This window comes from Solea solea, chromosome 3 (assembly GCF_958295425.1).
Source record: "Solea solea chromosome 3, fSolSol10.1, whole genome shotgun sequence".
Taxonomy (NCBI): domain Eukaryota; kingdom Metazoa; phylum Chordata; class Actinopteri; order Pleuronectiformes; family Soleidae; genus Solea; species Solea solea.
The window spans coordinates 28905305-29048368 of NC_081136.1; the positions used below are offsets into that span (position 1 = coordinate 28905305).

At 40.8% G+C, this 143064-nt stretch overlaps 8 protein-coding genes and 1 pseudogene across 9 annotated transcripts; 6 read left to right on the forward strand and 3 right to left on the reverse strand.

Annotated features, from left to right (window-relative positions):
* Nucleotides 1–4639: 4639 nt before the first annotated feature.
* LOC131455882 (DENN domain-containing protein 2A-like) lies at nt 4640–15735 on the reverse strand. The gene is made up of 20 exons (XM_058623731.1): nt 15511–15735; nt 13616–13687; nt 11946–13019; nt 11236–11327; nt 10994–11088; nt 10682–10903; nt 10120–10213; nt 9981–10031; nt 9666–9877; nt 9319–9428; nt 9019–9088; nt 8614–8691; nt 8213–8353; nt 7862–8010; nt 6179–6356; nt 5993–6034; nt 5813–5915; nt 5457–5729; nt 5285–5371; nt 4640–5188 (listed from the first exon to the last, which is right to left on the reverse strand). The coding sequence occupies exons 1-20, from the start codon at nt 15549–15551 to the stop codon at nt 5157–5159; spliced, it is 3216 nt and encodes a 1071-aa protein (XP_058479714.1). The 5' UTR covers nt 15552–15735; the 3' UTR covers nt 4640–5156.
* A 1214-nt stretch (nt 15736–16949) lies between these two features.
* On the forward strand, nt 16950–26766 carry slc37a3 (solute carrier family 37 member 3). Its single transcript, XM_058624326.1, has 14 exons — nt 16950–17057; nt 19218–19472; nt 20524–20638; nt 21121–21213; nt 21354–21437; nt 21886–22031; nt 22310–22406; nt 22508–22592; nt 22685–22860; nt 22996–23137; nt 23447–23548; nt 23706–23905; nt 24323–24388; nt 25285–26766. The coding sequence occupies exons 2-14, from the start codon at nt 19396–19398 to the stop codon at nt 25375–25377; spliced, it is 1476 nt and encodes a 491-aa protein (XP_058480309.1). The 5' UTR covers nt 16950–17057; nt 19218–19395; the 3' UTR covers nt 25378–26766.
* Nucleotides 26767–26901: 135 nt separating this feature from the next.
* Nucleotides 26902–32766, reverse strand: cdkn1d (cyclin-dependent kinase inhibitor 1D). 2 transcript variants are annotated; one of them, XM_058624327.1, is made up of 3 exons: nt 32603–32766; nt 30002–30540; nt 26902–29763 (listed from the first exon to the last, which is right to left on the reverse strand). In XM_058624327.1, the coding sequence occupies exons 1-3, from the start codon at nt 32749–32751 to the stop codon at nt 29699–29701; spliced, it is 753 nt and encodes a 250-aa protein (XP_058480310.1). In that variant the 5' UTR covers nt 32752–32766; the 3' UTR covers nt 26902–29698. The 2 variants fall into 2 exon arrangements, with proteins under 2 accessions (XP_058480310.1, XP_058480311.1); XM_058624328.1 differs by lacking the exon at nt 32603–32766 and adding an exon at nt 32144–32322.
* A 965-nt stretch (nt 32767–33731) lies between these two features.
* Nucleotides 33732–49510, forward strand: sapcd1 (suppressor APC domain containing 1). The gene is made up of 5 exons (XM_058624329.1): nt 33732–34715; nt 43397–43558; nt 46762–46917; nt 47827–47982; nt 49276–49510. Exons 2-5 carry the CDS (start codon nt 43460–43462, stop codon nt 49363–49365), a joined length of 501 nt encoding a protein of 166 aa, XP_058480312.1. The 5' UTR covers nt 33732–34715; nt 43397–43459; the 3' UTR covers nt 49366–49510.
* Nucleotides 49511–52800: 3290 nt separating this feature from the next.
* On the reverse strand, nt 52801–54182 carry LOC131457049 (achaete-scute homolog 4). The gene is made up of 2 exons (XM_058625822.1): nt 54050–54182; nt 52801–53950 (listed from the first exon to the last, which is right to left on the reverse strand). Exon 2 carries the CDS (start codon nt 53948–53950, stop codon nt 53399–53401), a length of 552 nt encoding a protein of 183 aa, XP_058481805.1. The 5' UTR covers nt 54050–54182; the 3' UTR covers nt 52801–53398.
* Nucleotides 54183–54914: 732 nt separating this feature from the next.
* prdm4 (PR domain containing 4) lies at nt 54915–61924 on the forward strand. The gene is made up of 12 exons (XM_058626165.1): nt 54915–54973; nt 55264–55330; nt 56311–56426; nt 56963–57151; nt 57321–58085; nt 58188–58337; nt 58688–58806; nt 58898–58983; nt 59076–59203; nt 59305–59946; nt 60254–60422; nt 61072–61924. The coding sequence occupies exons 3-12, from the start codon at nt 56312–56314 to the stop codon at nt 61421–61423; spliced, it is 2715 nt and encodes a 904-aa protein (XP_058482148.1). The 5' UTR covers nt 54915–54973; nt 55264–55330; nt 56311; the 3' UTR covers nt 61424–61924.
* A 469-nt stretch (nt 61925–62393) lies between these two features.
* tmem209 (transmembrane protein 209) lies at nt 62394–68400 on the forward strand. The gene is made up of 15 exons (XM_058626317.1): nt 62394–62467; nt 62778–62938; nt 63035–63093; nt 63722–63853; nt 63951–64180; nt 64267–64471; nt 64675–64850; nt 64968–65039; nt 65147–65243; nt 65580–65705; nt 66322–66419; nt 66582–66696; nt 66831–66928; nt 67325–67398; nt 67571–68400. Exons 2-15 carry the CDS (start codon nt 62799–62801, stop codon nt 67623–67625), a joined length of 1677 nt encoding a protein of 558 aa, XP_058482300.1. The 5' UTR covers nt 62394–62467; nt 62778–62798; the 3' UTR covers nt 67626–68400.
* Nucleotides 68401–69125: 725 nt separating this feature from the next.
* On the forward strand, nt 69126–108748 carry ahcyl2b (adenosylhomocysteinase like 2b). Its single transcript, XM_058624469.1, has 17 exons — nt 69126–69510; nt 96626–96734; nt 99407–99550; nt 99998–100098; nt 100225–100327; nt 100499–100593; nt 100934–101040; nt 101264–101380; nt 101460–101523; nt 102348–102436; nt 102522–102592; nt 103565–103659; nt 103779–103877; nt 105241–105309; nt 105467–105545; nt 106255–106375; nt 106818–108748. The coding sequence occupies exons 1-17, from the start codon at nt 69175–69177 to the stop codon at nt 106822–106824; spliced, it is 1806 nt and encodes a 601-aa protein (XP_058480452.1). The 5' UTR covers nt 69126–69174; the 3' UTR covers nt 106825–108748.
* LOC131456749 (ran-specific GTPase-activating protein-like) lies at nt 75674–78624 on the forward strand (annotated as a pseudogene).
* Nucleotides 108749–143064: the final 34316 nt, after the last annotated feature.

Sequence of the window (143064 nt, forward strand, 5' to 3'; positions counted from 1 at the left end):
AATAAAAACATGAGGAAAACCAGACAGAAAGTGAGATTTACAATGATATTGACACTTAAGATCATACTGCTCAAAAACATTCAGGTTCGCCACAAAAGCTGAGTTTTAGTTTCTCCAGCCAGAGGCAGGCCAATAAGTCCATGACCCAATTCTAACCAAGGCATACACCACTGTATCAAACTGGGCATGTGATAACGGACAGCCCATCGGTAAAGTCCCAGAAATAGCCGTCAGGGGACAAAGTTCAAATCAAATCCAAACACCACGGAGAGATTGGAGAGTTTAGGACATGAGCAGAACCGATGAAATACGTGATTCACTCTTTCGTACGCACGTTTTTGGTCCCAAAAGAAAAGTGACAGAATCCATGAGATACCACATTTCCCCACAGCTGTTCTCTTAAAACGGGCACAGTAAACAAGTGTGGGATTGGAGACGCAGCCGCCCAAATGTTCTGACTCAATCTTTTTAATATCAGAGGGCATGTTGGAGTTGCGGGACTCAAGTGCACACATACAAACCACATGAAGAGATAGGAGTCCATGCACTGACACTTACACACCAGACCACCCTGTAACTCCTCTGACAAAGAATCCCCTGCGACCCGTCTACTGTATGTGTGCATGAATGTGTGACTGAGTGAGTGAGTGTGTGTGTGTGTGGTCAAGTCCACTCCTGAGGCTCCAGACAGACTCGTCTCGCTCTCGCTCTCTCTCTCCACTCTCAGTGCAGCAGGAGACACAAAGTCAGACGGTGTAAGGTGAGATTAGAAGAAAATGTGGGGGAAAAAAAAAAAAAAATTATTAAAGGGTGTGGCCCTTTAAAAAGGCCCGCCTGAGCTGAATGGGTGGATGAGAGACAAAGGCCGAGGGAGAGAGAGAGAAACCCTTGTCATCATGCCATCACGCCATGACTAATGGTGGTGTAATAGTGGTGTGGATAAACTTGGACACATACAGCGGACCACATGCAGACAAGCCTGACTGACGCACCCTCAGGCCTGGAAAGCTCTGTGTGTGGCCTGACCCCCCCACCCCCCCAACCCCTCAACCACCCACTCTTCCATTATAATTCTCTCTATATATATATATCCCTCTCTCTCTCTCTTTTTCACCAAATTTAAGGGAAACACTGGCCATGAAAAAAGGGTCAAACTTTCAACCCTCAATGGTTTTACTCTCCTCCTTTGAAACATGTTTCAGCAGCAGGGAATTAGGAAACCCTCCCCTCCTAATCCTATTTTTTCCTCGCCCTCTCTCTCTTCTCTGCTTCCTACCACTTTGCTTCAGTCTCCTGTCAAATTCATTTCTCCTTTCCTCTCTTCTCTCTCTCTCCACCTTTCCCCCCTGCCTCGTTATGCTCCCCATATGTTGGATGGCTCCTCCTCTGAAAAAGTGTATGTGTGTGGGGGGGTGTGGAAATGATTCAGTTTGCTGGCACGCATGGCAGAGCTGCAGCTGGACGATGCACCTGCAGCTTCCCAAAAACAAGCTGACGGTGCATGTACAGTCTGTGCGTGTGAATATGTGAGTGCTGCACATGTGTGTGCACAATGAAACTCCCGCTCTTTTCTACACGCTTCCACCCCCATGGCCTCATGTCAGGTATCAGCAAAAATATACACACAAGCATAATTTGTACATGAGCTTTTTAGTTTTCACTCAAGCTGCCATTTTGTTTCAGAGATGTGTCAGGGAAAGTACAAAGAAGAAAGTCTTTAGCCAAAAAAAAAAAAAAGAGGCAGAAAATGACTTTTCATTTTGATTGATAGCAAGTGCCGGTTACTTGCCGCACCTCCCCGACTCCACAGATTACTCCATAAATCATGTAATTAGCAGAGGCGACTGCCAGCGAGATTCAAATACACGCTGAAATGAGGCTGTTAAACTCTTCTGATTTATTAATGTATTATTTCATTCATAATTAAATCTGTGGTTGGCTGTAATGGGCTTATCGTATGATCTCATTTCGGCTCAGAATATCCGAGTGCATGTGATCAGTGCAGCCTTGCTATAGGTTCTTGCCGGTGTAGTGCCGAAAAGAGACTGACGGGAACGTGCATCAGTTCAGAGGAAGTGAGCGTAGGTCTACTCGTAGATATAATATACGGGTCAGCAGGCAGGCGCAGCACCGAGAGAAATGTTTTTTTACTGTGCAATAGAAATGTCCTGTAGCCCAAGTGAAGAGGCTATGGAAAAAGAACGGCGCAGATAGAAAAAGTAACCTGATGTTTCCATAATGTAGGCTAGTTGTCAACAATTGATGAGGGTAGATGCTTTACCTTGCCACTTTTATTGTTGTTGTTGTTGTTACCGTTGTTGCAATGTGATTTTACACCGCTTTGATCTATAAACAAAGTTATATTTCAATACCTCAGTTTCAATGATTTTATGAAGATTAGGAAATAAATGCAGAAAACAATATAGAAAGTTTTAATGTCATATTAGATAGCAGTCATATAGAGGTGGGTAATAACAAGTTACATTTACTTCATTACATTTACTTAAGTAACTTTTTTGATAACTTGTACTTTTAAGAGTATAATTATGAATACAATAATGCAGTATATATAGAACTGTAACTGTAACTGTAACGGATTGCCTTTTCATTCTGCATAACATTCTCTAACATTCGCAGAGTTATAGGGTGCAGTCAGTTGCCGAAGTGACTGCACCCTATAACCCTTTATTGCAGGGAGTGATATTGACCAAATTCACTGTACATGCACCTGGTTTCCTCTACTGTTCATGCTGAAAAGACAGAGAATGTAACCCCTACTAACCCAGAGTTATAGGGTGCAGTCACTATTTGGCAGGCCCTGCCAAAAAATGACTGCACCCTATAAGTCTTTATTGCAAGGAGTGATATTGACCAAATTCACTGTACATGCACCTGGTTTCCTCTACGCTCACTTCCTCTGAACTGATGCGCGTTCCCGTTGGGGGCAGTCGTTTTTCGGCAAGCAGTCTCTTTTCGGCACTACACCTGTATGCTCTTTTCAGTTTCTGGCACAATGCTCTCCCTGTGTAGCATCTCTTAAAGGAGGAAATCATTCAGGTAATAGGGACCTTTGACAAGCACTTTGAGGAGATGATTAGAGTTTCAGCAAACTATTGTTGTTCCTATAAGTGCCAGATAAAGGCGCACTCTCTCTCCATTAGTGCTAATGCATGACATTTGTGTTTGCAGTGGTGTAAGATATCCCACATGGAGTGGAAATACACCAGTGCAGGATGTGAGCTCGGAGAGTCAATCCCCGCTTACTGGAATTAATCACGGCCATAATTACGTCCGCACTAACGAGCCAGTTGTCTTGAGCTCGAGCCAGGTGTTTAGCAGGAAGCCGTATGTGACATTTTGAGTTTTGGTGCTCTGCCATCTGCACACATACACAAACACACTTGGGTTCCAAGAGACTGAGTGAGTTGAGCAAACATTACTCCAGCCGCCGCTGCTCTTCTCTCACCACGTACATTCATCTTCCTGAGATGCCTCCTGTCCCAAAGCACTGCGGTTTCCCACCTTAGGAGCCAGATAGGAAGCTGTGGTACCACTTTCACATCTGTTATTCCGTGACAGCTTTGCTTATCGTGTGCATTTTAGAGCCGTGCTTTGAGTCTACATGAGAAAATAACACTTTCCGAAGGAGCCGATTGTCTCAATCACAGGTTTCAGGCCTTTTTTTTAAATAAAGTTTGATGTCTATTTGGAGATAATGGCTGTGTTTAGAGTACACTAGACAATAAATTAAACAATAAAGGTGTGGTCGAATGGCCAATAGGGGCCTGGTTGCAGATTAAAAAAAAGAAGAGCATTGAAAATGTATTACAATGTATTACAAATTGTAAAAGGTTATTATTTGGACTCATAAATTACTTGTAGCCTACACATAGTAGATTATCCACATGAAGTACAAACCTGGATTAATCTTATTCCCTGGCGTCTTAAGTATTGTGCAATTGTGGTAATCGTTGCACAGTTTGGTGTGTGTGTGTATATATATATATATATATAAAGTTTCTATATTTTGTTTTAATTTATTTGATTTATCTGACTGCGCGTGCCATTCCTCAGACAAAACACGTCTGTGCTCTGCTCTGCACCTGTGTTATGTTTTCATGCTGACACAGATGCGCGCTCCCTTTTCACGCGGGCGAGAGAACTGCTTTGTTTCCATGACTCAGTAACTAAAACAGCGAAGCTGCCACCAACTCTGAAGTGAGGCTCTTTGTAGTGGAATGGCCAAAATAACTTCAAATACAAGCAGTGAACGGGTTAGAAAATAGGCTGTATGTCGATTACTCACTTTATACAAGTGGCACATAAACGCTGAGTGAACACAATTTCCATGGCTTTTATTTGCCTCCTGGGATTTCCTAGTGTGTAACTAAACTCTTTGTCAAACTATTATGGGATGCACTGTGTGTTTTTTCACTGTGTAATCATCACTTACGAGCCACAAACTGGAGGATGATTGATTAACAGATTGACAGCAGTGACACAATAACATCCGAAATGTAATCTAATTTAAAAAAAACAAGGATTGAGGCCTTGGACATGAGTTGACAGGAATCACCACACACACACACACACACCGACATTAAAAATAACTCAGATCTTTTTTAACATCAAACAGGAACAATTTAATAACTTGTCATTATAAACGCATTTACAATAATTTCACCATTTTTGACTAAAGGGAAAATTGAAGCATTAAGGATCAAGGCTGTCACCAAGCTCATTTAGCCAGAGAGAATATACTACTGCCCCCTGGTGGAGTCAGAAAACAGTGTCTCTTCAAACGGTCAAGTCAAACCACAGTGAATAGCAATTGAGGATTCAGTGCCATGTCTATATGATTTACCTTCTCATTAATTGAATTAATTAAATCATGCAGGTTATGATGGTTACACACTACATTTTTACATTTATATAGAGTCTTATTTGAAGAATATCAAAGAAACACAGCAGCATTTTCCCTTGGTAGAGATCATTTTAATTCACTACAGTCACTATGTGTCTATCATGAGTTTTAGATAAAAACCCACCCACTCACTGACACAGAAGAGGATGAGGAGTGTTACCGGAACTGAAAATGCACTCATTTCATTGCTCATATTTCCTTGTATTTCTCGTTCCAGTGCTTCGGTGTTGCATTATTTCTTGGAGAGGAATTTCATTTTATTTCCTGAAACAATAGAAACAACAACAGTGTCAATGTGAGAACGGACCTGTGGTTGATTGATTGTTTTCATATGAGTAGATCAGACAGAGCGATCCTTACCTAAGCCCTTGAGAAACCTGTTAACCCTTCGGTGTTCATTTTCATGCATGGAGTCCAGATAATCCTGCACCCTCACTTCAAACAGTCCTGAGGAAAAGAGAAGGAACCTGTGAACCATCCGATCACCTCCGGAGCATCTGACCTTCTATAGCTAACTGCTGCACCTGTGTACCTTTCAGAGCCTGCTGGTGGAGCTCCCTCTCCTGAATGAACCAGCCAAACATCTGGGTCTCCATGAAAACCTCCACGAAGCGGCGCATCGTCTTGGAGGGGAACGCTTTGCGGAAGCCCTCCCGCTGGAAGGAGCAGAGGCCTGGCGACGAGGACGAGGAGGAGGAGTAGCCGTCTTCTCGCTCCCCGGTGATGAAGAGCGGGTAGTGGCCCACCAGTTCCACAAAGAAACGGACAAAGGCCTCGGACACAATGGTGCTGAGATGTACAGAGTCTGAAATAAGGAAGTTATATTCAGCAAGTGGGGGTCATAGAGGTGGTAAATTAAGAAACTGTGACACAAATGTCCATAGTTACCACTGTCTCCTCCTCTCTCATTAGCAAGCTCTTTCCTCCTCTCGAGAACATTCTCCAGGGCTGATTGAAGCTTGGCGGGCAGGATGGAGTCCTCGTCATCCAACTACAAAGACAAGAACCACATTGAATATACCTACTTGTATTGTCTGAAACAATTATAAATCCACATCCAGAACTTACCTGTCTGAGAAATCGACTGTTGCCTAGATCCACAACCAGCACCTGCAGAAGAGCACACAGTCCAAAATGATTCTAATGCAACGTGATTGCTGTGTTAAATCATAAAATCATGTAAATAATGTCATGACTTCTTCAAATAACTCAAGTCCCTTCCCCCTCATAGCGGAGGATTAGAAACTCTCTGACCTCCTCCAGGGGCAGTTCAGTGAGCTGGGGCAAGGAGCTGGACAACAGGCCCACGATGAACGGGGTCGGAGTGCAGACGATGTCGAGCATAGCCGAGGGCAGCACAGGGATGTAAGTGTGCTGCCATACGAAGGGATACAGCAGTGCCACCACTGCATGACAACACTGGGAGAGTGTACTGCAAGAAGGAGGAGGAAGAGGAAGAAGGCAAAAAAATGATCAGTAAAGAAGGATGACAGATGTTAGATGTTGAGAAATTGGTGACCTTTGACCCCATTTTGACTGATACATTATGTGTTTACGTATTTTATTTTGCTGGCACTTTCATTTGAAAAGGTTCGCCTTTCCTTTGTGTCCCCTCGTCCTTTTTGAAGAAAGAACCCCAACCTTGTTTAAACCAGTACTTGTTGAGGTGAACTGTGGGCCACGCCCCTTCCAGCCTGAGTGCACCGGCTCAGAGTGATCTGCTCATCACCTGCACACACTCACACACTCACAGATTCACTGCAGAGCAGCAATCAGTTGAGAAGTGAGGCTGAGGATCCAAAACTACTTTGTGCAGAATAAAACTTGTTCAAACAAGGAAGAAGCAGCTGGTGAGCTTTCACTGTTTTCTGGGGGTATAACCGGGTTATGTTCATGTTGCTCATAGTATGCCATTTTATGTCACGTTAATTAGCTGGTTAAGGGGTGTAAATGCAAATGTCTGAAGTCTTGTTGGTTAAATATAACTAAAATGTGATGCATTTAAAAAAAACATGAAAAGGCTTGCCTTAAAAAAACAATTGTGTAGTTAAAATTGTTAAAGTCAAGCCGTTAAATCTTAATGTTTGCTGTACATGCACTAAAAGTGATGTTTGTGATGAAACCTTTCAAGTGGGGAATTTTGTACATTTACCACTTGACGGTACTTTTTACTTGTACTTTTAGTAAAATGATATCAAAATAGTGGTGCTTTTACTTGAGTAGAATATTTCAGTTCTCTTTCCACCTCTGGAAATTCTTAATTCTTGCCACATGAGGGCGGTATAATCTAAAACCCAGTTGATTGCTCCCTAGAGTAACATTTCCCATAGAGAGGGGAAAAAAACAAGGCTGCATAGTTTCATTTCATGTACGTCACTTGTCTTTGCATTCCTGTTCTCTACTAATGTGATGTGACCACGCTCTCTGACTCCCGCTGGCTTTTCCCTCTGTAGAACAAACAAACTACAGCACAACAACAACAACAACCAGTAGCAGTAGCAGCAGCAGCAGCAGCAGCAGCAGCCTGGCCTCAAAATATCTCTGTGGCATGTTCTCTGAATAAAACTAGGGCTGCCTTAAATGTATTTAAGACCACCCATACTCCTTTATAACCTCCACGTGAAAACATCCTCGATGCTTTCACCTGATGTCTGCTGTCTCCATATTTACATAAGATAAGATAAGTCCTTTATTAGCCCCGCAGTGGCTGTCACAGCAATAAACACGGTAAAGATAATAAATAATAAATGTGCGTTTCCCACATTATGTGAAAGTACAATATAGAACTACGACTAATATAAAGTTAAAATAGAATGCACATTATAGAGAGTTACCAGAATATATAAGTATACAGTATGGGCTTGATATTTACAGTACAAATAAGGGTCGCATAGGATGTACATTCAACATGATATTATATAAGTATATTGCACCGACCTGAGATTGTCGGCAGTGAAGATTACCCTTCGCTCCAGCAGCAAAGAGCCAAACACCCGCAGGAGCAGCCGCAGACTCAAACAAGAGAAGAGACATTCAAAATCGACATGCTCCAGGCGAGAATCAGAGGGTCGACACAGCTCCATCACCTGGGTGAAATATCAGGGGTTTTTAAAGAAACATGCAAAATATTTTACAGCAGATTTTAGTATTTGAGGAAAGAAAAGAACTCCACTTTTTCTCTTCTTGAAAAATATGTCAGTACTGACAATTGGACACGTTATTTCCTTTCTTTTTAGCTTACTTTAATTTAAACAACCAGAATTCTGTGGCGGTAACGGTGTCACTCACCTCGGTGCCTGAGCCAGGGAGGAAAGTTTTAATGGTTATGGTTCTGCCCGGAGCCGGAAACTGGGCCTCCATTATGGCTCTCATGAACGGCTGCACCAAGGCTGGAGACAGAGCCCTGCGTCTTCCCACCTCATCCAGCACCTGCAGTACAGCAGACAAAATCATGGCTTGAAAATGACTAATTTATTTGCATATTTTCAGTTATGGATGTCCATGGCATCAAAACAGAGATTAACAAGATCAACAGTCCAATATTCCTCTTTTCCAGGAAACTTTTCATCTAACCAGTCTTTAAAACAGGAAAACAAGCTGATTTTCACTCTCTTTGAATCATTGAGAATGACTTTTATGGCTTATGGAGTTATATTATGATTACATGGGAAGAAGTGGAAGTGATTTACCTTGGAGAACAGGTTGAAACAGCCAAGATGGCTGACGATACAATAGACTTCTGGTAGACGTTTGCCTTTTCCACTTGGCTGAAGAAAAGCAGAAAACGTTGTTCAGTTTCTCAACAGCATAGAATATTATGCCTCTTTTACAGTAAGTTTTATTAGATGACACATTGAAATCACAACAGGAGTACTGAAACACACACACACACACACACATACTGTACACACGCGCGCACACAAACACACTTTCCCAGACTCGCACACTTCCTCCCAGACTCTGAGATGCACTGTTTTTCCCACAGGCACATTGACTATTTTGGCAAGCTTATTTATTCAGCCGTCATCGTGGTATTTAGCCACTTCCTGTCCACCAGCAGTGCTCTTATTTGTTCTTTTTCATTTTCTATTTACCAGTAAACGGCGGCAGTATCCAAATCTCCTGCTCCCGTCCACTCCGGTCAGCACAAAGGAGAACATCTCGCTGTGAGGTGACGCAGCACAATGCACAAATAAGTGGGATGAATGCATTGACAATCAAATGAATGAGTGACTTTTCCATACGTCAGCCATGTAAGACAAGACAATAAAAATGAGGTGTCCTTTATTGTGCAGACCGTTAAGAAGCAGTGTCTTTAGTGCATATGCACAGTGTCCCTGGGGAGAGTTCTGTGGAATCTCATGAACAAGTTGTGTTTAATTTGGCGCTCTTACCTTGGGTAACTCTCCACTGATTCCCAGTCTTTAGCATCGGGGAAACAAAACTGAGGAATGATCCTCAGTTGATCCTCCGTCTCCCTCATGAGCATGAAGCTTCGCTCCAACTGTAAACATCACAGAAGGTCAAAAAGGTCATACATTTTCATATATCTTATGGATTTTTAATGCAGGTATATTTTTTTGGGGGGATAATTGTGAATTAAATTAAAGGTCCAGTGTGTCAGAAGAACATACTGATGGGTAGGAAACTACATTTCTATAAAATAATCCCTCCTAAATGTTTCACATTGGATCATGAGTGTTATAATAATACATAGATCTATGAGATTTGTGCTCCGGACCTTAGGTGGGAACTGCTGTGTGACCGTCGGCACATAGTGGGTTCCGGTCTTGGACTTCTGCAGTGACACGACCAGGAAATATTCAAAGAGCTTGCGCTGACGGAGCTCCTTATCCAGAGAGCTCTTCCTGATGTTGCTGCCGTTGTAGTGGACCTGCGGCTGGCTGGGCTGGCTCAGTATGGACTTCACTGAGACAAGACGCTGGCGGTGAGCTGAGAGATAATAAAGGAGGATACACAGTGCAGTTAAATACTGTGTTTTAATGTGAGTCAGTGAAGAGAAAATGAAGGGATGTGATTGAGGTTAAAACACTACCTTTGGCTCTTTCTTCGATTTCACTCTCAGAGTCACTGTTGTCATCCGTTACTGTAAAGATTCAGTTATATTTCTTAAGTCAAACACTTGGAAACAACATTACAGTTAAGTTCTCATGCTGGCCGACATGTCAAATCACCTCTTCCTGAGCTTGTCTCCGCGTAATGGTAGATCCTTCGTAGGTGTTTTTTTCTGATTCGCGCTTCAAAGATGCTATTGATCCTCAGAACAACCTGGTGGGGAAAATAAGAATTGGAAATAAGAACTGTTGATTTTTTGCTGTTACTGATATTATTTTGACTCAGTTTGGTCTTTGTGAACAGAAATGACGTAAAAATTATTACTTTCATCTGAAAATGGGCCCCATGAAGCAATACTGAGGGAGCCATTAAAGTGTATACAGCAGCTTATTTGTGTTTTTGAGCTTTGTGTTGGTTTTATTTTTTGTCAGTTATACTACAATGGTACTGTAGACTCGCTTTATTATTCAGCATTGTTTGAAGTCATCTATTCAATGAGATGAATGTAACAGACATTTGTTTATATTTAAAAGTTACGCAATACAGTTTTAAATCGGCCAAACTGGACTTTAAGGGAATAAACCCCAAGTTCATAAATATGTTCAGTTTAAATAATTGCAAGACATTTTCTCTAACGTGCAACATTATGTGTTTTTGTTTTTTTTGTTGTTTTTGACAGACCGTTGGAATTCTGCGGCAGCTGCGGCTGTACGGATCCCCGGCCAGCCAGGATGTGTTTTCAGGAGAGGTGGAGGTGGGTGTGGGTGTGGAAGGAGGGCTGAGCTGGGGTGGAGATGAAACGCCTCCACTGCTGACACTGTGGGCCTGCGGGCCGGTTCTCCGCAGGTCCAGCAGCTTAAAGCTCCTGCCTGAATTCTGCCTGAAGAAGCCTGGCCTTGAAGCCTGACAACAGAAAAAAAAAACGATAATTGTTTTCATGCAATAACCTCTAAATCAGAAGTGTGTGTAATGTTAAGTTACTACTGCAGGGACCTTTGTAGTGTCAGCACCAGGAGAGGGGGGCAAAGACTGCTGCGAGCATTGACTCTCCAGTTCTATATCCTCATAGGGGTTCTCTTTGGGCGAATCTACATGGAACGAAATATGAAAATAGTTGGCATTGAGGGATTATTAAAGAATAAACAGTGTATTATTACTGGAATAATAATAGATTTGGTTTCAGCCGTAACACATGACACAAAAAAACTTTGTGTGAAGGATAAGACGTGTCTGACCCAGGATGTCTTCATAATGATGTTCCTGAGACAGTGAATGGGAGACGAGCGGGACAGCTGTTTCTGCAAGATCTTCAAACTCAAATGACTTCCTGTGAACAGAACAGTAAAAAAAATCACCCTTGTTTGTTTGAACAAAAATCACCCTTTTTTATTAAAAGCAAAAATAGTCTAAAAGTGGATAATGAATGGATTTAACAGTGTCGCTACAGCAGTGAGGAATTCACGTGTCTGTCCCAAGTAGCTGCCACTCGTGACGAGGGCTGCAATTAGCAATTATTTTTGGAATTTATTGATGTTTGGTCCATAAAATGTCCTAAATGTTTTGAAAATGGGGATCGACGTCTCCTAAACCTCAAAATAACAAAATCGTTTTGTCCATGAACCAAAATGATTCAGTTTCATTTGTTATATGGAGCAAAGGAAATAGAAAATAATAAAATTAACTGAGAGCTCATACATATTTGAACTGTTTTAAATCCTCGAGATTCATGATTTTGTCATGTTGACATTCACAGATTTCCCTTTTGGACAGCTGTCAATCACATCCACATATTTACAAAAGTAACAACATGACCAAAAACTATTGATTGAGATGAAAAATTCCATTAAAATGGGGTTTGACAGCTATTCTACACTTTGTGACTTCCAGGTCAGCTTCATGGAGAAAATCAGATTTTTTTTTTTGTAATACGTTCTATGGTCTGTACCTGTTGATGTTATCTTGGACTCTCTCACTCCTGGGCCTCCTGTAGATACCAGCAGGATGTTTTGAGGCAGGTAATTTGGAGATGGAGGGCAGAGGAGGGAGGTTCCTCTGTCCTCTGCTTTGCCTCTGACTCTTCCCCATGGGAGCAACCGCTGGATGCTGGAAAGTGCGTCTGGGTTTGGGGACTGGGTTGATGGGTAGCGACCCTGGCTCTGTGTATATGTGATCCTGTTGCTGCTTCCCTTTTCTGACCACCTCGGACGCATTTTTCCCTCCTACCTGTTTGTCCTTACACGGCGGGCTGAAGTAATTTCCAAGCTCAGGCAGTGTTTTCCCGTGATTGTCTCCCATAGCTTCCATATTTTTAAAGAGAGTGAAAACGGCTCTCTTCTCCTGGCTGCTGTGATCTACTGCTCTCCTATCACCGCTTTTCCTCAATGTCCCTGTTTCATGCTGCATCGCCACCATAGGTGAACCGGGCCTGGATTCTCCAAGCTTTTCTACATTTTCTTTCTCTGGATCTTGTTTTTTGTTTTGAACCACTCTTTTACTATCCTCCTCTTGTTGCTTCTCATAGGGTTGACTGCTATTGGCTGTTCCTCTTTGCTGTTTTCCACTTTCAACCGGTGAGCAAGGCCTTGAATGAAGTTTTCCTACAGTGTCTTTTCCCAGAATTTCCTTTTCCTTTAGGGCTACCCTCCTGCTCTCTCCTCTAAGCTCATCCGCAGTCTTTCTCATCTGAGATTCTGTCATTTGTGCACTCTGGCCTGAAGAACCTGAGATAATGGATGAATGAGTGGGTTCCTTTCCCTCCCACAGAGAAATTTTGTCCTTAATTTTGCCTCCACTGGATCGGTGGAGCTTGTTGTCCACTGGGAGACTGTTCTCGTTGCGGTGAGTCTCAAAGCTTGACCTCCTGTGAGCCATCACGGCCGATTCTTCCCTGTGGTTGCTCAGGTTCTCCAATGCGGTGAAGGGAAGTTTTGATGCAACCTCTTGTGTTTGCCCAGCGTCCTTGTTTTCCACAATAATATGGAAACCACTTTTTCCACCAGGATAGCCCTTCTTCTTAAGCCTACAAAGCAATAAAAGAGGTTTTAATATTTAGTGATTTAGAGATGTACACAGTCTTTTGACTTATGTAGTTAAAGGTAATGAATAAGCAGTGGAAAAAGTAACTTGGGATATCTATAATATACTATTTTAACTAAAAGTAATCACCCTGACCAATATTGTAAGGAAAAATACTATTGTATTATACAATTAATATCCACATTTATATAGGAAAGACGACATGCATGCTACCAAATGGCTAAGCAACTGAAACTTCCTTGAACTTTCCACTGTTCATGTCAGTTCGAGGACACGTGGTCTTTTTCTGGCGTCAGTGGGAAAATTCATCCGGCGAGAAAAATTCCAAAGAACGAGCCTATGACCAAGCATGATCTTCTCATCAGCCTTCCTAAATAAACACGCACTTGGACCGAGGCCCATTTCATCAAACTGTTATGTTTTAATAAATAAACAGGAGGAAATGGGAAGCCCTGTAGTTGAAAGACCTTTTGTGACTTTATAGTAATGGATGTGAGGAGTAAAGGGCAACCACGGCCCATATTTCTCAGGCTCGGTAGGAATTAGCGAGGTTAAAAAAACAAAAGCCCTGACACAAACCTGTTGACAGTGGAGTAGATGCAGTCTTGGTTGGTTTTCATTCTCTCAGTGGCCTCCATGATCACGGTATACCTGAAGGAGAGAGAGAGAGTTCAATTCTTCAGTTTAGATATAAACATTTTTTTATCACATCCTGTCCAGTTTGGCTCCAGTTCGGATTTAATATCAGGCACTTCAATAAAAGTGTGTCTTACTGTTTTTGTTTCATTTAGAGTAAAGAAAACAGATTATTTATTGGACAAAAAATAGAATCAACACTGTAGTACAGTGGGCCTCGAACAGTCTTTCCCAAAACTGAAGGGTGTCCTGGCCTATTTTAGGCCCACCCACACAATAGGATGAAGTATTGTCACTCATTTTATTATTTAAAAGCAATTCTATGAATCATCCATAATAAGCAATCCATATGGATGTAACAGTTTGCAAGGTAAAAAAACAAAAGAATACTTTCACACTTTTATTTTCAGAGACAGGTGCACAGGACTCAAACCAGCAAACGAAAGATCTAAATTGCATTGACAGATTTATTTAATGTTTCACAAGTAGACCTTGGTCAGGAAAAGGATCTTCTGTTTGCTTTGAAATGAATCATATGTATTTTGCAGTTTGTATAATTTAAATACTGAAAACTAAAAACCTTCTCTTTGTTTAAAGCACAAAAAGTGGATGTATAGGCTTCCGGGTTGCCAGATGAGGACAACCACCAGGGGGTGACCCCTGAAGCCCAAAAAAGAACCCTATTTGAACATGGGAACATGAATCTACCACTCATTGGATTTATAACAACAATGTACATTTCCCTGTGAAATGAATGGTCTCAGTTGCCAGTTTCGGGTTTTCTTCAATAGAACCTAATGTGAATTTTTTGGAAAATAGACCAGAAAGCATATGAGTGGACACCAGTGTCTCAAAACCTCAACAAAACCTTATATTTATGACCACTCAAGGCCCAACTGCAGTACCTTCACAGACCACATTTAAGGAATTACTGCTCCACCGTGTGAATATCTGCACATTATTTTCACATTACAGATCAATATGAAGATTAAGATTCTACACAGTGTCACCATTCTCTCTCAGCTGGTGATGTAGAGTAGAATTCAGGAGCCAGCTGGTGAGACTCAGGCACAATCATGACTGCTACTCCCACAAGCACTTCATCACACAAACCAGTCATTAATGTTACTGATTGAGTCACTCATCTCTCTCCTGTAGTATAGTATTGCATGACCCTTCCGTACGCTGCTGCTTTCTCCACGCAGGAGAGCGACCTTTGACCCTCTCTGCAGCAAAAAAAAAGCTCTGTCCTCCTCATAGTAACGGATAGTTTCACATCGCTGAGGCAAATGCTTCAAAGTTCAGTGGCCTCTGAGATAGCGGTCAGTAATTTTCCCAGATCTGGAACTGGTGTCATTTGTTTAGTTGACATGTTGTCTTAAAGGGACTGTTCGCATTGTAGAGCCGCCGATAAGATGAGAGACGACGCATTGGGATGCTTTAATTACAGCAGTGTGATGGAAACAGACAGCCATCCAGAGCAGCACCACTAATCTAAAATCCTCACATTATCTTTTTGAAAATAACACTTTTGGGTTTAAATTTCAATAATTTATTCAACTTTTTTCAACTCTTTTTTTCAGGAAATAAAATGCTGCTTGATTAGGTTTAATCAACTACCAACATGACACACGCCTTTAATAAATATCAGAGCAGCCATGACAACACGTTCTTCTATATCCACGATCATGAGACCATCCTTTCTCTATTCGCCACATTTCCGTCACCTAGAGTTTAAGACTGGTCTTGTCAAGCCATACAAAGCTAATGAATACACAGTACGATCATTGAAATCCCACTCTTCTACATTATTATCTACGAAATTGGACAACTCTTACCTCCTCCTGTTGTACAGTTTCCATGTGTTCATCGGTAACATGGCAGCATGATGCTGCAGCTACAGTACCCATGAGAGCAGTATCCGTTGGAGCCAAGTCCAAACCTCAGTATTGTATGTCCAGATTAAACTTGACTGCAATATGGTATGTAAATGAATTTAAGCCTGAGTATGAGTGGCAGTGGAGACACAAGAGTCTCACAACAAACTACTCCTCTCTCTGCCTCTTCCCCAGTCTTCAGCTTTCATTCACTCTCTCTAATTCATGCACCCTGAAAATGACTCCCACCCACCCTCTCTCTCTCTCCCTCTCTCTCTCTCTCCCTCTCTCTCTCTGCTTGGTGTCTATGCAGAGTGAATGAATGACTCTTAACCCTGACTCAAACCAACGTCACCATCTTGCATCATGTGGAATGGCCTTTACTTTTTCTGTTCTTCCTATGAATCTGAAGGCTGCTGGGATGCACTGACATCACAGCTGCGTCTGATCTCCAGCTGCTCACACAGCTCTAACTCCAACTACAGTCGGTCTCTCAGCACACACGTGCTGCCCCATGGTGTGTAACTGTATTTAATGCTGCAATGTCATTAATAACAAAAACTACAATAAAATAAGAGCAAAGTGTCTTCAACTTTGATACACACAACATTAGAGGCAAACATGAAGCAATACATTCACATTACTATTATTTACACTATATTATACTGTATTTGTTTATTATTTTTCAGCCACATACCTACACCATTACACACGCTTTGTGCCATTGTTTCTTTCACCAATAAACAACAAACAGTTCAGAAGCACTGTTTCTATCTTTTGTTTTCTCTTACACCAATTTCAAAACACATATGCATATATATGTGTATAATGAAACATATGTGTATACTATAAATACGCAATTCAATTCAAAAGTATTTATTTCATTTATATCTTATTTTAACCTGCATTTGCTTGAATCTGTGATATTATGTATTATACAATCAATACTGGCTTGCATATGGCATGAAATCTTATTTTCCATTACATTTTTCATAGAAAACACAAGATGCACTCAGAGCAGTAAACACATTTGGCATTGGACTTACATTACATTAAATTAAATTAAATTAACATTCCACAATATAATAGAACCCACTATAATTCTGTAAAAACATACAGCTTGTGTAAACTTACCAGTGTTAAAGTTCAGACCAGGTTGAGTGAATACTCGCTGTTTAAGTGCCAGGCAATGTTTGATGCAAGGTTTTTTGGCGGTGCATGTTTTAAACGGTGTGTAGGAATTCACTTGCAGCCAATAGTCGCCTGGTTTTATCCGACAAGTGTCACAGTGACATGTGTCGAGCTGAGCAGCTGTGCCCTTACAGTACAGTATATTCATGGCTTTATTTACTCATGTAGTTCCACCCCTGTCCTGCTGGTGGCAGCCGCGCACCGCTGTGTTCTACAGTCGCTGACGTCCGCGCCACATGAACCCACAGTAAACAGCAACACACGAATGCTGTTGCCACACACGGAGCGAGCTGTTACACCACAGCCTGAGCTAAGAGGTAAGAAAAGCTTTGCTTCTCCTTTTTATTATGTTGGGGTTTGGAAATACGACTGTAGCCCGCCTGTTTGTTGACGTTTACTTCGTAGTTTCGTTGTGACAAACCCGGAACTGTCTCCATGTATAAGCCTCGTCACCCAGAGATGGACAAACATTGAAGTAGCACATTTCTTTGTGACGACAAAAATCTCAGTCTAATTTAACTCACTGGATGTCATGTGGGTATTGTGTTGTTGAAATGCAGTGCTAATATAAACGTCCATCTGTTTTATCGATCAAACGAGGTAGGCGCCGAATAGAGAGAGAGGCTATGTGTGGTATAATATTCACAACATGTATAATAATCAGTAACGTTTAGTGTAGCACATTTCTCAGAAATAAACATTCCAACGTACTTTACAAGAATACAATACAATACATATGGCAATGAAGCATGCAGAGTCACAGAAAACACAAAAAGAGCCATGTCTACATTACCAAGTGGTCTTTAATTGGTTTTGGGTTTTTTTAAACTGGTACAAAGGCTGCTGTATGTAAGTCAAAGAAGAAGAAGAAAATAAATAAATGAGTTCATTACTTTTGGGGTGACTGAGGGACAACCATTAATCCCTGATAGATGATGGCGTCCTTATTCTCAATTTATATTACAGTATCTGCATCTGAAACACCAACTCCCCAATCGTGCACTCTGCAGGTTAGATCCTGCCTTCAGCAAAGTCTTAAACTTAATACAGTAGGTTCTTTTAAGAGGGGGTGCTTTCAATGGAATAATTCAGCTCTTTGTGTAAGAGTTGTTATTGTATCCAGGTCATTCTTCTATGCTATTCTCCTCTAATTGGATACTTGTTTGTATAAACACCTTTCAAATGTCTTTTATTCTTGTAGAGAAAGGACACACGCACAGCCACACGTGTAATTATGTTCATCATACTTACACAGGGTTTTATTGCCTTCAATTTAGATATTAAGGTAAGCAGATACCTTATGAGTGGTTTGGCAGGCACCGGGACGTTCTGGGTGGAGTAGTCATGTGAGAGTTTCAGCCTAGAAGTTAAAGAAAGCAACATTACATATGTCAACAACCGTTACACGCCAAAGAGAGTTAGGAAATTAGTCCAGGAAATGTATATATAAATCTAAAGAAACATACAAGTTTCATATGCATATAATCAGTGGTTGGTGCCCTCTACTTATTAACTGCCCAGACTACTGTCATTCATATTTTATAATATGTCTGTCCCTCAGTTTCATGTAAAATGTTAACCCATACTTCTGCGTAATATTTGTGTAATGTTTTCACCAAAAACAAACAAGGCACATGCAACCGAAACTGCTGTGTAACACATTTATGTATATATTGTGGCGTTATAGAAACCAGTTAGACCAGACCAAATGAAGAACACATATACAGTGTGTTGGATTAGTTCAGTTACTCTTCCAGTTTTTTGCCCCATCATATTAAATTTCATAAAATATTCTATGCTGTTGGGAACGTTAAACCTTGGTGAAAAGAGAATTAGAGGGGTGAATTGGAATACAACTTTCAGATACTTCGGTTTTATTTATTGAGACAGAACGGGTAGATGCAAATTGACTTCCTACTGTACTTGTTCCTGTGTCCTGTGTAAACAACATAGCTGAAGCTGAACCGACCAATGGGGTGAAGTGGTTGTGGGTGCATACATCACACTGGGCCTATTGATTGCAGTTGCTGGTAGTGCGCGACTCGGTGATGACACAACATTATTTTTTTACATCTTAAGAAGGGGTGCCCAAACCTTTATACTTGGAGGGCCAAAATTAAAACTTGCTTGTGGGCCATGGGTCAAAAGTAAATACCTGTTGTACCTGGTAACTTAATTCAATATTATCTTAGCTTTAATATAGTTAAATAACAACTTTACATCATATGTTTCTGTCACAAAATAGTTTTGTGTGTGTCTACGTTACATTCATATCACCTAAAATTCAGTTAACTCAGTTTTAAACGATCAGAAGCTGAAATTTATATGAGAATTCACTGTTAGTTTTTTTAAATGACTAACTGCAACATGAGTGACCATCCATGTGATGCACATTCTACGCACCTCTCTCCAGCATTGTTGTTTTAATCTGACGAATATTAGGACAGTTGTTTAATACTGGTTTCCTCATTCTGCAGGCGCAGCTTTGTTGTTGCTCAAGTTATGTGCTTGTCTGATCTGGCCTAGTGGGACTGAAACTGCCCTCTTACCCCTCCCTGATCCTGTTGCTGTTCCCCCTTGAAGACCTTCACCAGCACCACCTCCTTCCTCTTCCTCCACCTCCTCTTCCTCTTCCTCCCTCCAGCTGCCCCTGTGATGCCTTCCCCGTGCTGTGGCTACCTGTCACAGTACACCAATCATCATCTGGTTGTCTTCCTCCTCACCTTCTTTAGGTAAAACAAACCCATCTTCCCTCCTGATTGAATTAATATAAGATACCAGTCACATCCTCAGAATCACTTGAAAGATCTGGGATCTATAGCATAAATGAAATATGTCTATCTACACTAGCTAGAGTTGTATGCTCAGAAAAAAGTCACTGAATGAGTATGAGCTATTATTTTAAGTAAAAGGTCTTTGGGTCAAGGTTAATCCCAGGCCAGACTTTTTTCAAGAGGTATTGGATTTCCAATATTTAGGCTTGCTGCGCTACACAGCTTATGTCATTATTTTGTTTTACATCGCTTTCCAAAGAAGAAAATCCTATAAAAGATCTACTTTTGTGGAGATAATATTGGTTTCAAAGGGTTGTGAGCCTTCAGGCTCTCTAGAGTCAAAATGTGATTGTCCAACAAGGCAGGTATAAACAAATGTATACGTCTTTCACTGGTCTTTTTTTGTGTTTTACATACTGTATATCATCCCTTCTAAATAAACAATCTTTGTCAATAAAGGGAGACTAAGCAGCGATGTCAGTCAAACAAAGCAGGGCATCCATCATCATGTTTATGACCATCTGTTAATCTTCAGCCACATGCTTCTTGAATCAGACCCACTTACTTGCTGTTAATCATTAGAAACACGTCTGTGGTCACCGTAGACATAGTCAGACACATCTTATCAGGAGCAATGCAAAGTGCAGTTTGCACTGCAGCAGTTTGGAGCACACAGTGAACTCTTGTCTTTTTCCTCCTTGTCAGTGACAGATACTGATCTGGTGTTTCCTGGAAGATCTGCTAAATCAAGCTGCTGATATGGAACTTTAACCTTCTCCTAATTAATTCTCACTTTGTGTAACCCAAGGCAACCTTGAAGGACTATTAGTCTTCTTAGTAGTTTGACATTTCTACCATTAATTTGTCAACATGTTTCCATCTAGGACCCAATTTTTTCAGTATATTAAACAAGCATTGGGTAATTCAAGCAGGGGCTTCCACTCCTAAAAGGATAAACTTTCACACTTTGCATTCACTTTCTGAGTAACGTTCCATCTTTTCCCTGCAGCTACGTGTTCCTGCACGCGTCACGGAAGACGTTCAGCAATGTGAAAGTGAGCATCTCAGCCCAGTGGACGTCATCCGTCCAGAATGACAGCGCACGTGCTTTCTCTCCCAGTGAGGTACGGAGAATCGTACACACACACACAATACAATGCAGAACAATGTTTCACCCACACACGTATTGTAGATACTTGACATGGATCAATAAAAACAAGATTAAAGAGTACACAGGTGGAGTTATCTTAGGAAGCAGACTCATGGTGTCTGCGGTCTGCTTTGCGGCAGTGATTGATTAGTTGCCAAGATTAGTATGTGTCTGTCTTGACATAAAACGCATCACTTCCTGTGTGGGGCACAAGCTATGCTGAGAAACACAGACTTAATCAGACTTAATAATGTGTGAACTAATGTGACTGGTTTGAATGAAACCGATTTTTGTAAATATTTAGAAATGATTATATTCAAGCGTCTGATTTGAATCCAGCAGAGCAAGAGTGAGACATCTCTGATACCAGGTCTCTGGCCCGGTAGTCACGTGACATCAAACCCCCGTTTAAGCCGATCTGTATATCATTTTCTGTATTTTCTCTGACTGTTGCAGACATGGGAAGACAATCGTCTGTTTGCAGATGAGAATCAGGCAACTCTGTTCCTGGGAGCCCTGGACTCCATCTTTCTCTTTTCGTATGCCGTGGTGAGTAGGTGTTTCTCTGTGTCTGATGGGCTTTTCGGAACATCTGCTACAGTATTTGAAACAGCCGATGCAAAAAAAAGGGCAGGGAATTCAAAATTTGAACATTATTTGTGACTGTGATTATTTCTTGCTGTCCACAGGGCCTGTATTTGAGTGGTGTGATTGGGGACAGAGTAAACCTGCGCTATGTCCTCTGCTTTGGCCTGTGTGGCTCTGCTGTAGTGGTAGGTAATATTGTGTGACATTTGCCTCTAATGTCTCAACAGACAGTGATTTAACTTATGTGTAGGAATGCATGATATTATCAGCACGATATTGGCTTTACAATCGGCAAACACAATAAGATCTGCTGGTTAATGACTAATGACTACAACAGTACGCTAAATAAGCTGTTGCCTGCTTGAGTTGTATGCTAGCGCCCCCCCATAGTTATTATTTTTTTGCGTTTATTTATTTTGTTATTGCTATGTTTTGAAAATGTTCCAATTCACTGTTGATAGTAATTCATAACCATTACAAAGCATATTTGCAAGATACGTGATAGTATGAATATTGTAGTTTGTGTTTGCCTGGGAATAAGTTTAAATTCTAAAATACCTTTCTTAATATGGAGGTTGTACGTAATTCCCTGTGTGGGCTTCAGAACAACTGTATCTGTGTTTGTATTTACAGGAGTTTCTGTTTGGCTGTCTGACCGAATGGCTCCACATCTACAACATCTATCTGTACTGTTTCCTGTGGATCCTGAACGGGCTGCTGCAGTCGGCCGTGTGGCCGTGCGTGGTGGCCGTTATGGGCAACTGGTTTGGCAAAACAGGGTGTGTGTGACATTTCTCTGTCCAGCCCAGGCATATTTACTGTGCACCCACACTCTGAGACTCAGACAAAGACGTCCATTTACTGGTGTTGCTGCCAACACATAGACGGCATTTAGACTTTTCCAGAGGCGCTGAATACTAAAAATATGAAGCCTGTGAAGTGGCGTTCCATAAAATTTAGTTAGATTTGATTTTGAGGCTTTTTTTAGTGACTGTATCTCAAAATAAAACCTAAGATGAACGGTTTCGTTAATGAAATTCATGGTGATGTTCTCCAGGCGAGGCTTTGTGTTCGGCCTGTGGAGCGCCTGTGCCTCTGTCGGCAACATCCTGGGAGCCTTCCTCGCTTCCAGTGTGCTCTCGTATGGATACGAGGTAACATACACATAAAAAAAAAACACTTGACTGAAACTTTCTACCATGATATTCTCACCAACTAAATGGTAACGTGATGTATTGGGTGTCACTGTGTGCAGTACGCCTTCCTGGTGACCTCGGTGGTGCAGTTTGCCGGCGGGGTGGTGGTGTTCTTCGGACTCCTCACCTCCCCAAAAGAAGTCGGTAAGGACTTAAAAAAAAGGAGCTTGTCAAAAAAAAAAATCTATTATGTAAATCTTTTGAACTATATTTGAATGTTTCTGTGTGTGCGTCAGGTTTGAGTTTGGTGTCAGAAACTGGGCTCAGCCCCGTGGAGACGGACAGAGACAGCCACAGGCCTCTGATAAGTGACGAAGAGGATGAGGTGGAGGTTCAGGAACCAGATGATCCTCCAGTTTCTCCTCAGGCTATTGGCTTCCTCCAGGCCTTCTGTTTGCCCGGAGTGCTTCCTGTGAGTCTCAAACTCCCAACACTTTGTGGCACGAATAAAGTCTTATCTTATCTTATTAGGGAGAGATTAACTGATATCATGGATTAACTGGCCATGTTCCCCGTGTTGAGACTGTGTTTTCTGTTCTAACTGCAGTATTCCTTGGCATACGCATGTCTGAAGCTCGTCAACTACTCCTTCTTCTTCTGGCTTCCTTTCTACCTGAGCAACAACTACAACTGGAAGGAGGTCGAGGCCGACCGGTTGTCTGTGTGGTACGACGTCGGAGGAATCCTCGGTGAGTGCCAAGTTTTCCCACGGACCATCATTTTCAACATATGAAATTGAAACTGAGCACCAGGAGGGAGAAGAAAGAGTAAAAAAAATTGAAATTTGGAACACTCCGTCATTGCAGCTTTTCCAGTTGGAAGACTGTTGGTTGTTCCAAACCAGTCATTTAAATAAAGTAATTTCATCTCTAATATCCTTTGTATATATAAAAAGTTTTTATAAACTCGTCCCGTCTTTCAGATTTTCTATTTATTACGAATCACTAAATGTCATCTCAGTTGTTTGATTGTCGGTCTATGTTGTTTCTGTGTGTCAGGTGGAACGGTTCAGGGTCTGATCTCTGACTTCATGGGGAAGAGAGCTCCAGTGTTGGCCGCCAGTCTGGCCATGGCGATGGCCGCTCTGGTGGGATACAGCCGTGAGTTCATACACATAATCGCACAGCATCTGTAGACTAAAATAACCCTGAAAATGACACTAATCTGTCTACATGCTAAAACCATCACTCTTGCATTCATGCCTGGTTTGGTTTAAACCGGGGCCCAGAGTTCACATTTTCCTCCCCCTCCTCTCAGGATCACCCAACGACAAGGTCATAAATGCCGTGCTGTTGGCCGTCACTGGTTTCTTCATCGGCGGCCCATCCAATATCATCTGCTCCGCCATATCTGCTGACCTGGGCCGACAGGCGGCTCTGAGGGGCAGTCAGGAGGCTCTGGCTACTGTGACCGGTATAGTGGACGGAACTGGAAGTTTCGGAGCTGCAGGCGGACAGGTACGTCCAAGTGCTTCACTGTAACTTGCAAAACAGAAGATAAAATAGTTCTTTGACTGTGTGCTACTTTTCCCTTCTTCAACACACTCGTCTTGATGACCACTCAATAATATAATGTCATTCACCCTTTTCAAACCCATTCACTCGTATAGTCCTACAGCACATCTATATGCAGTGCTTTTTCTTGCAAATTAGGATTAAGCCCCCAACCTACCAGATTATTTTCATAATCGATAATAAAGTACTTGTTTGGAAAATGTTGATGTGTGGTGTTTACCCAAACCCTGAAGTAATCATGATCTGATTTCTTTCTTACATGGAACAAAGAAACCACAAAGTATTCAATTCAAAATGTGAAAAAATCAGAACCACAATCTCACCATTGATGTTTTTTTTTAAATGTCTGTCACCCTCTAGTACCTGGTGTCCCTGATTGAAAGCAAACTGGGCTGGATGTACGTCTTCTACTTCTTCATCGTCATGGTAAGTTGACTACTGACCTTGTTCATGGACTGGCTGATGGCCGGATTCCATTCAGTTGCTTCAATTTTGCCGCTCTGGGTTAGGGTTAAATGTTCATTTAAAAAAAGCAGTAAAAACATCATATTTATTAGTGTTTACAATGTCTGTTTATGTGTTTTGAAACCTTTTATTTTTATGTGTCATTCATTTTCCCTCACTTTATCACTGTGAAGTACATCTGTACTTCAATAATCCTATTCAATGGCAATCTTAAACATATTTCTATATCTTCTCTCTATTTTTGTTTTATCTCATCTCAGTAGTGCTGTGTCTATTTTGTATTTTCACATTATGTTGTATCTTTTTTTATTGCTTATTCAAGTCATACTTTGTACTTATCACTTGTCTGACCCTTTTTTCTGCTCTAACAAGTGAATGTCCAGGGTGTTGAATCAGTAAAGTTTAGTCTAATGTAAAATAATCTAATCTAATCAGGACATAAACAATAATAAGAGATAAATTAAGCTAAATGTGGCACGAAGCGAAACACAAGCAACCGGAACAAGCAAGGTACAAACAAATAGGGATTTTAGTCAGTTTGGGTGTATTTCCGTTGTGTAAAGTTGTTAATTACACATGAAACACATGTTGACATAAACCTAAACAACACCAACTGATGTTTGTATTTAATTTACATCTATCTATATTTGTTTTTATGGTATTACCTCACTGGCCATTATGGCAGTTGTTGCAATTGCAGAGGTTTTTTTTAAGGCATCAGTTACTGCAGGTCTATTTACAGCAACACAGTAGAGTGAACATTATGATGTGCTTTAATGTTTTTTAAATAATTGGGGAATCAACAGGACTCTCTGATCCTGAATGTGACATTGTTCTTGTGTTTTTCTATGTTACAGACAGGGGGCAGCATTGTGTTCATCAGTCCGTTGCTATTCCGAGAACTGCAGGTGATGTGGCGAGACAGACGAGCGCGGCGACACCAGCTGTGAGCTGCGCCTCGGGCCTCTGGCGTACGCTGACGTCTCTCCTTTTCGATGGCCGCGTCGGTGCAGCACATCTGCTCACTGCTCAGGAACGGCTGCCTTTTATTTGTCCGGTGAGTTTTGGGACGTGCAAAGACTCGGTGGTGGTCGGTTCTCACAGTCGGGGATGGTTAAGGTGATGTTGAGTCTCCCACACACACACACACACAAACAAAACCACCAGCGTAACAACAACCACACGAGCAGATGAATGGACATCCGTCCGTGGATGCACAGACTCATGTATTATACAAATAAGAGGGTTCGGAGGTTAAAGTTTCAGTCGCTATGTACAGAATGTACAAGTGTAAATATTTAAGGTTTAAAAAGGACTTGAATATTTTACATGCACACATGCTTGAATTACGTTGAATGAATTTGTATTGTTCTTAATTTAAAGACTAGGCCTTGAAAATTGATTGTTAATATTATTTATTATTATGCAGCCATGTATTGTTAGCTTTTTGTAGATAAACAGTATGTAATTAGTTTTTAGTTGAAATAACGGGTACGGCACTCTTACGTTTCTTACACATATCAGACAGAGTATGAAAAGTAGATTTTAACGTTGGGGGGGGCTTTAGCGACCACTTTGGGTTTCATTTCCTGTGTACAGTTTTGTGTAATCGAGGAAAGGGATTTTATGTTTTTTAATTAAGGAGACTGGTTCTCTCGGTACTCACGGCATTCCTTTTTCACTTCCTGTTCAATGTGATGTGGACACTTTTTTTTAAACTCAAGCATCTCACACTTGTAGTTTACATTGCGACATAATTAGATTTATTATCAGTACTGTAAATCCTTTAGGATATTTTTGGTTATTAAAGTATAACTGCTGGTTAAGGAAAAGGCTTCTCTTTACTTATATACTTAAACTTATATATATATATATATATATATACATATATATATATATATACATATATATATATACACACAGAGAGAGAGAGATAGATAGAGTGGAGTGGAGCTGATTACACTGCACCAGCTGTTATGTCCGTTACTGCAGTTGTTAACCAGCCTCCAATGGAAAGAGGATTGCTTTGATTAAAAGCTAGTTTTAAACCTTCTGTGCACAACAAAATACATGGCGCATGTCATATAAAGTGCTTTTTAAATAGAACTTTTTTAATGATACCTGACGCTAAACTTTCTTAATGCAACTGAGCTTCAAATGAGACTGGACATTCTGTTATCTCTGAACTGTAATAATAGAATGTAACCTGTATCTGTGGTGGTTTTTTTTAATTTTTGTATTTTTAATTGGTTTTATGTTCATGTGTTTACATATCAAGTTTCAACAATGTAAATGTAGCTATTGTAAATAAATGCAAATTCCATTTTGCAAATCATGAAGATTTCTCTGAAACACAAATAATTATTATGTACGTGTACTATCATATTAACCCACCAGGAGGTGCTATTTGCCCAGGGAAATATTTTATTATATAATGCCGTAAAACACCAAAGAAGTAGAATTTCACACCGGAGTTTTGAGGTTTCTTTGTTTTGTCATTAAACATTTTATTATTTTCAGCACTCGATATGAAAGGCAATAGTGCACCAGCAACCCATCAATGGAATCTCTTATCATTTACTATACAAATATTCATATCAAAAAGAATATGATTCTGAACTCTTACATGAAAAAAAAAAATCTGTATTAAATTACAAAATCATTATTACAAATGTATACAAAGATTACTGTACATGCATATACAAAGTAATGGACAACACTACGTTTTGATATAGCTGCAACACGTGAATAAGGACAGCAAAGTTTGCTTGGGTACAGTAAGACACATCTGTCTTAGCTGTTACTTTAGAATTTTCCTGTTTTTTTTTTTATCTTTTACACGGCAAAACAAAAAGAAAACATGTTAGGATCTGTGTCCAACTGTGGTTGGAAAAAAAAGTCAACCATCTGTGCCTCAGATTCTCAGTGAATATTTGTAGGTTTTATTGAAGATTACCTTAAAAAAATAGTTTTCTTGTCAACAACGTAAAAGTAGTGCAAAGATATAGTTTCACAAATAACACAATTAGTTTGTTTTGCCAAAAAAAAAAAAAAGACAGGGAATTTGTAATTCTTTACCCACAAAACAAAGATATAAGTTAAGATTTAAGTTAATATAGACTTTGAAAGTTTGAAACACTGCACACAAACACTATTTCTCTCTCACACACACACACACACACATAGAAATGCTGACAGACGGAACAAATACTCCTGATTTGAAAAGTGTGTCAAACTGCCACGTGTTGCTATACTCAATCTAGCCATGTAGAGCCATGAAGAAAGCCAACACTGTGTTAACATGATTATGCGCGACTACTTTCAAGACGATTTCTTGCGGAGACTGAGGCGGGTGGCTCATGAAAGAGAGGCTGTGAGACTTTTAAGTCGGCCAGACAAAAGCTTGTCCAAGTCACAGGGGCACTGGTCTGGACCGGAGACGTCGTTTGATCCAGACGTCCGGGGTCCAAAATGTTCTCTCTGTATAAGGTTCGTTTTTTTCAAAGCAGAGTGAGGCAGTGAGGGAGAGAGAGTGGCGCCCCACTCCCTGAGAGGGAGCAGTTTCCTCTGCACAGAGTGGAGCCTCACTCTGACACACTGACTCTTTCACCTGATGTGAAACTCTACACGCAGCGTGGCCCTCCACAGCTTTTACCACAACACAATAATCACTTCTCTCTCTCGTGTCTGAACTCTGAAGACATAAACAACCCAATCTACATTGGTTTTTGTTTGTTTATTTCTTTTTTAAAGAGCCTTATCTGAGTCACTAAATCACATAATGAGGTAGTAGTATGGGGTAGATTAATTAGGGCTATGGCTTTATTCAAATAGAGACTATAATGATTGTAGGTAGAGAGAGAAAAGTCAGCACTCTCTATTGACCAAATAGTCGGGGGCCAGAGTTTTTTGTAAAATCCTGATGTTTGAGTGCGTCCACGCATGCCACTTGGGCAAATGATATGTTTCTGAGTGAACGGGCATAGCAATTTCTCTTTGGTTCAACTGCCTCAGCTGCCACAACTTTTACAACGGGCGAAAACCTCAAAACAAAACCACAGTGACACTTTCATTCACAGGCGCCGTGTGTACAGACACGACGCGAGAAATAGGAGAAAGAGAAAATGTGATGCAGCTCAACTGCTTGTAGAAACAAAAAATAGCCGAAAGCAGAACCAAACACTTCGAGTGCTTCAAGCTGCAACAGCATGAGATAAACGCTACATTCCCTTCATGGAGAGTAGAGACGCATTCAAAACCTACAGGCAAAAATGCTATACTGATAATAAAAAAACAAAAAAACATAAAGCTGAAAAACAAAACTGAATAAGGCATGTTCTAGTCTGCTGCCAAAAAATACATTTTTACAACCCCATTATGCAAATGATACAAAAAAAAGGAAATCAAGTTTGCCGCTGTGTGGTGGTGTAAAAATATTATTTATGGCCTTAAAATTTAAGTGGCAACGGTGGAGTGTGTGGGCCACATTGACTTTAAGTCTTAGGCATAAATTGGGGCCTGCGGCACAGGTTACCGCAAACACCTTATCTTACCTTTTATCTTTTTTTTTTTCTTTTTTTTATAGACAATGAGCTAGCACCGTGAATAATAAATAAACAGTCACATCTGGCACATATACTATTATTACTCAGAATTGTAGTCACTATTGCAAAGGTATGACTGTATTGCCTCATCGGCAAACCTCCACCGTTGACCTTTAACCTGGCACTAATCACAGTCACACTGCCAGAAATTTTGAACCATGTTTGAGGTTTTGACCTCAGGCCCAACTCGGGGGGGGGGGGGGGTGAGACTAAAGGCTGAGTGTGATGTGAGGTCGGGAATAGTAACATATCTAATTAAAACCTCGTATGACTTTTAGCAAGAGGGAGTAAACAGTTTGAGGACTGAGGTCAAATACTATCCCAGACTTGAGTTTTCCGTTATTACCTGATAGAGTGCATTTAAAATGATTTCACAGTATAATCATCTGAGTAAAACAGTATGTAGAATATATACAGTATAGATAATATAATTAACCACAAAAAAACATTTTGTAGAGTCTGAGCTTGTTAAGCTACAAAGTGTAGCTTTCTTGTGCTGGACATTTAAGGTATATGGTGTTGGAGGAATTTTTCGAGCCCATGCTGAATGAGCTTGTGGACAGTCAGTTACAAATTGCTACATATATACATATGATATGACACATATCAATGTGAGGTGATGTGGAGGGGTGGACACCACTGATCCTCCACGAGGTCTTGTACTTTTCTACCGTCGGGAAGATGAAGACGATTTGTAATGCAGAAGCTTCGTCTTCTTCACTTTGAAGAAATCTGGAAAGGGGGGGGGGAAGAGTTTAGTAACTAATATCTGTTGTGTGTCACACTGGAAATGGTTTAACTACATATTTACAACTAAATTGGACTATTTCTTTAACAAAATACGATACGTTTATTGTCAAATACACAGTAAAAAAAAAAATACTGGTTTAGACAATGCAGTATATTTCTTTCATTGTCAATCTCCTTCTATAAGTATAAGTGCTCATTTTAGGATGGTCCATAGACTGACCTGTGATGGCAGACTGTCTGCGTTTCCCTGGCTGTCTCAGCGTGAAGCACCCCCTAGTGGCCACCTCCACGTACTCGTCCCCAGACCCAGATCCAGACGAGCTGCTGGACATTGGAGAAGCCTCGCCGGATGAAAACGACGTCCAACTAATGCCTTTCTTCGCCCTGAGCCCATGCCGCACTACAGGCCGCACCGCAGGCCGCACTGCAGGCCGCACTGCAGGCCTCACCATGCAGCTTTGGTAGAATGCCGGCACATTCTGCCTCTGAACCTCTTCCCACTCAATATTTGAACCTTCTCCCGGCATGTCGGTCTGGAAATCAAAGTTCCACCGCTTGTTGGCCACCTCCACACTCATGCAGAGCAATTTCTGGAAGTCCTGCTTCAGCTGCTGGTGGTCCACGGGCCCGAAGAGGTTCCGCCGCACCGGCCCCACCTTCAAGTTCAAGGTCTCGATGCCGCCCCGACAGGAGAGCGCCGAGTCAGACGGCGGAGCAGATCCTGCTTTTGATGTTGACTGAGAGGCCATCATCATTTCCCTATGAGAGATCAAACACGTGCAGACACATGGTGTTAGAGGAAGGGCAGATGTGGTGAGTCCTGCACAGTTTCACTGAGGTGTTATCTGGCAAAGCTATAACACACACACACACACACATTCATATAGAGAAGCTATTAAATGCTCAAATCCCCAACACACCATATGCCTGCTTAGGCACCTTTGTGTTTTATGTGACCAAATACATGTGGGCTCTAACCCGCTAAGTAATTACTCCAGCAACAGGTGACTGATCTAACACCATATAAATCTCCCTGCTGCATCAAAGTGAACCTGAGTCACGATCCACCTGCTCGGGTGTCTGCCAGTCAAAGGTCAACCGTTTCGGTCAGCAGGTCATGTGGAGAAAATGCTCATGTAGGCCATTTGTGTGGAATGTTTTCTGCATTCCCCATCTGACCTCATTTCATTTGAGTAGCACTGTTGAATTCTGACAATGGGCAGCACCACTAATTGGTTTTCTAAGTGCAGTCTTCAAACGTGGTTGTATTACAACCTGTATTACCCCCTACATAGCATAAGATAATATTTTACATACATAGAAGACAACCGAGTCTCTTGACTCCCAGTGCTTTATCAGCTGTACGTGTGTAAGCAGTACTAGTACATTTTCTGGGATGGGCAGTAACTACAGTAGAGATAAATATGTCGCAGTGTTGCGCAATTGTTAAACGCACATAAACACTTTCACCAGTCGAGTGGCTTGTAATTTCACCCTGTCTGACAACTCCTATAAACTGTTTGTAAACATGCTGGAAACCACAGCAGCTGTATTGCATTCAATACTGCACACTTACTGTGTATAACTGTACAACTTCGGTATACTTATTTGAGTTTAATTCGCAGCTGGATACATATGATTAAATAAAAGTATTTATTTTGGATACTTTGATGAAAAAAACTACGGAGGAATAATTGCCTTCTTTCACCGACAGGGCTGCTCCAGTGAGCTCCGAGTGAAAGTTGTTTGTGTCGAAAATGAAGTGGGCGCGGTAATGTATGCAGATCAAGTTTCCACACGGGTCAGTGTGCCCACTCCCACAGAGAGGAACGCCACCAACTTTCACGTATTTTTTACTACTAATTACTACCACAAAAACACAAAAGTAATGTAAAAAATGTTTTAACATATACTCTTCAATCCCCCAAACGCACCACCGAGCAGCGACGACACGGTGAGACGTTCACGCGCAGTAAAAAGCTGAGAAAAACGAAGATAAATCTTAGTGACGCAGTTACTGTGGGTGAGAATATGGGTCAATGAGATGCGACACACACACACACGGCAACAGTCCGCAACTTGTCAAAGTAATGAACAGTCGTATTACACACATAAAACAGACAAAACAACACTTAGAATATTATTTACGTCAACTTAAGAGTGTTTGCTTCACATTCACACTCGTACTTTCTCTGTTAGCGTTTAGAAAAGCGATGAAAATAACAACTATAACTATAACTAAACAGACCGCAAAGAATATAAAACCCCAACAAGTGACAACACAAAATACGTAGTTACAGTAATAAATAAATATACGGTAAAGGTTTAACACATATGTTGAACATATGAAGTTTCCTCTTACCATCCGCGTCAGTTTCTTAAAAAGTGGAGTTTTGTGTCCGCAAACTAAGTATAGTCGATCCGGTGACAGAGCAGTGTGACCCACGGTCCCGTGGAAAGAAATACACACTGTCACGCTGAGAGGTTGGGAGTAAATCCTGCCCACGGGAGGGTTGTTCTCGTGCTCTTATCTACGACTTGTTTGCTACGGGACTCGTAGGGGACGTCCTTCTCGAGAGGAGCCTGTCACGTGGTTCCCATCAAAATACTCGCAGTTGGAGTTCAGTCATTACGTAAACAACTCATCCAAAGAAGCCTCAATAAAATCACACAATTTTATAAAAAAAAATAAAAAATAAACCTGCAAAATTAAATAATAATAAAAAAAATAAAGCTGCACTAGAAGGAAAATAGTAATATAATTGCATTATACAAAACATTTTTATAGAACATTTATACAGTGATAATAACAACTTCTTACCGTGTTGTAATAAGTGATATTAAAATCCTGCTCGGTGTTTTTTCTGCTCCCAAAACCTTTTGCTCCAACTCTCCACTGCAGCCCTCGCGTCTTGCTTTTCCCTCCAATTTGTCTGGAAGTGGGTCAAATATCTTGGCAAGGGTGGCCATTTCCTCTCCGCCTCAAATGTGACACACATTCTCGCGTAGCGTTTGCGTGACGTTTTATTTTGGCACCACGCCCACAACCTGCAGTCACGTTGCAGTTCAACGTGACTGCAGGTTGAAGGTCAGTCGACTATTATTGACTTGTGTGCAGACTTACCACATTCCCATTTGGATGTATAGAATGTATACTGTACGAGGAATGAAGTGGTGAAAAACACTGGCGGACTACTGTGCATTGGAATGTGCATTCAGTTTTTACTAGGAGCAAAGGGCAAATACTGTCAAGTTTGACTTTTTAACTTCAGATTCATATGAATCTGTGTTGGGAAAAAAACTTTAAACTTATCAAATCTTAGGTATATATTAATAATTTAACACATTATATGACTTTTTTCTGGTTTAATGAACTCTGATGTTAAATGGGTGAAAGTCCACAGATAAGGCGTCTGTCTGTTGTTTAAGTAATAATTAACGGCGCTGAGATGATAAATTGGTGAACAGAATATTAATCACGTATAACTGGTTGATAGTCATTGTACTAAAAACAAATAACAATAGCACGTAGTGTTAGTTTTCAGTGTGTATCTGGATAAAATAAGGCTTTCAAATGTGTCACTCAGGAAATTTCTATTATTTTCCATTTAATTAATATGATAATCAGTATCTGCACCTCTAAAATGTCAAATTTCTGATTATTAGTTACCATCTTGCATTGCATTTTGAGATCATGGCAATAATAGCCATCAGTAGCTCCTCGTTTCCTTTCCTATAGTTGTGACTCATTTCGTTTTCCTCAACTGTTATGACACTGTTGGCTCTCCATTCCTATTGGTACTGTGAAAAGGCTTCTCCTCTTTCCTATTATCACACACGTTCTGTGTTATTATGTTGTTGTCATTTGTCCCACAGCTTTTCTGAGAGGCCCGCTGGCCGCCCAAAGCCCCTCACTCGCAGAGGTTATTCAAGGTTTTTCTACACGGCACGTAGATCATTTTATTCAAGTCGTGTTTTGTTTCTCAGCACAAACATCTGTTTCTGCAGAGGTTTATGAGACACACTGCTTTAATCGTGTCAGATCAGCAGGGACTGTGGTGCACTCACTGTTTGTGTGAGGAGTGTGTGTGACAGTCCGTGGTTGTAGTAATTCCGTCACTACTATGGAATGCTTATTGGAAAAGGCTATAATTTCACGTGGGGGGGTGCTTAGCAAAGGGTTCAAGGCAGTGCAGCGTGCGACTCAAAGCAATAATATGCAGCGATTACACATGCAACCAAGTTTCCAAAAAACAATGACAACATAACAACAACAAAAAATTCAAAAGCAAAAAAAAAAGTCACAATACTTGCCCATGAAGTCCAGTTAATGACTTAAATTTGATTTGATGGATTCATTTAAAGATATTTCAGTTTCCATTCCAGTTTTTCTTAGTTATGAAGTTACGAGATTTTCACAGATGTGGATCTTTCTAATCTGGTGCATCATCAATAATAGAAATGTTTACATTAAAATGTGCCCTCAAATTACCACACCAATGCCCGTGACCACACAGTACAACTCTGATCATTCAAACTCAAACTTTAAAAAGTGACAAACATACAGCCTAGAAGCACATCAGACAATTTGAAGTAATTACCCAGTTATTCAGAAGACATGTTATGCTGTTCTGAAGTGACAACGGAGGACACAAACAAACTGTCCTCTTGCGGTCAAGTCTCGCGTGATTTGTGCAGAGGATACAGTAACAACAATAATAAAAGATGGATTTGGCATCATTTTTGTGTCTACTACTGACATCATCTTCTGAGTTCCCATCCTGACACTTGTTAGTCAAATTAGGGATGTGCCCCATTGTCCTAATGCCCTACTAATCTGTGTGTGTCAAGTACTGTCATTGCAGAGAGTTGACAAAGAGGCTTCTTCACCATGATCCCTCACTGCTGTGTCAGGCCTCTGACCCATATCTACAGTGAGTATATCTGGTCTACAGTCCTAATCCCCTGCTTGTTGTTTACAGTGTTGTGTGTGTGTGTGTGTGTTTTGGTGTGTTGCCCCACCTCCCCATCTTTAATCCTGCATTGTTGTCCTATTGTCCTCCCAAAACGGTCACTTCTATTTGCATGCATTAGTATTCCCTCAAAACAACAGTCACATTAAACACAGTGGGGCTCAGGTCAGAGGAACTATCACGTGCGTGTGAATACACTTTTTATTCAAATTCATTCAAAACTTTAATGAAATAAAAATGGTATGCAGCTAACAGAGCTGCAGCCATTTTATCGAGAACACAATTTATTTTGAGGATTCTTACCAGATCAGGAAGACAATAAGGCTGAAGTGACTCATATATGGTCAAACCTGACAGTACCAGTCAACAGATATGGAATTATGTTGTAAACAAAAAAGTGTTCCTGGAGTAGTCACCTGGAATGGTTTCCCAACAGTTTTGAAGGAGTTCCCATTATGTTTGAGACCATCAGTTGTGTCATACAGAGGTAGGGTTGGTACAAAGGTCTATACAATAGCGCTGTTCACTGTATAGACTTTATACAGTGAACAGCCCTATTTGACTACTGTTCTAATCTGACAGTTCATCATTACTCTAATCAAGTGCTGAGCACTTTTTGGCTGCTTTGCCTTCACGCTGTGGTCCAACTGTGTCAACTGGGTTTAGGTCAGCTGATTGTGGAGGCCAGGTCATCTGACGCAGCACTCCATCACTCTCTTTCTTGGTCAAATAGCCATTACATAGCCCGGAGGTGTGTTTGGGGTCATTGTCCGGTTGAAAAACAAATGATGGTCCCACTAAGTGCAAACCAGATGTAACGGCTTGTTGCTGTGGTAGCCATGCTGGTTAAGTTAACATTCACCTTCTTCTGTGGCTCACAAAGACACGGCGAGTACAGTGAGTCTGAGCACGACAGGAAGTCTTTGCAGTGGATGGGGAAGCTGTGATGAGATAACATGTTGAAAAACAGCGGCAGTGAGTGACGGCGTTTGGTTCACATGCAGGTGCAGTCAGCGTGCGGGGGATTTCCACATCCTTGTGTCTTCAGTCGGAATCAAATGTACACACACCACAGTCTGAAGATTGTTCATGACAGTCTGATGTGCACCACAACAAACCGCGAGCAATGAGCAACAGCAGAGAGTCCATGTCTACTGCTGATCTGAGACACAGATAGCCTCACGTACCCCCCCCCCCCCCCCAAATAAACAGCTGCAAACATCATTGTTTACACCCAGGCGCCATGCTAATATGTGCAGACATGGATTTAGTATGCATTAGCAAATGTTTATACAGTGGCTAGAGTTTGAAGCAAAAACAAACACTGAAGATCCGTGCTGGAGAATACCTGTGGGCTATAACGAAGCAGAATCCACAGAAAATGAACTGATCGCACTAAACATACTGGTTTTACGGGCGTAAAAGTAATTTTAGAGGCTACTGTTTCATACATTGTCATTTTTAGTTAAGAAATGACATTTGAATACCGGATGAAGCTAAGTGCAATAGTCCTGTTTGATTTCTTTTTATCATATATCAACATATTTATCTCCTCGTGAATCAAGAAATACAATCTCAACGGCCATAAAAAATAACCGCTGTAGAAAACCAGTGGAGTAAAAAACATAGGTAGGAATAAGAGACTGAAATTTTACTAAAGCATGTCAAATAAACACCGTATCTTTTGTTTTTTACAATTTTTCCCCAATAGCCTGAAAGCAGCCTGATTTGCTTTTTGCCCAAATCTTTATCTCAAGATTGTCCAATTATTTTACACGTGTACTCAGTCCAAATGCGTCTCAACAGACTGAGAATAAGTTGGGGGTCGTCTCGTTTAACCTACATGCCTGCGCGTATCTGCGCTAGTATTGCGGCTCTTAATGTTTTCTTCTTATCACTTAGACACAAATTATCCCTGGGGTGTAAACTAAATTTGGAACTCTGCACTTTGTGTGTGTGTGTGTGTGGGGAGGAGTGCTGAAAACAGCACTCCAGAAGTGGGAGGTGTTTCCATGGGGAGCATTTGCCCAGCTGTGGAGGCCACAGGTGGGGTGGTAGGGGAGGATGGAGGAGAAAGCTGTGCTCTGATTTCATATGTGTGTGTGTGTGTGTGTGTGGGGCCTGGAGAAGTTTGAGGTGCTCTCTCTGGCAGCTGGATATTGTCAGGGGTTCACCACTTGCATGTCAGGGTGAATGGGTTAATATGAAATGTGCCCAATGAGACCATGACTCAGTACATTTGTTTTGTTTTTCTTTTTTTCTTTTGGGCGGGGTCGGAGATGGGGGGGGCCCTTTGGGCGCTTGCCCGCAGGGGTTTTGGGTGTAACGTACATATGTGTTTTCTTTCTAGCGGCAATCTGTTTGAATATACCTGTGTGTTGGCTCACTTATCTGTAAATCTAGAACCACTTTTTTGCTTGTATTCAGAGATGCCCAAAGTGTGAGGTTTGCATATTGTGTTAGTGGGCGTGAGGAGAGGAGGAGGAGGAGGAGGAGGAGGAGGGGTGAGGGGGTAGGAGGGCGGTGCAAGGAAGGTGTAAATTGATCCTCTGTTTTTGTCCTTGTCCGAGGAGGACTTGTTTTGGTCTCGCTGGAGTGACTTTGAGTCCAGTTCAATGTCAAAGCTCGAGAAATAGTTATCTCTTATATATAATATATTTCCTTACTACAAAATTGTAACCTTCTGTTAGTCAACTAAACACACTTAAATTTAAAGTTGTCGTGGATTATGATACAATACAATCTAAGAGTTCCATTTATTTATAAGAAAAGAAATAAAAACGACAAGCTTGATTTAATGATATGTAATATCAGTCACTACAGGAGTGACACTAATAAACTCAACTCTCATGAAAATATACAGCATGTGTCACTGAGAGCTCCGGGAGGCCACAATGTTTCTGCTCAGCGCAGCCGAGGTGAAAAGGTGCTACACTTCAGCTGATGTGTTTTCACCGCTATCTACATCTGGAGGACATCTGGTTTGCATCTGGCCCCGGCCGTGTAGTGTTGGGCTGTGTTTGAGCGTGACAATATGTGTGTTTGTGAGCGAGAGAGAGAGGGAGGGAGGGAGGGAGGACACGGAATATAGGAGGGATAAAGGAACAAGAAGCAAACGACTGTAGTGAAAAGAGTGAGGAGTTCACATTATGTGTGCATATGTGATTTTGTGAGCGGTTGTTTTTGTTATTAACAGGGAAAAAATCCAGATGTTTCATGCAGCACCTGAAAGTGACCGGCTACGTTTGAAAAGTGCAGTGTTTCATCAAAACCCAACCTACTGCAATTTCATTAACTTTAAAAGAGGAGTGAATATGAGGAAGGAGGACACAGAGTGGAGTAAAGAAGAGGCCTTCAAGTTTCAAGTTGGTGTTTTGAACCTCTCCATTGGGGCCCCCGGTCATATGGTAACAGGGTCAACTGGGCTTATGTAAGATTTCGAAAGTTTCGGTTGAACCCGTCATGTTGACAGAATTGAAGAAACAAAAAATGTGCCGTGTGTTTTACTGAAGGGGAACAAGTGTTGACTATCTTGTGCTTGTTAACTGAGCAGTGACATGTGACATCAGTGAGCGCTGCACACAGCACATGCGTGACTCCGCCAGTTTGTGATGCAACAGACTCAACAGGCTGACCTATGTGCAGATGTCCCTATATGACCCACCCTCTGAAAATATACGTGACTTATAGTATCCAAATTAATACAAGTCTGAACAAGATGCCAACATGTGATCATTATTTCTTATATTTCTTAGTTTGCTTTTCTTGCCATAATAATAATAATGATGATAATGTCAACAAGAAATAATCACCTCAGAGTCCCGTGTGTGACATTTAGGGTGGGTTTACTGACAGAAATGTCATATATGACCCTTACGTATGTAAAATAATTGCTACCATACTTTCCTTGTGCAAAGCAGAGGTTTGTTGCAGTCTGCAGTTTCACCATTGGATGTCACCATTTCCCAAACACTGGCCCTTTTATGATGTGGAGCGTGATGATTTTAAATATATCATGCAGAGTTTTCACAGCTGTAGTGTGAAGTTACGTCATCGGACTGACAAAACTCACGTCAACATAATCGAAAGAATGTATTATTCAGAATAAGGTCAAGAGTCAGGGTCAGATTAGTGGTTTCTTTATTTGTCAAAGAATCAGCTCCAAAACCTTCAGGTTTATTTTGCTCCCTTATTACTCATGAGAACTATATTTAAGACAGGAATAAGGGCTCCTTATTGACTTCAGACATTACATTTTACCATGGTGTTTAAGAATAAATTTCTCTGACAGCTGTAAACATGTCCAATGATTAACGTGTAACCACTTATTTCTATTAAGTAAGGTTTGTTTTTCTTGCGTCACGTGTGTGTGTGTGTGTGTGTGTGTGGATCTGGGTCTCAAGACAAGGAGGTGTGTCCGTCTCTAACTAATGAGGCCCCATGAGAGACGGTTTCATTCCTATGGAAATGTGCATGTGAGTGAGTGTGTGTGTGTGTGTGTGTGTGTGTGTGTGTGTTGGGGGGGTTGTTACATAACTGGATAAGATTCCTTGGAGCTATGATGTGGAACAGTGAGCCTTGAGGGGCCGATGCTGGCGTGGGCTCAGGAGCTGAGGGGAGAGACTAGCTTCTTTGGCCTGGAATAATGTGTGTCAATTATGTGTGTGTGTGTGTGTGTGTGTGAGAGAGAGAGAGCATGTCTTTAGGCCGTGTTGACCAGTTGTCATCTTTGTGAGGACATTTTGACCCTTTGAGGACATTTTGGCTGGTCCACACAACTTTAACGGGCTATTGACCCAGCTTTAGTGTTAATTTGAGAGTTAACTTTAAGTTAGAGTAAGGGTTACAGTTAGGCCTTTAGTTGTGATGGTTAAAGGAATAATTCACTGATTTGCATTTAGCTTTGTATTACTAGAATAGGGGTAGTATTTTTGAAAAATTCTGCTTCCCAAACTCAGTTGAGTTGAGTTGAGAAATATCTTCCTTCTGTTCTTTGTTACGTGGCCACCAGTGACACCTGGTCCTGTTAGCGTAACTGTTAGCAAAGATGGCGGACATTGTTTACATTCTGGGAATGAGGAATTAGCGTTGCAGGTTCAAGCCTCGGACCAAGTGTCACTGGTGGGCACGTAACAAAAAAAAGCTATTTCTCGACTCAGGGGAAACTGAGGTTGGGAAGCACAATTTTTCAAAAATACTACCCTCATTCTAGTAATACAAAGCTAAATGCAAATCAGAGAAATTTTCCTTTAAGGTTAGGTTAAGGGGCTAGGGAATGTATAGATATGTCTATGAGTGTCCACACAAATATGCAAAACCAGCTGTGTGTGTGTTCTTGTATGGGTATCTTTGTGAGGACCAAAAAAAAACTTAGGGAGTGAGGACATTTTAGCTGGTCGTCACGTTCTGAGGGTTAAGTCTTGGTTTTAGGATTAGGGTTGTGATGGTTAAGGTTAGGGTGAAGGGGTTAGGGAACGCATTATGTGTGTCCTCAGTGTCCTCACTACGAATGTGGTGTGCAAACGTGTGTGTGTGTGTGTGTGAGAGAGAGAAAGAGAGCTTTCATCTGTCCATTCATGTGTCGTTTTCGTTCTTTGTGGTTAAAAAATGATGCATGAAAGTGAAAAGTGCAGTGACAGCAGCATGGTAAAGGTGTGTGTGTGTGTGTGTGTGTGTGTGTGTGTGTGTCAAAGTGTGTATGAGCACGGAGGAGTGAGACAGGAAGCATCAGCCACAAAGTAGTGGTGGTGACTGCAAAAAGCCTCTGTACAGGCTGGGGGGGGGGGGTATACACACATATATATATGTGTGTATGTATACAAATGTGTGTGTATAGACCACAGCAGACCAACAATCTGAACGCATGTGTGAAAGTATTTACCCTACAGTATGTGGATGTGTGTGATGATGAACTTCCTGTGAGAGGGGGCCCCCCACAGAGGAAATTCAACGTGCTCTTATTTGTATCTTGTGTCAACAAGCTGCTGATATTATTGAGACTTATATAAGGTGAGCTTAGATTAGATTCTTCCATAATTTTTTTTTTTTCTTTTCCCTGAGTGAATACAGCCAGCGTGACAACAACACATAATTTGCACTTTACTGTACCATGAGCTCCATCAGAGCCTCGGGTTAAAATCTAAAGACAATCACATGTCACAGGGTCATGGGTTTTCCTTAAAGACTCAGCAATGCTCGTTCCCTGACAGCAGCTCAATCCCATGATTTTGAGCAAAATGCATTCAGTGTGACAAGCTGTGACATTTGTCATCATCACTGTTTTGAGATCATTTTCTTTTCATGAACCGTACAGGATTTTCGAACCAAGCAACAATGTACACACAGTTGACACACTTTTGAGGAATGTTGGATCTCTGTTGTGCAGCGCCACCTGGTGTTGTGTTGAAGCTCCATCAGCTTCTTGCACCAGTAAGAATTTCAAAGCCACAAAATGTCAGCTCAGAATGTCTCTCTCTCTCTCTCTCTCAGCTCCCATAGAGCTCCCTCTGCTGGAAGAACACGTCAACAGTAAATATGAAATAAAGCCAAATGTCAAACTGCTTAATTACCAGTGGTGCAATAATTAAGGAGGGTTGCGCTGCCTCTGGAGAAACTGTCTCAGTCACACCCTCTTACAAACGTGCATCCAACATTACACATAATTGTCTCCTTGTTACGACATCTAAATTAGCTGATTTTTCAACACACAACAAACAACCACAATCCGTACACGGTGGTACACTGGCTGGCATTGTTACCTCACAATTTGTGTGTTTTCTCCGGGTACTCCAGGTTCCTCCCAAAGTCCAAAAACATGCAGATTATAAGGGATGAGGTTAACTGGACTCTCTAAATTAACCACAGGTGTGAGTGTGAGTGTGAGGGTGAGTTCTAATTGTTTCCACGATGGATTTCAGGACCTGGTCATGCCTCCATCGATACATCAATGTTTGTTGTTAATATTGCATTTTGACGTCGACCTTGAATGTGATGCACAACGCATTAAAACACATATTGCCTTGATAAAAAAAAGTTTTTTTTTCAAAGCTACAAGGAGCCACTGCAGAGGGGCTGAAGAGCCGCATGTGGCTCCATAGCCGCAGGTTTCAGACCCCTGGTATAGGATATTCAGTGTCAGTGTTAAGGTGCAAACTTTCCCATGAGTCTAACTTTGCCACATTGGCCAGAGGCAGTGACACTGAGCAGCTGCACACTGATAATAATGATGTTAACGTCAATGTTCCATGGCTGAAATCCATGACTCCTCCACCCTGGATCCATCCTGCTCGGCCAGGCCTGCTCGAGCTGAACTGGACCTGCTGTGTTCCCTGTTGTTATAATGTCCACACGCTCCCCACACACACACACACACACCTGTGTGCTCGCTGCACACGTGATCCCTCGTCCCCAGGTTATGTCACATTCCAAGGAACGTGTTGGGACAGGGAGCTCACTGGAAACCCGGGGAGAAAATAAGCACATGTACTCTGTTTTCGGAGAGGAGCAGCACCTTCAAAGCAAAAGTCGTCTCCACTTCTGCTGAGGTTGTGACATAATTCCTAGAAAATGCAGCCAGTCCTTGACCTGAGGAAAACCGTTCAGAGCTTGTGAACTTGAACTTGTTCCCTCCCTCCCACCTTGTTTCTTCACAGCTGGGATTCAGGATAAATAATGTTTTGGGTTTTTTTCATTTTTAACCAGAAGTTCTGAACACCAGAGGTGGAAACTAATGAATTACTTTTACTCACGTTACTGTAATTGAGTAGATTATTTTTGTATACTTGTACTTTTTAAAGTAAACTTTAAAATTTGTAAGTTGACTTTTACTCAAGTATGTTGTTTTGGAAGTACTGTACCTCAGGTGAATGTGAGGACAGGGGAATGATGATGAGGACAGGTGAATGTGAGGACAGGGGAATGATGATGAGGACAGGTGAATGTGAGGACAGGGGAATGATGATGATGATGAGTACAGGTGAAAGTGAGGACAGGGGAACGATGATGATGAGGACAGGTGAAAGTGAGGACAGGTGAATGATGATGCACGACACAAGAAAGAACCCCAAGGTTGTTATTAAAGTAACTAAGCTACTTTTTTACTTTAAACTTAGAGTTAAAAAACAAAAAACGTTAAATAAAATAGTGGTACTTTTACTTGAGTAGAATATTTTCAGTACTCTTTCCACCCCTGCTGAACACCCACGACCTGTCTGTCACCTTTGTTAATCTCTCGTGCACAGACTCACTTTCACATTTCCTGCCATAGTTCCCTCCCCTGTTTTCACTTTTAATTCATACTTAACTACATGTTAGACCTTAATCCTCCCGCTTCTCCATTCATCTCTCTCTCTTTCTCTCTCTCTCACTGTCACTGGATGTTGATTAACCAGTCATGGCAGTCACATGTGGAATTTTTCATTACCTCGCCCCGGGGCACCATGCTGTCTCTGCCTGTGTATCATGCTACTCTCTTTTTTTCCACTCCTGCCCTCTGTCTCTCTCTCTCTCTCTCTCTCTCTCTCTCCCTCTCTCGCTCTCTCTGGAAAACACACACACACACACACTCATTCTCTTCCTGGCCTATTATTCCGACTCAGCCACTAAAGCACGAGCTGTGATTTGTTGTTTGTTGTTTGTTGCAGCAGCGACAGCTGCAGCAGCTTTGTATGGGCCAGCTGTAGCAGACAGTGACCGATCGTCTTTCCATGGCCTGTCATCCGTCCAGCACAGGCTCCTACACTGTGGTCATCATCCCACTCAGGACGAGCCTCTACAGCCTGGACGCACTTCGCTTCTACCTATGGGTGAGGGGGGAAGATGATTGTGTGTGTGTGTGTTTTTGATCTTAATCAGTTCATGTCATGGTGTCTTTCCTCTGAGTCACTCATATTTTGTCCTTGTCTACATGTCTATTTTTAAACAGCAGAGGGGGGGAGAAAAGTGCTGTAGTTAACACATTTTTTAATCTGTGTATCTGTCACTACTTTGTTACTTTTGGCAAAAAGTAAGAAGTGATAGCCCAAAACAAAGCAGAGGCAGGTTTGTGTCCCTTTGGACTCATGTAACACATGTGTTTTTGTGGCAGATTTTCAGGTCATTGACAATATTCAACACTATTGTGTACATGTATGTACTGCCTGTGCATACATGTACGTGTCCTGTACAGTACAGGACACGTCAAACTTTATGTCGTGCAAGCAAGTACAAGCAGATGAAGGAGTGGCACAGAGCAGTAACGGCATCAAAACAAGGGGCAACACCATGTTTTCACGAGGGACACGTCTGTCTCACGTTCGTCTCACGTTCGGCTCATGATCGTTTTCTTTGTCAGTCTTTTTCTTCTATGTCAGAAATGTGGAACACTGAGAGCCAGCAATGACCATCTACTGTATATTACGGTCAAAGTGCAATAGATACAAGTTAAATCCTCTGTGACACTTTAAGCAGCACTGTATCATTTTAGCTATATTTATTCATTGTTGCTGATATTTGTTGCTGGACCTTTTTTTAGACAAACACTCTTGTGGCTGAATTTTGTCAGGTTGCAATATTTTGTTTCCTGTGTTGTGTCATTATGTCTCGTGTTCTTGTGTCCTTATATCTTGTGTCCTTTCTTGTGTCCTTATGTCTTGTGTTCGTATGTCTTGTATCCTTATGTCTGGTGTCCTGTCTTGTGACCTTATGTCTTGTATCCTTGTGTCTTGTGTCCCTATGTCTTGTATCCTTATGTCTTGTGTTCTTATGTCTTGTGTCCTATCTTGTATCCTTATGTCTTGTATCCTTATGTCTGGTGTCCTGTCTTGTGTCCTTATGTCTTGTGTCCTGTCTTGTGTCCTTATGTCTTGTGTCCGTATGTCTTGTATCCTTATGTCTGGTGTCCTGTCTTGTGTCTGTATGCCTTGTGTCCTTATGTCTGTGTCCTATCTTGTGTCCTTATGTCTTGTGTCCTTATGTCTTGTGTCTTTTTAACCACTGCTACAAACCAAATTTCCCTCCTTGAGGGACATTAAAGGTCTGAACTGTTTGAGCTAACAGTGCCTGAGATTTCATCAAATAATCTTAAAATGTCTCTGAATATCAATCAATTTGTCATGTGATTTTAGCACACGACAGAGATAATACCTTTTTATTTATTTATTCAGGTTTTAAATCTTAAATTGTATCTTCAACAGATTTAAGTTAAAAGGAATAAAAGTCTGCTGCTTTTGGTTGTCCAAAATTAAAAGGAGATTTTATTTAAAGCTACTTAAAGACTGACATGATGCATTCAGAGTGCAATCTTAACGCCAAAGTGTTTAATAAAAATACTTTATTTTGGTGCAGACAGAAGAGGTTTAATGTCTAAGTATTTAATCGGTGACATAATAACGTGTCTTACTGGTTGGTGAAATAAAAAATAAATAAATCCTCTTTAATCTAGTAGTACATAAAAAGGGGAACTAAACTATTTGCGTTAATCCAGTGGAAACAAAACACTCGTGGTGTCTTGAGCCAGGCTTTTCCATCGGTGCCCTTCCTCATGTCTGAGTGTTGTTCTGCGCGGCTGCCGTCAAACCAGTGACACATTCCCACATGTCAAGTTTGCTCCTCGCAGCTTTCTGTTAAAACCTCAGTGTATGTAACCGGGTTCCACCCACTGTAAATCTGTCATCATTAAAGGAGAAGAAACTGTAAAAACCAGCAGTAATGTGTCTCACGTCGTTGTGGCTTACAGCAAATCTTATGTAACGCATGGACTTGTTTGCGTTTCTTGATTAGGGTTAGGACAAAATGATTTTTTTTTTAATACACTGGCCCCAAACATGAAATGAAAAAATGTTTATTTAAAAAAACATGATGGATTTCCTTGCCAATTTGCTTCTTCAGTCTTATTATGTCATGAATCCTTAGAGTTTATGGTAGTCAACTGGTTGAAGATAATTGTGAAATGAACTCCCTGCACTTGACCCTTTTAGGGCCATTTTTTATTTTTTAATTACAAAGATACAGTGATGTGGCAATGTATGACTGCCTTGCAGTATATTGATCATAACAGAATCACTGTATCATGACATTATTACTGATCTAACCCAACTTTATTTATAAAGCACTTAAAGAATGACAACAGAGATAAATAAAACAAAAAAATATATAAAAACATAAGCCGTAATAGACCTAAGAACAAACAAACTGTGGAAAGTATTAAAAACAGCACAAATAAACAAGTCATTCAATAAAACTATAGAAAAGAGAAAACCAACGTCTCATACTGGGTCGAAAGCCAAAGAGTAAAAATGGGTTTTAAAAACATAATTTGCTTCACCGTAAAAATTTAACACCACATATTGATAGAAGATGTAGGTTTGAATAACTTTATTATAATTTGAATTGCACCATAAGTCAATTTACCCAAGTTACCAAACCCACCAAATCTAGCAGGAATTAGTTATAGTTAAAAAACAAACAAACATTCTCCCATTTTGTGTTCCCACTAGCCACGCAGCACGCTTTCACTCACTCAGACACCGCCCTCACCTTCCTTTGATCTGTAATGCAAGTTGCCACAGCAACCATGGTAGTGGCCAACAGGAAGTTGCCAGTAACAAACATTGAGAGAACTCAGAAGAATGACCAGACTGGTTTAAAAATGATAGAAAAGCAGCATCATGTCAACCATTGAATCAGATGTACCACAGCAGCAGAAGTTTATTACCACACTTTATTATGGGTCCTGTGTACATAATAAAGTGGCTGGCGGTGTATAAATGCAAGTGAGTGTGTAGACAATGGAGCTAAAGGCCTCCTGATGTGCTGTTGATTTAGTTCCGTGCGCAGACAAAGCCTTGGGGGCCTCTGGAAGACAACGGGCACAGACTGTGCCGGTCACGTCCCTTTACACCAGGCTGCATTGTCTGTGGTTGGGATTGTTCATTCAGCGTTTTGGTGCCATTAGAATGCACATGTAAATGTACATGTACCGCACAAAACTGCAAGTGTTTGTACTTGACTTGTGTTCCTCTTGCTGCAGATTCAGCGCATGAGGGATCTAGAGAAGGAGAAGGACGCCCTGTGGTCAGGCCTGGACATTCTGGAGAAGTCTCGGCTCTGGTACGTCCAGCGGCTGGAGGAGAACAGGATGCGACAGGACAACGTCGAGACCAAAGGGACGTTTGACTCAGCTCAGGTACAGGACAGTGCTGGACTCAAGGCCTCATTGATTTTGTTGTTTCAGTTTCGGTAATAATGATCCCACAAAGTCCATAATCTAATCAGGATTTCAGCATTTCTTCTCCCGTACACACAAAGAGTACATTATAATCCAGGTGTCTATGAGCACAATGACAGTTTAAACAAATATGTAAGTTTTGTGGAAGATGTACGTTTTTCATTATACCAGAAATGGCACAAAATCAATCTACAAAGCAGGATGATTTATTTTGTATAGAGTTAGTTCTCTGGAGAAAAAATGAAAAGGTTTCATTGTTTTATTCTATTTTTGTATTATTTGGTGCACTTTCTTCTGTAGTGTTGAGTTGTTCCACTTTCAACTTTCTGAGACTATATTACCTTACTTATATGAGCCTAAATTCTGGATTATCTGATACAATACTCAGAGTATCATTATTGGTTTGATACATATCAAAAGTCATTGGAGCTGATACTGTAAAAACAAACATTTTAATAACCAATATGACTGAAAAAACCTTAGTATTCCATGGTTCACTAAACAAAGACGGTAACAGTGTAAATAAAAAGTTTAGCAGTTAGATATCAGATTGATATCAGTATTGGTGGATACTCAAGATTGTGGTATCGTATCGGTATTGGTTCATTTATTATGTCCCTGTCACTCTTTGTGTTTGATTTGATTTTGAAAGATTATTTGAACTGAGAGTCAACAAGAAATAAGAAAACAACAACGCAAGGGCGAAAAAAAACATCCATTAAACTTAACACAAGTTGACACATGTTCAAAAGGAGTGGGAGTAAATCTGGACTCATTAAACCACACCCTTTTTTTAATAATGAGTGTTAATAATACTAATCATTATAATAAGTTTCTGATCATCTCACCTTTCCTCTGTGTGTGCAGACTCGGTCCTGCCTCCTCAGGTCTCGTATCCTCAGGGTTAATGGTTCTCTGGGCTCAGTGATGTGTGAGCCAAACGTCACGAGCAAAAGCGACCCTTCCCTGCCTGAAACTGTGGCGGACAGCGACCTCCGGTGGCACAACACGGTGCTGACTCAGGTACTGTGTGCAAGCATTGATGTCAGGTGGAGGTGGTCGGTGGTTTTTGAGTGTTTCTGTGTCACGTGGAGGATAAAATTGTACACGATGGATGAATGGATGGAAGAGGATAAGGCCAAATGGAAAACAGCTTAAATGAATATATGTTCTTAATAGTAAGAACAGTAGGCAAATAGTACAGGAGAGGATTAGAATTTTTAATTTAGAATTAAAAGTATTGAAAAAGCGTGGAGTTAGGATTGAGCCGTGGTAGGGTGAGTTGTCTTTCAACTGTAAGGTTATGGGTTCAATTCCTACCTCTGCTAGTCTATTACGTGTCCTTGAGCAAGACACTTAACCCCATGTTGCAGCTTGTGAATGGGTGAATGGCAAGAACGCAGCTCATCAAGACTAGAAAAGCTCTATATAAATAAAGACCCTTACCAACTCTTCTTCCTCTGATTTTATTTGGTAGTTAAAGGAAATGTAGCTTGCAGTAAAGGTAAAAGTTGCTGGAAATATAAATAACAAAGTGAAGTACAGATACGTTAATTTTGTACTTAAGTACAGTAACAAAGTTGTTGTACTTTGATACATTACAACACTGCTCTTTGCCTACTGTTCTTTTTTCTTTAACCTTTAGAGCACAGAGCATTTCGCCTACTTTTTTCCATTACTATACACAGAGGCTATAAGAACATGTGCAATACAGAGTGTCTTATATCCTTTTTGAGGAAATCAGATGAAAAAAAAAGATCCCCAACAATATAAACACACCTGAGCAAAAACTGCTTAAAATGTTTTAAATCGGATTGAATTTGTGAAATTTGGAAATACGTCACAGTTCAAAGTTCACCTGGCTATTTTGTGACTTTTGCACGATCATTGCTACTTTATGTCACGACTAAAAAGTGTGATATAGAATGAATCATAACTGACCTATAAACACACACCCCCAGGAGGTCCATATAAGGAGTTGTGTATTATTCCCATGGCAAATTACCACCTGCGGCACAGAGCACTAAAGGTTAAATCTCTGCCAAGGAAGTTTTTCCACAAGGGTCTATCTGTCAGTAAGTTTGATTGTTAGCAGAAGTATGGAAGATATTTTCACAGACACATACTAATGAGGTATGGAACTATAAGGCCGTGTTGATGGAGAGACTGGAACTTAGTTTGAGTTCAACTGAGAGTGAATTCAATTCATTTTATTTTATGTTATTGTGTTTAACATTATACCCTTCAGAACAAGGCTTCCTGTTTCTCTGTGTGTGTGATGTGGCACCTGTTGTGCTCATCTCTCTTCTTTGGCAGGAACTGAGTGACAAAAATCATCGGATCTCCACGTTGGAGCTGGAGAAAGACGCCCTCCTCGAGCAGCTGTATGAACTGCAGGCTCACTGACTTTCCAGCACACACACGTGTGTGTGTTAAAACGCACCACACGCTGCACTGCAACATTTCAATGAATGTCATACACTTAAAATGCTTCCTAACGGCTTGTATGTAAATATGTATTTAAATTAATAAATGACAATTAATGATCCAACATCTTGTTCCTTTTCTTTGAACTAGTTCCTGCTCGGTGATACATCACTCAACTATGACTACGTTTGACCTTAGCAAAGAGAAAGCTTTAATTAATCACCACCATTAATTAACCTAATGTAATAATTATATCATGTAATTACTGGTTTTTACGTTAGAGACTAAAATCCCCAGCTTCCAAAAGTTGTTTTGACGTTTTGAGCTATTTGTCAGTTGGCATGTGAGTATTTCAACTGCATCTTTCAAATTAAAGGTTTGCATACAGTATATAATTATATAATATATATAATTAATGCCTCAAAAAAATAACAATAATACAATATACAATACAGAACTGATGACACTTTTCTCTTCTGCTCATGAGCACCTTTTATTCTTGATGTTTTATGCAGAATATATGCGTTAATTTGTTTCCTCTAGTGTTTTTATACGTTCTCCTTTTTAAGTGAAGTTGGATTGTCAGTAGTTTGGACTTTGACCTCTGTGCTCATGTGTGTCTGCAGCGTTCAGATGCGAACCCCAGCTCGCTGCGTGTCCCACAACTCCATCTTCCGTTTCGCGTTTCCGCCTCTCGATGAGGGCCCTCTGTCTCGACACGTAGTAGCAACCTTTCCCGGTGGTCCCGCACTGATCTTTTACTTCATCTGATAAACTTTATCTCACCCAGTCATCAAGCGTGTTTGCAAGGGTTTTCTCTTCCTCCTCCGCTGCACAAATGTGTAAAAGGAAAACATTTGCAGGTTTCAGATATAAAAAAAAAAAAAAAATCTCTTGCATGTATGATGGAAATAAGTGTCACACCCTCAAAGAGTTCTGAAGTGTTTTTTTTTTGTGTGTGTGTGTGTGTGTGTGTGTGGATTTTAAAATCAACCTTTATTTGTTTTCATATCCTTAATAAGAACCTTGTTGTGATTGCCCCTTCCTGCATAGTGACCGTGCTGTCGTTGTCCCTGAGTGTTTAACCGCTTTGTTGTTGAGCTGAACATCAAAGCCAAAGGAAATAAAACACGTGGGAGAAAATAGAAACTATATCAGGGTGTTTTTTTTTTTTTTTGTTTAAAGCTGTAGTGTGTGTACTTCAGTGCTGATTAAGCCTATCAGCTCCACACAACTCACTTTGTGTCTCTCGGGAAAGCAGACTTTTGTTGTTGTGTTGTGTCTGTGGTGACACAGAGTTTGTCTGCTTTACATCACTGACTGATGGAAGAACAGCTACACTAGTGAAGTGAGGCGGCAGCAAACTTTAGGTTTAAGGAATTATTCCTGGCACTCTGGACTACTGGAGTAACATGAAATTAATGTTTTAACGTACTAACTTTAGATTAAAGGTGGGGTGGGAGATCCGTTTTACTGTATTGCTTAAAATCCTCTTCACACCATGACTGTAATTAATGCATTGTCACAGAAATAAAAAATGTAATCACCTGTGGAGCGGACAGGCCATGCAAAAACACCATTCAATCATAATGAACGGCCCTAATTAATGAGGTCTTGACCTCTTTGTGCGCTCATCGTGCACACGCAGAAGACAGCACCAGAGCGTATGCAAGCTCGCTAAATCCAACGAGACAGTTGCAACAACGCTATGGCAGACAAAGGTGCCAACAACAGGCGTCGGTCGCACACAGCAGACGTTTTTTTTGGGGAAAGCTACTGCCAAGAAAAAAGCCGACACAGAAGACCAGAGTGAACATCGGTGGCGACAGAAAGGGCTGCAAAGTGATGCCGTGGCAGCTCTGTTTCTTGAAGACAGGTAGGTTCATTTTATGTCTTTGTGATCTTTTGAGAGTATGTGTTGTTTTTCATGGCGTCACGTTGTCATTTGACCAAGCATCCCAAAATGTTAGCGTCCCCGAAAAAGTACCGAAAGCTACCGAATACAAAATATAGCCTGCTCAAACTATTTTTCCAGGATTTCCAGGTGTCATGACCAGTTGACCTTTACAGATCATGTTGCCTCTGTTGCCAGGACATGTCACTTTTTGGTACTATTCAACATAAGAAAAATCAGGCTGTACCTAAACCAACAGGCTACCCAGCTCCCTGTACTGGCTGCAGATACTGTATCGTGGAAAAGTGCCATTCTAATTCTTACATATAGCGTCTTTAACTTGTAAACCCTCAGTGTCAAAAAGCATTTGTTTTTCACTATGAACTGAAAGTTAATTGCTTTGTACATACTGTAGTAATTGCACTTTTAAATTTGACCAGATCCTTGAAATTCAACGCGAGCCTAGATTAGCAACAGGTTTTCCAGTAGGATAGAGTGATGCCTGCAGCAGGAATCTGATTAGAATCAGACTGAGTGCATCAGGAAAGAAAAACATCCATCATGGCAAAGGCTTTCATTTAAGTAGCTTCATGTTCTTTATCTCCAGAGTGCCACTGAACCATCAAACCCAGGGTACCAGCACTTTTACTCTAATTATTGGTTCTAATTCACAAACTGCACAGGCAAACACCCTCTGGTTGAGGGTTCGTCATGCCTTCATGGCTGTCAATGCCATGCTTCCATTGCAAGGTTCACTTCAACTGTACTCTGCTGGTGTCTCTAAATCCCTCTTACTTGTGTATACAATATCATGTTTGCTTTTTTTTCTTCTTCTCCCCAGTTTGTGGTTGTGGTTATTACTGGAAATGGAGAAAAAAAAGAAGGAGAGCTGCTTCCGTGCAGGCCAGCGGAGGTGGGAAGCATAAACACAGAAATGGGTGGAAACTGGGTGTTTGTGGCTGAGGGCTCCCTGATAAAAGTGAAAAACCTCCTGAGAAGCTATAGAGATATAGTGCGGTCTGACACCGGTAACTAAAAACAACGCACAAAACTTTCTTCATTGCAGACACTTTTAAGGAACCGGTTCAACCTGCACTACTGTAACATAATGTTCACTTCCACTGTCGAGGACTATGAAGGTTCTAGACATGATAGGCATTTATTTAAATACGCTGTAGCAGGAAAATGCACAGGTATAATTAAAAAAATGACTGAATGGCTGCATTTCATTCATTCATGCACGGCTCTTCTCTTGATTTTAGCAGGTTTTCTGGTTCTACAGGGTTATGTATGGTACAGCAGCATCATGTAAAGGTAATTACCACCCTTAAGTAAGGTAAGGTGAAGTAAGGTAAATCTCACACTTTGCCCTCTTGAGTTGCTCACTTATTTGGTATTTATGAAGCACACGCCTGTCACTCCACATGTCTAGAGAGACAGCCAGAGAGGATCTGGGAGGTGATTTATTGGTTTATTTAATTTATGGTTATGGTTTATCACCACTATAGTCTGCACAAACTTTACACCTTAGAGAAGATATGTATGCAGAACCTTTACTTGTTGAGTTGTCTTTGTTATGATTTGCTCACAGAGTCAGCAAATGCTTGTCCACAGGAGTTTAATACTTACCACAAAATAAAATAGAATTGTCTACAAACAATGTTTTTGCTTTTGTTTCACTTTTAACACATTTATGATGAGAAGAGCTGCTTCACTTGTTAATGGTCACTGAAAAGGATACATATAGTCCTATAAACTTGGATTTACAGTATCAAGTATTTGTCAAATGTCTCAGTATTGTATAATCAAAAATGTGATATGGCACAAAAATGACAATTGTTTAATTGTCATTTCCTTTTTATTGTTTGAATTTCATTGAAATTATCTTCTTAAAATCACCATTTACTTTGGAAATGTATGGTTGCCTGACAAGAAATTACACATTTACATTTATCAAAAGTTAAACCTCGTTGAAATTGTATGTTCTAGTTGAGTTTAAGGCAGCAGGTTGTTCATTTTGTCACGTTACAACTTAATCAACTGTTGTCCCATTATTTCCTCTAAGTCACACTGAAGTGCTGTGTGATTAGTAGTCAGCATGTCATAGAGAAGCGACATCTATACCATGCCCCTGCTGAAGCTGAGTCCACTTTTGGATTCTCCATCACTCTTGCGCTCCATCCTCTGCAGCGGCAAAGGCGCACGGTTGCGCGCGTCTCCAAACGGCATCTCCATGCCGGACACGTTAATATCCAGTAGGCTCTGCAGGTGTTTGATGTAGTCAATGGCTGCCCGCAGTGTCTCCACTTTGCTGAGCCGCTTGTCCTCAAACTCCTCGGGCAGATGCTCCCGGAGCCGTGCGTAACCCTCGTTTACGCAGCGCACCCGGTGTCTCTCCCTTTCGTTCCTTTTCCGAATAAACGCAGGCTCGAAGGAATAATCGCATACGCCGAAGTGTCCGTGATAGGGGAAATATGTTATCCGTCTGTAGGGCGACATCTGGCCGTGCACCGGGTCCAGGTATGTAGCGTCCAGATGCAAAGGCAGTCCGAGTCGAAGCGCATCTTTACAGTGCGCCCCGCTGTCGTTGTCGTTCACGGAGATGCCGTGCAGAGCCAGCGGAGGGACATAAGGAATATGCTCCATTAACTGTTTGCTGTGATAAGACATCTGTGTAAGAGAAAGTCAAAATAAAAATAAAAAATAGACAATTGTACACACACAAACACAAAATGTTGTATATTTCCCCAAATGATTCCAGAGCCTCACCGTGTCAGAGTCTCACTCTCTCCACAATCATCTCGTGGTTCCTTCTCTTGTATCTCGCCACTATGCGATCAGGTTTGATGTGACCTTTAATAAGCCGACTGTCTTCCACCAGGACAGACTGACTGACAGCTTGTTAGTGAGGCTTTCAGGGTGTAGACAGAGAGACACACACACACACACACCCCGGGGCGGGGATGCATCCATAGTTCCTCATCAAGATAAAACGGTTGTTATCCTCCTTCTGCTGTGGTGGTAAACATGAAACCCCTAAAAATATCTTTCTTTATTATTATTATTATTATTTGCAAAGAATATTTTTTTCATACAACCTTTTAATGAACATCTAGCACATTACATCCATCCAATTATTTTATACGTAATTCATTTTTATCATAAGTGGAAAGAGGAAAAAGGGAACAATAACAAATAGCAAGGCAAGAAGAAGATACCCAACAAATTGATTTGAACACAACAATAAAAGTATGTTTTAACTTAAAATAAAGGGTTACAATGTTCGCACAGTGTTTAAATTACTTTATTTATTATTAAAGTGTATGTTCACATTTGTCGTTATGTTTTACCTTGTTCATGTCCGTGCACATATGTATATACATAGTAAATAAACAATAATCAAAGAGTAATAACAAAAGAACAGTTCTCTTGGGGTAGATTCCTCATAATACAGAGGCAGTTAAAGAAAAACACAGATACATGTCTGGACATATCATCGGGAATAATTTAGACACCTTTTAAAATGATTAAATAATTACTCAACATACAAAAAAAGACCACGTTTAATCGTGTAAGTGGGTTCGTTTACGCTGAAAAAAACGGACCTAAAATACACCCATTCACCACTCGCCAGTGCGCATGCGCTGTGGGGCTGCTCGCTGTCATGGCCCCGTCCAGGGACGTATTGTGCTGGTATGTTATTGTTTTTTCGGCTCCTTTACTCTTAAATCTACTGTGTTCTTGCAATAAAGCTAAACATTCGAGAGCCACGTAGCGTTTGTGCACTTTTTTTTAAACCCATAGCGCTGCGTTCTCTCTGTTTTGACGATGTAATTTAGCAAGGCTAACGTTAGCAGTGTGGAAGTGTCGTTGTTAGCAAAGCAGTGGTTTTAAATAACGAGTTGCTCTCACTTTGCCCGCGTAAATACACAATTTGTAAGGATTCTGAAACGTGTCTGAAGTGGTTTTCATTTGTTTGACAGTGACAACAATGTAAAAACGCTTTTCATCAGGACAAGGCTACTGATGGACATCAGTTCTTAAAGCCAGGTAAGCTACTACTAGCTACTCCCATTGTGTAACGTCTATTTCTTTTTCCTTTTTGGATAACATTTATGAGGGTTTATTGGCAAGTTTTTAAGTCTTGTTGAGTGAAAGAACATACAGCACATCAACAATAAAAACAAACAGGCTAAGAAACAAACTGCTAATGACAGTAACACAACACTAACCTAACTGACTTTGACCATTAAGGGGTCCACACAGAAATTAAAGGTAAGGAACAGAGTCCACTGCAAAACAAAGACTGACAAAGGCATATTCTTAATATGCTGAATAATTAAATACATTGTCTTTGTAAAAATGTTGACATAATATCTCGGGCCAGTCACTGGCTATCAGTGTGAACTCCCTGTTAAGCTTGGGACACGCTAGAAGATTTATTGCCCAATTTTACCCACAATTCACAGTTGGACAGAGTCTGCACCAGTCAGCAATAGTTGGGGACAGTCAGCATGGCTAGTTGTCACAGAAATCTGTTAGTGTGTGAGGGGTCAAAACTCAAATCAGCAAGTGTGTGAGGGTAACCTGACCTGACCTAACCTAAACCTGACCTCAGTCGCAGCCGATCAAACATGTTTGAATTTATTGAGCTGACACAATTGGGTAATGTGTATTGATTACTGACCCAACTGCAAACACACACCAACGCCCAATGAAAGAGAGTAGGTGGGACACAGGAAATGGCATCAGGGGATGAAGACGACAGGAAGTAGTGGAAATATCAAAACAACGAATGGCGATGTTTGTTTACAAGTTTGCGTTAGATGTGTTCAGTTGGTTTCAGTTGGTCCGTTGTTAAATGTGTGATCCCCAGTCTTTCAGTCGTCTGCTGAAACCAGTCGGTTAGTGTGTACTCCAAGTCTTTCCAAAAGTAGTAAAGACTGTGAAAGTTATGTTGTGTGTCCTCAGCTTTATATATCTGCAGCATCAACAATGTTGTTGTTTATTTGATGATGATGTTTCCCCAGGATGAACGACATGAACCTGAGCCCTGTGGGTATGGACCAGCTCAGTGTGCCCTCAGTGAGTGCCAGCCACCTGGGTCTGCCCACCTCCCCCACACACAACCCCATCCCCACCTCAGGTATGGATTGCATTCACAGGCTTGTAACACATCTTAAAAGATGTTATACATCCTCCCCATGTGTGGAAAGTCAATAACCGTGATTATCTGATCTGCATTGTAAACCTAGTCAAACAGCTGGACTATATATTGATTTGTCCAGATGAAACTTCTACATATATACAAGAGTTAAATGAATCATTAACCACTAACTCTTTTAAAAATGTGTATGGTGTTCATTTGTTTTAATTAAAGTTAAACTGCTTTCAGACATGCATTGAACTCTTTACACCAAGAATGTACATGTCCACAGTAGTTGCTCCAGACATTTGCCTCTGATTGTTTGCTAGCTCCTTATTATTATTATTTACAGATTATATTCCAGTAAATTGATGTGAGAACTCAGCAGGTAAAACTCCAAATAATCTGTAGATTTTACTGAACTCAAAATCCAGTAAATGTCTGTATCCTAATTTCTGGAATTCACCTGTAGTTCATGTCTGAAAATGGCTTTAAAGTATTCTTTTCTACATCCCTGGATGGGGTATTTGATTTAGGCATGCCAGTGGCCATCCCCAGCCTTGGTCCTTCCCTGGGCTCCCTCCCTTCTGCCCTCTCGCTGATGCTACCCATGGGTCCACTGAGTGACAGAGGAGTGATGTGCGGCCTTCCGGAGAGAAACTACTCCTTGCCGCCTCCTCCATACCCACACCTGGAGAGCAGCTACTTCCGACACATATTGCCAGGTATTGCCAAAGTAATCTGTTGTATCATTGTAGTGAGAATCATTGTTAAAGTCAACTTCAATCTAGATGCTCAACTTGTTGCTGTTTCAGCTGAAGAAGATTATGTTGATGAAACATTAATATAGCTTCTTAATGTATTAAAGATCATGGACTTCTCTTGTCTCTTTAGGGATCCTGTCTTATCTGGCAGACCGTCCACCACCTCAATACATTCATCCCAGCAGTCTTAACATGGATGGGACCCTGTCTGTGGCTAGCAACAATCCCTCAGGACTTGATCCCTACAGTGGCCCAGGGGGCCCCCTGGAGCAGGGTTTGGTACCTATAGATTCCAGACAGGTCAGTGGTCAGGGTGACCTCCACCAGACTGGTGCACATGAATTAAACTCGACAGGATTGTCCATGGAGACACGTGTCAGTAGCCCCATGTCCCCAGATAGGATGGGAGAAGAGCTGGCCTCTATGGATGGAGTTGGAGTGGTGGCGGTGTCTGACACGCAGCAGCTTGGTGGTGGAAGGCAGCCTCAGCCGCATGAGGGCTTGACTGGTGTGGACTCATCTGGTGGGGTGTTGCCCCTCCACGGGCCCTCTGTGCTTGAACTACCAGTGGTTATGGAGCCAGATCACATGGGAGGTCGAGTTGGAAACACCAGGTCAGGAGCAGGTGGACTTGGGGAGCAGCTCCATTCAAATGGGGAGCTAAACTCGGGAGTTGTCAGTGTGGTGCTAACTGGCTCCATGGCAAATCAGGGTCAGCTGGAACCGGTGCCTCTCCATGGACACTCTGGTATGGGGTTGGAGTCGGTAAATGTGTCCCCCATCACTGCAGAAGTGTCACTGGGGCCGGAAAACAACCTGGTGTTGGTGAACTCCTCCTTGCAGCTCGAAGATTCTACGTCCAATAAGGAGAACATGGTCACCGCCTACACCATCTGTGAGTTTTTATTGAAGTCCCTCCAGACATTTTGAAGATTTGAGGAAAGAAAAAAAACTTGAATTTTAATTTCAATTTTGTGCTGGTTTTGTTGTTCACTAGGGTGCACACTATGTGAGCGCTCATATACCTCAGACTGTCCAGAACATGGCCCAGTCACCTTCATCCCTGATGCTCCCATCCAAAGCCGTGCCCGCCTCTCACTACCACGTCCACTGTGTCTGCGTATCTCAGTGGCTGATGAACCACTTGGTAAGAAAATTATAATAATAATATTTATACTTATAATAATAAAGTAAATAAGACTTTTTGTGGCCATTAAATTAGAACCAACTTTGATCACCATTCTGTGGACAGTCGTATCTGATTAGATTTTTTCCTTTTTTATTTTTGTTTATACGTGTAAACCGAGTTATAATTTGTAAACACGCAACCTTGCAATTTATGTCTCAATATCATGATTTTTTTAGAGAAACACAACAGTTTTTAACAAGAGATAAGAGAGCGTTAACAACGTAAAGGTACCTTTAGGATTTTAACATTGCCTTATAGAAAGAAAAATAGTATACAATTAAATTCCTGACAAAATGTTCTTATTGTAGGAGTTTTTGCACGTGATGTCATTGCTCAGAGGACGTGCTTCGGGCCAATGGTTGGCCAGCATTGTAGCAACGTGGATCTGTCTAATTGGCCAGAAAAAGACACACCTCAAATATGGAAGGTCAGTACAGTGACTTTTATTGATCTGTAACTTTCACACACAAACCCATGCTCAGTGGATGGAAAATAATTAGCCTTTTTCTCTGTCGCAGATGTATCACAACAATGTGCTGGAGTTCTACATTGTAACAACTGATGAGAACGAATGCAACTGGATGATGTTTGTGCGCAGGGCAAGGTATGACATCGCAGCAGCAGTGCTTTTGTCGTGATATTTCACTTTAAATAATAAGTCAATAAATGTTGTTTTTATTTGCTGTGTGTATTTAGGACTCGCGAGGAGCAGAACCTGGTGGCATACCCTGCAAATGGTAAACTATTCTTTTGTACAACCACAGAGATCCATCCGGATCAGGAGCTGCTCTTTTATTACAGTCGCGACTACTGCAGGGTAATGGGTGAGTTGAGTTTTTCATAGTTATGAAAATTGTGATTTTTAAAGCCTACCATCAGACAGTTGATAATAATCTAACAATTTTGCTTTTTTGTGTCATTGCAGGTGTACCTCAGGTGCCTGAGGGCCAGATCTGCCAATGTGGCGAAGAGTGCTCAACGTTCACTGAGCTCAAGTCTCATCTTGGCAGCCATAATAGTAACCACAGCCATCATCAGCCTCCACACAGCCACAGCCCATCACAACAGGACCACTCTCAGCAGCAACAGCAGCAGCAGCAGCAACAACAACAACAACAGCAGCAGCAACAACAACAACAACAACAACAGCAACAGCAGCAGCAACAACAACAACAACAACAACAGCAACAGCAGCAGCAACAACAACAACAACAACAACAACACACTCATCAGGAAGAGAAGCTCACCAATGGGACGTCCAGCTCCTCCTCATCACCATGGCCCTGCCACGCTCACACTGCAGGAAAAACGAGCAATGACAACACCAGTAGCAGCAGAGACAGCGGTGACAGGAGCTCTAATAATGTAAATGGCAGAGCAAAAGGACAGGGTCATGTGCGGGAGAAGAAATTCAAGTGCAGCATGTGTTCCCGGGCTTTCATTACATCCACCAAGCTCAATGTGCATTTTATGGGACACTTGGGCATGAAACCTCATAAGTGTGAATACTGCAGCAAGGCCTTCAGCGATCCCAGCAACCTCAGGAAGCACCTGAAGATTCACACAGGTACTGGCGGGCATAATAGAATTTGTACATCTGTATTTCAGCTACCATATGGGTCTACAAAAAAGAAAACATTTCTTTCCAGAAAGCCACATGAACACTAATACTTGAGCATCACAAAAGAAGATGATTTAAAAGTAATTTTGTTCCTCTCTTAACACATCACCTCAAGGTCTTTGAAAGAATAGTTCAACACTTGAGATTTAAGATTCAAACTAATCTCCGATGTCCATTGGGAAAAAAATAAAAAATTCCCCAAAGTTTACTTTTGTATTTCTGAAATGTGTGTAACTCCTTTTCTGTCTTGCAGGTCAGAAGAACTATCGATGCACCGTTTGTGAAAAGTCGTTCACGCAGAAGTCCCATGTGGCCTCACATATGCTCATCCACACCGGTGCAGAGAAGCTCAAATGTGACCTGTGTGACCGGGCCTTCATCAGGAAGCATGACCTGACACAGCACATGTTCTCTCACACACAGTATGTAACTTATTTATTAGGTTCTATAGCCAGTATCCGGTATCCAGGCATTGAAAGCTGGGACTTTTTTTCTCAAATCTTCAAACTCTCCGACAGTCATCCTACAGTCAGTCAGTCAGTCTTGAAGCAGTGAAGTGGTAAAAATTTAAGCTCTCCTTTGTTTTTCAATGCTTTCTTTCTCTTTTTGGTAAAATGATTGACCACCTGCTCACCATTGCTTAGTTGTTGACTTCACCTGTTTTTTTCCCCCCTATTCCTTATAATGTATTCACTTTATTTAATGTGAAGTTTGAGGGAGGGTCAAATTCACCTTTGTGTCATTTGTTTACCTTTCCATTTATGTGCAAGAGACCTTTTCATTGGTTAATGCTTTAGATTAATGTAAAAACGTAGGAGCACAAGAGAGCGGCCTCAGTAAAGCAAGGCACTTTTAAAAGGCTTATTCTTGGGCTATTAAGAGCCAAATATATTCATTTTAAAGCAATCATATACTTAAACAAAAATACTTGTGTACAGTTTACTCAATAAACCCTCCTACATAGTACACACTAGACCTTTAAATGAGCATCCATTTGCATGCATTTAAGTATTGAATGTTTTGGCTTTTCTCTGTTATCCGATATCTTACTCTCTCCCATCTCCACCACAGTGAGCGCAGGATACAGTGTCCAAAGTGCAACAAACCCTTCCTCAAGACCAACCACCTGAAGAAACACATGAACTCTCACGAGGGCCGCAGAGACTTTATCTGTGAAAAATGCTACAAAGCTTTCCTCACCAAATACCACCTCACCCGTCACCTCAAGATATGCAAAGGACCCAAGACGGAGAAAACATCCCACAAAGAGCAGGAAATGGATGAGGAAGAGGAGGATGAGGAGGATGAGGAGGATGGCAGCAGGGGAGGAGGAGAAAGACTGATTGACTCAGCCAATGATGAAGACTGTGGTTTAGATGTGGGAGGATATAACTCTGAGAAGTCCCTGTCACCCCCGCATTGATAACACCGTGCCTCTTGTTTATTTAAGAACTTCACAACAACACTGATATTTATTTAAATTATATCAGTTACTACATTTGAATGGCCACCTTGAACATAAGTGAAATATTTTTGTCTCGTGTAAGCATAGCAGTGCTTCTACAATGATCTTAACCCTAAAGATCTGTTTCTCTTGTTTCTTCTAAGGGAAGCCTGTGCAATATTGGTTGATAGGATTCATATGAGAGTTGATACATTTTTCTTCTTTGATCAGATTTTCTATGATCATCTCACTAACATGGCGTGTCTGATATCATATATTGTGTAGTTGAACATTGTCATTTGAAATTTCTGATGCCATATTTATTATTGTGTAATTCCTTTATACCCTGGGTCTTTGCTTTTTAATTTATCAAATGCATCAATCTAATTATTTTAGATTGCCTGTGTGATTGGAACAGAGACTTTGCATTATTGTAATAGTCCTCTGTGTGAATGTTGAATAAATGTTAAAATAATGTTATCTTGATTTCATCTTTTACACAATATTTTAATATATTTTTAATCACAGTCAACACATGATCACACATATGGAAAACCACATTGTAAGTCATATACCTTGGAGACAGCACTCCCATATATATATATATATATATATATATATATATATATATATATATATATATATATACATATATACATATATATATGTATACATATATACATATATATATGTATATATATATACATATATATGATAGATGGATCGATAGATATTTTGTGCGATATCTAAATGTAAAAAACAATTTAAGATAAGTCTATTAAACTAAATCTGTAGTAAGTACTTTTGTACTTTTTCTTTAGTTACATTTGACTATAAATTAATTAGCATAATAATAATAATAATAATCGGCAGTGTTTTCACATACAACAATCGGTAGGTTCAAATTTTGCTATTTTAAAATGTTCTTTTTCTGTCAGGGCTCGGTGTCAGCGGAAGTAGTCACCCTGGCTTCCGGTCCAGTACAAATTATGCATCGCCGCCGTTGTCATTCACTTCAGCGTGGTAGGAATTATCTTCTTTTTTCCCTCCCGTTTGTACTTTACTTGTGATATTCTTTGGTAATATTATTGTCTCATGTCTTATATATCATGGGAACAAGTTTTAACAAACCATATTTTTTTTCAAAGGTCCTTTTCCTTTTATGTTTTGTGTTAGCTAGCTAGCTGATATTAGCTCGTCGTATATAGAAGGGGAGCTACAGTTATGTCAGGTTAAAGAACAGTTAGTTGTTCTGTCAAATACGCTGTTTTTTGGTTTTGTGGATTTATTTTTTATGGCATACCGCTGTGGTTAACTGCTTTTTTCTTGTCAGCCTAAACAGTGAGATAAGAACATGTTGGCCCCACAGAAGGAGGGGGTGCCCAGTGTGATAGACAGCGCACTGAGGATGAGGAGAGAGGAGCAGGCTCGACAGGTGGTGCTCGCCTGGGCTGTGCTCAACGTCTCCCTCGCTGGAATGATTTACACGGAGATGTAAGTTTTTCTGGTTCACTCTCCCCTTCTTTTCCTCCGTGTCTTCTTCTAGTGTACTGTGTGATAATGTATGTGTCTTTTTATCCTTTCTATCAGGTCAGGGAAACTGCTCAGCCGATACTATAACATCACATACTGGCCAATCTGGTACATTGGTGAGATCCTACATTACATCTTTCATTTGTATCTGATGATATCAGCTTTCATTGTTAAATCATGTAGCCCCCAAACGGACCTAGTATTGACATCTGTGTTTAAAAATCAGCTCACCACAACAGAGTTTTTTAACAGATGTTTATGTTGGTGTGAAAGGCTGAGAGAGAGAGAGCAGTGAGTCAGACACTTAAGATATTTGATTGTTACACAGCGACTATGATGAGAAAACACAAACGTCCTCAAACCTCCTTCAAATGTACAGCAGTGTGAAACTATTTTTGATTCATGAAGCTCCTCAACTCTTTGTTTCTCTATCTCCCTTTCACTAGAGCAGATAGAGATGCAGACACACAAACACATTGGTAGCAGACAGATTTGTACAGACTCATTTTGTCCTTGCAAACAGACATTATGTCAGTTTGTGATTGCATATTGGGCAGGGACGTGAGATCTAGTCACAGGACATGCAGGATCAGCTAGGTTACTGCCAGGTGTAAACAGTCGTATGTAGCACTGTGTGGTCATTGGTCATATCTCTGAGGACATGGGGATAACGGGTCTGCATTTGGCTTTTTCCATAGAAGACCTGTTGTGCTATGTGTCTGTATCTTTCTCTGTCCTTCACAGAACTGGTGCTGGCATCTCTCTTCAGCCTCAATGCTCTTTTTGACTTTTGGAAATATTTCAAATACACTATGGCTCCCTCCACTATTGCTGTATCCCCTGAGCAGCATCTCCTTCTGGGGCTGAGGAACACAAGTGAGGCTCACTGTTAATATTTCACTCCCGTTGCTTCATCAGTATTTATACAAGAATGTTATTGGATTTGGGGTCATTGTTCTTTGTTGTCTTGCAGGCATTCAGGCCTCACCACCACAGAAGCCAGAAAAGAAGGAGACCCCAGCTCCAGCCCAGTTGTCTCCACTGCAGGGTCAGAGTGTGCTGAGTTTCAGCCCTTCCCGTTCGGCAAACACTAACCCCAAGTTCTCCCCGAGCTGTGTACCTGGATATAGCCCTCCTCTCAGCAGTCCACCCACCCCAAACAGTGTGGGGGGGCCTTTTTCCCCCTCAGTGCCATTTGGAAAGGTAAATTAATCACAGCACTGATATAGTTTCTGGGAAATGCATATTTAAATCAATTTAATAACTGTACTTTGTTATTTTCATTTCAGGTGTTGAACTACAGCCCATCCCCAGGTTCTTCTCCTTACCCCAGCAGCATTGGTCCAGCAGAGGGCTCCAGTTTGAGAGCTCGATACCGCACTTCACCCTCAGTATATAATTCCCCAGGAAGCAAGGAGGACTACATGGATGATCAGAAAACCTTGGAGAGGTTCCTCCGCACAGAGGAAGAGAGGAGTCACCGCAGCCAACTAGGTAGAAAACGGCAGTGTTGTAGGAACACAAACAGCTACTAACTTAATGTATTTGCACCAGAATCACTGGTATATTTGAATCAGACATGTGTAGACCAATAAATTGTATATGCTGCTGCCTGTCTGGTCTTAAAAGTGTTTATAGTTAAATAAAAAAATAATATGCAGATGAACTGTACTAAAATACTAAAATGTTACCTTTAGGTAGTCCAGAGTCTGTGTCTCCAAACCACAGTCCAACATTTTGGAACTATAACCGCTCTGTGGGGGATTATGCTCAGAGCCTGAGGAAATTTCTGTACCAGCCAGCCTGTCGCTCTCAGGCTCCATCTGCACACAAGGATGAGATAGACCTGGGCTCCAAACAGGCTGCAGAGGAGGTCTGTCTGCTCATTAGTTTTGTGTGGTATCTTGTTTTGCCTTAATGAAAAATGCTTTTGGTATTAAAGTGGGATGTATGGTTAATTTGAGGTTCTCCCCCCCCCCCCGTTATGTAGGTGTGGGCCAGAATCACAACCAGTCGCCCTGTAGTTGACCGCATTGATAGCTGGACTGCCAAGCTTAGGAACGTAAGTGTCCAAATATATAGAACTACATGCTGAAGATGCCCTGTTGATGTCAGCAATTTTAACGTTGATTTTTGTCATGTCTTCAAAAGTATTTTGTTTCTTTTCAGTGGATAAGTGACACAATCCTGGTCCCCCTGGTCAAGGAAATTGACTGTGTCAACAGCCAGCTCAGAAGGATGGGCTGCCCTGAACTCCAGATAGGAGGTAAACCACCACTAGTGTGTATTATGGCAAATATACAAATTAAAAACTGTTTTTAGATTCAGGGAGATAAATAGTGCAGGAGCGAAGAATATATTTGTCAACTCATGTTTTCTGCAATGTAATTTTTTGTATTTGCCAAAAATCATGATTTATAGCTCCAGGAAATGTAATGAACTTGCGGAGTTCAGATATGCAACTTGGTATGTTTATGAAATAGATTGCACAGCAAGTAAGCTGCATGTGTAGGAAAGTAACCCACGCCAAAAAGCCCATTGTGAAATATTTTTTATCCGATACTCACTGAGTTTTACTTGTTTTGCCCCTCTCCTTTGTCAGATGCCAGCATAAGCAGCCTGAAGCAGGCAGCAGTGATGAAAGCCTGTTCCATCCCCACCATGAACTCTATTGTCCAATACCTGGACGTCACACCCAACCAGGAGTATCTGGTGGACCGAATAAAAGGTAGGTTCAACTGCGAAGACCATGTTTGTGTTTTTAGTGGATCTAAGGAAATTTCAACCGTTTTCATTGACATAAGGCTTTGCTGAGCTGCAACATATTTAATATAGAATAATAATAGATCTTACATTTTGTCTCAGCATTAATAGTTCCAAGGCCATGGAGGCATTTACATGTGTAGTGCAAACATTTTAGAATAATTAGAGACATGCTTATTAAATTGAGAGCTGGTTTTAATTAATGAGGGGAAAGGGCAACGGTCCCGAAATAGCAAAATCGAAGGTATTTGTTTCTCAAATGCATAGCACAGGTTTTGTGGATGACTAGAAAATCGCACAAAGAAAACCGCTCTTTTACTTCAAGGTATGTCTCTACAGTGTGGGGACGATGCTTATGCAAAAACGTTTTAATGTGTGTGAATCTGAGCACAGAATGATCCTTTGGATCTCTGCATTCACCCTGTCGCTACAATCAGATGCATCTAAACTCGTTAAATGACATTTCCTTGTTTCGACTGGACATTAAGTAATCAAAAATCAATACTTTTTGGTCAGAGCTGTAAATTTGTGGTATATTTTCATGTGTGAAATGTAACAAATCTTCTCTTCTGTTCTGTCAGAGCTGTCTCACAGCGGCTGCATGAGCTCCTTCCGCTGGGAAAGAGGTGGTGATCTGAAGAGCAGGAAGTGGGACACAGACCTCCCCTCTGATTGTGCTGTAGGTACAAACATACACCCGTGTACACAGATCTATTTGTTTAAAACATTTTCAAGTAAAATAGTCACTGCTCAGGATTAAATCCAATTTATTTTTTATTTACTGCCTAAAGTGAAGTATTTTGTCTCCTTATCGTTGTGTCACTCTTGTCTATTCTCTCAGATCCTCATGCACATGTTTTGCACATACTTGGACTCCAGACTCCCCCCACACCCAAAGTACCCAGACGGGAAGACTTTTACTTCACAGCACTTCAGCCATACCCCAGACAAACCTGGTAAATACAAACCCATGGTATTCACTAAATGCTTCTCATGTTTTCAGATGAAGCATCTACTTTGTTTTCATTATATTTTACATCTGTTTCTCGCGGTGTTTTAATTCTTGTGCTCTTTTCATACTATTTCATAGATGTAACCAAAGAGAACCTCCTCTGCATTCACCAAAGCAGCATCACTCCACCTCACTACCAGCTCATCTACCAGGGAAACATCTACAGTCTTCCCAAGGTGATAATCCAGCACTCACTCTTTTTAAAAAAATACTTTGTATGTTTTATTCATTTCCTTTTCTAGTTGTTACAATTTTTGTCTCGTTGTAGGTTCATAAGATTAAATAATAAATGATAGATGACATTAAATGCATGTCTATTGCTGTCCAAAGTGTTTATTCTCACTACTACACAGAACATAACACATAAGCTGAAGGGCCTTGTGTAAGCTACCTTGCCTTAATTTTCTCCTTTGGAAGTGAATGCTCACCTATCCCCACATGTGATGTGTAACTGCTATAAAGCCAGCAAATTCAGGGCTTTAGAAGAGACGTTGTAATACGGTTCAGGCTGTTTTGCTCTATACCAACACTTTAATTCCAATGACCTTAACACACCTCAAATTCTGTTTCAGGGCAGGAACAACCTTTTCCATACAGTCCTCATGTTTCTCTATGTCATTAAGACTAAGGAGTCAGGGATGCTGGGGTGAGTAATGCTGCAACGGAAATGTTATTTGTGGCCAGCTTGGCAAAAAATACACAAAACAGACAATTGTATACAGTATTGATTTATTTAATAAGGTCTGTTTATTTGAAGTCATTGGTTTTACTTTGCTTGGCTTCTGTGGGAAAATAAATGGCCTTTTGTCTTTTTTCAGGAGAGTAAATCTCGGCCTCTCTGGTGTGAACATCCTGTGGATATTTGAAGACTGATGCATTTATAATTTGCAAGCAACCACAAGCTACAAATGGACGATTTTCCCTCATCAGTGATGCATACACTGGTTGTATCACCTTACAGGAGGCTCTTTATAGGCAAAGTGTGGAAAAACTGTGCTTCAGTTTGTACTTCATAACAAATGCACATTTTTTTGAACATTTACACGATCTAAAAATCAGCAGCATGCTGTATTTTCTGTTACACCAGTGAGCTTATGATACAATGTAGAGCTGTATTTTTTTTAATATTGGTTTGCTGATTTTCAGAATGCACCAGCATGGGTGACTTGTACATAATATACCTCACAACTTGTGAATTGCAAAGGGTTAAAACCTTTTTAGCTTGAATGTAAATACAGTATGTGCCGACTTCATGTTTCTTTAGCATCATAGTGACCTTTTGGAGCTAATGCTGGTTTTGTTTAGTTGTTCTGCCTTGGAATGAATGCCTGCAGTAATAGGGACACTCCTGGGATGTGCTTGAATTTAGTTCAGTTTTGGTATTTGATGTGGACTATTTTCCATGTTTTCCATATTACTAGGCCACAGTGCCACACATAATTATGACTAGAGTTTAATCTGACGTGCTGGAAAACAAATTGGAAAAACTCTGAATCACCAAAGTTAATTTTTTGTATGTACAGTATGCCTTCTTTAGAACAGCCTCTCTGTGTCAGCCATTCATGAAGTGTAATGCTTTTTACATGTTGACTTCTGTTTTACAAAATGTCACCTGAGACTAAATAAAATAACATTTTTGGTATAAAAATGAACTTGTTCGTTTCTGTCTCTCAAATTGTACTTGGTACTTTTGACTATCTCGAACAACCGCATGGTGGCAGTGTAGTTCAGTGTCTCTTTTTCTTCCGATTTGACCTTCTGTTCCCATTTTCTCTAAGACACTACACGTCCACTGCGTGAGTTGTGTGCATGTGTGAACAGCGACTTACGATATTTATGAATAGTTTTAAAATATTGTTTGTCAACATTGGGTGTGGGGGATCTCTTTTGGGTTAGGGGTGCTATTTGTGATGTGGCAGCGTGCCCTTCAAAATGTATGACGATATAAGTGACGTAAATGTATCCAGTTTCATGTGAGAAACAATAGTAATGAGTTTTTTCACGTCTAGCATTAAAAGATAGAGGTTTGATTGTTCATTGAACAGATTATGTGGCATAACCCGTGTTTGTTTTGTAGTTTCTCGTTTTCCTTTTTTGTCAAAGGACTTTATTTCCCAAAATGCATTTCACGGTGCAGCTCTACCTGCTTGGTAATGTAGTCGAAGTGTCAACTAAGACAGCTTTTCTGTTGATTGTAATTCATAAATAAGTTATATTATTGTTTATCTTCCATACTAATAAACACTGTACAACGGTCAGTGGTGTGCCCTTGATTGGTATAATAGGGCGCCCACAAGGGGAGCGTCTGAGAAACAAAAACACTACAACAACCACAATGCACTGCGCCCATCGCCGCTCCGTTCCGCTCATATCCGCTTGACTCGTTATTAGTGTTGAAAAGGGACTTTGTGAAACTGCAGCGATGTCAGTCCAGGTTGTGGCAGCGAAAATGGCAGAGGTCGAACTCAAAGACGTTCCCACCGGCAAAGACCTGGCGGCTGGATCCCCGTTGACACCAACGTCTCAAGGCAAGAGTCTCGGCAGGATCGAGCCACACGAGGCCGGTTCCTCTGCCGTTGCGTCCCCAACAGCGGAGCCCTCCGCGAAAGCCGGGGGAGCCAGCCTTGGCTTGCTCACGCCGAACCCCATGAAGATGCCGCAGGCGTCGGCTATGAAGCGGTCGGACCCGCAGGAGAACGGCGGAGAGGCTTTTGTCAACCGTGACGGCACCGTGGCCGAGGCTCCGCGAATGAAGAAGGTGAGGGAGACCGCATTTTTCTCGCCATAACCACCAGTATTCTCGCTGTTATTGAACCACCACTAAGCACCTCGCCGCAACGAGAGCTCCCTGGGAAATCTGGCATTGTGTGGCGATGCTAACAGGCTAGCCGGTCCAAAAGCTGATTCAGCTCTGTCAGTTAACGCTGTAAATAATGGTGTGTGGTGCTAATAACACAGTAGAGGGTTTAACATGTGCCAGACACCGTATTTTAAAAAGGTGTAACTATCTAATTTAGAGTGACATGTTCAAAACTACACGTAGCGTTCACGTCCAAGTTGCCATAAGTTTTGATATTGTGTTTTTCAGGACGAAAGACGTTATTGACCTTATTTGATATGCTTATTTATTATCATACCACCCTTGTTTGTTTTGTGGATGTTTGAATAATTAATCCTTTTTGTTATAAACTTTTTTTCAACCAGGGAATCCTCATTGACATTAAAAATCAGTTTTATTAGAGGGTCCTGGCATTTAACACGGTGACTGTGAAGAAAATAAGAAACTACAGTCAATTTCAAAAAATTATAAGGCATAACAATATTAAAAAAAAAACCATCATGAAATATACATCTAAAAGTAGAATCAAATACTGAATCATTAAATAAGTACACCATGTGAATTATCAGCATCTACAGATTTGGGTGACTCCAAGTTATTATAATTATAGTTCCACGGTTTCAAAATCACTTGAATAGTACCATGTGCTGTTAAAAACAGAGTTCAGTTAATTCCTCAAATGTAATTTGACCATTTTGATTGGCCAAAAATTTGGCTGTGACTTCCATTTGTGACCATATCTCACCACTGTGTTAGCACATGATGTACTTCACGATATATGTGTGAATGCTGGCTTTAAAAGGAGTTTTCAGATTCATTTTGATTGAGCCCTTGTCACCTGAAGTGTGATCGAACTTGGACACAATAGCAACCATTAATCTGTCACTCTTTGCAAGTGTGATCTGACATTTGCCTGGTTTTGTTTGTGCCCTAAAAACATGTCATCTTTCTGCATGTCACAAAGTCTTGATTAGGACAGAAGTGGATATTTAGGGCAATGTTCAAGGACAGAGCTGTTTTGAACAGGCTACTGGTTTTATTCTTCTTAGATTCAATGGTTGGGAGACATTTAGCACATTGTAGTGCACTTTATCATTTCTGGTTTGGGATTAGTCCACTTATTGGGATGAGGTTGAGCACCTGACTGGGTGGTGCAGAGACAGCATCCTGCTCATTAGCACCACCAAAATGAAGGAGCTGATTATTTACTTCAGGAAAAAAAATAAATTGGACATTCAGCTCATTCTCATCAGGAGGGAACATCTGCTTCCTGGGGGTGTACATAGAGGAGGACCTGATGTGGAGAGCCAACACCACACAGGTATTAAAGTAGGCACAGCAGATGTTTAATTTCCTGAGGGTCCTCAGGAAGAACCACCTATTAGCATATCAGCATGTGTCCTCCTATTGCTGCTCTATAGAGAGCATACAAACATACTGTGTCAGTATGTGGTTTGCTGGTTGCACAGCAGCGGAGGAGAAAGCTCTTCAGGGTGTCGTCACCTCTGCCCAGATGATGATGATGGGATGTCCTCTCCTCTCTCTGGAACGACTGTACAGTTCATGTTGCCTCAAAAGAGCCCAGGGGACACTGAAAGATCCATCACAGGAATGTGCAGTGTCTCGCATGTGTGCATCTTAGTAGTAAAGACATATCTATCCTTTCTCTTTTTTCTTGTTTTGCAATTGTAAATTCGCAGCTCAATGATTATTTTTCAGCCCTAGTCTTAGAGTAAAACGTAGAGGCAGAAGGAGCAAGTGGTTTGGAATTCACTTAACACCCACATCCACAATTACGCCCAGGCAGTCATCCTATCCTGTTGGACAACCCCTAAGGAAATCTTACTAGAAGAGCCACACAGCAATATCTGGACAAAATAGTGTGAGGATGGACCGTGGACTGACTGGAGCTCAGAGCAGATGGCTTTACATACCTCAGACTCTCACAGCAAGCAAGCATATGGAAGTCAACCTGCAACAGGGAGCACCGGGCCCACAGGGCGAACCACATTTGCGGCGTAGTGCGAAGGTGGACGTAGATGGCAACAGCCATATCTGGATTATTGAGGAGGCAGAGTTCACATACAGGACCATGGTACAGAACGAAGTTGTGCTGATTGCTTTTACTCACACACACGGAGCTTATTATTTATTATCTAATGTAATAATGATAAGTGTCTCTTGGTTGATAGTGAGAGTGTTGTATAATGGTCCAAGTTGAGATATATTAGTTTATGACGCTATTAATTAGAATCTCTTAAATTTAAAGAGATTTGACACAAGAGGGTGTATTATTGAATTTCATTGTCAATGTTTCTGTCATTTATTCATATAATGCAGAGACCAATAAACCATAGTAAAGAATGATAGACAAGATTTAGAGCAATCCATTACATTAATGTACATACCTTGTTGTCACTACATTTGTCTGGTACATCACTTTAGTGTATAACCAGTGGGACAGAAGGCTGACTGCTGCCTATTTATAGATCATGAGGTATGGTCAGCCTTATAGCGCAATGCATTATAGATATCCAACCACAGCCTGGCCTTTAGCATCAGCTGAATTCTGCCTGCTATGTGCAGCAAAGGGTAACTGAAGCAGTGGCACTGATGATTCAAGTATACAGGCAGCAACGTTGACTGACTGACTGAGTGGATGACGGGCAAGCCAGTAATCCATGCCTTTATCATGTCATCACACGAGGGGATTAAAAGGCCAGCTCTCTGTTGTAGGTTGGCCGAGATGTAAGCTTTTTGAGTCACTGAGTGTTGTTGTGTCACGCATCGCTTGTCATATGTATGTCTGGTGTTTTGTAAAGTTGTGGGTGATACCTGCAGTTTGAAGGACAAGAAACTAGCTGGTTAAGGCCTTGGTTAGACTGGATGCGTACGCATGCAGTGACAGCTGCGTTACTCATCTGCTGCATCTCATGCATCTCTGCCGTTCACACAGAGAGTGAGTCTGCTGTAGAGCTGTTGCTATGTTTCACACAGAGTGCCATTAAATAATGTACTTTTAAACACTCTAAATACTCCTTTTGTATTCAACTAAATGCCAGTACTCCTTCATTATAAAGCCACTCACCAGGTGGTCTCTGCAAGTAACCTTAAATGCTGGAGTGAGTGGTTTTACTTAGTGTTGTGTTTGACATAAGCAACAGATATGCAAGTTGAAAATGTGCTGATAGATAATTTCACTCAATGTTTACATGACCTTAGAAAAATGTAAGTATTGTGTTAGTCTGATAAAACTAGGCTTTTTCAAAGTCAGAGACTTAAACACACAGTTAAATCGGCTGGACTTTGAACCAGAAATAAAATGAGTTGCCGGTACACAGAAGACAACAGCAAGAAAAACCTAGCAAAATCCAGACTGCTGAATTTGGACTGACCATGAGACCAATTCTTTGAGCTGGCAAAGCATTAATTGATTATTCATGGATGGGAGGAAGACTTGATTGGCTCTTGACATGATGCCAACTAGCTGCCAGCTAAAGTTGTTTTGGTCGGTGGTGTAATAACTGCCTAATACTAACAGACAGGCACACTTAATTCAATAAATCAGCTAGTTTTTGTATACTGGGACAGGGGTGGTAGTCTAATTAAATGGCCTACTTCAACCATAGCTTGACTTAACTGTGTCTGGAAACATATCGACCATCTATTTTGATCTATTTTGAAGCATGTGGCTTGTGGTACATATATAGGCAGGTGTCTTTTCCCAAGAAGAGCCACATGGCGCACTCGTATGAGACAAATGTTTCTCATAGGCATTGTGGTTCCTTTAATCTGTTAACACGTGCCATGCTAAGGCTGTGACAAGTCTTGATTTAATTTCATACTGGGCCACTAGGGTCACCTCCCTGATTTTCTTATTTGAAACACATTGGGCCTGTCGGACACACCGACCGAACACAAGAGTTTTCACAGCCATGGTGCTAACTGACCTTTGAATGAGTTAACTTCCTAATGGATTTAGGTAAGCTTGCACAATGATCTCTTTGAATGACATCAGAGAATGTTGTGTTAAAAGATAATTTTGCTCTGATGTAAAGTTACGTCACATCCTGCTAACCTGCTGCTGTTATTAATGCTTACTGTTTATCTACAGTGTCCCATAGCTACTCTGCTTAGACCCTGTAGAAAGTTCTGAACTCAAAAAAAGAATAGAACCTTTCTGCACTAATGTATTGAAGTCAAAATTAGTGATAGAATTCTTGAAACCAATGGTGAGACTGCACAAGTTATCTCGTGGAAGTTTAAGGTCACCCTGATCTGTGCCCTGTCAGCATTGTCGTCTTCATGGAAAGTCACAAAGGGTCTTTATCTTCCTGTGGCTGTCCTTGGCTACAAAGGAGAACGCATAATTTTCCTGCCCCTGGGCTCTCATTTGTGAGTCACCTCAGTGATTAAAATTGCTTGCATACAAGTTTGTTAGTGAACACACAGTGATAATTACTCACACATCGTCCTGAGAGAATTCTATCTTCTTTCACTGTAGTGTTGACATAGTTAAATCACTCTCTTGTCTTTTAAAAAATAGGTTTTGGGTTCATTTAAATGCTTTGGCATTTAAAGCAGAGGAAAATAGTGACTATAGTTTGTCTCGCTGTCTGTGCTGCCCAATGCAACTTTCCAGCCTTTCATCTGAAACAAAATGTGGATGTTGAAGCAGACTAGAAAAATGTTTTATGGACTATTTCATGAATCGTAACAACTTCATTAGCAGTGTGGTTCCCTGTGGTCTTTTGGCCTATTTATGACTCCTATTAAAGACGTTGCTTAATCTGACCTTTCAACTTGTACAGCTTTGTTCCTACAGTGACTGACAGGTGGGTCAGATATATGTGCTCTCATCAGAAGATATTACCATAAAACAAATTAACATAGCACCTACTAAAATGTAATAAAACAATCTTTGTTTTAAAAAAACATGCTTTTATATCTATAGCTAAATCTTAATCATCTTAATCAGAAGGACAGTAGCAAGGTACAGCATTACACATACACATCTAGCCACACAGTGAGTATGCTGGCTTCTGGTATTTGCATATTCTGTTTGGCTGCAGCAGTCTAGTGAGATTTTCATCACTTACCATATGACACAAATAGAGAATCTCTGTTATGGCATACCAACATACATTCATCCTTTGGAGAACTGCCCCCAAAAAATAAAAAAGAGGAGCATTATTTATTACTCCAGTTATTACTTCCTTCCACCTCCTTTTTTCATGGTATTGAGCTAAAACAAACGTGTAGCCTTTGCTTTTGAGTGTTGATAAAAACATTTTCAAAATCAGAACAACCTGCACTCTTTTCAGTAGTATTCTATTCATTTACAGGGGACCACCCTAAAGTCCCTGTCAGCTTTTTGCAGCTGCTTTGTAATATATTAAACACTGTCATGCTGATTGTTGTGCTGACATGAGCTTTCACTGGTTAAGGAATCTTCATGGAGGAGGGAAAGTATGTTTGAACATTGTCAGAGGTTAATGGGGAGGCCAGGATGATGATGACATGTTCTACTGGCAAACCGACTGACCCAATTTTACCAGTGTAAGATGTCTGCTCTCTACTGGCAAGAAAAGAGTGAAATTTGTAGCAAATCTAGTAAAATGTCAAGTTTGATTGTTGTGCTAAATCTTGCCTAAAAAAAAAAGAACCACAAACCAGAGTTAAAGTGCTATATCTCCACTTAACAGAGCCCCATTATATCACAAACAGCTGATGGTGCTGTATTATCTTAGTAGATTACTTTGCTCCCAAAATGTTGTCTTTTTATGCATGCATGGGCATAAACTCATCATAATTGTCTCCATCTCCACTAAAATATGAATCTACTTCAACATTCCCCACAAAAAGAAATTCCTTTGTCACCTGGTATTTCTTCAGCCTAACAAGCTGAGGACAAAATGGAACATCATCACCACGACATCATGATGACACGACGTTGCCCGTTCTTTGATCTCATTCTACAGACGTTCTACATTATAAGTTAAAGACTCACCAAAATTCCAAAAAGGAATCCGCATTCTTTCCCTTTCCACTTCGCTTTTTTGGAAGCACGAGGCAAAAAGGCGCCAGTTTGAGATTTTAATATATAAAACCATTTCCATCATCGGCTACTATCTACACTGACATGGCGGATCCAAAGAACCTGTACGCACTTTACACCACTGCAGCTGGTGCAGGAGATTTACATCATGATTCTCACTCTGAGGCCATCGCATCACTTCCTGAGCAGGATGTGAAAACATTAGCTGAGGATGAGGAGGTACTCCTTAAAATGCAGGCCAAACTATTTCGTTATGCCACTGAGAAGAGCCCCCCAGAGTGGAAGGAGAGAGGAACTGGTGTGGTCAAGCTGCTGAAACACAAACAGAAGGGCATGATCCGCCTCCTAATGAGGAGAAACCGGACTTTGAAGGTTTGTGCTAATCATTGTTTTATACCCATGATGGAACTGAAGCCCAATGCTGGCAATAACAGGGCATGGGTGTGGTTCACACCAGCAGACTTTGCTGATGGATGTCCCAAACCTGAAATCCTGGCAATATGCTTTTTTAACGCACACAATGCCCAGAAGTTCAAGTTGATGTTCGATAAGTGCAAGGAGGAGGTCAGAAAAGATCTAGAGGGAAAAGGTAACACTGATGGCAGAGATAAGGTCACAGAGGAGCTGGAAGAGCTCTCAGTAAAAGATGAGGCCAAAGAAGAAAAGAAGGGAGAAGAAAAATGGTAGACTGCAGCAGACAAGAAAAAAAAAGATAATCTTAAGTGGGTTGTTAATCAGTTTGGTGCAGCAATTATTTGGCTTAAATTCAGAACCAGGAAATAGTTAGTATTAAGATTAAAATGAAATTCAGTGAAGCCCAGAAAGGGGAACATCTCCCCAATGTTCCAGGACATCATGTCTTTGTAGTTTTACTATTAAGTGCAATAGATATATTTGTATGTGCTTTCTCTGTCTTAAATAAGTGAATACAACAATAGTGTAACAATAGTTCTGTTGTGTTTTCACTGAACTGGAGTGAGTATAAATAAGTGCTCAAATAAAAATAATTAAAGAGTCACTCACAGACTCCGCAGTTCATTTGAGGTTGTCGGGCATGTTCTATATTCAATGTTGTAGCACAGCAATTCCCAAATGTAAGACTGCCAGGGGCCCACTTTGAAATCTGAAAATTCTCGGAGGCTCACCCAAACCTTGAATCATGACTCTGTATAACACATAAGACTAGGATCAATAATGCAATTTATATATTTGTCTTTAACACAGTACTAGCTATTTAAATGTGAACATGGGGGGGGAAATTCAGTGCAGATTAATAATCAATCCACTTCACTTTCAGCCTTTAACAGGCAGAACATGTCACATGAACATTGAATCATGCCATTCACTTGCGTATATCTTGGATGTTGATGCATATATTAAAATCAATCACAGCTTGGGCTCAGTGTAAGGGGCGTTCAGTGAATCCCCTGCTGTGTTGAATGTTTAGACTGATTGTCATCGACGCTCATTCTGATTGGTTAGCTGTAAATCTGTTGAAAGCGGAAGCCTGAAAAGAACAACCTCGATTTGAAAAGAATAAAGGCCATGGATCAGCAAATATGGTGACACCACATAGATAAGTCAGATAAGAAAAATAACACAATGCCATCTCTTTGTTTTATTCCTCCATAAATATTTCTTAAAAATCCTTTGTACATATTTTTCTCGGGTGCATCATCATTTTCTTTATAGAATCGATGCGGAAAATCAACAATCAGAATTTTAAAAACATCCCAGCTGTCATTTGAGTTGATGGGTGGCAAAAAAAAACAAGACAACTAGCAAAGTAGTAAATGTTTAAATGTATGAATGATTGTCCATCAGAATCACCTGAGGGACAAAGATCAAATTTCTGCACCACAGTAAGGCGAAACGGCTGATAACTGCCCATTTTAGTCATACACTGCATTTCTTTATTCATGTGCATCTCAGCCAACAGATACAACTGTTCCGGTTTTGCTGCGTCTTCAGCTGTAATGACACTTGAGACTGTGTCCCCTTAAACCCTGGCTCCTCTGTTTAGTTGAGTCACGCTGCATCAGATTTACTTCTTTTGGCAGTGGCCATGATCCTGGTCCGTGATGACATGTGACATAACCACTATGTGTTTCCTTCACCCTGCCCATGACCTGACAGGCATGCAGCCAGAGGGGGACCACCCTGAATGCCATGCCAAGCTACTGTTGTATGCTTGTTGTATGTGATTCTTTGACCTGCTTATGTTGCAGCAATAATTGCTACCATTAGCTGTCATTAATTTATTTGTTTTTATCTATAGCTTGTCTTTTTTTATAATATATTTGTATTCTCCATTTGGCCACTGCTGTCCTCACCCTTGACATGGCGGTATTCAGTATGTGTTAGATGGATGCAAAGTATTAGAGAGCTTTATGACTGTCAAACTCTGCCAGGCAGCAGAACATGAAATGTGTCCCAAAATAATAAATGCTTGTAGTGTCTTGCTGAGTGCTGTGTGTAATTGTGTATCACTTGGCTGCCTGTGCCACCATCGAAGAGCGTGTATATTTGGCCAACTTTGTCTTCAGTGCTGGATTTACCACTCTTTTTAATCACGTATGAGTAAAACTGTAATTCAGATTTTTCTTTTGTGCTCTTGCACTGTTTTCCTCAAATTAGTACTTGTAGTTTTTTTTCATTCTCCTCTCCTTTCTGCTGGCCCTGTTTGTTTCCTCCGGTCAGCCTACTCAACAATAGCTTTTTATGTCCAGGTCTTGCTTTCTCCTGTTCTCACTGTGCTCTTGTATGGGGCGAGCACATTCTACCCACTCACAGTGTTGATCTTAACACCACACAGCAAAGGCATGTGTGAGAACCCACTTTCATAACCAACTTCATTCGTGTCACTGAGGCTCTCAAGAAATGGCTGCTAGGACTTAACACCAGTTTGAGTTTCTCTCACCCTTAGGTTGCCAGATAGCGATCTCATCACCCCTTCTTCAGATGGGATGTTCTAGCCTCTACTTTTGTTGGACTGTGTGGTTGAATAATGAAGTGAAAATCACAATATTTCACCAAAATTTGAGATCACAATTTTTTCCTGAGGTCAAAGAAATTTAAGAAGTTGAACAATCTGAAAGTTTGGGGTGTTTTTTTTTTTTTTTTTTTTTTTTTTAAAGAAGAAAAGACAAGCCGATTAGTTGTTTATCAAACATAGTTTAGTAATTCACAATTGTAAGTAGCCCACTGACCACATTCTCTGACCACTATTTGCAGCAGCTTGTGCTCTCTCTAAACTAACTTCTTCTCTTAGAAAGAAAGAAAGAATCGGTCAGTGCTGTGCTTCAGCCAAACCTCTGTGACCAACATTAAATGATGTTTCTACTTCTACATGCTTAATTTTGTCAGGTTGCAGTTTCTTCTTGACATGAAAACAAGCATACACTGCAACAACCTCCAGCACTTGTAAGCTAGTGAGTAATCCAGGGTTCATTGTGTGTTTTAATTGTGAGCTGTGAAGACAAGCAGCTAAAAAGATGCATTCATTGACCCTGGTAAATTTCATCAGTTCTGGGGGCTTCACGGTGTGTTGAGCTTAGATGAGTGACCTCAAGATGTATTCAGTAAACCTTGTAAATTGAATCGATTCTGAAAACACACTGCTGTCACACCTTGTGGTAATGTCTGCACCACAAATTAGGTAGTCAAAAGTTTTATCAATGCAATCATTGGGGAAAAAAGTTCTGTTTTGTATCTTTTTAATACAAAAACTGATCAACTTTTTACAGTCAAACAAATAATTGAACATTAATTCCCATTACTAATATGGATTAAGAAATAAATAGCCTCAACATGCATGCACCCTGAAGATGATCAACTTGGCTGTTGAGTTCAGTATTAAATGAAATTGTTACACAACTCACAAACATTTCACAAATGCAATTGGAACATATTTTTCAGTCCGTGGCTTTTAAAAGAATCGTAGCAGAACATTTGTGGCAGTTCCCAAAAATAATAATAATTTCGATTAGATTACCTAAATAACATTAACAAAGTGGTTGTTGTCCTCTGTAGTTTTGAAACCTGGGCAAACACCTGTACATGATCTTTCAGCTCGTGTTCATAATCCCTGTCAGCGTCTGCCATTAAACTGTATGTTACCTTTCTTTTTCAAATTAAGTTGACACCTATGAAGTGTTTGGCTGTCTCGCTCGACTTTCCAGTGTCCGTGAGTCCTGAGAGCTCTGGCTGTCGTTGTCAGTGCTGGGCTTAACCTGCCAAATTAAATGTTCACTCTTTGTATATTGGAGCCCTAACACTTACCCCAAGGCAGACAATCAAGTGAACTCTGCCCTGGTTTTTGGTATGTGGCTCATGGGGTCTGGTATTTGATTTCTCTGATGTAGTTGCTTTGTTTTTAGGCTGGTATTGGCAGTATCACTGCCTCTCCTGTGTGTACCACCCACACGTTTATCTGCAGCTGTACCTCCCCAGTTGTTATTCATTCATCCTGCTTTGTCATTGCTGCGTGTTATAACTGAGCATGTACAGCTCATTGAGTTTCACATCATCCTGTCTAAAGCTGTGGTACAAGCTCCAGATTCTTGGAACAGTAAATGTAGTGCTCCCATTTCCTGGAAACTGTCTGCTCACAAGAAACCAAATTAGTGTGAAATTTTAAACCCTTGGTGTAGTTACAATTGAAGTGATCAACCTTTTTGGTGTGTGTGTGTGTGTGTGTGTGTATCCTGAGGTTCGGTAGGAAGTAGGGGACGCTGAACTTGCTTACCAGCATGACGAGGAATGCAGCTCCATACTCGAGCACTGCATCCAAACAAAGGGCCAACATTGTGTCCAAAAAGTGCTAGCTCACAAAAGGGCCCTCACAAAGCCTGAAATGAACCCCCACACACCCATCTGTCTGCCCTACTTCCTATTAGTCAGACCAAGCCACTAACACTCTAAAAGACAGATGATATCAGCTGAAGCACATGAAGGATATCGACGTAGATATCCAGTACTGTGCAAAAGTTTATGCCACCATTAGATTTGTTGTTTTAGCGATGCTATAATGACCATACAGTATAATTATTTTCAATCACTTGGGAACACAGCCAGAAAATACGGTAAATGTAAACATTAAAAAAAAACAGCTAGTACAGTTTAAAGTGACAGGTTTTTTCGTGGGACTTGCCCTAAACCTTGAACAACAGCATGACCCTGTTTTCCTAAACCTGTAGTAGAATCCTTAACATTATTGGTAAAACCTGTGTTTGTCCTATTTCATTTCAATAAATATCTGCACTGAAAAAAGTCGCCTTTTATTAAAGACATACTTGAGCATTATGTATGAGTTAAACTCACTGACCTTTTGCTACTGGTATAAGACCAACCTTCAGTCCCATCATTCCAATCTAAATGCCAATGATCACAGAATTTGACAGACATAAAAATAGCAAAGCTGGTGGTATCCTGAGACTTTTGCACAGCACGGTACATACAGACAAATAGGTTCTTAATGGAAACTTTATTAATGGAATACGTTGAGATATCATGCACAATTATTGACTGGAGAAAATCAAATCCTGTCACTCACTGCCTATGGGGAACGGAGAAATAAACAGCTGGGTTCACAGATGAGTTCAATAAATGCACCACATTAACGGTTGTAAAACATAACACAGACGTAACACGGAGTTTTTCAATGGAGCTTCAACATCTGCAATTTAGCCACATCATCAGAAAAAGTTTTGGGGTTTTTTTTGTCCACAAAGAACAAAAATATAAATAAAAAACTTCACATGTTATAAACCTGGTTGGTAAGGCAAATACCAATATGAAGTTCAATACTCAATGTCCCGAAAGCTTGGACTGGTTTGGCTCTGCCAACTGAGCTGTGCCAGTATTTGTAGAAGTAAGAAAAAAAGTAGAAGTGACAGAGCCAAAGTTCTTTAATCTATTATAAATGTAAAAAAAATATTGATTTACAGCAGATTTACGTGATGAATGACGAACAACTATTGGACAATTACTTCACACCCCTAATTAAATATAGACCACTCACCCCATAATTGGTTTATTACAAAAGTCTGTCCCATCTGTGAGCCTTTGATGTAATTACACCTGCCCTGCAGGGAGAGACTATTTTTGGCAATTCAAGATCAGGAAAGAAAAAACATGCATTTACAGAAATGGTACACCCCATGCTCCATTTATTGCTAATACATTTGTAGACATTTTCTTGGTTTTCCTTTTGACTGATGGTCATGATTGATTTGTTCACTGGTGAAAGGATTTACTTCCTCCCAAGGCTTGGACGTAGAAAAAGAGACCAATATGTGTGAAGTATGTCCTAATAGAGACAGATGGTTGCATGCCATTGGTAAATGGATGGATGGATGAATGGATGAGTATGTATACAGCACGTACAGCTTGCCGTTTGATTCGTGTAAAAGCCATTCTATTGTTGATCCATCACTGGGTCCAATTATATCTACCTTGTGCCACAGTCAGTTTTCGCTCTGATTTGAGAGCCATATAGAGGAGACAAAATTGATTTTTAAAAGATCCGATCAATAGTTACGCTTTGCCGTCAGTGTGAATGGAGCTTATTTGACCGTTGTCATTGGATGGGATCACAAAGCCTTGGGGCTCTGAACTGTGGCCTATTTTTGGTCAACATGGCAGTAAAATCATGTTACACAACACAAATTAAGTGTGTGTGTGTGTGTGTGTGTGTGTGGCTAATCTAGTGCCATAACATTCTGAAATACTGTAAATCTAATTTGAAAAGTAAAATAAAAATTCAACTAGTAAAAGATGCATACATATTTAAGAAGCATTTAGGAGTTTCAGCTAGTCAAAATGGTCTCCTCATAAGAAAGTCAGCTGTTACTCGTCCTTGAAGGACATGTGAATCCTACATTCTTAATCCTCCCCCATTCAGTGGCAGATAGAGGGGAAAGGCATGTGAAAGAGAAGAGAACAAGAAAGCCCTGACTGTGGTGGTCTTCCCGACTCCTCCCTCTCTGGTAAGAAGCAGGTAGGGTTTAATCAGTCACTAAGCCCCATCATTCATTGCCTGTTCTCTTCTAGTATCAGTGTCCCTGGCTTTTACAATGACTATTGGACCATATCAGAAGGACAGAGATTGTTCTAGTGGGCTGTGCAGACATTAGACAGCCATGAATACTTTCCATGATTTATTGCAGCACTGCAATCATTCAAAACCACCATTTTATTTAACAATCTGGGGGGTTTTGAGGTTTGTTTTTTTCTTATTTCCATGTTTCCTTATAGATAGACGGTATATACAAATTAATAGTTTGAAAGGTGAAGCCCAGGGAGTAGAATAGAATTAACACTAAGCCATCAGGGGGTGGATTTGAATGCAAAAGTCCCATTCTAACTTGATTTATAATGCCGATTAGCATTTTCCTGAGATGTTAATGATCTTAATCGCTAGTTGTAGGTCTTCCGCAATAGAGCATGTTGTCAATTGTCAAGTTATGTTCCCATTTAGAGGAATATAGATGATGTATATGAGTGGATACCAGTGTGACTGACAGCTAGTGTATTCTATTAGATGTCTGTTTGCAGGAGACTTTTGTGAATTTCTGGTTATTTTTTTGGCAAAAAACTGTCTCTAGGCTTCAGAACGGGAGTTTGTTTAGCAACCAATATGCTTTGTTCATTTTTATATACAGTTTATGTTCTTATAGCACCATCAGTGCAACACCTTTTGATGCATTTGATGAATCCAAAGGGATTGAGTCAACATCGTCAGCATCTGGTTTTAATATTCACATTTCAGAAGAATTAAATTCCCATTTTTGCTTCCATGGAGCTGGCATTTGTTAATGGTGGAAATGTGTGGGGCATGTGTTAAGGCACTGGTAATTGCACGTGGGCCCAGGGACTGCCAAGTGCATGCGTGGCGGTGGGTGCGTGTGAGCGTATTTTGCACATGACATGCGAGTCAGTGTGAGCACTTGTCTGTGTCTATAAATCAGCAGGAGCCATTCTTACATCACACAGCCCCCTTCGGGGGGAGCACACTGCACTCAACACACGTGCACTAGTAGCTTCCTTCTTCCTTCGCATCCTTCTATTGGTCAGAGGCCTCAGGAGTAAGGACTATTGAATAAGAGCAGCCCTCTCTTTCTAGGTTTTCTATTTAAATATTTCTAATGCTCACTATTCACTCTTTTTTCCCCCCTGCCACTCTCCTTTTGTCCATTGACCTTTAGTATGGAAAGGGCCTGTCAAGGTCATGAAAGCTCATTCACAAATACCTCCCATTTCTACACAAGGGCATACATTGAGGGCAAATCTTCTGAATTTGAGCATGCATGTTGTCGTCTTTGGTCAAAATATTTATTTTGCGCGATGCTCTCTGCAAGTCCGAGCACCTCTGACTTGTGTGCGTCTGTTCCTCTGCCCGTGTGCAGTGCGAGAGCTTCAAAAGCAGTCTGCCAGTCACAGATTTTACTACTGTCTTGTTCAGAAGCTGTTTAAAATGTCATCTGTAAGACATATTAATCTGAATAACATTTAATTTGCAAATGACAAATCACAAATATTTTCTCATTACGAGAATGAAGAAGTGACTCTACCCGCAGGCCACATGTGACCCCTCAACCAGTTTTTTGTGGCCCACCACTTTATAGTGAGATATTTCTGTATGTTTTTTTTAATTGATAGATTAATTTTGTATCATAAATACGTTTATATTGTGAACTATTTATTGTTCCATATCAAAACAGACACTTTTATTTTAAAATTATGTGAAATATCTTCACAAAAAGTTTTTTGTGAGGTTTTTTTCCATTTGACTGGCCTCCTGGGTCTGGGAGGACATACCCGTTGTCCTCCTGGTGGCCAATGAAAGCTTGACACACTGTACTTATACGTATATTGGAATTAAATCATCATGGAACTTGGACGTCTGACCAGTATAAGTTTTGTGCAGGTGCTCTAGCACACTTTTCTATAATATCATAGGTATTTTTTTTTTGATCATCCGTGATAGAAGATGAAATTGCTGGCATTCTTTCAAGTTCAAAGTAGTCACTCAAACAATAAATCAAACTCTGCTAATCTTGTCTCTGACTGGTGCCAGCAATCATCCAGGGTCAGTGTGGCCCGAGGTGTGACAGACCAATCTTACACTCGACAATAATGGCAGCAGGCTGAGTTGTCGGCCAAGTGTGTCAGTCAGTAAACAGCAGCCTGCTCCGTCAAGACGAAGAAACCTGTCAGCTCTGTCATGTTGCATATTCTTTTTTTTTGGAAGAGTATACAGGGTATTCTTGTACCTTTTTTATCCATATCATGTGTTCTGAATCAGAGGGGCTTCTTATTCCAGACTCATTAGTATTGCGTGTGATCTAGATGCAGGGAAGTTTTCTCTTTTTCGGGGTGAGACAAGGAGAATGATAAAAGAAGAATGGCTCTAGGTCTACTTACAGTCTGTTTTTGGTTTTCTTCTACACAGGCACAACAGTAATCCAGAAATAGCAGTTAAGACGGTGAGAAACTTGTGCGCAGCTATTTGATGTGTTATCCAAATGCTTTGTTAAACAATACACACACACACTGTGGTCCATTCTCTCATCTGCATCAAGCTGGATGAGTAAGACAAGTGGGGCAGTAGGAAAAAGGGAGAACTGCTAGTGAAGTGATCAAACAGCAGACAAAAGAGGTCCACGTTTTTTCACAATGGAACGGTGTGGGGAAAATTTGAAAAACAAGACAGCAGTTGCGCTGTTTAAACGGCCTCTAGTGCTTTCCACAACGACTATTAATCAAAGCCCCTTTTTTCACAAAGCCACCTGGTTCAGTTCTGTACGCTACGCAATTATGTGCGTGTCTATTGTCAAATGTTGAAGGGACCCAAAAAAACAATCTGTGCTATCCCGTTCCCCTGTATCAAGCAAAGTGGTCTGGTTCTAAGTGGTTGGAGCTGGACAAACTGCAGTCTGTCAATTTGTTGACAGTTAATCCATCATTTATGTATGATGAACATAGAAAACTGTGGTGTTTTCTCCTCAAATAAGCTTGTAGTCGTATCGTGACTAGCAGCCACATGCCAAGAAGAAAGAACATGAAATGCTGAAATTCCTCTATTGTTACTTTTTGTTGAATTTATTGGCAAGCTTCACTGTGACGGGCTGGTATGAAGTCTCACTATTTACGTTCCTGACGCATATATACTTTACGTAAATAGCCACATAATTTACGTATGTGGCCTACACACCTTGTGGTGGAAGCACCAGTCAGATGAGGGTGTACTGTTCCAAACCACACTGTGGTGAGCTGAACTGCACTAAAACAGGCTGGTGAAAACGAGGCTCAAAAAGGACTGCTTTAGAGCCGAGGACGGTCAGGTGTACAAGTAAGGAAACGTCACAAGGTATATAGTACTTACTACATCTACACACATACGGTGTACATCTTGATCAGTCTCTTTAAAAGCTCATTAATTCCAATGGACTCTTTGTTTTGCTCTATTCTCTACTCTATGCAGTTGATTTTTGTTTTGTGCTCTGTGGAAGATTGAAGGGGCTGAGTTGAACAGAGACACTTGTGATTGCCAACAGGCAACACCACAAACAAGACTTTCTTGTAATCATTGAAATACATTGTCGGCATCCTGCCAGATTCAGAGAACACTTTCACTGGTATCAAATGGCTGATTTTGAATGAACACTTAACGCAGTTCATTCACAATCAAGGATTACGACTCTTGACCAATGACAACAGTTGTAAAATGTCTTGTCTTGTTTATTTTTGGTGTTTTATGGCAGTTGGTACCCTTCTTCTCTTTCCTTTGCTTTGTTGTTGGAGCTTCTTTAAGTAGGAAGAAGTAACCTTGATGACGCCTGACCAGTTTCGGAATATGTTTAAGACCCATTGATGCAGTCAAACCATCTTGTCGTCACCCATTTTTTTTATCACGGTTATTATTATTTTCTGTGTACATTTAAACCTTGACGTTCTTCGGCATCGAGACATGCGTCTTATTCTATCAGAGGTTGTTGAGAAGTAATTTATTTCCCCCCTCTAAATTAATCCCAGAATGGGGACAATCAGGCAGAGAGACTTTTAAGGATTTAGCTCTGAGGATATTTCCAGTCATTTGTTTGTTGCGTTAAGCGGTCAACAGAACATGCTCTTATTTTTATCCCCCTGCTGTCTTTTCTTTTTTTCTTTTTCTTTTCAACCATCACTCACTTTGCGTGCCCTTCTGGCAGAACACATCTAAACATAAAGCTATTAACTGGAACACTCATCCTTGCACTTAGATCTGTCTGTTTACCTTTTAACTTTGCAAGGTCATTATCATCTATAATACTGCAATCTTGGCCTGATACCACAGCTTTGCTGCTGTTTTATCCCTATGTTTGGCTGGTAAGCCTGTCACAAGTCGGACTGTGCCAACACAGTCATCCATCCATCACCGCGATAGAGACTTAGTGTCTGTCTGGTAACATGAGATTTCCTGATCAGCGCTAGCTTCCCAGAACAGAGTTAGTGTTGACACTTTATAATGTAGTACCAGCTTGTTTTTTTTAAAGTTTACATTGAAATGGAACACCACTGGTGCTTTGTGTTTACTCATGGTCCAGTGCTCTCGGGTCTTTGTTCTTATTAAGTCTTTCAAAATTGATTTTACATCTCATGCATTTGTTTATTTAAACATTAAAACAAGTCATAGGTATTATATGTTTTGATGCCAACGTTTCCCCACAAATGGCAACCTCCAGTTCTTATTACTCACCATATACAGGGCACCAAAAAACAACACATGTGGCTGATGTCAATTTGGCTCCTAAAAAAGTAACTGTCTTTAAATTAGTTTGTCTTGCATAACTGTGGATATCTTTCTATTATTTTGTGCAGTTGCTTTTGCCAGTCACACAGGTCACAGCAGGGAAGTATAAACAGTTTTGTACCAGTCTTGGTGGAAACCCTTCCCCCCCAGGTTCCCCTGTGGGTTTACTTTGAAAGGACGTTGCACCTTGTCTCCTGGCCGGGTCTGATCCAGTGCTTGTCTCTATTTCCTGATGCAGATTAGTTGGATGTTATCGACATCCAGTGACTAAGATGTCATGGAGTTGGTCACGATTGCTGTAACTGCTAAAAATGTATCTGTGCTGTGCTCAATTGTTGATGTTGATGATGATGTATATCGGCACCCTGGCAACTAGTGCCGACATTTTCCACAGGTAATCATTTTCTGGATGTCCCGGTGAAACCGTTTGTTCAGATTGACTTCAACGGAAGAGATTTGACTTTATTGATGACATTATAATTGCATCACAAAGCTGTTAGCCGAGTTTTCTCATTCAGGGAAACGTACACAGACTAGGAAGTTATTCAAATGAGGTTCCATTTCACTGCTCAGTGTCTCTGAAACAAACATTCACATTATGTTTTCTCCTTGTAGACCATGACTCGCTGAGAATGGGTTTAATGACCTGGTGACCATTTATGTTGCAGCTTCAGGTCACCATTTTCGGTTCATTATGTTGGTAAAATTGTCTTTCTTTAGTAGAAATCATAGATATTTCACTTATTGTTTTTGAAATATTATTAAATTAAAGTCGGCTGTCGAGTCTTATTCTTTCTCCCACTCTTTTCTGTTAAATTCAGTTCCCCCTTGTTCCTGTTGAATATAAGGCTTGGAAATTACCATTGCTGTGGAACATGACACTGCATGCAATTACCCGCATATGAGTGTGATTGTGTGTGTTTATATAATGACATTTGGCACCAGATGGGAGAGCTTACATGTAGACGGGATGAATCGTCATCTCTTCAAGCCCTACTTTTAGAGTCCGTAAGCATTGTTACTGAATATTTTAGAAACATGCAACCCTGAAGTTGTGGTTGACTAGTTTGGGACCAGAGTGAAATGTACCATGCAGCAATATTAAGCCATATTAATCAGTTTTATTTGCCCTAATCAATTGTCTTCGTAGCACATTACCTTATCAGCAGGAAACTTTGAGTGAATCTATAATCCTATTGCTTTCCGTCTCTCTCAGCAAACCTTGAAGTCTGTGAATGAGTTACTGTTTGCCTGGAGGCTGTGGGTCTGTGTAATCGTCCTGTAGCAGAGTGATGCAGCAGCTAGTAGGATGGTACAGATTTGTCATCGTTAGTTCACCAGAGAGGTTGTGTTTTCTCATTGCTATTTTTATGTTTGCTTTAAAACAAGTTTTCATCACAGGTGGCATTCAGATTTAAGAACTGTAGTGCGTCATTTTTAAATATGGAAAAATGCCTGTTACGCTCAAACTATTGTCACATGTTCACACGATGCCGATCAGCGCTACACAACCTTGTTTTTCCTCAGTATAGCGGACGCGCGATCGTGAGTAAAGCAAAATGGCTGCAAACACGTCTGCTCAGAAAAACCTAGGCCTTCAGCAGTTACCTGGCCAAAGAAGAGGGAGTTTACAGCGGGATAATGGCAGAGAAAGCGACCTTTAAGAGATGCCCCACCCAAGTTCAATACATAGACTTTATGCACTTTGTTCTCTGTGTTGTGAATAAATAGAGAAATCCCACACATTTAACTTCTCTTCAGATAGACATGTATCGCGATGTTAAGAAAGTAAAATAAATAAAACGGCATGAATTATGAGATTAAAGCCAGAATCCTGAGATAAAAGTCAAAGTATTGTGAGAAAAAAGTCAGAATTGTAGGGGGAAAAAGTCAGAATTCTGAGAAGATAGTCAGAATTCTGAGATTTAAGTCAGAATTGTGAGGAAAACAGTCAGAATTCAAAGATTAAAGTCACTATAATGTCTTTCAATATATTAACTATCAGAAAGAATCGCTGCATTGTGATATTATGGGTATCTTGGACCATGTGTCATGTATCGGGGGTACCATGTGATTCCCACGCCTATTGATCCCTTTGCTGTCATCATGCTGCAATTTAGTGATCGATGACACTTGTCAATAGTGAGGCTGGCATGTTTCCATGTGCAGAGGTGGAGGGGAGGACCTTACACCCGGCTGACGGCACGAGAGGCCCAGTGTTTTGTTGCTGCAGGGGTCTCTGCTCCATCCCATGACCTCTTTGTGTTTGTTTAGGATCAAGTTTGTTCCTACACAGGTCTGGAAACGCATAAAAGGCAAATCTCCCCTAGTCTGAAATGACTTCAAAGGAGGCCAGCTGTGTACGTACTTGGGGAGAGGCCATGTGTGACTTGTGTATGAGGTTGTGTTTTTTTTTTTTTTTTTTATTATTAATAAATCTAAATTGTTCAGGAGAAACCTGTAATGAACAAATTCACAAACGAGACACACGTGGAAACCCTGCAGACAACACAGCCGGGAAGACACTGCTGTGAGTGTGTGTGTATCACAAACCTGCATTGGTTTTATTTTGCAGCTGAGTACACATTCATAAGTAATATAGTGTCCCACAATCTCTTTTGTTTAATATTATATATGTGAAAGAAAACTAGCAAATTTCACATTTATGAATCAGAAACCAGTTTATTTCTGTGACTATATTTTAATGAAGATGTCTCAGATGGTAAAATAGTTCCCAAATGTTTGCCTGTTCACTAATTGATAAATTAGCTTTTTATTCCACTCTAGTCTAATAGGATACTATACTAATAGCCCAAATGCGTAGCTTCCTTAATTAAGAATACTAATTATTTTATTACCAATATCTATTCATAATTTTACACATTTTAATCATTTTTTTCCCCCCCCTAGTTATGACATTTCCCAAAGAACAAGTCTTATCACTTAGTATTGCAGGACTGCAGTGTTACAGGTCGGTTATCAGGTGTAAAACTTTGTTGTGGATTATGCTGGGAAAAGGCATGTTCAGATAAATCCCCTGGTTAAACACAAGCCAAAGACATGGAGATAATATCAGGCCTGTGTAGATTTATTTGTAAATGTGTTTTGTCAAGGTGGGGTTTCTTGCTGATGTCAAAGTTCAGCTCTGATGCAGTTGTCGTCGTTATTTCAAATTAATTAAATGTTGTGGTGGATTTTTGGCCAAACTAATCTTACGAGGTTTCAGGCAGCCTCTGGATTTCATTACAGAGAGTTGGAAACCTTTTTAGCTAAACATACATCTTTAGGAAAGGAATAAATCCTTCTTTTAGATTCAGGCCAGAGGCTCACTGGTTGCAGCTGAAATCAAGAGGTTTTTTTACTTAAAGGAATACTTCACTGATTTTGTATTACTAGAATAGGGGTAGTATTTTTTGAGAAAGTGTGCTTCCCAACCTCAGTTTCCCCTGAGTGGAGAAATATCTTCATTCTTTTCTTTGTTACGTGCACACCAGTGACACTTGGTCCTGTTACAGTAATACAAAGCTAAATGCAAATCGGTGAAGTATACCTTTAATAGCCATTATTATATGCAGAAACCCTATTGAGTTTCTGGTTGGTTGGCGAAAATGAAGCAATATTTTACCAAGCTGCTTCATGTGAAATAAAAATGGATGTAATTTCAACACCTGTTTTGAACATGTGGCATTTTATTTAACCTTTCACCAAGCTGCTTCTCAGGTTGTAGTAATCAGTAAGACTGGGTGCTACCTGAGCTTCAGATAGTCCTGCTTGTAACCACATCCACCCTACTTTCATTGTTTTTTTGTTTTGTTTTTTTTACAGCGTCTGTTGTCAATATTTTTGTTCTGCCTCCGTCTCAGTGAGTGAGGGCACAGTTTGTACGAGCAGACAGGACTTATTTCACGGTTCCTTTGATTTTTACCTGTGCTTTGAAGCATTACTGCAGCCTTAATGTCCTTGAGAATCTTAAATTGGATGTTCTTATTGAATTAGCCTTAAAAGGAAATGTCATGAGGAGATTGTGTATGCTTGTGGGCCAGAAGATGATGGACACGAGCGGACAGCCTAAGCACACCGAGGTAATGCTGCTTGGTATGTTTGAGGTGATATCCGTGCAAAACAAGTTCTGCATGTATGGGATATATAAAGCTTATCATTTGTATTTACCCTTCTGTTACCTCTTGCATGTTTACCTCTCATTACCATAACTCCTAGACCGTTCGTGATACCTAGACAATTCAAAAACTATGGACTGGCGATCTGAAAGTGAAAGTTATCTTGGAAAAAGGGGCAGAAAAACTCATTCATTAAACATTTTTTGACAAATCTACAGCCACAACATTGAAATAAATCCAGGCGCCCTGATTATCATGATGGCCATAAGAGGGTTAATGTGTTTTCGTTCACAAAATACTCCCAGATTTACAAAGTGAATGCAAAGCAACTGGAAAAGTGTATTTCGTTAATGGTAGAAACATGTCCCCAACATCACTGTCTTGACTTTCTTCCAGTGAGGAATAATGAAATATTTGAGTATTTACTGTACTGTAGTCGCTCTCAGAAATGCTGTGCTGTCACCACACCAGTGTTTGTTCTGTGACACTGTAATAAGCATCTTTGATAAATTACAGCAGTGGGACTTGCACATCCAGACAGGACATGATATTTTGTAATTATCTGACTTGATGTTGATGTCTAAACCACACACACACACACAGAGGTTTGACCTTACATTTGTTTATTTCCCCCCCGAAGGTTCCCAAGCTTTTATTGAGTAAAATTTGGTCAATTTGTGGTGACGTTAATAGAAGAAGATGCCAGGTCGGCTGGATGAGCTGAATCTGCAGTAAATGGCTGTGGGGGAAACCACACGGGATGCTCTCCCATCACATTTGCCGCCCGCTGCAGCACATCTGTGCCTATTTGCTTTCCTTTTCCCTTTTGCCCAGAGGGGTTTCTGTTTTTGCTGCAGATCCCATGGTGTTCGGCGAGCTTGTTGATTTGTGTTCAGCTAAGGGATCCACCCTGTCCCGTAACATGGTGTCTCATCGCAGAGTTGGAACACACAGAGGCCGTCGGGTGCTGTGGCAGGGCTCTGGATTTACATTTTCTCATTTACTATTGTGGTATTTAGATTATGACTGCAAATTATAATCAAGTCAAGTAAGCAAATGGAACATACAGTCTGTATGCTTGACCTTGTAGGTTGCATATAGGGGCTTATTTCTGCTTTACAGTTTGCAGATGGGCTTGAAAGGATAGAAATTATGTGTTAAGCTAAGACCTCCACCGTCATGTCACTTCTAAACACAAAATGGAAAAATGATTTTCATATTCATAGTCTTAAAGGAATTGCAGTTTCAAGCCTCGGACCAAGTGTCACTGGTGGGCACGTAAAAAAGAATGAAGATATTTCTCAACTCAGGGGAAACTGAGGTTGGGAAGCACAATTTTTTACAGATACTACCCCTATTCTAGTAATACAAAGCTAAATGCAAATCAGTGAAGTATTTCTTTAACATGTTCTGCTTTAATAGGTGAATTTATTGAGCTGTGTGTATGTGCTGGTATTTTGTTGGTGTGTTTTTGGTACTTTGCGTGTGGCAAAAGGCCACCATGATTGAAATGGATTTGTAGTGGTTGCATGGCAACATTAGGAGCTATAATCAGTGGCGTGTACTTGTTGTATCTGTATGGGGCCACTTGTGTGAACACAGTGTACCTAAGTGGGACTGCCCACACCCAGCTTCACTCCCAGTCTCTTGTAACCCCATTTAAATGTGAAACATGTACACAGATGAGTGGAAAGACAGTCCCCGGTGAGCATGCGAGAGTCCCAGTATTGAATCAACATTCATTATTCACATGTCATTAGCCTCCCAATCAGTCACCATCCATAATGTAAAGGCGTGCATTCATTGCAAGGTGAAGAGAGAGGCAGAGACGAGGTGGAAGATTGTAAAATGTTAAAATAAACAAAACAAAACACACAAGTTGGAAAAAGAGAGACAATCATAACGGCTGCATAGATAATAGTGCTCGGCAACTTTGGACAAATCATATCCTGGGATATGATTTTTGATCAAAAGTGATGCACACAAGCCAATGGTTTTGTGTTATATAAAGAGTAGTTTCATAATTGACAGAAAATAATTATTTTCTCACGATGACAAAATTTGAGGTAACTTAAAGCAGTCATTTAACGTGACTTTTCGTGAGCATATTAACAAGATGCATTATTTAGAGGCTGACGATTCTATTTCCTTATCTTTCTGGTCACGTGGCGTATCTTTGAGCGTAGGTCTGAGTGCGGCAGGATGTGTGGAGTCATTGTAAACGTGCGTTTTGTATTCCCTTCTAAACCTGTGGTGTTGTGCTGTAGAGTCGGGAGGAAGAGGATCTGTTCTGACACATCAGACGGGTCAAAGCGTGACTCGCATTAAAACACAGCAGGACGTCTCCACCACAGTGACGTTGCAGAGCTGCAGCAGAGGCCGCTGAGCTCAGCGGCGGCCCTGAGACGTCACCGTTACCGAGTTCACGACGAGCGCTTTCTCTACTTGTAAATATGAAGAGGGTCTATAATGACCTGACGTGTCTCCAGCTGCTCTACATTTTCAACAGATTGAATGAGCTCCACATAATGATTTTTCCAGCTGCTGAGTCATGCTGACCTGTTCCTAGTTGGCAGGCTGGTGTACTAGTACAGGAGCAGTGTGTGTGTGTGTGTCTCCGTTGTTGCTAGTGCCTCTCTTACATAACACCGGGGCTGCAACAAAAGATTATTTCCGTAATCTAGTAATCTGTTGATTGTTTTCTCGATTAATCAAGGAGTTGTTTGGTCCATAAAATGTCAAAATGTGTTGATTGGTGTTTCCCAAACCTCAAAATTATGACCTCAAATGTCTTCTTTCAGCAACAAACCAACATTATTCACTTTTAACGATTTATATGTGGAGCAAAGAAACCAGGAAATATCCACATTTAAGAAGCTGAAAAACCAGAGAGCCTATATTTTAATAATAAAAACACTCACAGATTCATCACTTATCAAAATAGTTGGCAATTAATTTGGTAATCGATTAATACTCAGTTACTTGATTAGTTGACCAGTGACAGTGATGAGCCTCTCATAGCGTCTCCTGTCACTACCACATATAGATTCCTCTTGGGCTGCAATTATTATTGATCAGTAATTGATTACTTAATCATTAAATCAATCCTTTGAGTGTTATTTTGTAATTAAAACAAGCTTCCAAATAACAACAAAAAAAATTGACCGAACAACAATTCAACTAAATGAAAATATAATCAACAGTTGATTATGAAAATAATAGTCATTCATCAGATTATACGGGTTGTGACTTCATTCACAGACGCTACTCAGTGACCGTTTAATTGTTATGTCCCAGTGCAGCAAATACATGCGTAAGTCTGTCCTCTAACTTCCGTTTGATAAGCTTGAAGAGACCAATGGACCATTGTTTTAGTCTGCTATTGGGGTCAAGGTTTATTTATTGCCACCATTAGCTGCCCTCATTAGATTCATAAATCTAGTGGCGGTTTTGTCAATCTTTAATGCTGTTTTTTATGGCCTGTCTAATAAATGTTTTAGTCATTTGTAGATACATGATTTTTAGGACATTCAAATATAACTAGGTGTTGTTACGGCTCCAGTTTGGGTACATTTTAATAACTCCAATGTGTCCTTTTCTAGTTTTCTGAGCAATATGTCAAGACAGCTTTATGACCCATGCTTCCTCTGAAGGGTTTGGATAGCATTGTTTTTTTTAATCCCACATTGGTCTATGTAGTTGCAAAAATATTTTAGTTTTCCTTCCCTTTTTCAATAAACAGTTTTACCAGCATCAACTTGGGGGAAGCAGAGCTTTTCTTGATACCGGCAATTCAGGAATCTCAAACTCTTGAACAGGCGACAATCAAACGAGAATACAGAGGTAGTAGAGAGATGGAGGGGGGGGGAAACAATTTATTGCATTGTGATTGCCGGAGTGAGCATGGTCGGACCAGTTCGGCCTGGATTGCAGGAAAAGCAAAGGCCGAAAAGTTGGCAGAGTCGAGACGAGATGTAGCCTGTGAACACTGAGGGCTCCTCAATGCAAAATACCTTGAAACTCACACCACACCCACGCGGGAAATGCTGAAGAGGAAAAAAGATGGGCAGAGGGCAGTGAGCCCTGTGTTTCCAAAAAAAGGTGAGCGTGAAGGAGGGAATCAAAAGCTAAGTATGCAAGCTTGATTCGTGGACTGAACAAGTTATGTGCGGAGTGCAGACGTCATCATTTTGGGTGGAAAGCAGCTGTGCTGTGTGTCTCATTTATACAGTGTCTCTCTCACCCCCTCTCTGTGAGAATGAATGGAGTGAATGGGCACTCGCACACAATGAACCTCTTGGTATTTGATGTGCACGTACACACTCAAATACACAGAATGTGTCTGAATGTCAGATTTGTTTTGTAACTTCTCTTTGATAAAAAAAAAAAAAAAAAAAGAGTTTTTTTAGCGTTTTGGAGTGATGAATGGTGCTTCTTTGTAATCAAATCTGTAAAGCTTCTCAACGCTCAGTCACAGGACCATGACATTGGCAGAATCTCTCACTTTTCCAGATATCTTGACAGAATGGTTTGCTGATTCGTGGGCGTCGTTGAATAACCTTTGCGGAAAGATGAAAGGGTGGGAAACAAACCACAGTTACTCATGTTATGTGAATGCTCACACACCCACACGCGTGTTTTGTTCTTGTTTGCGAGATGTTTATTGCGTGAATAAGTAAGCCATTCATACTCCGTTGTTATTATTAGTGCATAAATTATGATACACCAGATCAGACTATTGACTCTGATGCAATGGCTGAAAAAAAAAACTGTTGCACCATGTCTGGCCTTCCTGCTAGTTGATGATAATAGTGTTACTGTTTTCTTTATCTTTTTAAAGTGAGTGAAACCAAAGCTGGTCCCGGCTCTTGAAAACTGACTTAATCCGTCTTTTTTTTTTGCCTTCATCTGAAGTTTTATTTTGTGAAAAGTGACTCACTGGAGCTCATTTGTCATCATAAACTGATCTTATTACTGCATTTTGTTGTGCTTCTGTGCGTTTCTGCAGTCTGGATGTTAAAATGTAACCGTAGTTTTGTTCTCTCCCCCTCTCTCTACAAATAGATCCAGTTTGCCGACCAGAAACAGGAGTTTAACAAGCGCCCCTCCAAGATTGGCCGACGCTCTCTGTCCCGCTCCATTTCCCAGTCCTCCACAGACAGCTACAGCTCAGGTATTCCTTCTATCACTCACCTACCAAGACATGTTTTCAGTGCCCAACATAGCGTTTGTCCATTTATTTTTTTTTTATGACACCAAAGCTGTAGAAAGTGTTAACTGGGACAAACCGGACAGACTGACCTCATCTATGTCCTCACTAACCACCTCTGTCTCATTGGCTCTCATTCTCACACTCTGACACTGTGGCCTCTGTGTGAGGGGATTAGCTGCTGCTGGTCTGGTCCCCTGAAGGGGGGGAGGGAGGTATGTGGTTCGGTTTGAGCTGAATGGCATAGAAAACCAAAATTCTCAAGTCCAAACCATTCCTCCTCTACATCTACTCTTTATCCTCCAAAACATTTGGAAGCTCAGCAGCAGTTTGGTGGGATAAATGCTTGTATCAACGGGGTAGTGAACTTCACTGATTTAATAATTTACTTAAAAGATTTTAGCATGACATTTTTCAGTGACAGAAGTGACACACCTGACAAGACTGAAACCACTTTCACGTCTGTCAAAGTAAATATAAAACGACATCCGTGAGATGATTAGCTAAAGATTGGCGAGTGGGAAAACAGCCCGACCAGGTGCATCCAAAGTTCACAAAGTCCGACTACATGAATCTCTACAAAAGTAGTTTTTTTTGCTTCAAGGAAATGTTCAGGTCTGTGTTAAAACAACAGTTGAACTTTCTAATGACTACAGCAAGTTGTGCTCACTGTGTGTTGAAACAAATCAGTCTGTTTATACTCAGCTATGTATCATGGTATCAGTGTAATTGGTGGGGAACAAAATCCACCCACAGAGAAATATATCCTTTAATCCAGAGATGGAAAAAACCCAAAACAATGAGTCTACCAGTTAAACAATGGGAGTTTCCAGAGAACAGACCAGAGCAAAGTTTGCCTTTAGAATTTAGAAAAAACAATTAAACGGCAGCAAGTGCAGCAGCGCAGTGTGACGGTTCTAACTCTGTTCGCTCGTTCCCCCTTCCTGCTCTTTTTAAAACATCCTGACCAACAAATTTCAGCACCAAATGTCGATTTTTCTGCTTTAAGTTGCTTCATTTTTGCACACTCATTGCTGTGCTCCAGGGTCATTCACAGTGCACAGGTCGTCCAATGACGCCATTAGGATGATGAATTAATCCGTGATTACACATGTGACACTGCCTGGACAGTGTCTCTCTACTTTGATGGACAGAGAGATTGATGACAGATGGACAGAAATAGACTTTTAGTCAGTATTAGTATGATACTATTTGGGTCCCTTGGGTCATTGCTATTGGGCGAAAAAAAGTGCTATCTATTCTTTTTCTGATAAGATGAAAGATTTCCGTCCTGTGACTTGCCACTGCTTCATGTTTTGTACGGCTAGCGACACCAGTCAGTCACCTGAGCGAATAACTTCACGTTCCTCCTCTTTTCTTCATGCGTAATAATGAAAGTGAAATTTCACTTTGTTTATAAATAATAACATTGAACCGTTTTCTCAGGAAAAAGTGCTTCGGCTCTGGCCTAAAAGTGTTTATGTAACAGGGGAAGGTTAGTTTTTTACGGCCCCTCCTCTGGATTAAATGTTCCCTCTCTGGCCTGAGGCACTTAGATCATTACTAAAGTCATGACATGAGCTTTTCTTTCTTAGATATTATGATCATAATGAGAGCACTTAGCATGCATTGATTTGACAAGCTCATTCTTTTTCCTTGCGTGTGTAATAACAGCAGAGTTGTCAATGCTGCCAATATTAAGTTATTCCCAGACACTTGTGCAACCCCAATGTCTCATCCCTTCTCAACTCTCCCTTTCATGTACTTTCTTTGTCTCCCCCCCCCCCCCCCCTCCTCATCCCTCTCTACTCATTCCCTGTCTTCTTCTATAAATCCTTCAGCAGAGTGCTTCTTATTTTTCTGATGGTTCCCACAGTACAGTGAACACACCAGTTCGTACTTTTCCCATGACCACTACTTTTCCACATGTAGCTGTGAAGACCTGTGGGCTTCTTAACCTTCTTAACCTTAGTAGCATTACAGTGTAAAGTCCTCCAGTCTGTTCTGGTTCATCATGTACCTGCAATACATACACCAAGGACCACATATGCATAGTACAGTACTGAAGGCCCACCCTGCTCACTGAGTGTGCCGCTGTTTGCCGTGTGTATCTCGGGAGGTGCATTCATACTTCTTTATGGCAGGGGTTTTGTGTTCACTTTGTCTTGTGTGTTCCCATACGACTGGAGTTTCTCTGTGGCAGGAAATGCTTTGCACACAGCTTTGTAATCAATTAAACCTTGGTGCCGTGAAAACATGTGTGGGTTGGGGAAAGGCCAAGCGAAATTCACAATAAAGAAGCCAAAAGGCACATTGTGTTTGTTGGGCACTTTGGAACTTGGAAGCTGTGGTTGAACGAATCCTGTGAGAGTGGAAAACAAATCCTGTTTCAATTGTTTTATAAAATAAAATAATAATAAAAATGTCCAGGCTTCAACAATTTATTGGCAGAAAATTCTATGATAATCGTTTTTTAGAAGCATCATAAATATTTGATGGTGGCTTGCCGCAAAAAGACCTTTTGACCTTGTGAAGTTCACTCATTATTTTTAACAAATGTTGAATAGATCATCAATCTTAATATTTTATGTTTGCGTGTACGCTGACGGAGCCATTTTTGCATGTGTTTGTTGCAGCGGCGTCGTACACGGACAGCTCCGACGACGAGACGTCTCCTCGGGACAAACAGCAGAAGAACTCCAAGGGCAACGGGGACTTCTGCATCAAAAACATCAAACAGGCCGACTTCGGACGCCGAGAAATTGAGATCGCAGAGCAAGGTTAAAGAAAGGCTCCAAATGAATCACATTTTCCTTTTTTATTATAAACATTTGTTTTGAACTTTCTTCAACACATTTTCACCTGAGCACAACATACAGTTACACAAGCAGGTGTGTGTGAGTGTGTGTGTGTGTGTGTGTTACTACGCTGGTGGCTGGCCATATGTCCCCTGCCACCACAAGCCTAAAGTCCAACACATCATTCCCTAATTACTTCACAGAAGGAACATACAGGGAGCCTCAGCTGGCCACTGCAGGCTTTTCGCAGACACACACACACACACACACAGGCACACGACAGAGTATATCCTTTGCGCTGACAGCTCACGTAGCTCAAGGATTGGCAACACAGTACGACAAGAATTGTATTTGAATATGGGAATCCCTTCCATGCGGCTGACTGCTGTGGCCACTTCTGTACACTTTTTTTTTTTTTTTTTTTTTCAGAGATGCCAGCACTGATGGCCCTTAGGAAGCGAGCCCAGGGGGAGAAACCCCTCGCCGGAGCCAAGGTGGTGGGCTGCACTCATATTACCGCCCAGACTGCTGTGAGTAGAAATGCAAAAAAAAACCAAAAACAGACAGGCACACACTCCAATTCGCACCATTATCTGCAGAAGTGACACACTATTTACACTAAGTGAAACTCTCCTTCTTTTCCTGTCTTCCCGCAGGTGCTGATGGAGACTCTGTCAGCTTTGGGGGCTCAGTGCAGATGGGCTGCCTGCAACATTTACTCCACCCAGAATGAAGTGGCAGCTGCCCTGGCAGAGGGAGGTGAGACTCTTGGGAGTTGCCGTGTGTTGACACCTGCCCTTTTCATTTCTCTCCTGCTTCGTCTTTCAGAATCATTCTCATCCCTCACACCTACCTCATTTTGCTGTTTTTTTGCTGTACTCTGTATTTATAATCCTCCCTCTCTCTCTCCCTCTCTCTCTCTCTCTCTAGGCTTCAGCGTATTTGCATGGAAGGGGGAGTCGGAGGACGACTTCTGGTGGTGCATCGATCGCTGCGTTAACGTGGAAGGCTGGCAGCCAAACATGGTAACACACCTACATTCTAAATAAAGCCAGTCAAATACAAATTTGATCTTTTCTTTCTTTTCTATCCTGTAGTGTTTATGCATGTTGCCATTTATAACCGGGAAGCTAGATCTGAAATTTTTCTGTCACTGTGGATAGAAGTACATGAAGAATCGGGAAAAGCGCAAGGCTGTAATATGTACAGATTAATGTTAACGAAATGGTACATGTAGTTTATGAACCACTCATTTAGTTTATGAACACTTCAGTTAATCTGGAAAATGTGTTATTTAACTAGAGTTTGACGCGACGTCACAGTTCTCCGTCCTTAAACTGTTTTGTTTTGGTTGTCGTCGGTCAGATTCTGGACGACGGTGGAGACCTGACTCACTGGATTTATAAAAAGTACCCCAACATGTTCAAGAAGATCAAGGGCATCGTAGAGGAGAGCGTTACCGGTGTGCACAGGTAGGACTTTCTCCAACTAATGTAGATCACTGTTGATTCTCACACACTCGGCGTCTGATGTGGTAACATCGCCATCTAGTGGTGAGAATACCACATTTTACTGAGATTACACAACTGCAGCATGGCTTTAACCATGAATGAAAGTGGACTGTTTTATCACAATAACATTTACTGACTGCATAAAATAAATGACTTTTATTGATAGTGTTGTGTTCATGTGTAGGTTGTATCAACTGTCCAAGGCAGGAAAGCTGTCCGTTCCGGCCATGAACGTCAACGACTCTGTGACTAAGCAGAAGTTTGACAACCTTTATTGCTGCAGGGAGTCCATCTTAGACGGGTATGAAACGGTCCTCTGCTCCATTTCTGTTGCTCTTAAATATGCTGTTGTAGTGACATGACTGCGTTCCTCTCCTCAGCCTGAAGAGAACCACTGATGTCATGTTTGGGGGCAAACAGGTGGTGGTGTGTGGCTACGGAGAGGTAAACACATCCACTTTTGATTTAGATGTTGTTGTTGTTGGAAGACAAATAAGAGTGGTTGCCTTCATAGATTTCACACTATATTGTGTTGAAGCAAATTGTCTAAAACTTCATTAGTACTGAATATGCGAGAGGTCTGTGCGGATAGAATAGAGTGCTGATTAGATTCCTCTTCATTATGTCACTTCTGCAATTAACACTTACTTTCATTATTGATTTATCTTGACTGGGTTTATCATTTTATAATGAGGAAATGATGGTTTGAGAAATGGCTGACACAATCTCAGAAGAGATAAAGCTGCAGTGCATAACTTTTGGTCAATATTCTGTCTCTGTTTGGTCTTCGCGAACAGAAACGATGTTACGTCATTTTGGATTCTGCATCTACTATCAGACCTGACTCGGGGAGCGAGTGTGTATACTAAAACAGGTTTTGTTTTTTTGAGCAATAGAATTGTCTCCGAAACTTTTTGTAGGCACTTCTTTGTGTTGCCTGTGTCTCCCTTGGCTCACACAGTGTTGTCGTTTCCTCCGAGAAACACAGAGCGAGTCATGTCAAGCTGATGGGCTTAATCAGTATTTTTTTTTTAAACTCCTACGACAATGGTTTGAATGTAACCATTTGTATTTTTAAATTACACAGTTCAGTTTTAAAATTGTGCCGTTATATAGCTTATATTGTTTGACTCATCCAAAACACCAAGAAAGGAACTGTCACTATTTTAGACCTTTATAACACATCAACAAAGCGGACTGTTTCATCACGTGATCCCCTTTGATTAGAGTACATTTGCGTTAACATCACATCCTGCCCCCCCCCCCAGGTTGGAAAAGGCTGCTGTGCTGCCCTGAAAGCAATGGGCTCCATCGTCTACGTCACGGAGATCGACCCCATCTGTGCTCTGCAGGCCTGGTAAGTCTCCACGTGTAGACTTTCCCCCTGACTCGCTCTCTTTGTGTTGACACTGCATCGATCCATTGCTTTGTCCTTGCCACAGCATGGACGGCTTCAGGCTGGTGAAGCTGAACGAAGTCATCAGACAAGTGGACATCGTCATCACCTGCACGGGTTTGTTCTTCCTTCTGTCTCTTTATTGCCCTTCCTAACAGCTGCGCAGGCATTTGTCCTGTTGGGGAATGAATGATCCACGGCTAACTGATTGAACCAAGTAGCTTTCATTATGTGAATTGGGAACATGATGGACATAAAACGACGATGAGTCATACTGTTTTCGCTCAGGAGGACTGGACGCTCATTCTGCAGCAGGTACTAATCTAGTTCTTCGCCAACCAGGGACTTGTCCTTCACACTTATATGAAGCTGAGAATTACTTGTGTCTCAGGTTCAGCCAGCAGTGGCAGGTTTTAAACCAAACCCAGGAGGCTGTCTGAGGGCTGGAACAGGAAAGATGGACGCATTGCATTTATGCCAGACTTTGTGGAGATGAATTCATGCTTGCACAATTTAAACAGCTTTTTTGGATTCCTGATGAATGAATAATACTATTGTAAGGAAATGAGGGGGGGAATTAGTTATTATAATCATAATCTCACATTATAATTATAGTTTTTACACCCCTTCAAGTCAGATGTGCGTCATTTGTATGTTTCCAGTGTTTGAAATGAGAGTTAAGCTGTAAACATAAACAGACTAAGAGTTGAGTTTAACATTTTGAAGTAGAATTCCTGAAGTTTTAGTTTAAAAAAAAAAGAAGAAAAAAAGTCATCTAGAGACGTGCATGGATCCTCATGTACATATACGGAGGGAACACTCAATCTGAATTACCCTGTCACACTTAATTAATCATGCCCAAGTGCTTTCATGAGACATAATTAAACCAAATACAGGAAAGACTTTGATGGGAGTAGAAAGGAAGGAGTTTGATCCCAGAGGGATCACAGCAGCCACCTCACACAGATCAGGCACTCGGAAGAAAATGAAATACCGTTAATAGAACTCCTCCTACGCTGGGTTTTGGCGTAATTTAGCTTGTTTCTTCTATTAATTGTATTCTTTTTTATCTCCTCTGACTTCATTCAGGCAATAAGAACGTGGTGGTGAGAGAGAACCTCGACCGAATGAAGAACGGCTGCATCGTCTGCAACATGGGACACTCCAACACCGAGATCGATGTGGTCAGTGACCGACTCCTGCATCTCAAATAGCCTTTAAACGCACCACACGTTGCATAAAGAGCTCTGTGAGGATTTAAGCATGTTCAATCCCCAAAATAAAAGTATTTGTGTTTTTGTAGGCAAGCCTGCGAACTCCTGAGCTGACCTGGGAGAGGGTTCGCTCTCAGGTGGACCACGTCATCTGGCCCGATGGCAAGAGGATAGTGCTGCTGGCTGAGGTACACACACACACACACACACAAACACTTTTTGAAGGAGAACAAGAACTAATTTCTAGTCATCAAATTAGTATGTGATAGTTTAAAGGGGTGACCCGTATTTGTGTGTATTACAAGCTGTGACAGAATAAGAGCAGTGTGACAGAGAGGGATAGACGTAACACTGTCTTATCAAAGACTGTCTCTGCTACTTTTGTGACCTGCTACGTGTTTCAAGCTCTCCTCCATCCTCACCTCACCCCCCTCGAGATCACACTCTGTTCCATACAACAACAATCGGAGATCCAAATGTGTCACTTCGTTGCTCTTGCATCACCATTTCTGTGTTTGTTGATATAAGGAGAATTTAAAATGATGTGGTTTTTGAGTTGAGCTCTCAAAAGAGAATACATTTTTGGGTTCCCGTTCTCATTTAATGCGCATTTATCTGTGTTTCCATCAACCTCTGTGAAATAAGTGCTGGGATTTACTTCACGGCCAATAGCAGTAGGTGGCGCCCAAGTCCATTTCACCACAGAAGGACAAGAAGTGACGTAAATTAAGGCACCAGTAGCTGATATGTGGTGGTGTGCATTACAAAAAAAATTTAAAAAATGTTGTTTCCACATATTCCACCCATCTCACCTACTGATTTCTGCTTTTTTTTTTTTTTTTACCAGTACACCAAAATGAGAGGGATGTTTTAATCGTGTGATGTCGTCCTTGATTATGTTTCCATTTCATCTCCTTAAGCATAAAAACTTCAAGTCTATTTTGAACGTTTCCATTTCGGTGTTTTTAGTTCTATAAAAACCCTCATAGTAACAGGTCAAAGGAAACCCTTCTGGGAAACCCCAACTTTCCTTCTCGTGAAAAGGAAAACAAACTGTTCAAAGTCGCATACAAGAAAGCATACAGTACTGTAAAAGTTCCAGAACACCACCAGCGTTGGTGTTTTTATGTCTGCCGAATTCTGTGATCATTGTCATTTGGATTGGAATGATGTGACTGAGTTGGTTTTATAATATGAGCAAGCGGTCAGTGAGTTTAACTCGATGAGCGTGTGTGTGTGTGATGCTGGTGTGATCCTTATTCACAGCAGATGTTTCCTGACATGAAACACAGCTTTTACTAAGTAATATTAATTCCACTCCGGGTTTAAGTACGTGTAAGGGTGGGTAACACTAAATCCTTGATTTTTGTTAATTATACTGCGTTCTTTTCAACTTCCCTCATTATGCCATGTGGTTTAAAAAGCTGAGTGTCTCCGATCTGAGTTCTTATTCCTCACTGACGTTTCCGTTTCACGCCAAGCTACACAAAGTTAACTCCGGTGTGTCTTTGCCTCCTGTGTCCTTACGCCACACACTTTCTTTCTCCCCAGGGTCGACTGCTGAACCTCAGCTGCTCCACTGTTCCCACTTTTGTGCTCTCCATCACCGCCACTACCCAGGTCGACCAGTTTATACACATCATTCACATTATAATTGACCCGGATTTGTGTGTGTGTTTCACCTTTGCCCTGACCTTGATTTCTTTCTGTCCAAAAGGCACAAAAACAAGTTGTTTCGTGAGTAACACTTGTGTGTGTGTTCTTGATTTCTCTCCAGGCTCTGGCTCTGATAGAGCTGTACAACGCCCCAGAGGGACGCTACAAGCAGGATGTTTACCTGCTGCCCAAGAAGATGGGTAAGATTGACTTCCATTAAAAGCATGTTGAACGTTTAAAGTTGATAACAGAGAGCACTTGTGTCTGGAGAAGAACACACAGTAATTGAAGTATTACTCTCCGCTGTAAAACACGGAAAGCTGCGAGCTATTAGGCTATGGAGATGAATGACCTTGTTTGCTTCTTAAGTAGCCACCAAAACACGGAGGTGATTACGCAGGGTTTGTTTTTGCCCCCGATGGAGTCTGCCGGCACTTTACACTTATCTCTGTAGACGACACACAATCTCATCTGTTCCAGCCACAGTCGTCGCCCTGGAAAAATCATTCACAGTACAATGAGTCCTCTGTGTGTGTGTGTGTGTGTGTGTGCGCGCGTGTGTATCAGCGTTGCTTGGCCCTGACATTTCTTAGCTGTTCGTATGTGTGTGAGAGCAGCGCTGACACAAAGTAAAGACAAAACAGGCAGCCAAATGTAGGTCGCCAGCGTCTGCCGCTGCTGTTACCACATCACACACACACACCGACAGAGAGATGATGGAGAGGGAAGAACGGGTGGAATGTGAGGAGAGGAGGACGAGGGAGGGGAAAGCAGATGGGGAGAAAGATGAACATAGGAGACAGTGCAGAGGAGAGATGGAGTGGTGGTAAATTTGAATCCTTAATCGACCACACAGATGACTTGTCAGTGTTTACACTCTTTTCTTTATTTTCTCCTCCTGCCCTCCAGACGAGTATGTGGCCAGCCTACATCTGCCGACATTTGACGCACATCTGACGGAGCTGAGCGACGAGCAGGCCAAGTATCTGGGCTTGAACAAGAACGGACCCTTTAAGCCAAACTACTATAGGTATGAGATTAGAACGCCTCAGTGCAAGGAGCTTAGATGGAGGATGGAGGTTTAAAGAAATCATCTGTTCATAGAAATAATTCTTACTTACTGAGTGTATTTGATCACCAGTCCAAATAGATGATGTGTAACCAGTAACTTGTTGATCAACTGGTCATTTCAGCTTGGTTTTTTTTAACATTTTGAAAGGAACTAAGGATTAACTGAGAAGGCAGGAACAGGTTTCAGACAAAAATAAATACAATCTGACGCATTATGATCTATAATGTCAATGAAACAAAATTAAATGGGACGGATTCTGACTCCTGTAATTGACAAGAAGACATTTGATATTTGAAGATATTTGACATCAAAAGATACTTCATGAAATACTTTATGAAACTTGAAAACAAAGCAAAACTCATTTGACTGACTTTTTTTTTTCTGTGTATTTTTTTTCCAGGTATTAAACCAGCGTCGTGTGGACTGGAAACACCAATACTCCATGAATCGCACAGACTCATAGAGGGAGAGGAGGAGGAGGAGGAAGAGGAGGACAGAATAGTCAACACACCTGCTTTATTTTCGTGGGGAGGGAGGGAGGGAGGGGGGGGAAAAAGCTCTGGCTGAGCCCGAAAGAGAAGGGGGGGGGGGGTTTGCAGAGGGGGTCGTAAGTTCCACATACACCCGTGGCAGTCGTTTTATTTATTCACGCTTTAAAACAATAATAACACCCTTAACTCTAACTCTGCAGAGCTGCTCCTGCCATTCTCCACTTTCTATCTCCCCCCCGACTTCTTCTCCTGGGAGATTTGACTTCCCTTCTGCTTGGCATCACAATTATCATATTGTCCTGAGACGCTCATTTGTGTGTCAACCTGTATGTAAACCTTTCATCCTCTCTTCCCATTGCCAGATCTTCTATTGTTTAACTATTATTAAAGATGGAATTATTGATGCTAAAATGATATATATATATACATATATAAACCAACTTGATTAAAAAAGGAAAGAAAATCTGTGTGAATGAAGGTGAACTTTGAAGATTTAGTGACGGACAATTTTTCCTGTCCCTCTTTCTTCTTTTTTTGGTTATTGTCTTTTCTTTTCTACTTGTGATTATGTTTTTGTGTAGTTCTGTGAGGGCGGGGTTAGACCTGATGGGTGGGGTTAGTTGGGATCTCAGGGTCCAATCATATCATATGTCTTTTAATTCATCATTTCATTGAGATTCACTGTTGTTTTTTTAAACACTTTTTATTACGCGTCGTTCTCTCTCCCGATCAGCCTGTAGTTTGTTTGTTTGTTTGTTTGTTTGGTTTTTTTGTTTGTTTTCTTTAGTGCGACTGGACGGTGGGCGGTGCTTCCCGCCCGCCACTCAAAACCCTGCAGTGAAACCATCTCATTGGCTGCTTCTCTCTCAGCGTCCACGCAAAAACGCCAGTGTTGTCATTTAAAAAAAAAAAAAGTATTTCAAGCCAGTGGGAGCCGAACGTTTCAGTTTATCTTGTTCCTTTCCCACGAGAGACGATACTGTATTAGAAGCACGACAGGCTGTCGGATCATTGCAAGGGTTATACTGTATATTTAGATATTTATATAGAAACTTAGATTTTTCTATCTTTTCCTCTCTTGCACCATTTGTCATACTTTTTTTTTTTTTTGGAAAACAAAAAATCCTAAACATAAGCAATTAAATGTTCTAATAATGCGTGTACGTAAAACCTCGTTTTTAATACTGTGACAGACGTGTTTTTTTTTTTTTCCTCCAGAGAAACCAAATGTGCACCAAGTTGTTGCCAGTCTGGTACTATTTTTGTTTTCAACATGGGTCGTCTTTGCAAAAAAAAAAAAAAATGGTGCTGTGTAAATTTACGACACTGGCCATACACAACACGACTCGTTGGTACTCACAGATACAGTCGAGGGATTCACTCATCTGAATCTCACTATCGATTATTTTTCCATCCAAGAAATCAGTGTGCATTTGCCTGTAAAGGGATATTTCCTATGTTTTTTTCCATGACATTTTTTCTTCTTCTTCTCCTTCCCTGCACCTGAAAGACTTAGATCCTTACTCTATAATGAGCTGCACCGGTTGTCATCCTCGACGGCTCTTTCCCCAGCTGACCTGATGGGTGGAAATTAGAAAATCCCTGACCGTCATTTCTCCTGACAGCTGACACCTGAGCCTGTGTGTCGTCCCGCTGGGAGATGCTTGTCGTTTCTACTCTCGCAGACACGGGATCAAATGCTTTAACACATGAACTAAAAATTAAACCATTATGTTCACTGTATATGGGGGGGGTTATAAAAAAAACCTTTTTGAGCAGGTTGAAATGGCACAAAAACCTTGTTTACCAATCAAATAAAATTTTATTTGAAGTACAAATATTCCTGCACATGTCCTGCAACTTTGTATGTGTGACATCACGAGTGTTCAATATTTTCTTAACATTCTAATGCTAGGTTTCTTATCTTGGCTTAGCATGTTGACTGCAAACAGCGGAGAGTGCTAATAACGTAGTAAACTGTACAGTAAAAGGTGTGAATTACCATGGAAAAATAGTCATTAAGTGAATTATTATTTTATGCCAAATCATTTTTTTGCACTAAATAAATGAAAATCTAACCTAGTATTGGTGAGTTGTAGATGTAGTGGTAGCAGAGTTGCTCTCTTTCACCCCGTTTTCAGTTTTTATGCTAAGCAATCAAGATTTCCAGACTATTTATTTAAATTTGGTTGACATTTAAAGCAAAAAAAGATGCCTGCTTTATATAAAGTGTTGAGATCTGATACTGTGCCACAGCCCATAAAACCTCAGCACTAGTTGAGAATAGTACTATTCTCTGCCAATGTTAACAATAATAATAATAATGATAATAATGCCTCTCCTCGAGCTGTGGAGAATCTCCCTCTCTTTACGCGGTGTGACCTGTCGTCCAGTGTTGTTCTTCAAGTCCTATTTCCTTGCTTTTGTTTTCTGTGGAAATGTGTCAAATATGTGCGTATGTGTACCTTTTTAAGGTGTGTTTGTGTGCGTCTGTGTGTGCACTTCCCTCTCATGTAGGCTTAGGTTGCTTCATTACCAGCTGCCTCAGGATCCTAGCCTGTACATTAGGGGAAGAAACTATTGTTTTATTTTTCCTTTTTTTTTTTTTTTTTAGTCAGTCGCAAGCTGACCAACACGTGGGTGGGGCAGGGGAAGACACCAGCATCATATGTGTATATACATATTATATACAGATATGACAACCTTTAAAAAGTATAGGAAGGTTAAAAAAAAAAGATTATTGACTCCTGTATTTATTATTATTGTTGTTGTAAATCCTAACACACAGCAAACTGGCAATGATCACAAACATGTTTTAAGTTGTCTAATAAAGGAAAAGAAAAAAAAAACTATGTTTAAATATCGCAAGTGATAATGGTAGATAATGAGCAATAATTAAAAAAAAAAAAAAGAAGATCTGTAAGCCTAATGAATAAAGACGTTAAAAAATTGTAAACTTTAACTCCTTTTCAGTTATTGCTCACCTGCTTCTCCCTGATATACGGACTAACGTGTGTCTGTCCAGTGTGTTTTCACAGCGGGCTGATTTTGTGTGTTTGTGTGTTTGCAGCTGCTGAGGGCAGTCAGAGCCACAGTGAGCTAATGTGAGCCGTCACACACGGGGACGTCTCCAACACACACACACACACACAGCTGTGAGCCTTCATGTGTTTCTCACTCACACAAATCTGCATCACAGGATGACTGACAGAGAATTGGACGGGCCAAGGACTAAGCAAAATAACTGGCTGCTTGAGGCCCCCGATCACCAGGGGCCATATATGTATATATATATATATATATAGATGATATACATATATGTACAGTATACATATGCAGTATATAATGTTTTGGTGGTTTCCTTGTTTAAAGGAATACTTCACCGATTTGTATTTAGCTTTATATTACTAGAATAGTATTTTTTTTTTTTAACTGTGCTTCCCTTCAGGTCTGAGACTTGGTCAAAGGCTTGAAACTGCAACGCCAATTCCTCAATTTTTAGACCCACTCGGAGGTGGGTCTAAAAAATCTCTTCCACAAGAGATAAAGTGTTGTATACAGCTCCGAGTGTCCACACACACAGATAATAAGTTTCTCCTGAGGTGAGTCTGGCCGCTGGCAATTACGTGCCATCATTCGGAGAATCTCGACGCTTATTGGCCATCGTGACGGTGTGATTTTTCACAAAAAATAAAATCCCTAAACTCGCGTCCGGTGTAGAACACAGCATTAGTGCTTCACTTTGAATGTGAAAGTGCAATACTCTTTATTACTCTACTTACATTAGTATCAACAATAGTCTGGGGTGGTGGGAGGGGGGAGCTTGGGGCCCCATAAAGACGTGGGCCGGCCCTGTTTACAGTCACTCTAAAATGTTATGTCAGTTGTCAATATAAGTAATTATCACAATAAAGGTGAGATAATCAAATTGTTTTTGCCGCCAAGGAATGTTGTCGAAACTAGGTCATCAGTTACGGACAAACAACACATACCCCGATAAACAGAAACAATTCACACGTCTGAAGTAAAAACATTCCTAGTTTATTGTATCATAATATACCGTATATTGCTATTGAATTATTGCCCAAACCGTAAGTAGCACTAGAATAAACTCCAGTAGTGGTGGTCATTTAAATACCATATTTATTTGCAAATAATCTATATTGCTGTTGCATTCACAGCTTTACACATACAGGCCACATTATTAGGTACACCTGCTCTGATCTACTGGGACTTTCACTCACAACCATTTCTAGAAAGCTCTGAAAAAGAGAAAGCAGCATTTCTCTTGGTGAAAAAGCCTTGGAGATCAAAGGAGGATTGTCCAGATTAGTTTTAAGTGACAGGAAGGCAACAAAAAACTCAAACACTAATTACAACCGAGGTGTGCAGGGGATTATCTCTGAACGCACACGACAAGAGAAACTTGAAGCAGTGGGAAAACAACACCAGGTGCCAAATTATTGGCCTGTGTGCCTAATAATGTGGCCAGTGAGTGTATCTTAACAGTGAGTAATTATTTAATGATGAGCGTACTCCCACTGTGCCTGCTGTCCTCACATGTGGTCACATTCTCGCCAGCTCACGCCTACATTCATCTGTACAATCCAATCATGTCATCATAAGTGGATTGTAGTCATAAAGTGTAGTGTGTGTGTGGATTTTTATTTCTTTCCATCTTAAGGACCTTTTCTGGCATAAACACTAACCTTGACCTTGGTTGGGCATTAACTAGTTATGGTTAAGGTTAAGTGATAACGCTTTAAGCTGTCAAAATAAATGGCACTGCAGGAAGCTGTGCAAACTTGTGTGTGTGTGTGTGTGTGTGGCAGCCACCCCCACATCATATCAAAAATTCACTTGCTCCACAGAAAGGAGAGAAGCAGGAGGTGAAGCTGCTGCAGACAGGTGTACCTCCACCTTCATCAAATATTCAAACCGGAGCTTCAGGATTATAGTCGCAGGGGGTATCCTCTCCAACAATGGTATCATATCACAGCAAAAGATTTAAGGTGTTCTCACCCAAATTGTCATTGCTGTGGACTAATGTGCTCGGCTGTTTTTTGTTTTTATTTTTGCAGAGCAACCCTCTGATCTCAGGTCCCATGGTCATTTTCTGAAATATAACACAACATCAGACAAAGGTATGGTGATTTTCACGTAGTGTCCCAATAATGCATGTGATTTGATCTCACTTAAATTTCCAGCCAGTGATATTTATGTGAAGCTTTCACTGTGCCTTTTTTGTACATTTACTGTTTTTGTTTAAAAAAAAAAAAAAAAAAAAGTAATGGTACGGAAGAATCTCAGAATTCTAACTTTTTTGTCACAATTCTGACTTTAATCCTGACTTTAATCTTGACCTTTTTTCCCCCTCATAAATCTGACTTTTTTTTCTCAGAATTCTGAATTAAATCTTCAATTCTGACTTTAAATCTTGACTTTTTCTCAGAATTCTGACTTAAATCTTGACTTTTTCTCAGAATTCTGACTTTACCCTTCGTTAGTAGCGGTCAGCTGATGCTCCTTTCTGCTGTCAGGACTCTAACCCCGCCCTTTCGGGGCGCACGGGGACAGCGAATCAGGCGCTTCGGCGAATGAAACAAACCTGGGGAGGAGGAGGAGGTGGTGGCGGTGAAGTCTGGAGAGAGAGGAGAGAGACCCTCAACTCCTGCTCCTGGTGCCGCTTCTCTGCTCTTGTCAGCTCAGCTCTCCTCTCCTCCACCACAGGAGAAGGTATGCGCCACCAGCAGAGGAGAAGGAGGAGGGAGTGAGCCGCTGCCGCCGCCGCCGCCGCCGCGCCACGCGAGGAAAGATGCAGGCGGAGGACATGGAGGTCCCTTTCATTAACAACCTGAACGACAACGGCGACAGACTGAGGCCGAGGGGGAAAGATGCGTTCAAGGATCAGCAGAAGGAGTCGGAGGTAAATCCGGGCTACACTCTCTGTATGTGTGTGTGTGCGTGTGTGTTGTTGCTGGGGAGCTTTTCGGACCAGCTAAATGTCCCCCCCGTTTTTCTCACAGTGCAGTGTGAGACTCTCCTCTTGTCTCCTCTTGGACATGTCCACATGCTCTCATGCAGACAGACACCCAGGTGCTATTTTGGAAAAGCCTCTGCTATAAATACCCGGCAGCAGTAATCCTACAGTGGTGAAGGAGGCAGGTGGTGAAATGTGACCACAGCAGCTCCAGCTCCACCAAACACCACCAAAACCGTCATTCAGGTCCCTTTCACTACTAAAAACCATAAAAAAAACTTCATTCTCTCATGTCTCCTGGTCATTTCAGGCAGATTTCCTCAACAACTGTCCACTGCAGCTGTTATAGCAGCTGTGTTTTTTTTGTATTATGGTGTGTTTTCTGTCATGCTCAGCATCACTGAAATATAATCCATCAAATATAATCAGCAATGTCAATTCTGATGATCCACCAGTCGTGAAAGCGTTCATCAATATCCTCCTCCAACAGAAAACCTGTGCAGTTTCAGGCTTCATTTCATAAATATGCTCTCATTAATTCAACATTTTATTGCACGAATAATTACTAATGTAAACTAATGTATTATTGCTTAAAGATAGTGGCAGTAATGTACTGTGTTTTTTTAGTTTTATTCATTATTTGTGCAGTAAAGCTGTGTGAAATAACAACAGATGCAGAAAACTACAGAATTAATTAGACCATATTTATGAAATGAAGCCTGGAGCTGCAAAGGTTTTGCTGCATCTGTAATTTAAAACATTTCATTGCACAAATAGTAAATAAAACTAAAAAAAAATTAGAAAAAAAACAGTATAGAAAGCCCTGGTTCTCAAACTATGGTACATGCACCACCAGTGGCACATGACTTTCCTCTGGTGGTACTTTGTGATCAGAGTGCAGCTGCGGAGTTTAGACTAGGGCTATGAATAAATATCTAATTGCGATTATTTTTGACATTTTACATTTGAATAAGATTTTTAGAATGATGACTGTGTGATATTTGTGCAGATCTGTGAGATTCAAAGATGTTCTCTTCAGTCTGTAGAATAAAATGTGTATTGATCAAAACAATAATGAATCTAAAATGATGTTTTGACACACATTTTGGCTATATTGTGTATAGTATTGCATTCATTGTTCAGCCCTAATTTTGACCAGAGTACGTAGAAACAAATAACATAATAATATTAAAAGAAATAATCATAACTAGTACCGCGCGCTGTTCTGAACGGGTTCGAGCCGACCCACGCGGGTCGCCGTGTGCCACGGCTCCCCGCGTGCCTCGCGCTCTCACCCGTTCATTCACCGCGCGCGGTACTAGTTATTTTCAGTACTAGTTATTTTCACCGGCGTCCCCGCGCATGTCGATCCAAATTTCGGGGGGGATCGGGCAACGTATGGCAAAGTTATAGGGCACTTCCTGTTTAAAATGGCCGACTTCCTGTTCGGTCAAATGCGCGTCCGTAAACATGTTCAGGGAAGTTCCCTTGTCTTACATATCAAGTTTTGTTCAGATCGGACAATCTTAGAGTTTACTTCCTGTTTCGGACATTCCACTTCCTGTTAAGAGGTCATCTTTTGCAGACATGCTCAGGACAGGTCCCTGGTGTCACATATAAGGTTTCGTGAAAATCGGACAACGTACGGCAAAGTTAGAGGGCACTTCCTGTTTAAAGTGGCGAACTTCCTGTTCGTCTCTGGAAACATGTTCAGGGAAGGTCCCGTAACTCACATATCTAGTTTTGTGTCAATCGGACAATGTAAGACTTTACTTCCTGTTTCGGGTGTTCCACTTCCTGTAGGGAGGTGACCTTTTACGGACATGCTCAGGACAGGTCCCTGGTGTCACATATAAGGTTTTGTGCAAATCGGACAACGTACGGCAAAGTTAGAGGGCACTTCCTGTTTAAAATGGCCGACTTCCTGTTCGTCTCCGTAAACATGTTCAGGGAAGGTCCCGTAACTCACATATCTAGTTTTGTGTCAATCGGACAATGTAAGACTTTACTTCCTGTTTCGGGTGTTCCACTTCCTGTAGGGAGGTGACCTTTTACGGACATGCTCAGGACAGTTCCCTGGTGTCACATATAAGGTTTTGTGCAAATCGGACAACGTACGGCAAAGTTAGAGGGCACTTCCTGTTTAAAATGGCCGACTTCCTGTTCGTCTCCGTAAACATGTTCAGGGAAGGTCCCGTAACTCACATATCTAGTTTTGTGTCAATCGGACAATGTAAGACTTTACTTCCTGTTTCGGGCGTTCCACTTCCTGTAGGGAGGTGACCTTTTACGGACATGTTGAGGAAGGGTCTGGGGTCCCACATACTAAGTTTCAAGTGGATACAACAATCCCTGTTGGAGCAGCATCAAAAACTATAAATGTAATTCTGTCTGCTGTCACCAGGGGGCGCTGTATTTGAAAATGAATATTTTCATATAGACGTGTTCAGGGCCGGACTGTCATCAATCCTTGCAAGTTTGGTTCAGATCGGACCAGGATTGGCAAAGTTGTAACAGTTTGTTTTTTTAGAATTTTCTACCACCACCAGGAGGCGCTGTTTTCAAAATGTACCGTTTCAGCAACATAGTCGTCTTCAGCAACTAACCATCATCAACTATAGCAAGTTTGGTTGGGATCAGACCTTCCATCGCCAAGTTATAAGAGTTTCATTGTCTGTTATGAAAAATTATTATTATCTCCAATTTTGGCGCCCCCTATCTCGTACGCCATACAATATTTTAAAAAGCTTTTGATAACTTTTGATGCTCAACTCGTCCACATTGATCTCACCAAGTTTGAAGGTGATCGCACAAAAGCTCTAGGAGGAGATAATTGAAATACAAGCTGTCATACTGTCTGCTGTGACCAGGAGGCGCTGTTTTCGAAATTTAATATTTTCATATAGACGTCTTTAGGGCCGGACTATCATCAATCCTAGCAAGTTTGGTTCAGATCGGACCAGGATTCACGAAGTTGTAGCAGTTTGAATTTTTGTCCCAAAAATCCGACTTTGCGTCGTTGCCATGGCAACACCGTTAAACGATTTGTCGTCATATTGATCACGCATCATCTACCATGTGTTTTGACTGTTGTCACCAATTTTGAGTGCGGTACGATTATCTGTGTAAAAGTTATTCCCGAAATTGTAAAAAAACTTTTTTTTTGTGTATTTTCTTTCACCACAAGGAGGCGCTGTTTTCAAACTTCACCGTTTTTTCATAGACGTCTTCAGCCATGGCCCATCATCAATCATAGCAAGTTTGGTTCGGATCGGACCTTCCATCGCAAAGTTATAAGAGTTTTGTTTTTCTGATGCGAAACATCAGAATCATCACGAACTTTGCCGCCCCCTATCTCGTGCGCCATGCGACATTTGAACAAACTTTTGATACCGTGAGCTCCTCAACTGGTCCACAGGGACCTCACCAAGTTTGAAGGCGATCGCACGAAAACTCTAGGAGGAGTTAGTTCAAATACCATTGCTGCGAATTCGCCAAAATCGCCAAAAAATCGCCAATCAACCCAAGATGGCGGATTTCCTGTTGGGTTTGGATCATGGTCATAATGTAATTTTTTCTTCATCCTGACCCACTACACATGTGTACCGAATTTCGTGCATGTGCGATATTTGTGTTGGTCATGGTGAATTTGGACAGGTGGCGCTGCACTTATTGGCCCCTCCCACATTCAATTTTCGACGCACATTCCCCGAACCTTTTTCAGACGTAAATTTACACCACGATTGATGCGGTCACAAAAATCTGTGAGTTTTGGGGTATGGGAAAGGCCTCAAAAATGCGATTCATTTGGGGGAATAATAAGAATAACTAGTACCGCAAGCGGTAATGAACGGGTTCGAGCTTGAGGGCTCGCGAGTGTCCGTGCGTCCACGTCGCTACGCGAGTCACATTTGACTATTTCAAAGATGTCATCCCCCTACCTTTGTTCTGAAGGCGTCAATATCTGCCACCAACACCTACAACACACAATCTTAACCCCTCACCATTGGCACCCTTCACCTAACCTTGTTCGTCCTGACGGTCTTGGGATCCCAATGGTTCTATGAAGAGAGGATTTTCAGAGAAAAAACTAAAGTGAAATAAAACATGAGTATATTTGTCATAAAAATGGGAAACAAGATATGTAGTATAATCATAGTTAGAAAGATCAAATATAGATACACATTTCTAATATCATAAAAAATACATTAAAGTGTGTCATTGTTGGTGTGCTGGTTCAGTCTGTTGCTGAATGAGCTGATTGAGGATAATGTGTTCAGAGAGTTTCTGAATCATTAGCATCACTGTCAATGCTTTATATACAAAGCTGTGTTTTTCACACATTATTCAAGCACATCAGCTTTGCCATTGTTCCCTTTACCTGTGAGCTGCCCTGCACATCAGGTTGGTTTGTTATTCATATGAACAGCAGATGCTCACATGCTCCTGTTACAGGTTGTAATGCAAAGTTCTGACTGAACACAAGTTTCAATGTGTGTAACATTGTTTTAAAACAACAACACTGAGCTTGCTAATAATAATGTAGCCATAATGTTTCGAAACGCACAGTGGACTATTAAATACAGTGTCCACCATGAAAAAACCCCAACTTTTTGTGGGCCAATCAGAATCAGAACACTTTATTTTCCTTGGGTGAATTTTTTTTGTCGTCTAAATGCTCCATGCAAAGAAAAATTGTTATACAGCCGTGGAAACAAGGCATAAGATAAGGATATAAATAAACAGGTAAATAGGCAATGAGATGGAATGAAATAAAATATTAAATAAAATAATACAATAATCAAGTAGACAATCTGGAAATGGAAACAATATACAAATATTAAGCAATGAAGTGAGAATGAGTATAGTTTTGTTTTATAGATAACCATAGGAGTCTGATCATCAAGTAGTTGCTGGTTTTGTTTTGGCCGGTCACAAATGAAAACCATGCTAAAGTAAAGGAATTGGAAAATGATTTTCTTATTTTCACATTTGGAGGAAAAAAAGTCATGACAATAAATGCTACAGACTGGAAATGACTTACACTTGTGTTCAATTCTTATAACCAGTTTTTGATTGGTGCATTTTAAACCACGCCTCTTTTCCCCTAACTTGTCTGTGATTGGTCTATTACCACGTCTGTCAGGTAAAACTCAGCTCTGTTAGGACTGTGCCCTTCAGTTGTGTAGTTTCTACACAGCACGTGGTTCTACTTGGCCTTGGCTTTCAGTGGACTGCACTTGAGCGAATTTCATCTTTTTCAAAGTCTCTTCAACGGTTAAAAGGTCTTTCTTCTTTGTGTGTACTGGACTTCATCAGCAGAACCAGCGGATAATTTTAGGTAAGTGCTTTTGGCATATCAGTTCACATAGCTCTTTGTTTTCATGGCCAGAGAGAACGATGCCAATGAACAGATTAATTTAAAAGAATGTAATCACTGTTTTTGCTTTCTGGTGACCTTGTCTTTGTTTGCATCTAGCATGGCTGTACAAATGGTTAACATGTTAGATGCAGTTTGTCTTTATACACGGTTCAAAGCAGACGGGAGTAATTTCAATAAGTCTCATTATTTGTATCACAAATACAGTTTGTGGGATGTGTGTTTTTGTCGTTTTTTGTTTCAGTTTTTATGCTTGAACAAAATTTTTGCGGTGTCGCATGGATGTATTTTATGCTCTGCATAGAGCATAGCCCTTGGGCAGGGGCAGTGATGTTACCCATCATGCCCAAGTTTCATTTGAGTCCACCACAGTCACACACCAAAAGAACTAGTTATTCCATTCCACAGCTGTAGACTTTTCCATAGCCCACGAGCGAGGATCTCGTGGGTGACAATCTGTTTTTAAGGCGTAGCATTACGTCTGAAACTTATTTTGACAATCTGTGGTCATGTAATCATGATGTCACGTGTGTTTTTTCCGGGTTAGTTGTCCTGGAAACATGAAGTTCTGCCAGTGCTGTGGTGTTTGTAGATCAGGGTGAAAACAACGACCAGAAATCAAAACAACATATTACTGTATACCACCAGTATGTGTGAAAACACTCACTCTGGCTGTAACTGTTGTTTAGTCCTAAATTTATACTAAGTTTATTAAAAATAGTATATTATGGCTGTAAATTAGTAAGTACAGTTGGTACAGTAAACCAGCAGATTCATGATCATATTATTAGGAACAATAAGAACGTGTACAAGGTGAAACAGTGTGGGACTGTGGTTGTTTGATTGTTTGTGTGAGAATTTCGCAAAACTGTACTGACTGTGTTTGGGGGGGGGTGTCAGGTAAGTGTTGGGAATTGCCTCAAAAGTAGACAAAGCTTGTCTACCTTTAAATGGTGTGTGTAGAGATAGGTTCCGCTTGTTGAACTGAATGAGGATGATGTGTTCAGGGAGTTACCAAATTATTAGCATCACAGTCAATGCTTCATAGACAAAGCTGCGTCATTCGCACATTATTAAAGCACATCAGCTTTGTCATTGTTCCCTTTACCTTGACCAATTATGCTTAAGGCCCTTAACAGCTTAGCAATTGACCTGCACATCAGGCTGGTTTTTTATTCATATTGCTCCCCTTACAGCTTATAATACGAGCTTCTGATTGAATACAGGTTTGGATATGTGTAACATTTGCTTTTTAAAACAACAATACTGAGTTGCCTAGCTAATAATAATGTAGTCACATAACGTTCTGAAAACACACAGTGGCTTATTACAGCATGAGAAAAACATTTTGGAATCCCTGGAAACACTCACTCTGGGTACTGCACCTAGGCAGAAGCCAGTTAAAAGTAATTGTTATTAAGTCCTATATTTATACTAAGCTTTATAACCATAAATTATTATTAAAGTACAGTCGACATAGTAATCCAACACAGTTATGATCATATTATGAGGAACAATAACAACATGCTGGAAGTGTAACACTCTGTAACTGTGTGTTTGAGTGCTTGTATGGGAATCTCACAAAAGGGAGTAAAGGGAGTGATGTTGTAATTGTGCTTTTTACAATTGTATGTGTTTTTTTGTTTTTTTTTTACAGTGGATTGAATTTCCAGGGACGTCACAAAGTTACAGAGGAACAGGAATTGGTTTAAATTATTTCGTTCATTTAATACAACTGTTTTCTGGTATATATTTTACTGTTTCTGTGTGAGTTTTTGTATTTCTATTGGTTAGGTGAAGATGCCTCGCCTGAAGAAGCACAACCGTTCCATCGCGGCCAAGAAGAGCATGGAGGAACGCCTGGCAGCAGTGGTGGCATCTGCGCCTCTGGTCCCCACCACTTGCTTCCCACCACCAACACGTGGTCCCTCACGTATGTGTTCACCTGTTTTCTTTAAATTCTTTGGAGAGTGCATGTGGTCAGTGTCTTTAATGTATTTTGTACGTGCACAATGTATTTGGGTGATGTGTTCTTCTATTTTAATGTTTTGTCTTTTTATCTAGGTCGTGGTACTGGTCGTCGCCACCGTGTGAGCACCTGGCCAGTTTCACCCCTGACTGGCAGGAGTCACAAGATGATCATCCCAGCCGAGTCACCTGACAAGAAGGTATTGATTTTGAATTTACAAACATAATTATTTATGTGAGGCATAGTTATTAATGTTCTTAAATAAATCTTTTCTATTGTTATAGTTTGTTCTTTTTGTCGGTGATTCCCACCTGCGCGCCATTGTTGATGGCCATGTGAAGATTTCGCACAAGCAGCTTTCTTTTGGTCTCATGTCAACGCCAGGGGCTGACGCCAAGGACCTGAGGACTGAGATGGTGAGTGCAGTCCTTCCCAGGACACCTGACCTTGTTTGTGTTCTTGCGCCCAGCAACAACTTGACTAAGGGGACTTTGGATCAGGCTGCAGTGGACTTTGAGGAGCTTCTCACCAGTGCCTTGTCTCGGTGGCCGAAGGCAAGATTATTTTAATATGTTCACGTCTTTCCAATCATAATGAATGTGGCTTTATAGGCTGTTGTAGATAATTTCTTTTTATTTCAATGCATGTTTGTGATTATTATATTGCTTGTTTTTAAATAATGTTATGTGTTGTTATAGTTGTTTGTCCTGGACTTCCCTCCGCGCCGGAACGTGGATCAGGACTTGCAGGAACTTTTTCGCCAGGAGTTTCACCGTGTGGCTGCACGCAAGGGTATGGCCCAAAAATATTTAGTTCAGTCTAATTCAAGTTGTACGTGTCATTGGCTTTTATGGTATATGGAGAAAGATCATTTCTGTCACATTCAGAATGTTTTTAAATTAATATGATGCAAACAGATTTTATTTTATTTAAACAAACATTATATTTGTTTGTTTAGGTGTGAGGTACTACTCTATTGCAGAGTTCTTTCCTCTCAGCCAGCGTGACCTGTGGAGTTGGGATGGGGTAAGTGGAAATGATTTGTTTATTGTCCTTTCTTACCTTTACATATATACTATTTTTTTTTTTCAGAGTTTGTTAAAGCACTGTATAAATGAAATGTGTTATTATTATTATCATCATTATTAATAAGTTGATCAGACAAAGTTTGTTTTGCAGATTAGCAACAGTATTGACAGTGCTGTTAATTTGAGTTTGATCTCATTTTTTTGCAGGTTCACCTGAGTGATGGATCTGGGATGAGGACGTTGGTGACATTGCTATGTGACAAATCCAGTCTGGAGCTAGCGATGGCACAGGAGGAGTCGCGTAGCATGTTGCCAGCTGTTCCTGCTCCTGCTCCTCGTCTGGCTCCGAGGTTGGTTGTGGTTGGAGAGGCCCGCTCTCCACGTCCGTTGCACAACCCATTGGATTGGAAGGTGGTTGAACCACGCAGGACGGTAAATGAGTTGCACACTTTGTGTTTTAGGAGAAACAGAAACATTTCCAAGCAATTCACTGCACAAATGGTCAAAATGTACATGTATAAAATTATATTTTTCATTACAGGGGAGCAGCTCGCCCCCTAAGGGAGGGAAGGTTCAGCTCAGGGTATGTTTTGTTTTTTAATTCACCTTTTGATATCTATGTTTATTGATTGATGTATCTATCTGTATGTTTTCTCAACGGAAGTTGTGACTAAAATTCTTTCTTTTTTGTCTCACAAGGATTGTTACATCCCTCTCACTCCTGTGTGGTTCAGCCCACCAATGTTGGAGATGATGGACAGTGTCCGTCCGGGCAATCTTGATCAGAAGGAGCCCAGTACTTCTGCCAAGGGACCAACGGTAATGTGCATGCTTGTTTATTAGCCAATGATTCCATTTTGAAAAATGAACTGTCAAGACTGCTTATTATCCAAAGTTGTTGCTTTTTAATCATTTAGTTTTTCTTCATTTAGGGGGTCAAGCGTCCTAGGAGCCCTTTTGCTCCAAAGAAGAGCTGTGGGAAACAGAAGGTTTGAGAAGTTGTATTTGTTTTTTAGTGTTTGGCAGTAAATTGTGTAAGAACATGGAATTAATTTGTTTGCTGTTTTTTTTTTCTAAGGTGAAGGTGGAGGAGTGGCCTGAACTTCCCAAGGCTGTGACAGTAAGTGGACATTCTGTGAAAGTTGTATAATTTCATGAATGGATTATGCAACACGTTGTTATTTTGAATGCCATACTGTAAGTTGGAAGAGCTGTGGGAACCAGACGGTTGAGCGTGTTACATTTTATTTCTGGTGTTGGGCAGTGAATTGTGGAAGTGCATGCAGTTAATGTTTTTGCTGTGTTCTTTTTTGTTTTTGTCTAAGGTGGAGGTGGGGGATTGGCCTGGAGTGCCCAAGGCTGTGGAGGTAAGGGCAGATTGTGTGAAATGTATATAAATGTATTTTGCTCTTAAATAAGTTAAAACTAATTTCACTGTTTATATTAGTAGTTGATGGTCAAGATTGAGTTGCATATGCAAATGTTGAATTTCCAATATTTGATTCCCTGAAAAGTATCACAAGTCCAGGCTGTTATAAATGTACAAATACAGCTGTGTTACAATGTGTAACAAGATTGATTTGGTTTTTTTTTCATCAGGAGGTCCCTGTGGAGCATCCCCGCAGACGCATTGTCTTCAAGAAGAGGCGTACTTCTCAGCAGGTTTGTCATTATTTAGATTATGATTCTATAAAGAATTTAGTTAGTGTTGATAGTGCTCAAACATTCTGGCAGTTGTGAGGAAGTTATTGCGAAGTCATGTGTGAGTCTAACATTCAGTGTGTTACATTCAGGGTGCAGCTGCAGATGTTGTGGAGGTGATAAGTGGACCATCACCTGTGACCATTGAAGACTGTCCCCCTCTGCACAGCTCCCCAGACCTCATCCAAAGTAAGGTCGCTGCGAATTTTTATGCTTTGCCGGTAACGTTTGATGCTGGGTCTGTTAGTTCAGGTGAAGAGGAGATCATAGTGGTCTCTGATACAGACAGTGAGGGTTCCATTTCTTTTGGGTGGACTGATACTTTGCCACTAGCCCAAGGTTCAGGGTCTGTTGGGGCATGTGTAGATGAGGTCACAGTGATCTCTGATACAGACAGTGAGGGTTCCATTTCTTTTGGGTGCTTTGATACTGTGCCGCGAAGTTTTGGGGTGCGTTCTGTGAGGGGATCCTTTCATCAGGGGGATCAGCGTTTTAAATATAGAGGTGTACAGTGTATGGCAGTAAGTTTGGCTGCCATGGCAATGCATAAGACCAAGAGTGTGTTTTCTTGGCAAACGAGACATCTGGACAAGGCTGTTGTTTGTGGTGACAAGATTTACACATCTTTGCGTGACAATAACTTGATTTGTGGTGGGCACACTATCCCGTGTATTCCAGAGTTACCAAAGCAGTTAGATAAAGATGGCCATAGTTATGATTTTGAGTATGGTGACTTTGTGACTGGGGATGTCAATGTGGTTGAGGGAGAGTTTATTGATGCAGGTGTGTGCACAACTCTCAAGGACGGTTTGGAAAAGATGTGTATGGAATATGACACATGCTTTTTCACATTGTTATCCCGTACTTGTGGGATTATTAGGGAAGGGGAACGGTTTGCTGTTGTTGACTCTCATGCACGCAGTGCAGATGGGATGGTGCATCCCAACGGAAAGAGTGTTGTTGTGTATTTTAGTAGTCTTGAACACTTGATTCAGCATGTTAGCTGTTTTGCTGCAGGATTCAGAGGGACACAGAAGTTGTTTGAGATTGCTGGTGTTCGTGTCACTGTGAAAGTAGATGGTGGTGCTAGCCAGTCATCTTCAGGGAAGATTGGTGCAAAGCGCAAGGCTACTACAATGCCTACTCGTACCTCAAAGAGGTTTAAAAGGAGTGACCCAGTTGATTCAGATGTAGCATTTGTTAGTGAGGTTACAGTTAAGGAGTTGGTGTTTAACCCTGTTCGTAATGATGTAGCTCGAACTTTATGTGACAAATTACATGTTGAGTCAGAGAAAGTCGACGATGTGTTTTCAATAGTTGGTGTGTTGGGGGCTCCGTGCAAAAAGGACACAATAGTTGGTGATGGCAACTGTTTTTTTAGATCAGTCAGTCAAGCTGTTTGTGGTTCACAAAAGAATCACAGGAAAATTAGATTAGCTGTAGTTAAACAATTAGAAGACAATGCTGTAGCTTATGAGAGCATTTTGAGAAGTGAGTTCTCGTCAGTGTCAGATTATGTCAGTAAGTCAAGGATGCGTTATGTCGGCAGTTGGGCGACAGAGGTTGAGATTCAAGCAGCAGCAGATTGTTTAGGAGTTTCCATTTTCACTTACATTGGTGATCGCTGGCTTGAATATAGTTGTAAGAATAGGCAGTTTTCCAGTCAGGCAGTGTACTTAGATAATGTCAATGGTAACCACTATGAGACTGTTGTTTGTGTTCATCAGCCACAGTCACAGTTTTGTTATGGTTACTGCAAAGTAGGTGAGGCTACAACAGGCTACAATTTTAGACAGCACAGTAAAGTAGAGGTACAGGCAACAGCTAGAATGTATACTTCTAATGTAAACTATAGTTTTTCTAATTATTTGAAAAGGAAAAAGTGGCTCAAAAATAAAATTCAATGTAGAGACAATGTGTTAGAGAAGTTGGAACATCAGAAACGTTCTAAAGTAAAATACATGCAAGATGTCAGCTATAGAGAGAAAAAGAAAGGGTCAAATAAAGTAAAGTATACACAAGATTTTAGCTATAAAGAGAAAATGAAGGAGTTAATTAAAGTAAAGTATACACAAGATGTTAGCTATCGAGAGAAAATGAAGGAGTTAATTAAAGTAAAGTATACACAAGATGTTAGCTATAGAGAGAAAATGAAGTTGTTAATTAAAGTAAAGTATACACAAGATGTTAGCTATAGAGAGAAAATGAAAGAATTAAGTAAAGTAAAGTATACACAAGATGTCAACTATAGAGAGAAAATTAAAAAATTAAGTAAAGTAAAGTATACACAAGATGTCAGCTATAGAGAGAAAAAGAAACAGATGAGCAAAAATAAGTACTGTTTAAATGTCAGCTACAGACAGAAGAAAAAAATTAATAGTGTAAGGAAGTACCAAAGTAATCCACAGTTTCAGGAGAGTGTTAGAGCAGGGAGCAAAGTGAAAAGGCAGCTATTGAAAGACCAGGCAGTAGATTTTGATTATGTGATGGAGCAGTTTCTGTCTAAAGTGACAGATGGACCACATTTTGTGTGTTCTGTTTGTCAAAGGTTGTTGTTTAAAAAGCAGGTTTTGAATTGTAAAATAAGTCATTATAACAAGAGTGCAGACATGGCGTTAATTGCAAAGAAATGTATTTCAGAGGAGTATTTACATAAATGTAATGAGAACTGTGCAACTTCATGTCAGTTGTTGGATTCCCCTAGAGGACACTTGTGGATTTGTTATAATTGTAATTCTAAGATAAATAGAAAAGAGTTTCCTCCTGAGTGTGTAGTCAATAATTTAGGTGTCCATGCTGTGCCTCCTGAATTGGCTTGTTTAAATAGTTTAGAGCAACATTTGATTGCGTTGCATATCCCATTTATGAAGGTTTTGGCATTGCCTAAAGGAGGACAAAATGGTGTTCATGGACCGGTGACGTGTGTTCCAGCAAATATTGTAGAGACAAATAATTTGCTTCCTCGTTCCAATATGGAGGGGTCTTTGTTGCGTGTCAAACTGAAGCGAAAGCTAACATACAAAGGACATTATGAGTATCAGTTTGTTGACCCAATGCGCATAAGGCAGGCTTTGTTGTATTTAAAACAGAATAACATGTATTATAAAGATGTAGATTTTAATGAAGACTGGTTGAATGAGTTTTGTCGGGAACAAGAGCTTGAAAGTTTAGTACAGGAAAGTGATGGTAATTTAGAAAAGAATGAAACACCTACTGAGGTGGATGAAGGTGAGGATGAGCTGTTGCATGACAGGCAGCAACACTGTATGTTTCAGGACACTTGTCTTATGCCTGTAGATATTGGTCAGGAAGCGCTAGATCAGTATTTTGAGGGTGTTTTGAATGTGGCTCCAGCACAAGGTAACAACCCTGTGAAGTTACTTTCTAATCGTGAAAATGAAGCAAAGTGTTTTCCAGTGTTGTTTCCACAGGGACATTCTGTGTTTCATGACAATAGAGAGCAACGTTTGACATTGTCGCGTTATTTTAATAATCGGATTCTCCATGCTGATGGCAGGTTTGCTCAGAATGTGGAGTATATTTTTTTCGCACAGTACATGTCAGAATTGGAGCAGGTTGTGTCGAATGTGTCCATAGCTTTGAGGAAAGGCAAAGGAAGTCAGGTTTGTAAGAGAGTTAAGGATTTGGTGAATAATGAGGAGTCTTTAAGGAAGTTGTTAGAGTTTGATGATGGTTATCGTTTCCTTAAGCCTATTAGAGGTACCCCTTCATTTTGGCAGGCAGCTCAGCGTGATTTACTTGCTTGTGTGCGTCAGCTGGGTGTACCCACTTGGTTTTGTTCATTTTCTGCTGCAGACATGCGTTGGACTAACTTACTTGGTAGTATTTTGAAACAGGAAGGGAGAGAACAGACAGCTGAGGAGTTAGAGTGGGCAGACAAATGCGAGTTGTTGCGTCGTAATCCTGTAACTGCGGCGAGAATGTTTGATTTTCGGTGGCATTGTTTTTTGAAGGAGGTCCTTATGTCTCCCTTAAACCCTATAGGTAAAATCAAGGACTATTTTTATCGTGTTGAATTTCAGCAGCGCGGGTCTCCACATGTTCATTGCCTGTTTTGGATCGAGAATGCTCCCTTAATTGACAAAAACACAGATGAAGAGGTAGTTGAGTTTATTGACAAATATGTTACATGTGAACTACCCTCTGATGATGAGACATTATTGGACATTGTGTCATCTGTGCAGGTGCATTCAAAGCGCCACTCAAAAACATGTAAAAAGAAAAACACAGTTTGTCGTTTCAATTTTCCAAGACCAGCATCTGCACAGACATTTATAAGTCGTCTTAAAGTAGACGAGGAGATAGTAGAATGTAATTGTAAAAAAACAGATTCAACAGAGACTGTGTGTTTCAATTGTAAAGAGCGTGATTTTAAAGAAAGAAAGGCGCGTAAAGTAAGGGCTCATGACATTTTGGAAGCAATTAAGAAAGCACTCTCTGATGAAAATCAGAGCTTTGATACAGTGGAACAGTTGTTTGAAAGTTTAAATGTAACTCAGGAAGCATTTGAAGATGCATTCAATCGAACAACTACAGGTACAAAAGTAGTGTTAAAGAGGCAGGTGAAAGAGGCTTGGGTTAATCAGTATAATAAGCAGCTTTTGAAGTGTTGGAATGCAAACTTGGACATCCAGTATGTGGTGGATGCCTATGCATGTGTGGTGTATATAATTTCATACATTTCAAAGGCAGAAAAGGAAATGGGGTTGTTGTTATCAAATGCCCAAAGGGAAGCAGCTAAAGATGGTAATGTTAGTGCTAAAGAGGCTTTGAAAAAACTTGGTGGTGTATATTTGCATAACAGGGATGTGTGTGCTCAGGAAGCAGTGTATAGGTTGACTAACATGCATTTGAAGGAGTGTTCCAGAAAGGTCATGTTTGTACCAACAGGGGAGAATATAGTAAAGATGAGTTTGCCTTTAAATGTGTTAAAACAAAGGGCAACTACAGATGACATTAACACAGAAGAGATGTGGATGACCAGTTTAGTTGACAGGTATAAGAACAGGCCCAATGACAGTACGTTTAATGACATGTGTATTGTAACATTTGCTTCTGAGTATCGTGTCGTAAGTAAAAATGAAAACTGCAAAACTAAAATTGCATTGAGCAACAATTGTGGTTTTGTCACAAAGAGAGTCAGAACACAACCTGCTGTAGTGCGTTATGCTCGGTTCTCTGAAACAAAAAATCCAGAATTGTTTCATTTGAGTAGATTGCAGTTGTTCATGCCGTATCGTGTTGATGATCAGTTAAAACCAGAGGGTTTTGAAACGTTCCAACAGTTTTATGACAATGGTAATGTTTTGTTTTGTGATGGATCTGTACATACAGTAAAGTCAGTAGTTGATTTGAATAGGAGCCGATTTGAAGTTGACGCAGACATGTTGGAAAACATCCAGAATAGGATTAATGCAGATGGTGTGGCGGAAGATGCATGGTGTCAGTTGTGTCCAGAGCAGGAGTTGGAACGTTTAGAGGCTGTGGAGGAAATGGCAGAGAGACAGGAAGCAGTGGCTGAACACCAGGATCATATTCCAGATTTAGCTGTTAATCGTGAGCAGGTACAACATTTGGAGAAAAGGAATAACGTAATGTGTAGGAGTGATGGTTTGTTGTTGGTTAGATCTTTAAATGATACACAGATGCATGTTTTTTATCAGATTCGGCAGTGGTGTTTAAACAAGGTCTCAGGGAAAAATCCACCTCCACTACATGTTTTTGTTACAGGTGGTGCTGGAACTGGTAAAAGTCATTTGATTAAAGCCATTCAGTACGAGTCCATTCGGTTGTTATCACCATTGTGCAGTAATCCTGACAATGTCAGTGTTTTAATAACTGCACCAACAGGCATCGCTGCATACAATCTGAATGCAGCAACAATTCACCACACATTCAGTATTGGAGTAGATATACGCTTACCGTACAGTCCACTGGGTGAGGAAAAAATTAATTCTCTTCGGGCTAAATTCAGTGATCTGCACATTTTGATAATAGATGAAATTTCAATGGTAAATCCCAATCTTTTGGCATATATTCACGGCAGATTACGTCAAATGAAACAAAGTGGCAACCAGCCATTTGGAAACATTTGTGTTATTGCTGTTGGAGATTTTTACCAGTTACCCCCAGTAAAAGGAAAACCCCTGTATGTCGAGGATTTGAATATTGACTTGTGGTCTTTGTTTTCAGTTGTGCATTTAACAGAAGTAGTCAGGCAGAAAGACAGTGTGTTTTCAAAGTTGTTGAACAGGGTTAGGATTCATAGAAAAGGGACACCGATGTTAAAAAGTGATGTTGAGATTTTGAAATGTTGTGAAACTGGTGAAGTCAGCTCAGCTTTACACATATATGCAACAAATCAACAAGTAAATGAGCACAATATTCAGAGGTTGTATGCTGTGTGTCCTGACTATGTCACTATTGAAGCTCAGGATTTTCAAAACGATAGGAGAACAGGAAAACTAAAGTTAATTGATGGCCATCATGCTAAAGCTAAAAATACGTATTTGTCTGAACGATTGTTGTTAGGTGAGGGTGCACGTGTGATGTTGTGTCAAAATGTTGATGTGAGTGATGGCCTGGTGAATGGAGCATGTGGTGTTGTAACACAGATAGTACAATCAGAGGGTGTTAAGTTTCCAAAAATGGTTTATGTGAAATTTGATGATGAGAATGTAGGTGCAGATAGGAGGAGACAGTCACCAAGTGTTGCAGCTGATTTAGTGGGTTCAACAGCTATTGCTCCAGAGGAGGAGAGAGCTTGTAGAAAAGGCGGCCTGAGACGTCAATATCCACTTAAATTAGCATGGGCGTGTACAATCCACAAAGTTCAGGGCATCACAGTAGATGATGTTGTTGTGTGTTTTGAGAAGATATTTGCAGCTGGACAGGCATATGTTGCTTTAAGTCGGGTCAGGAGTTTGTCAGGCTTGATCATTGAAAAGTTTGACGAGAAGAAGATTTATTGTAGGGGTGACATTAATGATGCCATTCAGACAATGTCTCCATTCTTAGTTGATAGTTTGACACAGCAGCGATTGAGGGCATGCAAGTTTAGTGTTTATTTGCTGAATGTGCATGGTTTGACTCGACATGTGCCAGATTTGGTGTTGTGTACACAGCAGTTACAGCTTAACTGTATTGCTGTAACTGAGACTTGGTTAGCTGCATCGTCTTCTGTTGAATCAGTAAACATTGAGGGTTATAGTTTTCATGGTTGTTCACGCAGTTCATGCTACAGTAGTGATGACCCCAGATTGGTTGCATTAAAAGATCAACAACATGGTGGTGTAGGTGTTTATATTACACCAAACACAGGATGTGAGATAATAGAAGTCCCTCCGTTTAATTTGGAGTGCATAGTATCCAAATTTGCTACACACCAGCTAGTTATTGCAGTGTTATATCGACCACCATGTTATCCCATGACCTTATTTAAAGAACATTTAGGCACATTTCTTGACTGGCTAGATTCACCAAATGAAACCATTGCAGTCATGGGTGATTTTAATGATGATATTTTCAAATCATCCACAACATGTACACTTTTAACAGAAAAAGGTTTTGTTCAAATTGTAACTGAAGCAACAACAGAGAAGGGTACTTTAATTGATCACATTTACATTAAACAAGCAGATAATGGAGCAGAATCACTAGTGCTGCCTACATACTTTAGTGATCATGAGGCAGTCCTGTGTTTATTTAAGTGATGGCAGTTTATGTCACCACATTGTGGCTGCTTGATCCAACATGACAACTGTAATAATCAATGTTTGTGTAGTTATTTGAGTCTCTGATGGTTAATTTGTTCCTGGATATCTGTTACTAAATAGTGAATTTAAATGTGTGAAATGTGTCATTGCTCCATATTAATTTGCCATTGTATTTGTTGTATTCTAAAATGTGTTATAGCTCCATATGAAATTGCTATTGTATTTGTAGTATTATCAAATGTTGTATTACTCCATATGTAAATGAATTGTATTAGTTGTATTATGAAATGTGTTATTGCTCAATATGTAATTGCTGTTGTATTTGTTGTATGTAATGTGTTATTGCTCTATATGAATTTGCTGTTGTATTTGTTGTATGTGATGTGATGATGTTGTGTTGTATTAATATTGTCATTATGTTAAATTACCAATTTGTCCTTGCTGTGCAGATACCTGTGTCTTGGGCTGCAGGTTCCATATGAAGTTGTGATTGTTATGAATTTATTTGAATTTGCATTTATCTGACATCATGAGGAAAAAGCAAAAAATATATAAATAACAACTGTTAATAAAAGTTTGTCATATTATAATCCTTTCACTGTCCTGTAGTTTTTTCCAAATGTCATGTAAAACCGCAGTTTTAATCTTGTCTTAATGTGTATTTTTATTGTTATGGCATAATTATGTATACTATTAACATTAGGATGTTATATTATTTTACATGAGTTTTGTATAGTCTGTCAAATGTACTGAAGACTGAAGTAATAAATCCCATTCAATTTAAAATGGTTATAAAGTTTTTCCTCAATGTCACCAAGAAAAATATGGTGATTCACATAGGTTGTGCAGAATTAGTCATGTCAAACAAATTGATCAAAGTTTGAAAGTGCGTCACATTCAATTTAAATCACTTACAATGGATATGCTCTATGTCACCAGCAGGTGGAGCTGTGACCTTTGTTTGGCACTACAAGTACAAATTGAGTGAATTTGGTTCTCCACAATACACAGATTATTTTAGGCATTTCTATATTTGTTTACTTGTTAAATATAAATATACATAATGACAATTAATCCAGAGGTGCAACCAAGAACACAGATGATGATGGCAAAGTTATATTTTGCCATCATCAAAGCATATTATTTCCTGTTTTGAACATTCATTTTCCTATTCCATGTGTTTTGAAGACATGTTCTGTGGTCTTGCATGTCACATGTTAGGTGAATACAACAATTCCTGTTTTGACACATGAGAAGGTATGAAATGTATTTTTATTTCCAGCAACCAGGTGGCGCTGTGTATGTAAATGAATATTTGACTCACATATCAAGTTTGGTGCACATCAGACAATGTTAGACTTTACTTTCTGTTTCAGGTGTGTCCACTTCCTGTGGAGTGGTCACGTTTTACAGACATGTTCAGGGTGGGTCTGAGGTGTCACATATCAAATTTGGTGCTAATTGGACAATGTATGGCCAAATTAAAGGGCACTTCCTGTTTAAAATGACCTACTTCCTGTTGGGTGGAAGGCATGTCCGTAAACGTGTTGTTTACAGACATGTTCAGGGTGGGTCTGAGGTGTCACATATCAAATTTGGTGCTAATTGGACAATGTATGGCCAAATTAAAGGGCACTTCCTGTTTAAAATGACCTACTTCCTGTTGGGTGGAAGGCATGTCCGTAAACGTGTTCAGGGAAGGTCCCTTGACTCAAATATCAAGTTTCGTGCGTATCGGACATTGTACAGCCCAGTTAAAAGGGCACTTCCTGTTTAAAATGGCCGACTTCCTGTTGGGTAGAAGGTGTGTCCATAAACGTGTTCATGGACGGTCCCTTGACTCACATATCAAGTTTCGTGCGGATCGGACATTGTACAGCCCAGTTAAAAGGGCGCTTCCTGTTTAAAATGGCCAACTTCCTGTTGGGTGAAAGGCGTGTCCATAAACGTGTTCAGGGTAGTTCCCCTGACTCACATATCAAGTTTTGTGCGGATCGGACATTGTACAGCCCAGTTAAAAGGGCACTTCCTGTTTAAAATGGCCAACTTCCTGTTGGGTGAAAGGCGTGTCCATAAACGTGTTCAGGGTAGTTCCCTTGACTCACATATCAAGTTTCGTGCGGATCGGACATTGTACAGCCCAGTTAAAAGGGCACTTCCTGTTTAAAATGGCCAACTTCCTGTTGGGTGAAAGGCGTGTCCGTAAACGTGTTCAGGGAAGGTCCCTCGACTCACATATCAAGTCCTGTGGGGATAGGACAATGTACAGCCCAGTTAAAGGCCACTTCCTGTTTAAGATGGCCAACTTCCTGTTGGGTGAAAAGCGTGTGCGTAAACGTGTTCATGGAAGGTCCCTTGACTCACATATCAAGTTTTGTGGGGATAGGACAATGTACAGCCCAGTTAAAGGCCACTTCCTGTTTAAGATGGCCAACTTCCTGTTGGGTGAAAAGCGTGTGCGTAAACGTGTTCATGGAAGGTCCCTTGACTCACATATCAAGTTTCGTGCAGATCGGACATTGTAAAAGACAGACATTGGTGAGGATCAGAGCAGCACATTGTTTGTTTTTATAATGCATGCTGTTTCATTTGTGCATTTATCTTGCCATTGAGCTTTGAAGGAAAATTACATTTTGCTGTTTACCTGTTAAAAAAAAAGAAGAAGTAAAAACGTTTTCAATTTGTTAAGAGCCTTGAGAAAATATTGCAACTGATTTTATTTATGTTTTGCTTAATTTAATTTAATGATTAAGTGCAATACAGGCTGTGGTATTGGTATTGGTTCAATATGTGCAATAATTGCAAGTTTTAATAAACATTGAACCAGCCCAGCCCTCCACTTTTTTTATTTTTGCCCCCCGTGTATTTGACTTTGGCATTACTGCTTTATAGACATGTTCCTGACGGGTCTGAGGTCTCACATATCAAGTTTCAAGTGGATACACCAATCCCTGTTAGAACAGCATGAGAAACTGTAAATGTTAGATTTGATAGATTTGTAGGCAAATGCCTCCATCATGTGGCGAAAAATGGTATTGCATAATTGAATCGCTCAGTTTAGGTAATCCTTTGCATTTTTGCCAGGCAACACCGTTAAACGATTTCTTCTCATATTAGGCACGCATCATCTACAATGTGTTTTGTTTTTGTTCACAAATTTTGAGTATGATGTGAAGAAGTGTGTAAAAGTTATAAGGGAATTGTGAATTTGTTGTATTTTCTGTTTCTACCAGGAGGCGCTGTTTTTAAAATGTACAGTTTTTGCATAGACTTCATCAGCCATGGTCCATCTTGAGACCCTAGCACATTTGGTTGGAAAAGGACCTTCTATCGCAAAGTTATAAGAGTTTTGAGTGAAACCTTTGCAGTGTTGTCATGGCAACACCGTTGAAGGATTTGTTATCATATTCTGCACACATCATCTACCATGTGTTTTAAATTTTTTCTCCTATCTTGAGTTTGCTACAATAAATTCTGTAAAAGTTATATGCGGAATTGTGATTGAAATTGTGAAATGTGTTGTATTTTCTGTTACCACCAGGAGGCGATGTTTTCAAAATGTACAGTTTTTGCATAAACATCTTTAGCAAGGGGCCCATCATCGATTGTCACTAGTTTGGTTAATATCTGACCTTCCTTGGCAAAGTTATAAGAGATTGTTGTGTGTTGCGATGAATCGTGATTTTCGCCAACTTTGCCGCCCTTCTTCTTGTTCGCCATGATACTTAATGAAAAGATTTTGATACCTTTGGATCCTCAACTTGTCCACAGTGACCTCACAAAGTTTGAAGGTGATCCCATCAAAGCTCTATGACAAGTGCGTTCACATACCATAGGTGCGAAATGGCCAAAATCTGCTAAAAATGTACTTTCAATCCAAGATGGCAGCTTTCTTGTTCGTTTTAGAGCTTAGGCTGCTTTGAATTTTTTGACCGTCCCGACCTAAGGAACGCGTGAGTACCAAGTTTAGTGCATGTACATTAAACGTGCTCCTCAGGAGGACAAGTGTTAGGGGTTATAAGAGTTTTGCCTTTTGTTGTGAAGAATATGAATGAACGCCAACTTTGGCGCCCCCTATCTCAAAAACCATGCGACATTTTGAAAAACTTTTAATATCTTTAGATCCTCAACTTGTCCACAGTGACCTCACAAAGTTTGAAGGGGATCCCATTAAAGCTCTATGACAAGTGCGTTCACATACCATTGGTGCGAAATGGCCAAAATCTGCCAAAAATGTACTTTCAATCCAAGATGGCGGCTTTCCTGTTCGCTTTAGAGGTTTGGCTACGCTGACTTTTTTGACCGTCTGGACCTAAGGAACGCGTGAGTACCAAGCTTTGTGCATGTACATTCAACGTGCTCCTCAGGAGGACAAGTTTTACGGGTTGTAAGAGTTTCGCCTCTTGTTGTAAAAATATTGATGAACGCCAACTTTGGCGCCCCCTATCTCGTACACCGAGCGACATTTTAAAAAGCTTTCAGGAACTTATGCTCGGCAACTTGTTCACAGTGACCTCACAAACTTTCAAGGTGATCGCACAAAAACTCTAGGACTAGTTCATTCAAATATCAGGTGTCATAGTGTCTGCTGTCACCAGGAGGCGCTGTTTTTGAAAGTGAATATTTTCATATAGGCGTCTTCACGGGCGGACTATCATCAATCCTAGCAAGTTTGGTTCAGATTGGACTCAGATTCGCAAAGTTGTAGCAGTTTGTTTTTTTGTCACAAATATCTGACTTTGCAGTGTTACCATGGCAACACCGTTGAACGATTTGTTATCATATTAAGCACGCATCATCTATCATGTGTTTTGATTGTTTTCACAAATTTTGGGTTTGATACGATTAACTATGTAAAAGTTATTACCGAAATTGTGTACTTTTTGTATTTTCTGTTACCACAAGGAGGCGCTGTCCTAAAAATGTACGTTTTTTTCACAGACTTCTTCAGCAATGGGCAATCATCAACCCTAGGTAATTTGGTTGGGATGTGACCTTCTATCGCAAAGTTATAAGAGTTTTGTTGCCTGTGGCGAAAAATTTAAATTTTCATCAACTTTGCCGGCCCCTTTCTCGTACGCCATGCGACATTTGAACTAACCATAAGCATCGTAAGCTCCTGAACTTGTCCACAGTGACCTCACCAAGTTTGAACGTGATCCCATGTAAGCTCTAGGACAAGTTCGTTCAAATACCGATGGTGCGAAATGGCCAAAATCAACAAAAAATGAACTTTCAATCCAAGATGGCGGCTTTCCTGTTCGTTTTAGAGCATAGGCTACGCTGACTTTTTTGACCGTCCCGACCTAAGGAACGCGTGTACCAAGTTTCGTGCATGTACATTAAACATGCTCCTCAGGCCCACAATATTTAGGGGGTGGAGCAGTTATTTGTCCCGCCCACTTTCATTTTTTTACGCACATTCCCCGAAACACTAATAAACGTAAATTTACACCAGGTCTGATGCGCTTGCAAAAATTGGTGAGTTTTGGGGCATGTTCAGGGCCTCAAAAAGGCGATTCATTTGGTAGGCGGAATAATAATAATAAGAAGAAGAATAACTCTAACGATTTCAATAGGGTTCTTGCAACCAAGTTGCTCGAACCCTAATAATAATAACGAGCCGACCCACGCGGGTCGCCGTGTGCCACGGCTCCCCGCGTGCCTCGCGCTCTCACCCGTTCATTCACCGCGCGCGGTACTAGTTATTTTCAGTACTAGTTATTTTCAGTACTAGTTATTTTCAGTACTAGTTATTTTCAGCGGCGTCCCTGCGCATGTCGTTCCAAATTTCGAGGGGGATCGGGCAACGTATGACAAAGTTATAGGGCACTTCCTGTTTAAAATGGCAGACTTCCTGTTCGGTCAAGTGCGTGTACGTAAACGTGTTCAGGGAACTTCCCTTGTCTTACATATCAAGTTTTGTGCAGATCGGATAATCTTAGAGTTTACTTCCTGTTTCGGGCATTCCACTTCCTGTTGGGAGGTCATCTCTTGCAGACATGCTCAGGACAGGTCCCTGGTGTCACATAAAAGGTTTCGTGCAAATCGGACAACGTACGACAAAGTTAGAGGGCACTTCCTGTTTAAAATCGCCAACTTCCTGTTCGTCTCCGTAAACGTGTTCAGGGAAGTTCCCTTGTCTTACATATCAAGTTTTGTTCAGATCGGACAATGTAAGACTTTACTTCCTGTTTCGGGCGTTCCACTTCCTGTAGGGAGGTGACCTTTTACGGACATGCTCAGGACAGGTCCCTTAACTCACATATAAGGTTTTGTGCAGATCGGACAACGTATGGCAAAGTTAGAGGGCACTTCTTGTTTAAAATGGCCGACTTCCTGTTCGGTCAACGGCGTCTCCGTAAACATGTTCAGGGAAGGTCGGGTAACTCACATATCTAGTTTCGTGTCAATCGGACAATGTAAGACTTTACTTCCTGTTTCGGGCGTTCCACTTCCTGTAGGGAGGTGACCTTTTACGGACATGTTGAGGAAGGGTCTGGGGTCCCACATACTAAGTTTCAAGTGGATACAACAATCCCTGTTGGAGCAGCATCAAAAACTATAAATGTAATTCTGTCTGCTGTCACCAGGGGGCGCTGTATTTGAAAATGAATATTTTCATATAGACGTGTTCAGGGCAGGACTGTCATCAATCCTTGCAAGTTTGGTTCAGATTGGACCAGAATTGGCAAAGTTGTAACAGTTTGTTTTTTTAGAATTTTCTACCACCACCAGGAGGCGCTGTTTTCAAAATGTACCGTTTCAGCAACATAGTCGTCTTCAGCAACTAACCATCATCAACTATAGCAAGTTTGGTTGGGATCAGACCTTCCATCGCGAAGTTATAAGAGTTTCATTGTCTGTTGTGAAAAATTATTATTATCTCCAATTTTGGCGCCCCCTATCTCGTACGCCATACAATATTTTAAAAAGCTTTTGATAACTTTTGATGCTCAACTCGTCCACATTGATCTCACCAAGTTTGAAGGTGATCGCACAAAAGCTCTAGGAGGAGATAATTGAAATACAAGCTGTCATATTGTCTGCTGTCACCAGGGGGCGCTGTTTTCGAAATTGAATATTTTCATATAGACGTCTTTAGGGCCGGACTGTCATCAATCCTAGCCAGTTTGGTTCAGATCGGACCAGGATTCACGAAGTTGTAGCAGTTTGATTTTTTGTCCAAAAAATCCGACTTTGCGTCGTTGCCATGGCAACACCGTTAAACGATTTGTCGTCATATTGATCACGCATCATCTACAATGTGTTTTGACGGTTGTCACCAATTTTGAGTGTGGTACGATTATCTGTGTAAAAGTTATTCCCGAAATCGTAAAAAAACTTTTTTTTTGTGTATTTTCTTTCACCACAAGGAGGCGCTGTTTTCAAACTTCACCGTTTTTTCATAGACGTCTTCAGCCATGGCCCATCATCAATGGTAGCAAGTTTGGTTCGGATCGGACCTTCCATCGCAAAGTTATAAGAGTTTTGTTTTTCTGATGCGAAACATCAGAATCATCACGAACTTTGCCGCCCCCTATCTCGTGCGCCATGCGACATTTGAAAAAACTTTTGATACCGTGAGCTCCTCAACTGGTCCACAGGGACCTCACCAAGTTTGAAGGTGATCGCACGAAAACTCTAGGAGGAGTTAGTTCAAATACCATTGCTGCGAATTCGCCAAAATCGCCAAAAAATGGCCAATCAACCCAAGATGGCGGATTTCCTGTTGGGTTTGGATCATGGTCATAATGTAATTTTTTCTTCATCCTGACCCACTACACATGTGTACCGATTTTCGTGCATGTGCGATAATTGTGTTGTTCATGGTGAATTTTGACAGGTCGCTTCGCACGTTTTGGCCCCTCCCACATTCAATTTTTGACGTACATTCCCCGAACCTTTTTCAGACGTAAATTTACACCAGGATTGATGCGGTCACAAAAATCTGTGAGTTTTGGGGTATGGGAAAGGCCTCAAAAAGGCAATTCATTTGGGGGAATAATAAGAATAATAATAATAATCTTTCCAGTTTCAAGAGGGTTCTTGCAACCTTGTTGCTCGAACCCTAATAACTAGTACTGAAAATAACTAGTACCGCGCGCGGTTCTGAACGGGTTCGAGCCGACCCACGCGGGTCGCCGTGTGCCACGGCTCCCCGCGTGCCTCGCGCTCTCACCCGTTCATTCACCGCGCGCGGTACTAGTTATTTTCAGTACTAGTTATTTTCAGTACTAGTTATTTTCAGTACTAGTTATTTTCAGCGGCGTCCCTGCGCATGTCGTTCCAAATTTCGAGGGGGATCGGGCAACGTATGACAAAGTTATAGGGCACTTCCTGTTTAAAATGGCAGACTTCCTGTTCGGTCAAGTGCGTGTACGTAAACGTGTTCAGGGAACTTCCCTTGTCTTACATATCAAGTTTTGTGCAGATCGGATAATCTTAGAGTTTACTTCCTGTTTCGGGCATTCCACTTCCTGTTGGGAGGTCATCTCTTGCAGACATGCTCAGGACAGGTCCCTGGTGTCACATAAAAGGTTTCGTGCAAATCGGACAACGTACGACAAAGTTAGAGGGCACTTCCTGTTTAAAATCGCCAACTTCCTGTTCGTCTCCGTAAACGTGTTCAGGGAAGTTCCCTTGTCTTACATATCAAGTTTTGTTCAGATCGGACAATGTAAGACTTTACTTCCTGTTTCGGGCGTTCCACTTCCTGTAGGGAGGTGACCTTTTACGGACATGCTCAGGACAGGTCCCTTAACTCACATATAAGGTTTTGTGCAGATCGGACAACGTATGGCAAAGTTAGAGGGCACTTCTTGTTTAAAATGGCCGACTTCCTGTTCGGTCAACGGCGTCTCCGTAAACATGTTCAGGGAAGGTCGGGTAACTCACATATCTAGTTTCGTGTCAATCGGACAATGTAAGACTTTACTTCCTGTTTCGGGCGTTCCACTTCCTGTAGGGAGGTGACCTTTTACGGACATGTTGAGGAAGGGTCTGGGGTCCCACATACTAAGTTTCAAGTGGATACAACAATCCCTGTTGGAGCAGCATCAAAAACTATAAATGTAATTCTGTCTGCTGTCACCAGGGGGCGCTGTATTTGAAAATGAATATTTTCATATAGACGTGTTCAGGGCAGGACTGTCATCAATCCTTGCAAGTTTGGTTCAGATTGGACCAGAATTGGCAAAGTTGTAACAGTTTGTTTTTTTAGAATTTTCTACCACCACCAGGAGGCGCTGTTTTCAAAATGTACCGTTTCAGCAACATAGTCGTCTTCAGCAACTAACCATCATCAACTATAGCAAGTTTGGTTGGGATCAGACCTTCCATCGCGAAGTTATAAGAGTTTCATTGTCTGTTGTGAAAAATTATTATTATCTCCAATTTTGGCGCCCCCTATCTCGTACGCCATACAATATTTTAAAAAGCTTTTGATAACTTTTGATGCTCAACTCGTCCACATTGATCTCACCAAGTTTGAAGGTGATCGCACAAAAGCTCTAGGAGGAGATAATTGAAATACAAGCTGTCATATTGTCTACTGTCACCAGGGGGCGCTGTTTTCGAAATTTAATATTTTCATATAGACGTCTTTAGGGCCGGACTATCATCAATCCTAGCAAGTTTGGTTCAGATCGGACCAGGATTCACGAAGTTGTAGCAGTTTGATTTTTTGTCCCAAAAATCCGACTTTGCGTCGTTGCCATGGCAACACCGTTAAACGATTTGTCGTCATATTGATCACGCATCATCTACCATGTGTTTTGACTGTTGTCACCAATTTTGAGTGCGGTACGATTATCTGTGTAAAAGTTATTCCCGAAATCGGAAAAAAAATTTTTTTTGGTGTATTTTCTTTCACCACAAGGAGGCGCTGTTTTCAAACTTCACCGTTTTTTCATAGACGTCTTCAGCCATGGCCCATCATCAATCATAGCAAGTTTGGTTCGGATCGGACCTTCCATCGCAAAGTTATAAGAGTTTTGTTTTTCTGATGCGAAACATCAGAATCATCACGAACTTTGCCGCCCCCTATCTCGTGCGCCGTGCGACATTTGAAAAAACTTTTGATACCGGGAGCTCCTCAACTGGTCCACAGGGACCTCACCAAGTTTGAAGGTGATCGCACGAAAACTCTAGGAGGAGTTAGTTCAAATACCATTGCTGCGAATTCGCCAAAATCGCCAAAAAATCGCCAATCAACCCAAGATGGCGGATTTCCTGTTGGGTTTGGATCATGGTCATAATGTAATTTTTTCTTCATCCTGACCCACTACACATGTGTACCGAATTTCGTGCATGTGCGATATTTGTGTTGGTCATGGTGAATTTGGACAGGTGGCGCCGCACTTATTGGCCCCTCCCACATTCAATTTTCGACGCACATTCCCCGAACCTTTTTCAGACGTAAATTTACACCAGGATTGATGCGGTCACAAAAATCTGTGAGTTTTGGGGTATGGGAAAGGCCTCAAAAAGGCGATTTACTTTAAGGAATAATAAGAATAATAATAATAATAATCCTTCCAGTTTCAATAGGTTTCTTGCAACCTTGTTGCTCGAACCCTAATAATAATAATAAAAATAACTAGTACCGCGCGCGGTTCTGAACGGGTTCGAGCCGACCCACGCGGGTCGCCGTGTGCCACGGCTCCCCGCGTGCCTCGCGCTCTCACCCGTTCATTCACCGCGCGCGGTACTAGTTATTTTCAGTACTAGTTATTTTCAGTACTAGTTATTTTCAGCGGCGTCCCTGCGCATGTCGTTCCAAATTTCGAGGGGGATTGGGCAACGTATGACAAAGTTATAGGGCACTTCCTGTTTAAAATGGCAGACTTCCTGTTCGGTCAAGTGCGTGTACGTAAACCGGTTCAGGGAACTTCCCTTGTCTTACATATCAAGTTTTGTGCAGATCGGATAATCTTAGAGTTTACTTCCTGTTTCGGGCATTCCACTTCCTGTTGGGAGGTCATCTCTTGCAGACATGCTCAGGACAGGTCCCTGGTGTCACATAAAAGGTTTCGTGCAAATTGGACAACGTACGGCAAAGTTAGAGGGCACTTCCTGTTTAAAATCGCCAACTTCCTGTTCGTCTCCGTAAACGTGTTCAGGGAAGTTCCCTTGTCTTACATATCAAGTTTTGTTCAAATCGGACAATGTAAGACTTTACTTCCTGTTTCGGGCGTTCCACTTCCTGTAGGGAGGTGACCTTTTACGGACATGCTCAGGACAGGTCCCTGGTGTCACATATAAGGTTTTGTGCAGATCGGACAACGTACGGCAAAGTTAGAGGGCACTTCCTGTTTAAAATGGCCGACTTCCTGTTCGGTCAACGGCGTCTCCGGAAACATGTTCAGGGAAGGTCCAGTAACTCACATATCTAGTTTCGTGTCAATCGGACAATGTAAGACTTTACTTCCTGTTTCGGGCGTTCCACTTCCTGTAGGGAGGTGACCTTTTACGGACATGTTGAGGAAGGGTCTGGGGTCCCACATACTAAGTTTCAAGTGGATACAACAATCCCTGTTGGAGCAGCATCAAAAACTATAAATGTAATTCTGTCTGCTGTCACCAGGGGGCGCTGTATTTGAAAATGAATATTTTCATATAGACGTGTTCAGGGCCGGACTGTCATCAATCCTTGCAAGTTTGGTTCAGATCGGACCAGGATTGGCAAAGTTGTAACAGTTTGTTTTTTTAGAATTTTCTACCACCACCAGGAGGTGCTGTTTTCAAAATGTACCGTTTCAGCAACATAGTCGTCTTCAGCAACTAACCATCATCAACTATAGCAAGTTTGGTTGGGATCAGACCTTCCATCGCGAAGTTATAAGAGTTTCATTGTCTGTTATGAAAAATTATTATTATCTCCAATTTTGGCGCCCCCTATCTCGTACGCCATACAATATTTTAAAAAGCTTTCGATAACTTTTGATGCTCAACTCGTCCACATTGATCTCACCAAGTTTGAAGGTGATCGCACAAAAGCTCTAGGAGGAGATAATTGAAATACAAGCTGTCATATTGTCTGCTGTCACCAGGGGGCGCTGTTTTCGAAATTTAATATTTTCATATAGACGTCTTTAGGGCCGGACTATCATCAATCCTAGCAAGTTTGGTTCAGATCGGACCAGGATTCACGAAGTTGTAGCAGTTTGATTTTTTGTCCCAAAAATCCGACTTTGCGTCGTTGCCATGGCAACACCGTTAAACGATTTGTTGTCATATTGATCACGCATCATCTACCATGTGTTTTGACTGTTGTCACCAATTTTCAGTGCGGTACGATTATCTGTGTAAAAGTTATTCCCGAAATTGTAAAAAAACTTTTTTTTTGTGTATTTTCTTTC

What these genes read in the sequence shown, in the direction of transcription:
- LOC131457049 (XM_058625822.1), bottom strand. Translation starts at nt 53,950, where the DNA reads ATGTCTTATCACAGCAAACAGTTAATGGAGCATATTCCTTATGTCCCT.
- ahcyl2b (XM_058624469.1), top strand. Translation starts at nt 69,175, where the DNA reads ATGTCAGTCCAGGTTGTGGCAGCGAAAATGGCAGAGGTCGAACTCAAA. An exon ending in AATTGAGATCGCAGAGCAAG is followed by an intron (nt 99,551 to 99,997) that starts GTTAAAGAAAGG and finishes TTTTTTTTTCAG; the next exon opens with AGATGCCAGCACTGATGGCC. An exon ending in CCAACACCGAGATCGATGTG is followed by an intron (nt 103,660 to 103,778) that starts GTCAGTGACCGA and finishes GTGTTTTTGTAG; the next exon opens with GCAAGCCTGCGAACTCCTGA.
- cdkn1d (XM_058624327.1), bottom strand. Translation starts at nt 32,751, where the DNA reads ATGGCCACCCTTGCCAAGATATTTGACCCACTTCCAGACAAATTGGAG. An exon ending in ATATCACTTATTACAACACG is followed by an intron (nt 30,541 to 32,602) that starts GTAAGAAGTTGT and finishes GATCTCTCATAG; the next exon opens with GGAAATGATGATGGCCTCTC. An exon ending in CAGACAGTCTGCCATCACAG is followed by an intron (nt 29,764 to 30,001) that starts GTCAGTCTATGG and finishes CCCCCTTTCCAG; the next exon opens with ATTTCTTCAAAGTGAAGAAG.
- slc37a3 (XM_058624326.1), top strand. Translation starts at nt 19,396, where the DNA reads ATGCCTTCCCCGTGCTGTGGCTACCTGTCACAGTACACCAATCATCAT. An exon ending in TTCTCTTTTCGTATGCCGTG is followed by an intron (nt 21,214 to 21,353) that starts GTGAGTAGGTGT and finishes TGCTGTCCACAG; the next exon opens with GGCCTGTATTTGAGTGGTGT. An exon ending in GTTTGCCCGGAGTGCTTCCT is followed by an intron (nt 22,861 to 22,995) that starts GTGAGTCTCAAA and finishes TTCTAACTGCAG; the next exon opens with TATTCCTTGGCATACGCATG.
- LOC131455882 (XM_058623731.1), bottom strand. Translation starts at nt 15,551, where the DNA reads ATGTTACCGATGAACACATGGAAACTGTACAACAGGAGGAG. An exon ending in AAACTGTACAACAGGAGGAG is followed by an intron (nt 13,688 to 15,510) that starts GTAAGAGTTGTC and finishes TCTCTCCTTCAG; the next exon opens with GTATACCGTGATCATGGAGG. An exon ending in GTTTCAACCTGTTCTCCAAG is followed by an intron (nt 8,354 to 8,613) that starts GTAAATCACTTC and finishes GCTGTACTGCAG; the next exon opens with GTGCTGGATGAGGTGGGAAG.
- prdm4 (XM_058626165.1), top strand. Translation starts at nt 56,312, where the DNA reads ATGAACGACATGAACCTGAGCCCTGTGGGTATGGACCAGCTCAGTGTG. An exon ending in CAACCCCATCCCCACCTCAG is followed by an intron (nt 56,427 to 56,962) that starts GTATGGATTGCA and finishes TATTTGATTTAG; the next exon opens with GCATGCCAGTGGCCATCCCC. An exon ending in CACATGTTCTCTCACACACA is followed by an intron (nt 60,423 to 61,071) that starts GTATGTAACTTA and finishes TCTCCACCACAG; the next exon opens with TGAGCGCAGGATACAGTGTC.
- sapcd1 (XM_058624329.1), top strand. Translation starts at nt 43,460, where the DNA reads ATGGCCTGTCATCCGTCCAGCACAGGCTCCTACACTGTGGTCATCATC. An exon ending in GGACGTTTGACTCAGCTCAG is followed by an intron (nt 46,918 to 47,826) that starts GTACAGGACAGT and finishes CTGTGTGTGCAG; the next exon opens with ACTCGGTCCTGCCTCCTCAG. An exon ending in ACAACACGGTGCTGACTCAG is followed by an intron (nt 47,983 to 49,275) that starts GTACTGTGTGCA and finishes CTTCTTTGGCAG; the next exon opens with GAACTGAGTGACAAAAATCA.
- tmem209 (XM_058626317.1), top strand. Translation starts at nt 62,799, where the DNA reads ATGTTGGCCCCACAGAAGGAGGGGGTGCCCAGTGTGATAGACAGCGCA. An exon ending in CCTCAGTGCCATTTGGAAAG is followed by an intron (nt 64,181 to 64,266) that starts GTAAATTAATCA and finishes TTTTCATTTCAG; the next exon opens with GTGTTGAACTACAGCCCATC. An exon ending in CCATACCCCAGACAAACCTG is followed by an intron (nt 66,697 to 66,830) that starts GTAAATACAAAC and finishes ACTATTTCATAG; the next exon opens with ATGTAACCAAAGAGAACCTC.